This window comes from Ascaphus truei, chromosome 3, assembly GCF_040206685.1.
Source record: "Ascaphus truei isolate aAscTru1 chromosome 3, aAscTru1.hap1, whole genome shotgun sequence".
Lineage (NCBI taxonomy): Eukaryota > Metazoa > Chordata > Amphibia > Anura > Ascaphidae > Ascaphus > Ascaphus truei.
In genome coordinates, this window is record NC_134485.1 from 34,240,097 (window position 1) to 34,384,275 (window position 144,179).

At 44.6% G+C, this 144,179-nt stretch overlaps 1 protein-coding gene and 1 long non-coding RNA gene across 2 annotated transcripts; one reads left to right on the forward strand and one right to left on the reverse strand.

The window, feature by feature from the left end:
• Window positions 1–578: 578 nt before the first annotated feature.
• Window positions 579–88,717, forward strand: LOC142491404 (uncharacterized). Its single transcript, XM_075593933.1, has 5 exons — window positions 579–1,007; window positions 10,001–10,115; window positions 48,265–48,450; window positions 48,736–48,874; window positions 86,709–88,717. The coding sequence occupies exons 1-5, from the start codon at window positions 689–691 to the stop codon at window positions 86,721–86,723; spliced, it is 774 nt and encodes a 257-aa protein (XP_075450048.1). The 5' UTR covers window positions 579–688; the 3' UTR covers window positions 86,724–88,717.
• A 26,199-nt stretch (window positions 88,718–114,916) lies between these two features.
• On the reverse strand, window positions 114,917–118,470 carry LOC142491405 (uncharacterized). The gene is made up of 3 exons (XR_012800393.1): window positions 117,959–118,470; window positions 115,291–115,448; window positions 114,917–115,132 (listed from the first exon to the last, which is right to left on the reverse strand). It is a non-coding gene; the product is annotated as an uncharacterized LOC142491405 (long non-coding RNA).
• Window positions 118,471–144,179: the final 25,709 nt, after the last annotated feature.

The window sequence follows — 144,179 nt, forward strand, 5'->3', positions numbered from 1 at the left end:
CCAGATAGAGGCAATTCTGGAGGATTGAAACAGAAAAGAATGTTGCAATAGTCCGTACATACTTGAATTACAGGATAGCTGGCAGTGTGGCTGGGGGAATATGGGGGGACAGGTCTGCAACCCTGCTTTTCACCAATACCCCCTTTTCACCAATATTGCAACAGGGGAGTCTGGGAAATGACATGCAAATGAGCACACAGTGTCACCTTTTGCTTCAAATCCATTTTGACATGGACCCCTATAAGTGTATGCCTGTCACATTACTCAGCTTTTCACCACAGCCTGGGTTGAAGTGCATAGCCAGGAAACCTAATCACAGACAGTTTCAACCTTCTTACTCTTATCAGTGCGAGTCTGGTTATACTGGCTTTGCAATTTGAAACTGGGATAGGTTTGAAGAGTATTTTATGTAGCCCGGTCCTCCCTTTAGCTCTTCTCACCTCCACTGCAGGCGGTTAGTCGGTAAGGGCGCCGCCATTTTGTTTGTGCGCTCGCATGTGCAGAAAAGGTTCGCGCATGCAAAGGTTCCAGCAGCCCCTGGAGCTGCACAATACACGACACAGTGCAGCCAATAGGGCTGCTAGAATCTCCTGGGGGGAGATTGGAACTTTGGGTGTGCTTGAAGTTTGAGCTGACAGGAGAGTGGCAGTTGGAGCTGGGACAAGGAAGGAGTAAGTTATATGTGCAGATGTCAGTGGCATCTGCACTAGGCCAGATACCCCCTATTATGCCCCAGCTAGCCCCCGACTCCCACATAGTTTGTGGCTGCGATAGGGACTTCCCCTTAGATAGGGACCCTGCCCTGCTTAGCTATATTAGTGTTAGGGACACAGGGAGACGCCGCACGGTGGCTGTGACCTTTGGTCCAGAACACAGATCGGTCTACATTAATAAAGACATTGTTTATGGTGGTACAATCCACGAGGGACCCATCCAACGTAGAGGCAGAGGCTTCGCTGTATCAACATGGGATCCGTGGATCCCAGCATTGTGGCATCACCTGGCAGGTACCCATCACGCACCAGTGCACCAAATCAAACACTATAGTGGGGCAGCTCTGTCACACACACCTTGGGTGGGGGAGCGGAGCATTGGAGGGTACGACCGTGCGTGGCCTGGTTGGTGGTTTATATATATAGCCTAGGTTATTTATGTTCAGTAAAACTTTTATCTTTCATAAGTGTGTGTTTTCTTGTATGCGTGTCCTGTAGCGGGTTTATTCTACATCATAGAATCCTGTACAGGTGGAGGCGCTACCGACAGAACATCGACTCCGGTATAACCCAGGTTCCCAGTAGCGGAGACTCAGATCTCTTGTGCGCCATAGGTATTGCACCATATACACACACCATAGCCACACATCTCTCAGGGGGTGGAGAAAGTGCGCTACATTTATTACTTCAGTATTAGGTGATATCTTTTTTATTTGGACTAGCAATTGATATTATACAGTAAGACAAGTTTTAGAGAATTATCCTCTCTTCCACAGGTCAGCCATACTGATTTACAAAGATTCCATGAGTTTAACACAGATGTAAAGAAAGAACAACAAGATATCTTTTATGACAAACTCCTATCACTGCAGTTAGAGGAAACTGCAGGAGACAATGCATCAAACATTCACATACACAAATATATTCACAGCACTTATTAGATCAGCGGTGCACAAACTGGGGGGCGCCCCCCCGAGATTGTCTGCGGGGGGGTGCGGGGTTTACAGTGGCCCTGCGCGCTTCACGAAGGCACTTGAATTAAATGACGGGGAAGCGGCGAAGGCCTCTGTAAACTGCACGTACCTTGGCTCCGGAGATGCGCCGCCATGGCAATGTGACGTCATGATGCCGGAGCCGAGGTAAGAGGTGGGGGGGGGGGGGGGCGGAGAAAGGGGAACAGCCGGCAGGGGAACACAGGGAAAAAAAGATTGCGCTCCCCTGTATTAGATCATGAATTTACTCATACACGGTGTAGGAGGACATGTGCAGAGGTATGCAATGGAGACTGTTTTAAGGTGAAATTAAAATAAGGCTTTATTGCGCCTGTCCCTTTTAACACAGCAAAACATATATGAAAACAACAAACGCCTATCCCTGTTTAAGGGCTAACTTACTTCCCCAGTCCCTTTCTCCAGGGCTGGAGGGATAATCCCATTAGCACCCTATTCCCCAAAGTCTCAAGAGATACCTTAAAGCAGGTGGCCCTTCATGTCAGTCTCTGGTAGGTTCCTGTGTCCCCTGTGTCCAGGAATATAGGTCTTTGGGTGCCTTGATCTCAGCACAGCCTTTCTGCTCAAGACCTCTTTCCTTTTGTCAGCACCCTTGTGTACTGAGGAAAATCTCCTTCCTGTCTCTGGGAATAGGCTTTTTCTAACAAACCTCTAATCAACCAGGTGAAGTTGGTTAACTGCTGGATCCAATTAACCAACACACTGCTGGATTAGTGGCATGTTCTGAACAGGGATAAATTCCCTGTTACACACGGACACACACACACACACGTGTATTAATTCTTTTTAATGCATATGAAGATCAAAAACTTATACATTAGTCCAGGGGTGCATAAACTTTTCACTCTGCACCCCTCTGCCGGTTCTCCCCCCTGCTCGCGCTCCCACCTCCTTCCCTTGTCTCCAGCGTTCTTGTGACGTCAAGTTGCCATGGCCACGCAGCGTCAGGTGACCCCGTGGCATCGCCAGAAGCCATCGGAGACAAGGTAAAGGAACTTACAGAGGCCTTGCACGCGATCCCCGGCATTTAATTGAAATGCTTTGGGGATGAGTGTGGGGCCTCTGTAAGCACCACACTCCCCCCACCCCCAGAAAAACTTGCGCACCCCCTGGGGCCACGCCCTCTAGTTTGCGCACCCTTGCATTAGTGCTCTCAAAAAAGATGTGTCAACACAAATATAGTGTCACAAAATTATCAATAAGCCCTTTAAATGGGTTACCCTATTGAGTTGCTATGGTATAGGCTAGGGCTCTTAGGCCACGGGCATGGTAAGCGCTTAGCCGCTGACTCGCGCTGAGCCATGCTCACGCGTGTCAGCGAGCCCATGCAGCCGCAATGAGAGCGGCTTTAACAGGGGCTCGCGAACGCTTCTGCAAGCGTGCGGAAGCGTAGCCGACAATCAAATTTTAGTTTACGCGCGCAGGGTCGGTCACGTGAACGGTTTGCCCAATGAGGGTGAACCAGCTCCGTGACGTCACTGGCCCGCCCATAGACACTACCTCCGCACGGGCTTACTCAAACCCTAATCCACTAAACTGAAAAAAGCAACAAAGTAATATCACACAACCCTCAAAAAATAAATACATCTGTAACGATCATTCTTTTTTGTTGCATAGTTCTACTAATCCAACACACAAAGGGTTAACTTCATCTGGAATTAATGACGTTAAATGAGCCTATTTTCCCTCTGTCTCATCGAGGTTATCAGAGTCAAATCTAGCCAATATTAATGGGCCAACTTTATTGGGTAATAAAACAGAAAAAGAACAATGTGGTTATATTAACACAGGTATGCAATCTTAAATCCCATCTGTAACTCATTTCTGCTCTCTTCACATATTATCAAATCCAACTTCTAACATAGGTATGAGAACAGTCTGATTACAAGTAACCTTTGTTTGTGCAGAGATTTCATTGTGATCAGAGGACTTCTTAGTCCTATATAGCAAGTGACAGGGGAGGGAGCAGCCTTACTGAAGGGGCAAGCAGCCTACCTTAAAGTGGCCATTTTAAGTGGCATAGAAAGTGGAGTTTAGCAGGGAGTTTCACAGAAGTGAAAGAAGAAGTGGATTACTGCATACCTATTTGCCTTTGATTCAGGAGTTGAACTGCACTGGATAGGAGGACATCTTATATCACAGACTCAAGAAGCAGCACTCTTCACTCTAGAGCAGCGGTGCGCAAACTGTCCTGTCTTCGCCCCCTGCCTTCTCGCCAACCCCCCCCCCCTCTTACCTGTTCTCCGACGTCTTCTCACATCACAACGTCATGCGATGTCGCGTTGCCATGACAACACAACATCAGGTGGCCACACTGCGTCATTTGATGCTGCGTTGCCATGGCGACTCACCTGAAGCTGCCGGAAACCAGGCAAGGGATTTACAGAGGCCTCGTGTGCTCTCCCCCGGCATTTAATTTAAATGCTTTGGGGAAGAACGTGGGGCGTCTGTAAGCATCCCCTATCCCCCCCAGTTTGTGCACCCTTGCTTTAGAGCACCACCATTCATATATGTAATTTCTCACATCTTGCACTTTATAGCTATCCTAACTTCATTTTCAGTTCCTATAATAGTCTAAATTCTAGGGCATAACAGTCAAAATCCAATGCAACACCAGATATGTAAGGATACAAATACTAGGCTAAAAGAGCAATTCCGAAACACTATCACAAAAAACAGTCCAAAAAAAACGAATCATAAAAACAATATTACATATTGTCACAGAAAAAAAAGTTCACTGTGAAACAGATAGCCAAAGAAAAGACCTAAGGCGGTGTCAATATATTCTATAAAAAGTCATAGTCAGATTAACCATTATCCAGTTTCCATGCATATATTGGCACAAACGCCAGTAAGGGCTGTTCTATAGAGGGCGCGCTTGCTCTTTTCTATAATAGGGCCGTGTGCGCGCACGGCAGTGAGTGTGGAGCCAGCCGACAGGGGAGAAGATGGGGAAAAGAAGGAATTTGCGCCGCTACCGGCGCTGTAATGTATGTGTGTGTGTGTGTGTGTGTGTGTGTGTATGTGTGTGTGTGTGTGTGTGTGTGTGTGTGTGTGTGTGTGTGTGTGTGTGTGTGTGTGTGTGTGTGTGTGTGTGTGTGTGTGTGTGTGTGTGTGTGTCAAAGTTAAATAAATAACAATTAATTTTATTGTGCAACTTTTTTTTATTTTAAAAATATTATTTAATTCATTATTAACTCACACAATCTCTACACACACACACACACACACACACACACGCACACAAAAAGCGTGTGTCACGTGCACGCACGTTCACACAGGCGCGCACCTACTATAGAACAAGCCTAAGGGAGGGAGGAAAAGACGAACACAAGCCCAGCGTACATTTCGCTGTTCTACTTCTTCTGGGGGCTGGTTTCCACGATGCTGCCAGTGATATATAAATACTTCCTGGTATCTGACATCATGAACCCGTTAAATTCTGTATCTAGAAACAACCACCAGTTTCCACACACCACGCATGCTCAAAAATAAAATATAATATTAAAACACACGCAAGATATATGATTAATTATAAGAAAAAGAGAAACCCAAGGAAGCATTTAAACCAGCTGATATCAGGGAAATAAGTTGTACTTTCCATTTACATTCTTTGCGCCAGTCATTTCTCTAGATTACCACCCGATACCTAGACTGATTCTGTCTTTCCCAAAGGCAATCAATAATGAGGGATCAGATTGATGACAAGTATAAAAATGTTTAGCTGGAGATGTAATCTTCTTACATTTCTTTGACACTTGTGTCTTTGTAATATTCCAGCTATGTTCAAGCACACAAAATCTCAGTTCCTGCAATATCAACAGTGGCATAGCTAGACATGTACGGGCCCCTGGGCAAAAACATTTCAGGGTCCTATTATGAGTGAACATATTCTGTAGATTCCCCTTAACCCCCGCGTGTTGGCGCCCCTGCGAGCCCCCCCCCCCTTCTTTTACACTTCCTCACTCTCCTCTATTCACCCATCACTCCTCATTTATTTCTGTCCCCCCTCTTACACCACTCCTCACTTCCCTCTTTTCCTCTAACACTCCCCCCCCCCCTCGGCTATCACTCAAAAGCCCCCCTCCTCTTCCACATTAAATCCAGCTCTTCAATCCTCCCCATCACATTAATTTCCCCCTCCATCCCCTGGCCACACACACACACACACACACGCACGCACGCACGCGCGCGCACACGCACACACACACACACACACACTTTCCCCCCCACATATACAATCCCCCCCCGCATACACAAATTAGAATAACCACCTACACACACACTACAATAACCTCTCCCCCCCTCCCTCCCCTCCCCCCCACACACACACATGTGGTTGAAAGACACTGGTGTACAGTATACTGCACAGTGACTTCTTTTAATACAGTTAACTATAAACAACTGTGTAAAGAATGACAAACTATTTTAAAAATGCTCTAATATAAAGATTGTTATCATTGGTTACCTCAGACACACAGCAAAAAGACAGACTGACAGACTGAGGCACACACAGCACACTGACAGACTGAGGCACACACAGCACACTGACAGACACACAGCACACTGACAGACACTGAATCACACATAGCACACTGACAGACTGAGGGACACACAGCACACTGACAGACACTGAATCACACATAGCACACTGACAGACTGAGGGACACACAGCACACTGACAGACTGAGGGACACACAGCACACTGACAGACTAAGGCACACACAGCACACTGACAGAAACACAGCACACTGACACACTGAATCACAAATAGCACACTGACAGAGCAAACTGTAACTGACACATTTACACACAAACACACACACAGCATATGTACACACTGACAGACTGAAACACACAGCAAATTAACACACACACCCATGCACAACAAACTGACACAAAAACACACACAAACAGCAAACTGACACGCAAACACACACACAACAAACTGACACACAAACACAGCAAATTGACACACACAGCAAAGTGACACACAAATCCACACAACAAATCCACATACTGTAGCATACCTTCCCACAGCAGCACATAGTAACTCCTCCCCCTGTCACAGAGAGCAGGGGCGGGCAGAGCTCTGCAGCTCTCTGCCTCAGTTCCGCACCCAGCTTTTGCTGCCTGCTCTCTCCAAACTCCTCAGCTCCCAGCTCCGATCCACCGGCAAGTTGCTGTTAAGGGAACTGGAGGAGGAAGGGGCCCTGACTTCTGTAGTTGTCGTCTTGACGGTTGGGCCAAATGCCCGACTCTCCCCCCTGTCAGCAGCCCTGAGTGGGCCCCCCAAGAGAAGGGGCCCACAGGCTTTGCCCGGGCTATAGCTACGCCCCTGAGGCTGAATATCATGCTTACTTATATCTTTTTACATGGTCAGGTCAGATAGTATATCACCCCTTTGCTCCTACAGTACATCTTAAAAACATTCTAATAAAGAATTGTTTTGTGCTGGATGTCCTGGAACAGGATTGTGTTTTCTTTCTGTCTTCAGGCTGCCAGCACTCCTCAGCCTAGCTGTTGCAACAATGTTGCGACCCCTTGTGGGTTTCTTGGCTTCAGCCAGTTGCCTTGGCAACCCCCCTTACCAGAATGGACTGCTTTCCCTCCCCTTGCCAGGTGGTATTGTCCCAGTTAATTCCCATCAGCCAAGACCAGTATGCCGTCTTTTAGTTTCAGCAGCCACCTGGAGCAGTCATCTCTCCTATCCTGGTAAAGTTACTGATTTTCACCAGTCCCTATTTCTTGCATTTAGCCCACTTCCCTCATAGCTCCCCCTCCCCTCCATTGCTCTCATGTCCCAGTGCTCCCTCAGTACTCCCCCCCCCTTTTTTATTTGTATGTTGTTGCCCCAAATAAACACTTCAGCAGCTAAGAAGTTTCCCTTGCTTGATATATGGGATTGAGTTAACCTGCCTGGCCCTACACATCTCTCAGGGTGTGCTAGGTCCAGAACACCGGATGAGTCAGAAAAATACATCAGTGGCCCTCACATCTGCATGCACTACACATCCCACACTTGTGAGATCCTTTCTTCGCCCTTTCTGATAGGAAAGTTTTTGGAGTCGCAGGTAAATAGTGACAATGAATATCAATTAAATTGGGTGCTCGTCTACTGTTCATACTAACCCTTTCACCAAACACTTTCAGGTTTGCATCTCACAAAAGGGTATGCAAGTGTGTCTGCAAAATATCACATAATTGTGACCATTGCATGTTAAAAGTGCCAATAAATCTTATACTACATTCTCCTGTCCTGGTTCTTTTTCAGGGGCCCAAAAATGACTCTCACGCAGCATCACGACCTCAATGAAAACCTAGTTTGATACACCTGTTGCTGTACTCTCTAGCATGTCATATTTTAATTCATCAGTTCTCTTCAGAAACGTTTCTTGCTTTTGAGTAGTTCCACTTGAGACTGAGAAACTGACTAGTTTGGATCTGTGTATATGGAGGATGTGCACATGTGGCATTTTGGTTGTCTGTGGTAAATATCTTTCTCCAATTGGCCATTAGAGTTAATTGCAATTCTAAGGTCAAGAAAATCAACATGAATTAGGCTATAAGATGTAGTCAATTTGATATTATATGAAATATAGTTGAGATCATCAATGAAGCCCATTAAGTCATTTTACTTAGCATTTGTGTTGTTTCAACATGCACAATTGTGGTTTTTGCTTTACTGTACTGTATACTGTATGTTAGTAGGAAGTGTTAGTTAACTTGTATTGTTTTTTTTCCCAGCGGTTCTGCTATTTTTTACTACTATTTGCAGCGCAGGCTATTTTTTAGTTTTCTGAATATGCAAGGATAGCGGTACTGTTTTCATGGACTTTAGTGACACTTTTCTTTCATTAAGATGACTCTAGGTTGGAAGGATAGATTTGTTGTTTTTAAATTCTATTTTTTAAATAACTAAAAATATTGATTCTGTATCTTTGGTACACCGGGTTAATTAAGAGCCTGTGAGTGCCTTGAATTCTATAGTTGCTATATATATATATATATATAGCACACCATGGGTATATTCAACGTAGTATGTATTGTAGAAACATACAGGCACCTCAGCCAACGTTTCAGTCTGCAGAGAGAGACCTTCCAGCACAGCCCTGAGGAAGGTCTCTCTCTGCAGACCAAAACGTTGGCTGAGGTGCCTGTATGTTTCTACAATACATACTACTTTAAATATACCCCTGGTGTGCTGTCTCTTTGTTGCTGGACCTCCATCTGGTAATATCTCATCTATTTGATTTTTTATGGGATTAGCATCTGGATACCTTGTGACATGTGAGTGCTGGTTGTTGTAATTATCTATCTATCTATCTATCTATCTATCTATATATATATATATATATAATATATATATATATATATATATATATATATATATATATATATAAAACTGACGATAGGATATCACTGAGATATCACGTTGGAACTGAGCCAAATAACAAGGTTCAGTGTGCAGACATTTGAAGCTGAGCCAACTACTGCACTACTGACAGTTATACTGTAGCAGAGAGTTGTTTATAGAGTGAGCATTATTACAAAAGAACTGCGGTTTGTTAGAGCACATTCAGAGGACTTCATCAAGATTTCTATTTGATCAAGGGTAGTTACTATTCTTTTGGGATGATTACTTATCTTGGGCCCCAACATTCCAAAGACATTCAAATTGCTGAAGAGATTATCTTGGTGTACCAAACAACCTTAATATTGTATGTATATTAAAGTGACCTCCTACTATTAATATGGCATCTCTTGAAAGTACAGGTGTTTAATATTACTGTAACAACCGGGGAGTCATGCAGCGCTCGGCGTGCTCCCCACTCACCGGCATCACCGCAAGGTCCCCCCGTGCAACTCTCTCTGTCTCCCTCCAGGCCGCCCGATCGCCACCGCACTAAGGCGCACGCGCGCACGCCGGCGTCATCCAAATAATGCCGTCTCTGGGCGTGCACCCGGCCACTCGCGCGGTGGTGCGGCCACACACTGATGCACGCTCCAGCCTCTTAAAAGCACAACTACCCGGACGGCACTGTGCAATCAGATGCAGGCACATTACTCTGTCATCCCTAGCTCCACCCCAGGGTGCTCATCTGGACCTATCCCTGTCGTAGCCTGGCCTATCCACACACCCCCACCTTGCTACCCTGCCATTGGACCCCCTCACCTATATATACCCTGCGGTTTCACTGACTCATCGGCTGAGCATAGAACTAGTTGTTCTCATCACTCTCTGCCTCCCTAGTCCTGTCTTGTCTTGTCTTGCAGTCCTCCTTGTGTACCGAACCGACTTCCTCTACGACTCTCCGCACCTCTGGCATCCCGAACTTGGCATACGGCAATACGACTCTCCGCACTTCTGGCATCCTGAACTCGGCATACGGTAAAACGATTATGCCTCTCTCTCTAACCCCAGACTTGGCTAACAGTACCCACTACTATCCGTACCTCTGCTGCCCCGGCCCGGACATCCAGACCATCCTACTCTCAAGACGTGCCCTCGTGGCTGTGGGTGGCGTTATATCCTTTCCCACCTCAGCACCGTGGTCCCGCCTCGTTTGTGGTAAGCACTTCCTGACAATTACATTGTGGAAAAGTTCATACAAGGCTATTTGTAATCAGTTGTTGACATACTTATTGCAACAATAATTGTATTTAATATTTATTGCACCGGCCTAGTTTCTGTGAACTCCTCACCTGATCTTTAATAAACCATCACTATTACACTACTGTGTTGTGCAACCCAGGTGAAAGGGATGAGACGTGGTGGCATAATACTGTACCTAGGGAGATATCCCCATAAAGGCTTTACTGCCTGCAGAAACCACAGTTCCCCTAGAAAAAAAATACCAGCAGGAGCCTAATAAAGGACACACAGTAGCATAGAGAAGCAGTGTTAAATCAGTGAAAGTATATGTCGCTTGCCCACCTTCTTTTTGGCTTGTTGTTTCTCTTTAGGTTTTCTATTTGTGATAAAACAAACATTTAGAAATCTCCGACCCATTCATACATGCCTGTCATAGCAGTTATAAATATATATAAATATGACTTTAATAGGTCACTGTGACTGAACTTTATTGTGTGGTTTGGAAATTTTTTCTTTTATCATAATTTTTTATGTATTTTTACTTATTTTATATTGTATGTTTATCTCACTAGATTAAGCTTCAGCTCTATAATATAAGAGACATAACATAAAACACAGACAAAGCTCAATGCACATCCAGAAAAACTTATATACGGTACAGTGCTTAAATATACATGTATAAATAACTAATAAATAAAATGGTCTTTTAGTTTAACATTTTGGCCAAATTGTTGTAAGCCCTTGAGCCAAACTTCACGGCAGACCACGTGGTGTGCCGTGAAGTTTGGCTCAAGGGCTTACAACAATTTGGCCAAAATGTTAAACTAAAAGACCATTTTATTTATTAGTTATTTATACATGTATATTTAGGCACTGTACCGTATATAAGTTTTTCTGGATGTGCACTGAGCTTTGTCTGTGTTTTATGTTATGTCTCTGGTTTTAAATATATATTGCCATGCTCAGTAGCACTCCTCTGTGAAACTTATATGCTTATATATATGTTGTGGGTATTTTGGGGGTTCAATTTGAGCTTGTAGGTGTTCTGTATGCTCTATAATATAACACAATTTACAATAGATAGCTAGTATTCATCTGTCTTGTATTATATGTATTATGATTTTTCATTTAAACATTGTTTGGTTTAATGAGTTAGATTGCATTGCACCCTAGGCGCTGTCTTTTTAAAATAATATATATATATATATATATATATATATATATATATATAGACAAGGGTGTCACTCACAGCAGAGGTGCAGCCATAGCAACGCAGTAAGAACGAGACAGCACTCAAAGGTGATTAAAAAAAAAACTTGTATTGAAGTAGGTGGCACAAAAAACAAAATTTCGGTCCTCACAGGGGGACCTTTCTCAAGGCAGTGCAACAAACACAGCGATCTTGGCTACTATATATACCCACCATCCCATGTGAACACAATAAGCACAGATTATGTCTACCAACTGAGCTAGTCAGTCGGTAGAGCATGAGACTCTTAATCTCAGGGTCGTGGGTTCGAGCTCCACGTTGGGCGCCATAATCTGGGCTCGCTGCCAACCTTCTTCTCCCAAGTAATGCCTCGTGGTAAGTTATATTCTGCACTAAGCAAAAACACAGACCACGATGTCGTACTTGTAGATTCTCGGTTCACACTCTAAGATGCAAGAGTATTGTGAGATTATTATAAAGAAAGGTCACTCAGAGTTTGTATAAGATAAGGTTTGTTGTTTTATTGTATCACAACAAAATAATCAGAAATATCACAACAAGCTAACTTGTAAGCTAACAGCTAACAGTAACAATCCATTTCTAACTATGCAGAGATTATTTAGTTAATATGCATGTCATACTCACAAACCAAAAGATATTACGATAGGTTAGCCAGTCTCAGATAAGTCTCATCTGTGTGGTCTCCCACTCTCACTTCGGTTCTAATCAATGACCTGTCACCCTGACTTATATGGAGTCTTATTGTTTGCTGCGTATGTGATATTTGACCATACTCTGTGGCTACTGACGTATGATGTTTATCAGCAGGAATTACAGTTTGACCGCAGCATGTTTACCCCTGAGTTACTTCCTCTTTTATGTCTCTGTACCTATGTACAAATATCCTGTCCTTTTCTTAGCAAAAACAACCCTTATTTCTAAGATCAGAAAAGCTAAGATATTGACAATATGCTCCAAGCTGTACTTAAGCTATATATATGTACTCTATATGTACCTGTGACCTGTATTAATTATGCTTTATATGTCCTAAGCTACCTGCAATCCATAACACTAGGAGAGAATTGGTGGCTAGAAATGTGAGCAAGCGGGAGAATACAAGATGTTGAAGGAGTTTAGAGGCAAAAAGCAGGAGGGAGACAGGCGGGTAGGGTCAAGCTTGTTGTTTTTCAGTAATGGTATAACTGTTGCATGTTTGGAGGAGGCAAAGGTACCAGAGTAGAGAAAGGAGTTCAAAATGTGTATGTGTAGAAATTATAGTAGCAGCAAGAGTTTAGGTTTAAGGAGATGGGAGGGAATGGGGTCAAGAGGGCAGGTGGTAGAGGTAGAAGAAGAGATCAGCAACGATACATCCTCCTGTGTGACAGAAGAAAAAGAGTCGAAGAAGGCAGGAGGAGAGTTCGGAAGAGGTGTAGGATGGGAGGATACAGAAGGGATGTCCTGAAGTATGGATTCCACCTTTTCCTTTAAATAGTCAGCAAAGTCCTGAGGGGAGATGTGCTTTCAAGTTTACATTCAACAATATAGATATCCCTAGGTATGCTTTTAATAGACAGTGTGCCATGCTAACCATCAGCTGGTTTAGCTCACACTGCTAGAGCTGTTGTTTTTAATAACAGAGGTTGTGTGGGTTCAACTTCTGATCCTGTTGGGTCTGACACCATACCCCACTCCTATGGTGCCTTAGACTTGTTGTGAAGAAAGTGGAATCACTTCCTGCAGTTTGTAGCATTTTATTTACTTTAAAATAAAGTATTTCAATTCAGTATGTGTCTTGCACTCTGCCAGATGGCACAGTGAATATTTTTGTCCCTGTTCTGTTATACCGTAATCACATTTGTGCATATCCTTCATGTAGCACCAAAATGAATGCATATACCTGCAGATGCTCTCTCCCCCTTGCTTGTTTTAAAAGCAAACCACTTCCACTTCTTGGTTGACAGTTCAATGTTCCTTGTGGAGGAAACCTGTGATAAATGCTAAAAGCTAGATTAGCTACATGTGCGAGCAGTGAGTAGCTCAAAAGTAGGATACACCAATGATGCGGACTGTGATGTGACAATGATGCTACCCATCAGCTGGTTTTGCTCACACTGCTAGAGCTGTGGCCTAGAAAAGCATATTAGCATAAGCATAAGAAATTAGCATATCTCCAAGTCACATCTGCTCCTTTTACAGCACAGGCATGTCTCCCTAATTCTTTTTAAGGAATGTTTGAGGGGATATATATATATACTAGCTGAGAGACCCGGCGCTGCCTGGGACCAAAACCTCCCGCTCCTTCCTCTCGCCACCCCCCCCCCCCCCCCCCGTTCCCCTCGTCTCTCTCCGCCTCCCCCCACCCATGCGCAGCTGTGGTCCTTCCCCCCCTCTGCGCAGGTCCGGTCATTCTCCCCCCCCCTGCGCTGCTCCGGTCCCCCCTCCCCCCACGTGCAGCACACAGTGCCACACACACCGTGAGACACACACAGTCACACACACACACACACAGTGTCACACACACAGTGTCACACACACACACATACACACACACACAGTGTCACACAGTGTCACACACACACACACACACACACACACACACACACACACACACACACACACACACACACACACACACACACACACACACACACACACACACACACACACACAGTGTCACACACACACACAGTGTCACACACACACCCAGCCAGTGTCACACACATACACACACACCAGCCAACTCCGTCCAGTCTCCGCGCTCCCACCGGTGCAGAAGGCGCCTCTCTCCTGTCCGGGCGCTCTGACCGGTCGGTCCCGGGTGTGGGGGCGGAGCATGCAGCGGAGGCCGCCAAGCACACGGCAACCCGGAACAGGCTCGAGCCGGCGATGGGAGGAGGCTGAAGTGCCCGATGAGCGGGAGCAGCCGCAGGCTGGAGCCGCAGTGTGCACGCACCGCCAGGCCGCTGGAGCACATGTGCGCATGTGACAGAGGGGCACCGGGGAAAGGGGTGGGGGGCAGGGTCCGGGGTGGACTGACACAGGGGGAAGTGGGGGGGCGTGACACCCGGGGGGCATGAGTGTGCGCTACCCAGGGGGGGAGCAGGTGGAGGTGATACCCAGGGGCAGGGGGACTCAGCGGGAGACCGGGACACAGAGTGGTGTGACCGGGGGGAGGGGGCTTGGTGGTGGGGGAGAGGTGAGGCCAAGCGGCGGGTGGTAGTGTTGTGACCGGGGGGAGGGGGTTGGTGGTGGGGGAGAGGTGAGGCCAAGCGGCGGGTGGTAGTGTTGTAACCGGGGGGAGGGGGTTGGTTGTGGGGGAGAGGTGAGGCCAAGCGGCGGGTGGTAGTGTTGTGACCGGGGGTAGGGGGGTTGGTGGTGGGGGAGAGGTTAGGCCAAGTGGCGGGTAGCAGTGTTGTGGATGGTCCTGCTAAGTGAGATTCCTAATCCAAATGAGGGCAAGAGGTGCAATGTGAGGGGTGGGGTGAGGGGGGCGGGGGGTGCATCCGTGGCCAATGACACAGAGGGAACACAGGGCCAATCACACAGGGGGAAGACATACACACACAAACATTATTTGAGACTTATAGATATATAACTGGCAACTGCTAATAAAATTAGAAATCTCTTTCTAAAGAAAATTGTGGATTGGCCATTTTGAGAATGATCCTCGGAAATTTGCGGACCAAAGGAACCGGCTGATTTCAGGTAGATTCAAATCCGCAAAAAAATTGGACTGGTGGAGAACGTGAGCAGTCCCTTCACAGAACGAGAGGATAAGGATTCTCTTCTCAGATACAGGAGTGCACCGGGGCATCTCCGAAACCATGCAAAGATGGTCATCATTACTCAGATCACCACCATTCAAAGCAATACTCATCTTGTCATCACTGACGGCAGTAGTAGCTGCTTCACTTGACTGGTTACATGCAAGCATCATCAGTCATCACCAGACAACCTTCTAGTGCTACTACTACTTGTCAATATGATTGTCAGAGCTAAAAGGAAAAATGCCTTAGATCATGATCATCAATTGTTCATCCTGGAACATGATCTTGATTCTTGCAAATCTTCGGAATGCTACAGAACGCGGCCACGGTTTATTTATTAAATCATGGTCTAAACCCCTCTGTAAAATGGCAGTCAGTTCTTTTTTATAGCCTACCGTTGGACTACATTCAAGAATATGATAGCAATGTGTGTCATCTAGCAGTCTTTTATGTTCAGCAAAATAGTCTTCAGTATCCAGGATGACAATGTTGCCCCCTTTATCCGACAACTTTAAAGGTAAATACAGTATTTCTCATTAATTATTTTAAACATTTTCTCTCATTTGGATTTAAGTTAACTATTGATTTTGAATGGAGCGGCTGTGCTTCTAGAGCTTGCGTGACGCATGTGACGAACAGATCAATGGCAGGGCAGTATTAATGGTGGGGTTACATGGATTTCATTTCTCAGGTCTTTAAAGAGCCCTGTTATCTGTGTAACTGTCATTATTTTGTTCAAGGAGAGCGATGAAATAATTGAGATTACTTTTGTCTATCTCAATCAAGGTATCAAAGTTGTCATTAGATCTTTTAGTGTGAAGCTTATATACCTTATTCAATAATTGTACCACAGTGCAAAAACAAAAAACACAGAGAATCAGAAAAATAGGTAAAACGCAACAATTTAAAAAAAATGACTGCTGTCAGTAATAAACCGGATAATAAAACTGGATTTCCACATAATAACTACTTTCACTTGATATATTTAGTTGCCTTAATGTATTATTGCTGAAATAGAAACTATCTGCTAAATGCTATGTTTGTAAACAGGTAAGATAACTGAAATTAGAAACTCATAGAAAATGTACAACTAGCGGTTTTTTGTGAATAGCAAAACTTCACTAGAGAAAATATCTTAAATTCTTATTTACACCTCTGTTCAGCATATTATTAAGATGGGAAAATATTTAGTCCCATTAAAACAATGAATTCTGCAGCTGAACTACTTTATTCTACGAAACAGGAACATTGTTTTACAGCATATTGACTGTACAATTTATATTTACTGTATGTCAACACTGAGATAAAAGCAGATTATAGCTGTACTCATACCAAATATGTAACACATAGTATTGTTTAATTACTGGAAAACTACATAATATGTTTTTAAAAGTAGATCCCAAAACAATATTCGATGCTGTGGTAAAATCCCCTCTCCCATCTTTGGCCTTTCACTCACTATAGATTCTCCTTTGATAACTGAAAACTGTAGTCCGTTTTCACTGAAAAAGAAAGGAAAGCTCTTGGGCTGACTGTAACGAGTGCTCACCACAAACAAGGCGGGACCGCAAGGCTGAGGTGGGTATGTTGGTAGCCCCCGACCTACAACCGAGCAGCCACGTCCAGAGTGCAGAGTGGTAGTTGCGGAGCTGGGTCAGGGTAGGAGAAGTCAGATTGGTAGAGGTACTTGCTGTGGTCTAGGAGTGGAGAGATTGAATTGTTGTTGTGCAGTGCCGGGGTCCAGGGGTATAGAATGTAGAATTGTCGTGTCTGTAGCCATGGTCCAGGTGTCAAAGAAGGCAGGACTCTGTGTGCAAGCTGAGGTCAAAATACAAGAATCAAACAAGATAAAGGCAGGGCTGCAGGAAGCTTGAGGTAAGCACAAGTCACAAGACAGAGTTTATGCTTGGCCAGTTTGTAGGAGGGCTGGCTGAGTATTTTAAGGACAGGCAGCCAATGGTAAGGCAACACACAGGTGCAAGGTAACTAATAGCAGGACAGCCCACAGCTGCAGGGTAATGAACAATCAGACATGGGCTGTTCACTGATAGGCAGGGGCAGAGTGCATAGCAGCTAAGGAATAATTGAGGGAATTATCCCCTTGTTTGCCTGTGTCCACGCAGCTAGCGTGTGCGGCAAGTTGCCTGTGTTGTCACGAAGGCGGAGCCTGGAGACGGTCCCTGCGGTTTTCTCCTTCCTGACAGTGCGGCTCCTGCATGCAGGTTGTGGCTGACACACGTCACTCGTGACGTCACGAGATGCATCATGGGGGCGGGGCCTAAGCCCGATCCTGACTGTACCCCCCTTCAGGGGCGACCTCCAGGCATCCTAAGAATGATTTAGAGAGGTACTTCCGATGAAAGGCCTGAACTAACCTAGGGGCGTGTAATTGGTCGTGGGGAATCCATGAGCGTTCCTCGGGGCTGAAGCACCTCAAATGGACCAGGTAGTGGAGTCTACCCCTGGTAATTCTGGAATCCAGAACCGATTGCACCGCAAATTCTTGTTGGCATTCAATCAGGAGAGGCTTAGGAGGAGACATTAAAGCAGGAAACTGAGAATCTTGGACGAAGGGTTTGAGCAGGGATATGTGAAAAACGGAAGGAATCCTCATGGACGCTAGCAACTCCAGAAGATTGACTTTTTCTGTGATAACGAACGGGCCAATGAACCTAGGTGCCAATTTTGCGGTGGGTACCTTAAGACGGATATTCTTATTAGAAAGCCATACTTTTTGGCCTGGACTATAAGTAGGAGTATCGCAACAGTGCCAATCTGCCTGCTTCTTTTGCAGGGATACTGCAGTTTTTAGGTTCTCCTGAATCCTTACCCAGGACTCCTGATGTTGCTGAACCCTGTTTTTTGCTGCCGGTACCCCAGATCTGGGACCTTTAGTAGGGGGAGCTGACGGATGGAATCTGTGGTTGATGAAGAAAGGTGATTCCTGTACTGATTCGTTTCGAAGGTTGTTGTGGGAGAACTCAGCCCACGGCAGGAGGTTTGTCCAATTGTCCTGGGGGTCAGAGACAAAGCATCGAATGAACTACTCGAGGGATTGGTTGGTTAGTTTGGTCTGGCCATTTGTCTGAGGATGGTAGCCGGAAGAGAAGTGGAGGGAAATGCCTTGTTGTTGGCAAAAAGCCAGCCAGAATTTAGAAATGAATTGGGAGCCACGATCCGACACTGACATGGGGTGCTCCATGCAGGCGAAAAATGTATTTGATGAAGACTTCAGATAGTTTGAGAGCATTATGTAGGCCTTTAAGCGGAATGAAGTGAGCTTGTTTTGAAAAGCAGTTGACCACCACCATGATGGTATTCTTCCCATTGGACACCGGTAACTCCACAATGAAGTCCATGGAGAGATGAGTCCATGGGAGATCTGGGATTGGAAGAGGTTGAAGCAACCCTGATGATCTGTTACGAGGTGTCTTATTTTGGGCACAAGTAGCACATGCGGTGACAAAGTCCTTTATGTCCATGCGCATCCCTGGCCACCAGAAGGTCCGTTCCAAAAGATCGATCATCCTCCTAGTACCTGGATGGCCGGAGCTCCTGGACAAATTACCCCATTCCAGTACCTTGCTACGAAATGTTGGCGCCGTGAATAAATGTCCTTCTGGCATGTTGAGACCCTCCGGAATATGAGATTGATCTTGCGTGATGTCTTGTAATGAGTCGAACGCATTAGCTTAGAGTATACACGCAGAAGGAAGTATGGTTTCCTGACGATCCTACGCCTTGTCCTCTACCAAAAATTGATGGGAGAGGGTGTCTGATTTTATATTCTTTGAGCCAGGTAGGTATGAAATTACGAAATTGAATCGGGAGAAAAATAATAACCACCGCGCTTGTCGTGACCCCAAGCGACGCGCACCTCCAATGTATAATGGATTTTTGTGATCTGTCAGTATGGTGACAGGATTTTCTGTACCTTCGAGCAAATGCCTCCACTCTTCTAAGGCCATCTTGATGGCCAGGAGTTCATGATTGCCAACATCGTAATTATGTTCGGCGGGCAAAAATTTTTGGGAAAAAAAAACGCAAGGATGAAGTCTGGCCTGAGGAGTCTTTCTTTGAGACAATACCGGTCCGGACCCGACATCAGAAGAGTCCACCTCGAGTGTGAAAGGCAATCCTGGATCAGGATGCATGAGTACAGGAGCTGACACGAAGGCCTTCATTAGTCTCTTGAATGCCTGAATGGCTACATGGGACCAAAGCACAGGATCAGCTCCTTTCTGTGTCAACGCAGTAATAGGTGCTACCACAGATGAAACATTTTGAATGAATCTCTGATAATAGTTAGCAAAACCCAGAGACCGTTGCATGGCTTTGAGAGTCATGGGACGAGGCCAATCCACCACCGCCTTCACTTTGGCTGGACCCATGGCAAGACCAGTGTCAGAGATGATTTATCCCAAAAAAGACGTAGTGGCGAATATGTGGTATTCCCGTAATCTTTGAAGCACCTGTTTGAAGCACCTGTTTAATGTGTCCCATATGTTCCCGTACGGTCTTGGAAAAAATCAAGATGTTGTCTAGATAGACAATCACGAATTGATCGAGGAGATCTCTAAAAATTACATTTACAAAGTCCTGGAACACTGCGGGTGCGTTGCAAAGTCCTAAAGGCATTACAAGGTACTCGTATTGTCTGTCCGAGTGTTAAAGGCTGTCTTCCACTCATCTCCCTGACGAATTCTTACCAGGTTGTATGCTCCTCGTGGATCTAACTTGGTAAAAATGGTGGACCCCGGGCCCTCAGAAATCAGCGGTAACGGATACCGATTCTTGATCATAACTTTATTGAGTCCTCAGTTATCGATACAGGGTCTGAGCAATCCATCCTTCTTTTTCACGAAGAATAAGCCCGCACCTGCAGGTGATGAAGATTTACGAATAAATCCCCTCTGTAAATTCTCCTGGATGTACTCTTTCATGGCCCTGGTTTCTGGAGGAGACAACAGATAGGAACATCCACACAGGGGAATAGCGCCAGGCAGTAGATCGATGGGGCAGTCAAATGCCCGGTGAGGTAGAAGTTTCTTGGCTTGGGCCTTGTCGAATACACCTCAAAATTCTGCGTAGATGTCAGGCAACTGAAGGTCTACATTTTCAGGTACTGCTACCCCAGCTAGACTTTTAGAAGAGGCCGTGCAATTCTCAAGGCAATGATGACTCCATTGGAGAGGCAGTGACTCTGTCCAGTCTATGCGGTGGTTATGTAGTTGGAGCCAAGGTAATCCCAAAATTACGTTGACTGTAGGCGTACAGCCGCGGCCCCTTTTATTCTCCAACATCTCCTAATTTTTTCGTGTATTTTTTCCGAATGCCACGCACTTGACCGCACTTCACCACGTTCATGCCGCATTCTGACCGCATTCATACCGCATTCATGTTGCATTCACACCCGCGGTTGATGCGCGGTTGATGTGTTTATTGATAATGGTTCGGATTTAATTGGTTGCAATTCTTCTCGTATCCGCCAGATGGCAGATATTTATGAATTGTAATGCGCATGCGCTTCAGTAATGTGTCAACTTGCAGGTGTTTAAAAGAATACCACAGTGGTCCATTGTAAATTGGCCTTGGGACTGAAGAAGTTACAATAATGTATCAATTTAGGCTTTTCATATTAAAACTAAATGCACAGTGTCTGGTGTTCTATTGTACTGAGAGTTCCGAGATGAGTGCACAACTGCAGTCCATGTTCCAAAAACCCGACAGAACATATGCTTATTTAATATTGGCCCCGATCAATGCAACAGATGATAAGATGGCAACAGTTGGTCAAATTTATCAGTATTTTATCAAAAACTATGAGTTTTACAAATTTTCACCAGATGCTCATGTGTGGAAGCGTGCAATAAGGAAAAATTTATGAATCGATCCATGTTTTTTTCGTATTGATCCCGATGTTATTGGAGGGTATTGGTGTGTATCACCGGGTTTTTCCCGTATCTATGATCCTGGAGACTTCAAAAGGCGAAAGGTCATGTTAAAACCAACTAAGGAACGTCAGTCGCAGGCAAGGAATGCGCCAGCACCAGCACCGGCTTCCAATAACGGTCCGACCATCAGTGAAAACCTGATGACCGACAACCCTTGCTGTCTGACCCCGCCCGGATACCTGCAGCCTGAGCCAGATTTCGCGTACAGATTCCAGCAAGCTTGCATGTACCTAAGCGATTTCCAGCCTCATCAGCTGACTATAGGTGTAGTAGTCCCGCTGTCACCTATCAACGACGTGTATAATCAAGAATACGGGACTGGCAGTGGCTCGACGCCAGCTGATTGGCAAAGTCTATGGTGAGTAATGTTGCCGTATTTTATTCTGTTTTTGAAATATCAATATCAATGCACAGTCAAGCGATTCTCCTGTAAGCAATCATTGGCTGAGCAGCTTCTACAGTAGATACTGAACAATTGGTGGAACGCTAGGCGCATGCGCATTGGAACCTTCTTGAAACGCATATGCGTGTCATCACATCAACAGTAGGCGCATGCGCATGTGAACAGGAGACGCCCTCCGAGAAAATTATTGGTGGGACTGACTGTGGGAACTTCTTTAGGGGACTGACTGACCATTACAGTAAAACTTTTACTTTTTTTTTTCCTCAGAAAAGAAAACTTTGTCATCTCATGCTGAAAACGGCAAATGGAGGGATTTCGATGGATAATATCGCTTTGTGTTACTGTACAATGCCTGCACATTGCTGAATCTGATTAAAAAAAAACACGTACCGGAGTCTACAGTTTAGTGGCCGTTGTTATTGATTAGGATAGAATACTGTAACTGGGAGCTTCATAGAAAACCTGAAACAGTTTGCTGATGTTTTTAGACCGTATACAATACTTTTTTATATATACTGTATAATAAACCCGAAAAATAAAAAGTATGCATTTATTCTACATGTATTCCAGTACATATGTGTATTCTATACCCGTACAGCATGTATTGTTTTAATACTCTTGTGATGTACTGTACAGTGCTGAGCATGCCTACAGTATACTGTACAGTATGCCTGGACAGTACTGTACAGTATGTTCTAGAAACACTGTATTTTGTTACAGTATAAAAGGAGACAATGGAACAATTTAAAACAAATCAACATTTTATTTTATTGGTGGAGTAAGTACAAAAACATTTATTTACAAATACAGTTTAAAAACATTTTAAGTGTACAGCAATTCAAAATATTAACAGGTGTATGGTTTACTGCTAGTGAAAACATTTATGTACAGAAAGTCAAAACATTTACAGTAGGATGGTGTACACAACAGTCAGTCAGGCCTGCACAACTCCAGTCCTCGAGGGCCGCAAACAGCCCCAGTTTTAAGGATAACCTTGAATACCGGGCCTGTTTGCGGCCCTCGGGGACTGGAATTGTGCAGGTCTTGTGTACAGAAAGTAAAAACATTTCTTTATTAATACAAGTTAAAACACGCAACAACTCCTTTATTAAAGTACAGATAGTCAAAACATGTACACCAAAACAGTATGGTGTTATTAAAAAAAATTCTTTATTCATAAAATGTAAAAAACGCAACATCTCCTTTATTAAAGTACAGAAAGTCCAAACATTTACAGTAGGATGGTGTACAGAACAGTAAGTCAGGCCTGCACAACTCCAGTCCTCGAGGGCCGCAAACTGCCCCGGTTTTAAGAATAACCTTGAAAACCAGGCCTGTTTGGGCCCTCGGGGACTGGAAATGTGCAGGTCTTGTGTACAGTAAGTAAAAACATTTCTTTATTAACACAAGTTAAAACACGCAACATCTCCTTTATTAAAGTACAGAAAGTCAAAACATTTACAAAAACATTTACAAAAAATAAACAATCGTTGAACAATCACGCAAATTCGATCCCCACCAGATTGTCCTTCCAGGGCCGATGCCTTGTATGGTTCAAAATGCCATTAATGGAGTCTTGAACGATTTTCATTAAAGGATCTGAAATTGAAAAATAGCGCCGCAATCCCTCCACAATAGTCCTTCTGAAATTTTCAGGAAGCGCCCTTTTTTCGCGATTTCCTTCGTAGTTTACATTGTTGGCCCACCCGCAGTACACCAAGTAGGACACGTGGTGCTTAAAAATTAACATGCCATACTTCTGGGGTAAACCAGCACTCATCACCCTATACTTCTCCCTGAGTGCCGGTGGCAGCTCGCGCAGGATGATGTCGGGCACCGTATCGATGCAAGCGTATGTAGGTTGGGTTTTGGGAGCGGGTGTGCTTGTGGCGGTGGGCGAGGGTAGGTTGTCTGGGAGGAAGCTTTCCTCCTGTCTTGGTCGCTGTGTTGTCTCCTGGCGTGGTCTTGACGGGGTTGTCATGTTATCCTCCTGCTCAACGGCATACATGTACACAAATTGTTCTGGTGGAGGGGGTGCGCTTGGTGTTGGAAGGTGGTCGAAGGTCCCATTCATCACATCCATGCCACCCTCCTGCTCCGGCGTTGGGGATACATGAGCATGAACACCGAGCAAATTATGTATCCCCGCTATGTCAGTCTCTATCTTCTCCATCCGTCGATCCATCTTCTCCATCCATTGATCCATATTTTGCATCCGTTGATCCATATTTAGCATGGTCTCTAAATGCAGATCTATCTTTACCAGCATAGTAGAGTTCCTGGGGATATCCACACTTAACCCATTTAGCATGTGGTCTAACGAGCTGGTTCTTGTGCATAGCGTGCTGTGGACATCTGGGTGGATGGGTGATACGGAGGATGAGATGGGGGTTTCCTGGAGAGAAGCGGCAGCGTCGTCGAAGAGGGATGGAGAAAGCGACCTGTGGATTTCTGGTTGAGAAGCGGCAGAGTCGTCTAAGCATAATGGAGAAAGTGACCCGTGGATTTCAGGGACACCAGCGGCAGCGTCGTCGAAGACCAGTGGAGAAGATGGACTGTGGGTTTCTGGGAGAGCGGCGGCAGCGTCGTGGACGAGTAGTGGAGAAGATGGGCTGTAGATTTTCGGGAGAGCGGCGGCAGAGTCGTCGAAGCGTAATCGAGGAAGTGGCCTGTGGGTTCGATGGGTTGGCTGCCATTTGTTTTGCCTTAAGTGTACATCACCGAATTTCTTCTTGGCATAATACGGCTTACGTGTATTAAAATCCTTAGCCTTTGGGGTCAGCAGAAGGTTTATTAGCCTTAGCCTGTTGCTTTGGCCTTGGCTATGAAACGGCTTCCGCCTTTTGCTTTTTCGGCATGACAGGCACGGCAGAAGAGAGTAGTTTCTTGCGTCCGTAGAATCGGAGTTGATCCATTAGAAGCAGATGGTACAATGCAGTATCTGGACAAGGGCAAGTTCAGATACAGATCATCGAGTGGGAGGCTATGCAAAGTGTGTAACCTTTTATGCATGGCGACGAGGTACAGGTGTTAAAAGTGGGTGTACTCTAATGTGAGTCATTAACGTATAAATACACCATCCATTTTGTGGATTCACTGCACATTGAATACATATCGACTAAACATCGAATATACAGTCTTGTGTTTGTATTTCTTTCTACTCACAGCAATGCCTGTTAAAAAGATTTCAAAGGATCTCAGCATGAGAATTAAGGAGATGTACACGAGCGGACAACGAATTGCAGATATCCAAAGCTGGTTAGCTGCTTCTGGCCTCGATGTGCCATCAACCACCATGTGCTATCATGCACACGGAAAAACCAAACAACGCACGAGGACACCAATGGAAACTAATGCGTAAGTATATTTATATAACTATATAATACAGTACTGTATATCTAATATTGTTTATATTGCTGCATATTAATAGAACTATATATTGTGTAGATCTATCTAATTTTATAGTTATTTCGGTATATTTATATAACTACAGTATATAATACAGTATATCTATTATTGTTTATATTGCTGCATATTAATAGAACTATATATTGTGTAGATCTATCTAATTTTATAGTTATGTCGGTATATTTATACAGTATAACTACAGTATATAATACAGTATATCTATTATTGTTTATATTGCTGCATATTAATAGAACTATATATTGTGTAGATCTATCTAATTTTATAGTTATTTCGGTATATTTATATAACTACAGTATATAATACAGTATATCTATTATTGTTTATATTTCTGCATATTAATAGAACTATATATTGTGTAGATCTATCTAATTTTATAGTTATTTCGGTATATTTATACAGTATAACTACAGTATATAATACAGTATATCTATTATTGTTTATATTGCTGCATATTAATAGAACTATATATTGTGTAGATCTATCTAATTTTATAGTTATTTCGGTATATTTTTATAACTACAGTATATAATACAGTATATCTATTATTGTTTATATTGCTACATATTAATAGAACTATATATTGTGTAGATCTATCTAATTTTATACTATTTTTACTGTAAATGATGTGCTGTACTTGTGGCCTACTGCGCTGTAACCTACCGGATTGTTGTTTTTCTGTACACTGTAGGGAGACAACTCTTCTGGTCGACAAAATAAGTGAAGAGAATGATGAGTAGAGTGCCTTAAGGGTCAAATACACTCTGCAGCAAAATCACAATCTCACTGTATCCGAGACCAGCATAAAGAAGATGAGACGCAGCATTGGATGGAAATGTGGACGTGTGAGGTTAGTACTGGACAGTACAGGAGGTTAAAGTGTTATTTAAGAAACTGTACTGTACCTATAAAATTATTCCTTGTCATTACAGAGCGTACCCTATGTTAAGGGACGTTAACAAGATCAAGAGAGAGGTCCAGGCCCAAGCATGGATCGACAGTGGAGAAACTTTCCAGGATTGCATCTTCACTGACGAGTCTTCTGTTTCGCTGGAGAGATTTGCCACCTTTGCATTCCACAAAAAAGGTCGCATATCTATGAAGCCGCGTCCGAAACACCAGGTGAAGATGCATGTGTGGGGTGCCATCTCTAGGCGTGGACCAGGATACATCGTCATCTTTGAAGGTACAGTAAAATGTATGTTACACGCTTTTGCCTTATGCACTGTACTGTACTAGTGTGCAGTTTTTTGAGCACTTTTCTTTTCTTGTTATAGGAATCATGAATAAAGCTTTCTTCCAAGAGCAAATTGTGCCTGAGATTGTGGAATACATCACACGTGAGTTCCCAGATGGTCACCGTTTCTACCAGGACAACGATCCGAAGCACACCGCATCAACAGCGCATATTCTTGAGCGCGGTATCAACTGGGTGAAGACGCCAGCGGAGTAAGTGCGGTAACCGTGTCTCATTTTTTCCCTCTGTTTTTACTGTGTACTGTATCTCTTTAACTAATTGTCCTTTTTTTTCCCCCTCCAATGACAGATCGCCAGACTTCAATCCTATCGAAATGGTTTGGCATCAGCTGAAGGACCATATCCGAAAAGTCGTGAAACCCTCCAAAAAGGATGAGTTGGCGCAAGGCATAATGAGTTTTTGGAACGATGTACTCACCGTGGAACGATGCAATAAATATATTGACCATATTGCGACTGTGTTGCCCATTGTGATCGCGCGTAATGGGCAAGCATGAGGAAGGTAGTATGGTATATTACTGTACTGTAGTATGGTACTGTAAGTACAGTATGATACAGGTAAGTATGGCACAGATTTTTGCTTTCCTGAGAGAGCAGCACTAGCCATCTGGTTACAAAGTATTTAACAGTAGTCACAGTATACAGTAGTTCCAGTATAGACTAGTTTGACAGTACTAACTGCATACAGTAGTCCAATATGGAGTAGCTATACAGTACACAATGCCATAATATGCACCTAACTGCTCAATTTTTTTCTTTCCTGAGAGAGCAGCACCAGCCACCTGGTTGCAAAGTATTTAACAGAAGTTACAGTATACAGTAGTTCCAGTAAAGACTAGTTTGACAGTACAATACAGCACACAATGCCATAATACAGTATGCACATAACTGCACTAATTTTTTGTTTTCTTGTCTTTTCAGAAAAAAAGGATGGACTGGGGGAGAGGGGGGGTGTCATGTAAAGTTTGTGAACTGTTTGTACAGTTAAGTGTATCTAAACTGCAGTCATGATGTACACAAAACCTCCCCTCTCTCATTGAACAGTGTACACAGAATGAGGAAGAAGATAAAGACGGAAACATTTATATTATTATATATGTATTATTATATATTATATATTATTTATTAATATTATTATCAATGTGCATTATTCATGATTATCCACCGGCCCTCAATTTTCAACTGACAGAAGAACTGAATAAAGACTGCATTTTGTATTATTCATGATTATTTGTATATTTCTATTTTTTGTTCCTGATAAAATAAAATAAATATTTCTTTACATTCATGCTAATCATAATCATTGACCCCACCCCCCCAAACCAAAGAAAAAGAAAGAATGACAAAAAGTGGTAACTTACTGCATCAAAAACATGAATCAGATTATGGTTTTTTTAACTCTCAATTTCACAGTGCTGTGCAAATCAGATTTACATATCAAATTCGAGAAGGGATAATCACAAGCGTTACCGTAAACAAAGCCTCAAACGGTTGGGGGGTGGATGGGTGAGTCATGTGCAGTAATCATCAGTTAGCTCCCATCCCAAAGAGGATTACAGAGAGGTGACTCAAAGCCAACAATACGAAAATTAGGCATGCAGGCGCAGAGAGGTGATGCTCGGCTAGGGACGGATGATTAAAAACACAATGACAAGCTTTAGAAACGGAATGGTTCTGGAGAGGTGTCTGTCGATAAGAGGTTCAAATCCTTGAGCGAGCCTTGTGTGTGTGAGTGGGGGAGGGGGGTAGAGGGTACAGCTGCATGATGGATTAGTTGTACTGTAGTTCAAAGAAATGACATATTTTCAAAAGGCAGGTCATCATAATAATTTGATCCCTACACCCCCAAATACATAAAAAGGACACAAATCAACCATGTGCAGTCAAACGCACATTGTCGCAGTCAAAAGCTACAGTACAGATTGAATTTCGTAATATCAAGATGGTTTAGGCAGGCCTGTGGAGAAAATAAAAATAAAAAATGAGGAGAAAAAAAATATATATTTTTTTGGTCACTCACTCTTGAACTTCCCAAGCAATCTTGAAATAGGAGCAATATGAGAGAAACTCTTTGCTGAAGAAGACCGATGACACAACGATGAAGACAAATGCACAAATAAGTGCCACGGGTCTCTTTTGCTGAAAAGGGGACAATGACGGTGTTAACAATATCTCCAACCACTAGCAAACAGCTTAGCGGCGTCTCAAGTTACCACAGAGAAAGGTTGTTCACCCAGAAGAGAAGCCTGGTTTTAAATTAGCCTGTATACACATAAGGACTGCCATCCCCACCCACCATAGTATTACCCTACTGCCAGCAGGTCCAGACTGCTGTGTAACAGATGATTTGCCAATTGACCCAGCCAAGTATTTATACTGTCAATTCTAAGACTTGAGTCAGTTAATTTGGCCACATGTAGCATAACACCTCTGTGTGTGGATTATTGCTCTGTCGGAAGAGAGTTTATATTTGTTGGAACTGTAAAAATGTTTATTCACCAGCAGTCCTAGTTTTACATTCATTGCTGCAAGAATTTTGGCTATGTACTAAGCTCCCAAAATAAGCTTTCGGATGCTGGAAAACAATAAAACTTTTACATTTTTTGTGTCAGGTGTAAAAAATGTGTTAATCAGAGTTCCATTTCATGCAGATCATTGATCAGAATAGATTACTTCCTCTCAGTTGTGGAGGAGGTTTTTACACTAACAAATAGAGCAAATGATGAACCAGGAAACCGAAATTGAGATATGCCAGTATAATATGAGTGTTCAGAAACTCCTCCCTATCTTCCCCAAACACCAAGTCGCAAGTTGGCACAGAAGGCACTAAAGTATTCAACAGTGGCACAACTTGATGCATTTAAAATGTCTCTCATAGTATCAATTTAATTGGAATAGCACAGTTCATGAGCTTTAAAAATAGCCAACATGACTTTGGGTTTCTGTTAGTATACACAAGGAATTGAGGACTTTGTTTTGAAATGATATTAGATATTAAGACGTTTACACTTTGACTGCACTTGGGTGCATCCCTTGTTTCAAGTTTATACAATATTTCTAAGTAAATTTACTTGTGACATATTTTAAAGTAAAACTTTTACAAACATTTCAAACCAGCATTTTAAAACTATACTTTGTTTTAAAAGGTACTGTACCTGAGTTTTTTTATACAGCTTCTTTCTGTCTTGACCTCTATTAAATAACATTTGAAGCTTCCTCAATTTCAGAAGCATAAAGTATGGTCAACTATTTCAGTTGACCAAAGGTTGTTCAGAATAAAATTTTCAGCCAAGCACCAATGTACTATATCTGAACTTACAAATGAATAGCCTTTCGCTGTTTTGCTCTATCGTGGCACCCATTCCCCTACAATAGCTGGAAGTGCTCAAGGTTGTTCTGATCCCATAAAATGCCAAGTTGGTTTCTTCCATTTAAAATTCTATTACAATCCATTCTCTACCCAAATTACTTTAGTTTTCTTTACTTCCCTTCTGTTGGATGGACTGTATCACTCAACTTCTTTTTCACCTTTAGTTTTCTGGAGTAATCCTTAAAATGGGCACTGTTGATTTCAGAATTTTGTAATGACCCCTTCCCTTGAAATCACAGACTAATCATATCCGTGTTTACACGGCTTGGCTTCAAAGTTCCGGAAAAGTTACATTTACTCTTTCCCTTCAAAACACATTGGAGCCTATGTTCTAACATCATTTTTGTAATTGTTTTTTTGCAGGAAGAATGTAGTGGTAAAACGTGATACTAACCTTAATTATAAAATAGCAGCGTAATTACTGCATGAAGGTTATTACATATGGGACTTGTTAGAAATGATGCATAGTCCATTCTCTGAAATTACGTTTGACTCATTGTGTCATGTCGCATACAGTACCTGCTTGATTCAATTTATATTCAAACAGAATTACAGTATGTGTATTTTTTATTTTACAACAAGTATTAGTAAATATTAATGACTTTTACAATATTGTCATAGTGTTAAAATGTAAAATGTTGTTATTGTGTACAAAGACATCCATGCTGCGTGGATAAAAAATCTTTCATTGATCCATTGCGACTTAAGCACTTCTAATACTGCGCTAACAATATTAATAGATTTTATAGGATTTAAGTCAGGTTTCATTTAGGGCTACAAAGGTTAACATAGTGAAGAAGTTAATAGAGAATGGTGTTTTACAATTTAACACTAATTCATTAATTAATGAAAGGAGATAGTTAATTGGTTTTACAGTAGAAACTTAAGAACCCTTGATTGGTTATTAATTAGTTGGAATGACAAAACTCTGAAAGATAAGTTTTCACACCGCGGCTGCTACGAGGAATTACAGCACACTGTGTTTTTTGTTATAGCTCTTTTTGGCAGGATACTATTGGATAATTAATTATCCTCTCACTCACGATAAGCATTCTAATTGTAATTATTTCTAAAGGATAATTGTTTTTTTCACACTTATTGGTCTTCTCTTTTAAAAGTTCGAAATTTCCTATAGTCAGAATGAAACTGTCTACAGTGTTATAAATCAGTAAAAAACATATACTGTACTTTTGTTCTAGGCACAAAACAATATCCTGTGTTGCTCCTTTTACTTATAATAAAGTGTCTACTGTTAATATTACTGACTCTGAGAACAATGACACTGAGCTTGAAGCAGCTGAGCCTGGTGTCTGCTCCTTGTGACCATGGTCATGTCACTGTTCCTCCCTGTGCCTCGGGCATCAACAAATAGATTGTAAGCTCTATGGGGCAGAGACATGTGCTTGAAACAAAACTCCATGTGCTCCGCTGCATACACGGTCAGCTCTATACAAGACATTCTGTTATTATTAGTTATTACATTTGTGTATTCAAGTTATTTTTAAAAAAATAGTAATGTTGGTTTTCTATACAATAGCAATTCAAAATCGTAAAAAAGCACCAAAGCAATAAAATATACAAAAATCACAAATTCACCTTATACATCGGTCAATTGTCCCTAGTCATTAAGCTGTGAAGTTGCTTCTTCCATGTCGAGGATGCTCTGAACTTCATTCAAACATCCATAGATTTAGCAGCAAGCAAACAATAGTTTTGTGAACGACTTATCAATATAATTGTCACTCATAGAATGTTATAATTGCCCTGAAAGTAAAATATTCACCTTCTTGCTTCTTGTGTGTGTGTAGCCCCCTTTCCCTACGACTAAGGGAACTACGCGTGCTGCTGTACCTGTTGGCGTGCAGGAGGCATAAGCCTCTCCTTCTGGGAGCCTGGGGTGATCTCTCTCTTTCCGTTCGGTGCAACACCTCCACCTATGAGGGATCCCAGCCGAGCGAGATGGTCCCACATAGGACTCAATAACCACTATACACAGAGTATACTATAACGTCTTTACTACTCACAGTATAAGAATAACACACCCACAATACAATATCACAATACAATACACAACACCCTGGTGTGTTTCCCCCAAAGTACTGAGGGTGCCCTAGGCACCTAAACACCCGGTGTCCGTAGAACAGTCCCACCAAATGTGTGAGGTAGCGCTACCCCCTGTGTGGATCGTTAGTGCAATTATATACCTCCCTTGCCACTCCTGTACCCAGGTGTCGCCATTGGTCAAAGGATCAGTCAGGTCACACGACGTGGGGCCTTCAACAACAATACCCTCACTCCTTATGCGTCCCGATCTGATGTGGGTATCCCTCCCTGAGGACCCTGGGACTTGTAGTCCTGCGCTGCGTCTTGCGGAACCACTCTAAAATGGCTGCCGCAACTCAACACACACTGCGCATGCCCAACACGTTGTTATGTGCATGCGCGAGACCTAAGATGATGGCCCCCACACTCCCAATCCGGCGCAGAGCTCTGGTGGCTCCGATCCACCATGTAGCCACCCCCCCCGCACCAGAGGTAAGAAGGGGGCTTGGCTACATGTAAAATTTATTACATTTCTTTTTTACTGCAAAGGATGAGAAGAAAAGAAAGCGCTCACTTCCTGGTGCAAATAAAGTTTTACTAGGTTAAAATCACAGAAAAAAAATCAATCAACAATACACTCACAAACATCCGGTCAGTTTAGGCAGTATGTGGTAATCCACAGATGCGTGCTGGAGTTGTGCAGGGTTGTCTTTGCGTGGGGATACTATGCCAGCTGCTACAGCGCGTCCGCTGCCTGCTAACGCCCCCCAGAGGTTGGAGTGCCCTTCCGTGTCACGTGACGGCTTCAGACTGCGTCACCATGTGATCTCCTCAAGCTCCCCCTCCTCCGTAGGGCGTCGCAACAGCGCGGCACTTCAGGGATGATCTCACCACAGCCCGGTCTAACAAAGTCAGCTGTAGCAGCTGGCATAGTATCCCCACGCAAAGACAACCCTGCACAACTCCAGCACGCATCTGTGGATTACCACATACTGCCTAAACTGACCGGATGTTTGTGAGTGTATTGTTGATTGATTTTTTTCTGTGATTTTAACCTAGTAAAACTTTATTTGCACCAGGAAGTGTGCGCTTTCTTTTCTTCTCATCCTTTGCAGTTATCACTGAAGTACTGGGTTAGTACTTCCATCTGAGAAAGCAGCACCCTCCTGGATTTTTTCAGCAGTCTGGACTGTTTTTGGACTCAAATTTCAAATGATTGGACTCTAAGGTTTTATTTGAACTACTTTGGGGTCAATCAGGGGACATATTTACACTCTTTTTGATTGGTATTGAGCGCCTGTAGCTGAACCTTATATAGTATTTAGGCACTGATATTTGTGACTGTGGACCTGATCAGCAAGTCTTTCCTACATTTCTTTTTTACTATCGGTGTCCATTCAATTATTATTGTTCCTCTGCAGTCTCTATATTAATTATTAGAGATGTGCAAATTATTCAGTAACGTTTGCAAATCAGGCAACATTTGTCGGGGTTTTTTGCAAAAATGGCAAGCTTCACAAAGAAAGTGCACCAAGCATACGTCAATGAGAAAGGTCAGGTGACCCTAACTTTCATTTTCGCAATATTCTGGTGAAATTAGGGAAATGTCAAGCAATGTGGCAAACAAAAGAAAAAATGTGCCCATCTCTACTAATTATGCTGCCATCATTATCCAACAAAACAAAATAATCAGAAATCTCCCTGTATAGACAACTGTTTACAAAGAGTATTTTAGCAAGAGAGATTAGGTTATTATAGTAAGACCCCAATGCATTTGGTTACTATGGAAACATTCAAAGTTTAAAACATTATTTAAAAATAATTGTACCGTCTGATTTGTTTTGAAACAGTATTAATCAATCACAGGTACCTATTAAACATGCTACTTCCACTAGTTCCCTTTGATCCTAGAACGGACATGCCCCTTAACCCCCCTAGTACGTATTTCATTTGGAATCAAATCATTAAATACCATTCTTATATAGGAATTATATACTTAATAAAGACCTGTCAGACTGAATTGACAGGACTCTGCTCTATTGTTTTGATGCATTGTATTGCAGTAACTCCTCCCTCAACTGTCCCATAACCCTAACTGATGTATACAGAAGGCAGCCAGACTGACACAAAGCACCTTGATACATTGACGCAAGAGTTAAAATGGTGCAGTTTATGTCATTTTTGGAGCAATTTGCTGCAATTGTGAGGCTTCATACATATCCCCAAAAATCTTTATTGTAAATGATGGAAACTAAAATTTTCAGGATTTTTTTTACAACGACTTCAAAGTACATACAGTATCTGATTTTTATTGTTTGTCACTTAAAGTTCCATGCACAATCTTAACAAATATAGACCACGAGTCATTTATCAACATATCCCCCCAGCAAAACTGGTGCAATAAAGCAACACCACCAGATGTATCACAGAATAATAATGCACATTGCTTGGAATGGGATTTTCATGAGCAAATGTCATATACCTCTTTTTACTCCAGTTGTACAGTGAAACGATAACCCATTACATGTGAGATCCCTTTTTTTTAATGTAATAGGCTGCACTGCTTCTCCATATAAGAATTCATATAGTTTGTTATGAGGAACAGGCTTTTAAAGAAACCCTTTGGCCTTTCGCCCACTCTCCCCCCCTTTCAAAACCAAATCATATTTCTTTTTCCAGGACAGCTATCACTGGGAAATTCTACTGTACAGTGAACTTGTGAACATTCCAGTTATGTGATACTTGCACATTTAGGCACTTAGCAATAAATGATTGGGAAGTCAAGAGGGATAGACAAGATCAGAGGTGCAATGTAATCTGTGCAGGAATGACTGGCAGAGAACACTCAGCGGTTGAGCCACATGGGTTATTGCACAGTGGTCCTACGCTAGCTGCCATTCAAGTCAATTGCAATGATCGCGGGATCATCGCTGTGCAATAACCCATATATGGACTTGTGAATCCCGGGGGTTATTGGAGTAAATGATGCACTCAACAAACTCTTAGATATTCATGGCTTGCCGGGTGCTGATTATTTTCTGACAGCACAGGTACAACTTAAAATAGTTGAACAGATCTCAAATAATGACCCCTGGCGCACACAAAGTATTGCTTTTCAGTGCTGCATTTTAGTTCACTGTAGCATGAACCAGATTTAATAAAACTTGGTATCCTGGGAAACAAATAGTTTAGTCTTCAAACATTAAATCTCTAGTTCCCTGAGCCAACAATAAATCATCTGTGGCTATAGAAACGATTTATCATGATATACTGTGGCAGCTTAGCTCAAATCAGCACAATATAGGAGTGGTTTCTTCCATACAAAGACTTCATAAATGTTGGGCAAATTAATTAGATTGTTAGTATCAGTATTGATGTCTGTAAATTGTGTTAGATGTTTATGGTAAATTAATTAGTGGTAAACTTAAAATAGTCGATTTTAGGCACTTCACAGTTAAATACAAAAATATAAATATATTTGCCAAAAAGAACCTTAAAAACACTTACACTGAAATGCAATTCAACCAAGAAAATATATGGAATGTTGCTAAAAATCAGAATATAATGTAACCTTAACTGTAAAACTAGCAAAGGAAAGAGGCAGATTATTATTCTTCACATTTTTATCTACACTATGGGGAAACAATTGTGTGTGATTGAAGAATGTAAAATAATATTAAGATGACAGGTTTGAATATCTCTAATGTGAAAAGCATGTGGTCTATGCAACACACACCACCATATTTACCAAAATACTGTATATACAAAAGAAATGCAACTTCTTGTTTTGAAAGGAGCTACTGTTTGTTAAAGCCCAGATATTCCTCTACTGGCATCACCGCCACGCCTTAAATTTGGTATACTTTTCAATTTAGCTGCACCCATATCTATTTACCAATTTTCGTAACGCAGAACTAGTACATGACAGTTTTATTTTGACTATTACTGGTGGTTGTTATGATGGGAATGGAAATGAACTTCACAACACAGTCAGAATTCAGTATGAGCTCATCCAGGGTAACACGTTTTTTTTTATACTGTCAGTTTATGAGTTTATGACAGATTTATTAGATGAGTTGGAAGCTGATCTGAACTCCCAATATTTTCATTCCTTGGTAATGCAGAGATGCTTTAAACCTTACATTATTTTTTTTCGATGTACTCCTGTGAACAGACAAATGCAGCAGCAGAGCTGATATTCTGGTCTATCATTTCTCAAGCATTAACAAAGTCATTGGAATACTCTCTAGAATTTGGCACCAAATTCTTCACAGTATTAATGTCCAATTATAATATGGTGCATACTGTAGACATGCTCCAAAAATGATGGGCAGACAGCAAGAGAAAATTGAAGAAAAAGCTTGGTGACCATGCTGCAGAAAGCAGAAGCACAGGAGGGGTGCCACCACCAGAGCCGAATTTGTCCTCCTATGAAAGGAGAATGATGGAGGGGAACTGTTCAGATTATACTGTAGGCCTTCCAACAATGGTGGACAACCTAATAAGTTAAAACACACAACTTGTATAAAACAATCTAACTCAAGAATAATATAATTACCAACCATGTTTGACATTATTAATTACACGTCAATCACGTGTGGTGGGCAGTTCTCACAAATACCTATATGTGAGATGCTTACTGTATATTCAATATCTCGTAATCTTGACCTGTACTATATGCCACTTTACGAAAATGTAGTTCTCCTTGTGCCAGACCCTTAGTAAATGAGATATCAGAATAGTCTTTGTTCTTAATGTCTAATTGATCCTTGTAATAGTTGAAAAAGGCTGTAAGCTAGTTCAGATACACAGATGCTGCTGCTACATGAACAAAAAGAAAAAGGAACAGAGTGCAATATGTCTGATCATTCACAGAATTCACAGGCCCTTAGAGAGAATTTGGAAGCATTGTAGTTTTCTGTAGTAGAATTACAGTGTCACTATTACAGAAGGCCCCTCTGGTGGCAGGTCAACAATACTTTATGTACCTCAACATCAACAGAAAGCCACTGAAATGTAATATTAACTCTGAGTGTACAAATTATTTATCACTGCATAGTTGACTATTATTTTGAAAAACATAGTAATGCCAGTAAATGGAAGAGAGACTTACCATAGATACAACTGTATAATGTTCACTGCATTTTGTGGATAAATAATCCCAGGTGATATTGCTCTATTTTCAGGATTTTGTTCATTTGTACAACAGAAAAACGAAAATCATTTTCATCAAGAAGAGATATTGTGCATGCAAAATAATGGGCAGGCCCAAAAATAGATTTTAAGAAGTAAGGTCCATATTTAATAAAGTGAGAAATGGAGTAACATACAGTTAATATTTCAGTAACTTTCACTCACTTGGATAGGAATTAGTGCATCATTAACTATGCATTACACCGATTTTCACGATATTAAACATAGAGCAATCTTTCATCTTTTAGTTGTTCCTTCACAAGAAAAATGTTTTTATTTGTAGCAAGTATGTAAAACAGTAGATTCAAATACAATTTCAACTGAAGTCTGTTGAAACCTGCAATGCTACTTGAATGAATGGCACCTGACAAAGAATAGGAGGATGAAAGAATAAATTAGTACTTTAGAGTGTGTGAACAAGTACAGGACGTCAGGAAGTCAAGGAAAGACTGGAATTCAATTACCTAATAAAAGAATGGATGATTAATTAATCCTACGTTCGAATTGGAGTGCATTGGGGAGTAAATCAGCCTCTGCAGTGACTAAATATTAAAGAGTGAGAGGGAGTGGCTCAGTGAGTAACAACACTGACTGGCTTTGAGAGTTTGAAGTAAGGGAGCCTGGTGTCAGCTCCTTGTGACCTTGGGCAAGTCACTTTATCTCCCTGTGCCTCAGGCACCAAAACATAGATTGTTAGCAGGGACCTGTCTCCCCTCCCTCTTCTTTATTGCAGTTACTATGAATGGGGTTTGAGTTTAGAGGTTAAGAGGTTTGGAGGTTAGGGTAAGCAGGAGTTCTTTTAGCGGAGTTTGGAGTGCTCCGGAATCATCGGCTGGTGCCCTCCTCCCCCCCCCCCCATTTTGAGAATTTGTTGCCCTTTATTTTGGTCCACACAAGGACCATCAGTTAATAGGTTTTAGGATTGATATTAGATCCATCCCCCCATATACTCTGTGTGGTTGTTTTTTTCTCTCTGTTCCCCTAATCTTTTTCCCCTCCCCAAGGTGTTCCCTCCCCAGTTCCACCACAGATCACCAAGGAAGATGCTTCTTCCCTCTTCAGAAGCGGGTCGTAGTAAGTTCTCAAGTCCAGGTAACGATGTCTGTGCACCTACAGTACACGCTATTTTATATCTCATGATATCTGCAGAGCGATTCTTAATTGGTAAACCATGACTGCCCAACTCCCCATTAAAGTAGTCTCTTTAAATGTAAAGGGACTAAACTCAAATAGAAAAAGGAGACTAGCTCTGAGAGAATTTAAGAAAATCAGGCAAATATTCTATTTCTTCCGAGAACCCATTTTAACACCCAGGAACCTTCTAATACTTTTCGGGGTTTGTAACAGGGGATTTATCCGTGTTCAGGAAATGTGCCTCTAATCCAGCAGTGTGGTGGTTAACTGCTGGTAGTCAATTAACCAACACCACGTGGCTGATTAGGTTTGTTAGAAAAGCCTGCCTTTGAGACAGGAAGAGAGACTCCTTAGCACACCTGTGAGCTGAACAAGGAGACAGACGTCTTGAGCTTGCCAGAAGAGACTGCACGCACGCTGCCAGCAAGACACAGGGGAAAGGACTTCTAAACCTGGAGAACAAAGAAGCCTTCCCCTACAAAAGACAGATAAGACTTTCCTTTCTAAGACTTTTTGTATATCTGCACATATCAAGATATATGTTTGGGGTTGGGAGACATGCTAATCTAAAGGGAGTTGTTGACTGCATAGGTTTAACTAGAAATACTCCCAAGTGGAACAGAAGCTTTGTTTGACCCTTTATTTGCATACGTTTGGATGATTTTCTTGTGTTAAAGAAAAAGGCGCAATAAAGGCCTTATTTAATTTCACCTTAAAACAGTCTCCATTGCATACCTCTGCACATGTTCTCTTACATATGGTTGTCAGAAGTTGGAACTGAGGTGGCCCTTGAAGTTAAAAGGGGCCCCGGAGATTGCCTGTGAATTTTTTTTGTGCTTTTTGCCTACAAACAGCCTGAGCAACATAAACAAAGATCTCATACAGCAGAGACCAGAATTAAAGGGATACACATCCAGGCAGGAAATCTACACTGCACTGAAAAACACCCCAAGAATGGTGGGGGTGCCTGAACTCGGTACGAACCGAAAAGCCTGGCGTATACAACGAAGCTGCTGAAGTATCAAATAAAGAAGGAGACCCCAGTATTCCTGATGGGACAGAGTCATCCAAAACAAAATGGCGGAAAAAGAAAAGCGGTTCTTCACTTACCGTGGAAGGAACAGACACGTCCGCAGATCCTGTGGAGAAAAAGGGGGACCGAGATGCCCTGCAGCCTAGAGAAAATGGAGAATTCATCCTGCGGATAACCGAATATCCAGAGGGCCCAAGGCAGAAGTCGTGTACCCCAAAGAAGTGTCTGTCCGGTGCCAACAGTGAGGAACCCTCAACCAACCATCCCAGGGAAGCGGAGCCGGAACCAGTGAGTGTCGATCCCTTGACCAGCCCTGAAGATGCCCTGAAAAATGCCAGGCATGACTGTGATATGCTCCGTGAACAATTGAAACAAAAGAAAGATGATTACACAGAGCTACAGAAAAATAACGTGAAGCTACAGAAAGATGTGCTCACAATTTACTCTTTGGCCAGGACAGAATTGGACGATCTCAAGACTGAGCTAGATGCTGCGAACACTACAAAAGCCACCATGGTGGAAAAGCAGAGCCAATCTGATAAAATGATGGCTAAGCTGAAGTGGAAGTATGAGGAGGCACTGAAGGAGATTACAGTCTTTCAGCAAGAGGTTCACGATCTTCGCCTAGAACTGAATGCCTCACAACAAGAGGTCAAAAGTGTCCGGACAGAGGTGGACGTATCCCAGAAGGAGGTTCATACACTACGCACAGCACTGGATGCCTCACACAACGACATCGGCACCTGCCGCACAAAACTGGAAGTCTCTAAAAAGGAACTTCACAGTCTCACTGAGGAGCTGGACATCTCTCAAAAAACTAACCTCAGTCTTAATATGAATCTCAAAGTCTCTCTGAAGGAGCTTCAGACCCTCAACCTAGATATGGAAGTCTCCCGCCAGGAGACTGTCATTCTCAAAGCAGATGTTCGTAAATGGAAGGAGGGATAAATGGAAGCCCTGAAAATTACGGAGACTGCAAAAAGAGAAAACTTAAAACTGAAAGAAGAAAATTCTCATTTGACAGATTACGTCAAGGAAAGGAATGAAAAGCAGCACGAGCTTAAAGAAATAAATAAACTTTTGAGAGATGAGAAGTTTGAAGCAGAGCACCGACTGCAGTACCAACTGCAAGGTCTGCGTACGCAACTCCAGAAGGCCAAGGAGAAGCACCAAACTCTACAGGAAGACAATCTGCAGGCTGCTAAAGAAGTACAAGTGCTGCAGGAACGTCTGATTACCCAGTATGTCCCCGCAAAGCAGCATGAGAAACTGAAGGCTACCCTGAGCATCACCAAAGCATCGCTAGAGGCCAAGCTTAGAGCCCAGGTGACTCGGCACAAGAGGGAGCACAAGAAGATCCAGAAACTGAGACAAGTAACTGTGGCCCGAGCAAAGAAATTCACAGTGCTTCACAATACAATGAAAATGTGGAAGCAAGCTCATTGAAAGCAAAATGTGCAGATAAATTCCCTGAGAAGAGACTTGCAAGACACACTCAAAAAACAGAGATCTCTCATGGATGAGATTACAGTTCTACAATGACAAGTAGACCAAGCGTCAGTATCCCACAGCCACAAAAACCCATGAAGACAAGGGTACAGTGAGAGCTGGGAATACCGCTCATCTGAAAAACAAGGTTGCAAAATTTTAACCACCTAAACAAGCACTAGCAAAACCTTCAGCCACCCAACAGGCAACAAAAAAATGTACACGTGCAGAATCAAAACCAGAAGAATCCTTAGCTGATGAAGCTTAAAAGATGGGACATTCTCTGGAAGTGGATGTGGAATTGCAACTCAATCCCAAAGAAGCTGAACTAGCAACTCCATTGAGTGGAAAAATAGCAGAGAGACAGCTTCAAGAGCGGAAAACTCAAAGGGCTGTTTTTAAATGCTCTGCAACTGTTGCCATACAGTCTGCCTACAATAAGAGGAGCACCCGACGCAAGGGAAATCTCATGACCGTGCACGCAGTAAAAAGACTATAATTGGAAAAAGTCCTCCTCGAGCGACTGAAGAGTGCTGATCTCAAGCACCTTCGGGAGGAGACACGAATATACTGGAGAAAGGGCTCCAATCCCAGCGGGACTGAGGGTTCTCTTCCTCCATCCACTCTCATTCAAGTTACAGAGATATCTCGAATGAGAGTGGAAGGATGGGCTTTGGCCATGGTAAGCTCGAGCTTCCCACAAACAGAGGAGGTACATAACAGGGGATTTATCCCTGTTCAGGAAATGTGCCTCTAATCCAGCAGTGTGGTGGTTAACTGCTGGTAGTCAATTAACCAACACCACCTGGCTGATTAGGTTTGTTAGAAAAGCTTGCCTTTGAGACAGGAAGAGAGACACATTAGCACACCTGTGAGCTGAACAAGGAGACAGACGTCTTGAGCCTGCCAGAAGAGACTGCACGCACGCTGCCAGCAAGACACAGGGGAAAGGACTTCTAAACCTGGAGAACAAAGAAGCCTTCCCCTACAAAAGACAGATAAGACTTTCCTTTCTAAGACTTTTTGTATATCTGCACATATCAAGATATATGTTTAGGGTTGGGAGACATGCTAATCTAAAGGGAGTTGTTGACTGCATAGGTTTAACTAGAAATACTCCCAAGTGGAACAGAAGCTTTGTTTGACCCCTTATTTGTATACGTTTGGATGATTTTCTTGTGTTAAAGAAACATGCGCAATAAAAGTCTTATTTAATTTCACCTTAAAACAGTCTCCATTGCATACCTCTGCACATGTCCTCTTACAGGGTTCTTACCCGTTGGTTTACTATTCTTCGTTTTCCAAAAAGAAAAGAGTAGTATCTATTTTGTTAAAACATGACATCCCATTCCAAACGGAAGAAATTAAAAGAGATAAGGAGGGTAGATTTATTTTAGTGAGAGGACTTCTGTCATGGGTTAGATTAACCTTAGTTATATATGCTTTGAACGATCAACAAATTGATTTTCTGAAATCAATTTAAGAAGAAATCGGAGGATCCCCATCGGATGATATAATACTTGGGGGAGATTTCAATATGACTCTGAACCCCGATTTGGACAGATCCTCATCTCCACGGTATAAGATAGCGAGTGAGGTTTTCAGCAAAGCAAAACATTTTAAGAAATTGATAAAAGATTTTACACTGGAAAACGCTTGGGGTATGAAGAACAAAAAACAAAGGGATTATACATTTTACACTTCCCCGCATGAGATATCTACCAGAATTGATTATATATTTGTCTCAGCAAATTTTTTGGATCGGGTCGCCCAGACAAGTATAGGCCCTATATCATTGTCTGACCACGCCCCAGTGGAAATGGTCCTCAAACCACCTCATGGGGATTGAGGAACAGATAGGGAATATTTTGGTAGACTATTTCAGACGGAATAAAGCCTCAGTCGAAAGCCTGTCCACCCTCTGGGAGGCTCAAAAAGCCTCCATTAGATGTCAATTTATTTCAATAGCTTCATACAGGAAAAAAGCAAAAAATGTTAAACAAGGTAAACTTACAGCTAAAATAATTGAATTAGATCAGGAACATAAATCACACCCTAGCACTAAGATTTACAAGCTTCTCTGCCAGACTAGGGAGGAATTACATAAATTAAGATTGGAGGACACAGAGAAAGGATTAAAATGGATACGCCAGAATTATTACGACAGACGTTATAAAGCAGATAAGCTTCTCGCCAGCAAGTTAAGAGGTGTAAATTGGAAATTTCAGCGATAAGGCGAGGTAACGGGGGAAATTACACATAACCCTTTCCAAATTGCCAAGGAATTTTGTAAATTTTACAATAATTTATACAATCTGGATTCATCAGATCCCAATTTTTTTTTTTTTTTTCAACTTAAATTTTTTTATTTTGTTCAAAGTATAGTTTACATACAGTGAGTAAGATAACGGCGGCTTACAGAATCGGCTTACTGCATGTGTCAATCTCCATTGTGAATGGATAGACATCTGTGGACAGACTGGGTACCCAGACAGACAGACTGGGGGGGGCCTCCGGCCAGGGTTTGGGGGTTCCGCCTCTGCCTCACCTTCGCTGGTTCTCTGCGTCTGGGGAATTTTTACGTACCCCGTAGGACAGCCGTCTCTCAGCTGTTTTGTTTCCCTCGTTCTCCTATAAGTCCCTTCTGGGGTGAACGGGGTTCTCGGGGGGGGGGGGATTATCTATGTGTGTCTTGGGTCTCGTCCCGAGGCGCTCCCTCATTGGAGAACGCATTTTCTCCTATTAAAGCCAAATTGTGGTCCTTTCCACACCCTGGATGTCTGTTTGGGCTAACCAAGGTAGCCAGACTTTTTCAAAATTTTCACCAGTGTCGTTGACCAGACTTGTCAACATTTCCATCTGGCACACTGACCAAATTCTATTTCTAATGTTTGTAATTGGGGGAATTATATTTTGTTTCCAACGTGCTGCAATCTCTCCCCTTACCGCCATAGCGAAGTGAGCTATCAGTTTGTTTTCTCCTCTGGTGAACCCGTCTGCTGGTCTATTTAAGAGGAACAGCCAAGGGTCTAATGGGATGGGTTTACCTGTAATCTTATTCAACCAGTCTTTAATTGAATCCCAGACTGGGACGATTTTGGGGCAGCACCACAGCATGTGTAACAGGTCTGCCTGCTGTCCACATTGTCTCGGACACAATGGGGAGTAACTGGGCAGGAATTTAGCTAGCTTTGTGGTAGTGTGGTACCATCGCATCATTACCTTATATGCTTTCTCCCTTAAGGTTGTGCATATAGAACTCTTGGAGGTCGCCGTCACTATTTTTGTCCAGTCCTCCACCTCTAATTCCTCTCCTAGGTCTGTCTCCCAGTTAGTCATGTATCTTGTTTTGTCCTTCACTGTCGTACTAGAACCGGTTACCTCTTTGTACATCTGCGATGTGAGTCTCGCTGTGGATGTCCCTGATCGACAGAGCTTTTCAAAATTCGTCATAGGGGTCTGCGGCTGGACTTTTTGGTAGAACGCCCTGATCTGGAGGTACCTAAAGATCTCGGCATTATTGATGTGATGGTCTGATTTGACTATTTCGAATATTTTTATGCCTTGTCTCCCCTCCAGATCTACTAATCTCTTTATGTTGTTTTGTTTCCAGATAGAGAATTCCGTATTGGACTGGCCCGGAGAAAAGAGGGGGTTGTTCCAAATTGGTGTCATGCCCGACGCCCTGCTAGTCAGGCCGCATTTGAGCCTAGTACCTTCCCAAATCGAGAGCGAGTTGGTCATTGAGGATAGCGGCAGTTTGGTGCTATTGCGCACCTTTTTGGGGTACCAAATCAGGTGCTCCAAGTCTAATGGGGAGCATGCCTCTCGTTCTAATGCGACCCATCTTTTGTAGTCTGGGTTAGTGTGCCATTGCACAATTTGACACAATTGGGCCGCCTTGTAATATGACAACAAACAAGGTACCGCTAGCCCTCCCGCCCCTGTTTGTTTGCAAATTATTTGTTTGCTCACCCTCGCCTTTTTTCCTCTCCAGATAAACTTATCTATCTCAGTTTGGAGGGAGAGAGTGTCCTTCAAGCCTAAAGGCACTGGAAGGGTTTGGAAAAGGTACAGTAGGCGAGGGAGCAAGTTCATTTTTACGCAGTGGATTTTGCCGATCCATGAAATTTTATTTTTAGCCCACCTATTGATGTCCTCTCTCAGGGTCTGCATCAGTCGCGGGTAATTTGCCTGGTAAATTGTGTTATATGTCCGGGTGATATTAACCCCTAGGTATTTAATTTGTTGTTGTTGCCAGCGGAAGTTAAAGTTAAGGGCAATTAATTTTTCAACATGTTTGGGGAGATTTATGTTAATAGCCTCTGATTTGCTCTGATTAATTTTGAACCCGGAGACCCTATTGAAACGCCCCAATAGATCGAGCAGGTTTGGCAGGGAGGTGAGGGGCTTGGATATTGTCAGGAACACGTCATCCGCATAGAGTGCCACCTTATGCGTCTGGTTTCCGATGGCAATACCTGTGATGTCTTTGCTATCCCGAATCCTGGCCGCCAGCGGCTCCATACACAGTGCAAAGAGGAGGGGGGAGAGCGGGCATCCCTGTCTTGTTCCGCTCTTAATTTGGAAGGGATCTGAAGCGAATCCCTGGTGGGTAACCCTAGCCGACGGGGCCGAATAGAGAGCGAATATAGCTTTTATCAATTTGTCTCCCATTCCAAATGCCCCAAGCGTGGCTTCCAGATATGGCCAGTCTATCCTATCAAACGCTTTTTCCGCATCCAGACTGAGCGCCATAACTGGTATAGATTTGGAATTGGCTATCTCTATCAGATCAATAATCCGTCGGGTATTATCAGATGCTTGTCGACCCTGGATAAATCCGACTTGATCTGGGTGCACCAGTCTGGGTAGGATGAGACTTAATCTATTGGCCAGTAATTTGGAGTAAATTTTGATGTCCGAATTAATCCGGGATATAGGTCTGTAGCTTTTACAGTCCTGAGGGTCTTTCCCTGTCTTATGTATTACTGAAATGGACGCTTGGAGCATCTGGTTAGGGAATGGGGACCCATTCAGCACTTGGTTAAACATACGGAGTAGGTAAGGGGCTAATTGTTTCCTAAACTTTTTGTAATAAAGATTTGAGTATCCGTCGGGATCCGGGGCTTTAGAGGGTTTCAGGTTTTTCATAACCTCTGATAATTCCTCCATTGTAAAATCTCTACCTATCACCTCTCTATCCATCCTGCTCAAGCTGGGTATATTTGAGATTTCTAGAAAACTCAGTAGGGCCTCCTTGGTCCCTGCAGATCTGGCTACTTTATCCCCGTCATATAATTTTGCGTAGAAGGCTTTAAATTCCCCTACAATTTGCTTGGGATTGGCGGTAACTCCCCCCGTTTCTCGCCGTAAGGCTTGTATGTTATAATTACTTGTTTTGGAGTTAATCATATTAGCTAACAAGGTATCTGGTTTGTTTGCTTTTTCGAAAAATCTTCTCTTTGACCAACTTAACGATTTCTCGGCCTGGGAGGTGAGGAGTAGGTTCAGTTTAATCCTAGTGTCTTTAATTTGCTGCAGTCGCCGCATTGGATGTTCGTCTATGTTGTTCCCAAAGCTGCTTTAGCTCTGTTTGTTCCTTAATAATTTTTGCGTTGCGTTCTTTTTTCTTTTGGGCTGCCATACTAATCAAAACCCCCCTTAGTGTTGCTTTATGTGCCTCCCAGAGGGTTATATGTGAGTCAACCTTTATTTTCATTAAAGAAGTATTTGATCGCGTCTTTGATCTTTCTCTCAAAGTCCGGGATCTTTAGAAGGGAGTCATTTAATTTCCAATTTGCTCTTGGCCTTTCCAAACCTATCTGAGTGCACCTTAGCTCGATCGGTGCGTGATCAGACCATGAAATATCATGGATCCCAGAGTGGGTGATCGCAGGAGACCAGTCTACTAGATACAAAGAAGTAATTGATTCTGCTGAATGAGTCGTGTGGATGTGAGCAGAAAGTGTATAGCCTTTCTAACGGGTGGGTCTCCCTCCATGCGTCTATTAGTTGTAGATCTTTTAATCCTTGTTCTAGCGCTGAAGGTCGTGGTTTGGTCTTGTGTTTATGGGGACCTGATCTATCTAGGGCTGTATTCATAGCTGTATTGAAATCTCCTCCTAGGATTAGAGCTCCTTTGCTAAAAAAAATTAGGATGTTGAATGTCTTTGTGAAAAAATCTGCCTCATGAGCACTTGGGGCGTAGAGCGTTGCTACTGTTATTGGTTGTGCATTAATGGATCCTATGAGCATCAAGAACCTGCCGTCCTGATCTTTTTTCACTTTGTCCACCACTATTCCCACCCTATTATGAACCAGGATTGCTACACCTCGCTTTTTTTCTGTAGCGGAGGATAGAAAGACCTGATTGTACTGCTTGTCAAAGTACTTGGGAGCACTAGTGGTACTGAAATGTGTTTCCTGGAGTAGTATAAAGTCTGCCCCTTTTTTTTTGTAGTCTGTGAGTGCTAGGTTACGTTTACATGGGGAGTTTAGGCCCTTAGTGTTGTGTGATATGAAAGTTAGGGGCATGATGGTGCAGGGTACTGACCTTGTGCTCCGAATGCTACTTTTTGATATGTCGGGCCGCTACGGTGCCGTTTCTGTTCCTCTGCATTACTCAGCTCTGTGCGGGGCGTCAGCGGGGGACCACTCATGTAGGAGACAGTGTGGGGGGGGGGTAGACACAATGGGTACATGGGATACATAAGGAAGGGAAAAAAACACATACAACACACACATCAACGTGGGAGAGTAATCGGTGGCATGGAACCACTTTCTCTCCCTTGCCTGTGGGTTGGTGGGTCTCTGGAACACGCCCTCTGTCTTACACCTGCTCCGCAGGGCCGTGTTGAACCACCTCTTCCCCAGGACTTCCTCAGGATCTAGGGCAGCAGCCCCAGCCCGAGGGTAGACACACACGGCGACTTTAGGACCGCCGTCCCAGCCGACAATCCAATAACTTTATTAGTCCAAACTGTATTGTTGAATAGTTTCGTAAATCAACAAGTCAGTGTAAAATCTCAAATGCAAAAACCTAACCTTATAACATTGAAATTCCTCAACCTGACCCCTTCTCCCCTGTAGTTCCAAATTAACGTGCCGCTTGGAACAACTGTTTCCATTCTAGCCCCCTGTTAAGCTCATGATCCCCTCTGTATCTTTAAGGTATGTCCCAGTCTCCTCTGACCTTTGGCCTCAACTCTACATCCTCCCCTGTTGTGCCTATGCGTCTTTCCTTTTCTCTGGGTCTCTCTACCCTCACTTCCCTTTCTATCACAGTTATCTGCTCTTGAGCCCTTAAGCCCTTACCTCTTCTTCATCCCCGCCTCTCTATGTTGCTAGCTCTCCCGTTCCCCTATCTCACCTCTCTGATCTTACCTCTCATTCCACTGCTAGCACCTTAACCTCTAACTCCCCCCCCCCCTCCCTACCCCCTCTATCCCCTACTCCTCACGTTCTATCTGAATGGAGCCCCCTTCCTTCTGCAACCTGGTCTACGCCTCTCTTAGCGCTATCTTATGGGCTCTCCTATCCTAACGCCCGTGCGTGAGCCTTTTTTGCCGCCTCCGCCAGTGTGACTGGGTTCGTCCTCCGGCTCCTGCCGCTGCCCGTTGCTGTTTGGCGTCTTTTGCTGCCTCACTTCCGCTTTCCTTCTCTAGCTCCCGCCCCTTCCGGCTCATCCGCGCCAGCCGCCATCTTGGATGTGGCACCGCGTTCCTGTTTCTCTCGCGAGATGTGGTGTCTCCTCCCTTCCGACGTCATCCGATTCCGCCTCCTTCACAGTTGGACTCCGGAGCTGCTCCAAGATGGCCGCTAGTCTCTGTCTGCTGCCGTCGGGGATCGAGGTAAGTGGTGCAGAATTGGATTTGGGCCTAGGCGCTTCTGGGCATTGTTAGGGATGTCGTGGGGGGGTGTAGCTGACAGGGAGATCTTAGTGGGACCTCAGCAGGTGGCTTGATCGAGTGGGGAGGGGGGGTCAACTTTAACTGATAGTGAACAGAGTGCCTCTGACAGTCCATTTAACGGGGGCTGCGGGCTTGTTTGTTCTTGTCAGATCTACCTGCCTCCTGCCATGTTGGGTCTGGAGCTGATCTGTTTCCTGCCATTTCTTCCGTGATCTTGTCTTGCAGGCCCAGTTTAATGAGAAAGGCCCCTCCATCTTCTGCCTTCCTTATCGTTGTTAATGCCCCGTTCCTGGACACCAGGAGGCCAAACGGAAAAATCCATCGATATTTAACCCCTTCGTCCCTGAGGATTTTAGTGATTGGGGTAAGTTGCTTCCTTTTCAGCAGAGTGGTGGGGGAGATATCCTGGAATACCTGGATTTTATGTGACTCAAATGAAGGATTGTTACGAGTCATTTGGCAAAATAGTTCTTTTATTTTGAAGTAATGGAAGCGGGCAATAATGTCTCTCGGGGGGTCTCCCTGCTGCGGCCTGGATCTAAGGGCCCTGTGGCAGCGATCTAATTGAAGCTCCTGGGTTGCCTTATCTGGCATAAGCTGGGTCAGCCACCGGCCCACGAAGTCTTCCGGATCGGGTTCTTCCTCTGAGACCCTCCTGGCTCCGATGCTGCCAATGTCTGCTCTCAAGGCTGCCACCTCAGATTGTAGGCATTTTTTAATGTCTGCGCAAAACTCCTGCATGTCCCGTCTCCGCATAATTTGATTGCCTCGATCATTGTCCCCTTCCTCCTCCGAGTCGGATCCACTTGGCGGGGGGCCCTCATGGCTTTTGGCGCGCAACTGATCCCCCTTTCCAAAATAGTCCGTCAGCACCGTGGAGGGGCGCTTTGAGCGTGTCCCCTTCGACATCCTGGTGGTATCCGGGGGCTATGCGATCGGTTTTGGTGAAAATCGGGTAGGTTTTAGCGCATTTATTATTTATTTATTGTCGGCTGAGAACGGAGCTGTGAACTTAAGCATCCATTCAGTCCGTTGTCGCGCATGCGCATCAGATCCCAATTTTAATAAATCCTCCAGTGAACAAATAGATAGCTATTTACAGGCATGCAAACTTCCAAAGCTCTCTGCGGAAGAATTGGAATGATTCAATGCTAAAGTTAGCTTTACAGAATTAAAAGAGGTTATTAAAGGTCTGAAACTCTCAAAAGCCCCAGGCCCGGATGGCTTCTCAAATCTTTACCATAAAAAATATTGGGTAATACTAGCTCCATATCTTTTAAATATGTTTAATAGTTTTCTATCGCTGTGGAGAGCAAACTGGGGGAGTGCGCCCCCCAGGGGGGATGGGAGAATTTATAGGGGCGGTGCGGGCGGTTATAGAGGCCTGGCGCTCTTCCCCACGGTATTTAAATTAAATGCCGAGGGAGGCATGAGGCCATGTAACTCACTTACCTGCTGCCAGCCGGGTCTTTGGCGACGCTTCACCATAGCAACGCGCATCAAATGATTCAATGGGGTCACATGACATGACGCCACATGACCCGCGACATCATTTGACGCCGAGCCATTGGGAGAGTGGGGGGCGCGAACGCTGCGGCTCCCGGGAAGGGGGCCGAAGCTCAAGAAGTTTGCGCGCCCCTGTTCTATCGGGCTCCCAGATTCCTTCGCAAATATCAAAAGCAAATTTAGTGGTACTAACTAAGGAAGGAAAAGATCCAATGAGTTGCGCAAGTTACAGGCCAATCTTGCTACTTAATACAGATCTAAAGATATATAGTAAAATTCTAGCGAATAGATGAAACCCAATTTTGCCCCGACTAATCCATAATGATCAAGTAGACTTTATAAACAATCGTCAGGCCTCAGATAATACACACAAGATTATCAATATAATTGATTATGTTCAATCTTTTAAATCCAGGCTGATGTTGTTGAGTATAGACGCTGTAAAAGCGTTGGATAGAATTAATTGGGATTTTCTAGATAGAACTATGCTGGGGTTTGGCTTTTCCGGCTAATTTTTAAATGGGGTCCAAGCTCTATATGATGCCCCTATACTGTAGCTTCTCTAAAAATGCCAGGGGGGAAACTAAACCAAATCAAGATTAGCAACGGTACCGGGCAGGTTTGTCCATTATCAGCCCTGCTCTTCGTGTTAACAATTGAGGCGCGTGCAATTAAAATTAGGAAAACCCCCAATATTCTGGGTATTAAGATTGGCCAGGAGAATTTCAAATGATCTCTCTTTGCCGATGATATTATCCTAACAATTTCCAACCCTCTCACTTCTCTCCCCAATTTACAAGATGAGCTCTCTAGTTTCGGTTTGTTCTAAAAGGAATTAGGCTAAATCAGAGACTCTAAATTTAACCTTACCAGACTCCTAGGTTAAAATAATCAAATAACATTTTAATTACCATTGGAATAAGGTGAGATTAAAATATCTAGGGATTTTCCTCACAAAAAAACCTATCAATCTATATACAGCTAAACCCCGTTATAACGCGCCTCGCTATACCGCGATTCAGTTATAACGCGGTTTTCCCATGGCTCCCGTTTTTTTTGCACACTGCACACACTGCACACACTGCACACACTGCACACACTGCACACACTCACTGCACACACACTGCTCATTGCTCACACTGCACACTGCACACACACTGCACACTGCTCACACTGCACACACTGCCACACTGCACACACACTGCACACTGCACACACACTGCTCATTGCACACACACTGCACACACACTGCACACTACACACACACTGCTCATTGCTCACACTGCACACACACTGCTCACACTGACACATTTTGACAAAAAAAATTGACACTGACAAAAAAAATTTTTTTGCACACTGCACACACTGCACACACTGCACACACTCACTGCACACACACTGCTCACACTGCACACTGCACACTGCACACACACTGCACACTGCTCACACTGCACACACTGCCACACTGCACACACACTGCACACTGCACACACACTGCTCATTGCACACACTGACACACTGCACACACACTGCACACACACTGCACACTACACACACACTGCTCATTGCTCACACTGCACACACACTGCTCACACTGACACACACTGCACACTGCACACACACTGCTCATTGCTCACACTGCACACACCTCACACTGCACACACACTGCTCACACTGCACACATACTGACACACTGCTCATTGCTTACACTGACACACTGCACACACACTGCACACACACTGCACACTACACACACACACTGCTCATTGCTCACACTGCACACACACTGCTCACACTGACACACACTGCACACTGCACACACACTGCTCATTGCTCACACTGCACACACACTGCTCACATTGCACACATACTGACACACTGCTCATTGCTCACACTGCACACACACTGCTCACACTGACACACACTGCTCATTGCTCACACTGACACACTGCTCACACTGCACACACACTGACACACACTGCACACTGCACACACACTGCTCATTGCTCACACTGCACACACTGACACACTGCTCATTGCTCACACTGCACACACTGACACACTGCTCATTGCTCACACTGCACACACACTGCTCACACTGACACACACTGCTCATTGCTCACACTGCACACACTGCTCACACTGCACACACACTGACACACACTGACACACTGCTCACACTGCACACACACTGACACACACTGCACACTGCACACTGCACACACACTGCTCATTGCTCACACTGCACACACTGACACACTGCTCATTGCTCACACTGCACACACTGACACACTGCTCATTGCACACTGCACACACACTGCTCACACTGACACACACACACACACACACACACACACACACACACACACACACACACACACACACACACACACACACACACACACACACACACACACTACACTAATACATAAATCAGTCTTACCTTACCTTGGGGATGATTTTTGAGGCATGTGGCTGCAGGGTGGGGGTGGTGCTGCGGTGGAGGGGGATGATGGCTGCTGCGGGAGCCCCTGATGCTGCGGGGGCTGGTGGGATGGCCCGGTGCAGCGCGGGGGGGCATGGGGGGGGGGGGAGGGCAGGACGACCCTGCGCTACGGCAGGGCCAGGGGGCCCTGTATTGCGGCGCGAGGGCCCTGTGCTGCGGCGGGGGGAGCCGGACCGGAGGGGAATCCCCCCTCCCATCTCCTGTCACGCGGTGGCAGGGGGAGCCGGAACCGGAGGGGAATCCCCCCTCCCATCTCCTGTCACGCGGTGGCAGGGGGAGCCGGACCGGAGGGGAATCCCCCCTCCCATCTCCTGTCACGCGGTGGCAGGGGGAGCCGGACCGGAGGGGAATCCCCCCTCCCATCTCCTGTCATGCGGTGGCAGGGGTAGCCGGACCGGAGGGGAATCCCCCCTCCCATCTCCTGTCACGCGGTGGCAGGGGGAGCCGGACCGGAGGGGAATACCCCCTCCCATCTCCTGTCACGCGGTGGCAGGGGGAGCCGGACCGGAGGGGAATCCCCCCTCCCATCTCCTGTCACGCGGTGGCAGGGGGAAGCCGGGACCGCGGGTAAAAACACTGATGCGGCGGCCATTTTTTTTTTTAAATTAGCGCGACCCCGTTAGTAACGCGGTGGTCTCGGGGTGGACCCCGAGGACCGCGTTATAACGGGGTTTAGCTGTATATATATATATATATATATAAATGAAAATCTTGGTTGTGAGTGTCTGTAGACCATTTGATTGGTCCGTCGGTCCGCCCGCCCTCCCACGGCTCTCATTGGCCAGTGTGTCTGCCCCCCCATGTGTCCCGCCCCCCCACGACTCTCATTGGCCGGTGCTCTAGCCCACTGTTGCATTCACACACCACACCGCATGCCCGCAGCCTCACACACTCCACGCCTTTGAGCCCGCTCCCCGGCGCTCTCCCTTCCCTGGCGCTCTCCCTTCCCCCAGCGCTCTCCCTTCCCCCGGCACTCTCCATCCCACAGACCGCTCCCACTCCCCCCCCCCTCGAACCCGCCCCCCCCTAGAGCACGATCTCTCCGGCCCTCCCCTCCCACAGGCCGCTCTCCACAGCTCCCCATCCACGAGAGCGCTCCTCCGGCTCTCTCCGCCTCTCCTTTCACCGGCTCCTACCTTCAGCCAGAGGGGACTGAGATGCGAGGCCTGGGGTGAGATGCGTGCGCCTCCACGGCGAGCACCGGCCGCCCAAGCAGCCCGAGAACTTTGCCTTCACCGTGGCCGAGTGCGCGTGGCGCTGCCGGGGCAGCTTTATCCCCGCCCGTTACAACCCAGAGGAAGAGGAGGAGGAAGTGCCCGGCCAGGGAGGCGGTGGGGAGATGGGGCCGCGGCCTAGCTTCTCTGCGTCATCCCCAGGGTCAGACTGGTAGCCGGCGGAGGCCAGGGGGGAGGAGAGCCCCAGGGGCAGCCCGAGAGGAGCGCGGCTGGGTGCGAGGTGAGGAACCGTAGGGGGAGGGATCTTACATGCATCTCTGCCTTTCAACCCCCTGGCCCTGACTTTCACCCCCCCGGCCCTGCCTTTCACACCCCCGCCCTACCTTTCACCCCCCCCTGCCCCTGCCTTTCACCCCCCTCTCCCCTGCTTTTCCCCCCGCCCCTGCAATCCCGGGCAACACCGGGTATAGCAGCTAGTCTCTATATAAAAATAATTACCTAGAGCTTTTCCCTAAATTAAAACGGGATCTTCTACTCTGGAACGGCCTATGTCATATTATTTAAGTTAAGATGAATATTCTCCCGAAACTGCTTTATTGTTTCCAGACACTCCCGGTCTCTATTCCGATGAAATATTTAAGGGATTTGCAGAATAAGATTATGCCATTTATTTGGGGTAACAAAAGACCAAGGGTGCCGAGATCAGTTATGCTTGCACCCAGAGTGAGAGGGGGTCTGGCGGTTTCTGAGATCAGGAAATATTATTTAGCAGCCAATTTGAAACAGGTGGTTTTCTGGCATTCCCAAGAGGGTCAATGGGTAGATATAGAAAATAGATATATTAATTCCAGGGCATTCCCTGCTCTTTTATGAAATAAAAAGCCAACAAAAGACCTTAAACCAGACCTTTTTGACTAGGCAGTAATTACATTTTCTATTAAGATTTGGCTGTCACGATAGCTTACAGGGTTATAATATACACCAAATTACTGGGTTGAATTGAATACGACTGTGATATGATAAAGAGATTTTATTCCTTCAAATAAGGTGGACACACAATGTTGGACAAATAACAAACGGAATATTTACACTTACTTGGGATGGGGACCATGAAGTAGCCAGGATTCAGGCTAGCAATTCATTCAACAATACAGGATACAAATGAATACAACTGGGTAGAGGACTTACAGTCACTTAAATACATTTTAGCCTCTACTCCTTAACATTGGGACCCAGGTATTGGAGAACAATTATCTGGAGCCAATTAACTTTTGCCAGCTCACGTGGGAGCAAGCTGGTACATGCCCCCTGGTAGGTGGGACATGTGAACACACTGTCAGTCAGAGTCCCATTTAGTGCACCCCACTCTTAAACCTGGTGCCTCTGAATCTACCATCTGTATTTCTTCACAGAGGAAACGCTGACTGGAGATGTGATTTGTGGCCCTTGAACATAAACAACCAGATCCTGCTATCTCTCCCCCCTACATACTTAATCTGGAAGGTGAAGCCTTGATCAAGACAAGGAACGCAGACACACTGGCGCCTGATGGCTCATTACAATTCCAAATGGCTAGGAACTTTCGTGGGCAGCCCTGTCTATACAGAAATATATCACAATTAATATATATCAAAAATATTCCGTTCAGTTAATCTGAGAGGGCTGAAACCTGCCATGCAATCCTGACTCAGGGGTCTCTGTCTTGTGGCCAAATTTCAGCCCTCCAGGTATTGTGATATCAGAGATAATGTTTTCAGGTCCGAAACCTAATTTCAAAAACAGCAGTAATTGCAACAGCCATGTAAACTCTGCATAGGAATACATGGCATTCTCTATGTCACTGCAAATGGTGGCCAACAAGGCGGCAAGGGGAACAAAGGGCCATAAACATTAAAACACAGTTAACCCATTCCCTTCCGGCCTGATCCCAGTGTAGATGTTTGGTGCAATCACATCAAAGGGCGGGAACACATAAAACAAAAGGGAATACATTTTGTGCTGAAGCAGGGAACTGCAGAAATTCATGTATATGATTCCATTAACCCCTTGCATCCAGCACGATTGTAGGGGCTGCCAACTGGGGGTTGACCCCTTTATTACACGCCTGGCAAGCCTACCATGACATAGGTGTGATGGGAGCTTTGTGACAGGCTATTAATAATACACACCAAATATATATAACTGGGTTGAACTGGTACGAGACTTAGATATGATAAAATATAATTTATTCCTTGATAAAGGTGAACACACAAGATATACAAATATCAGGCAAAATATAGACACTCACTTAAAATGGAATGATGAAACAGTCACATCTGGACTGGCAGTTCATACAGCAATCTTCATAATCATCAAGACACGAAAAACATGAAAGACAATAGCCATAGGCTGAGCCTGGTTCTTATACAATTATTTCCCTTTGAACACAACCTAAACCAAGCCCCTCTCATAAATCAGCGGTGAAGTTGACAGTTTTCCTCAGAGTAAAACTCCTCCCACCCAAGGACGTTTAAAAACTGCTTTTCCCTATCTAAATAACTTCATAACTTCAGTTCAGTAATACTTACTGGCACGCAATGCATATTAATACATTCCGTAACGCATGACGCTCCCAATGAGACTAAATATTACCGTGTACTACTAAAATTAAAAGAGATATTAATATCAGTCTGTTAGGACCGGCTAAACACCAGGTGTCTGTAACCGTTAGTTGCGGGATATCCCACGAATACACATATGTAACTCTTAGCATGTTCAGCCAAGGACATCTCATAATACTCTTATATTTAATAAGGTCACTCATTCTGTAGCCCCACTCCTAAATCAGAGGCGTTTGGCCAGTCTACCACATGGCAGGATACTATGGTTTGTAAGTGTGAGTTATAACGCTCACAATCCACTCCAGCTTCCTGCAAACAGGTAGCCTTTGATCAGGGTCTGTTTCCTACCCATTTGGTCGCTCTCCTGACCATTTGCATTTAGTAGGCAGGCATCTTTGAGGGTAATTTAAACAAAGGGCTAGAATCACTGTTTTAACATTAACCCTTTCCCTCCGGCAGCAACCCTAGTGTATGTGTGGGTGCAAACACTAGGATAACACAATACAGTTACACAGGGGAATAAGCATTTGGATATTGAAGCGAGGTAATAACACATTACTGGACCTCAGTCCAGTTAACCCCTTGCTTCCCAGGTGAGGGTAGAGGGTGGCCAATTGGGGTGTAACCACTTTAATCCCGGGCCAAATCCTCCCCATCGTCACACCTCCCCTGCTCAAGGGGTGCCTGGTGCCCCAGCTGCCTCCCCCTGGCACTGGGATACCACTGGCGCCCTTGAAGCACTCAATAAGTCCTGAGGGGTTGGCCTGGCAAAATTGTCCTCCGGCATTGTCCAATACATTGTCCTGGCCATAGTGGATCGTGAAGTCCAGATCCTGCAGAGCAGGGCTCCACCGTTGCCGTCAGGCATTCTCCTTTGCCTCCCTCTGCCCCCCACCCAGTGCCTGGTGAACCAAGTCTATGGTGAAGGGGCCCCTTTGCAGACCAGGCTGCACACTGCCCAGAGACTGGCATGTCTCTGCACCAACAGGAGACCAGCTATCCAGCACAGACCATCGCTTTCCTGTCAACCAAGTCTGGGAAAGAGCTATGTCACTATCCTGTAGTGACCCTACCTGCCATGGCCCTGTGCCCACTTGTAGCTGCTCTGCTATACTCCTGACTCTCATGACCTATATATGACCTATACTCCTGACTCCTGACTCTATACTCCCTGGCTGCCTATCTACCCACAGCCCCTCCTTTGGGAACCCTGGGGAATCTGTCAGGGGGGTGACTCCTGGCCAGTCAGAACAAGGGACCTTCTGCCTACCTAGCCCATCCCTAGCTTCTGCCAGCTGCCTGACACCCCACTGACCTCCTATCTCCCCCTGCTCCACGATGTCTCCCTGCCTAGCCTCCCCTAGGCCCAGCACCTCAGCCTGCTGCTTACCTCCCTGCAGCCCACCTGCACTCCTCTCTCCCCTGGGCAATCCTAACCCAGACACTGGAACTACCTGAGTGCACCTACCTCCATGACCATGTCTCCCCCTTACCAGGGATGAGCTCAGGGGCACCTCTCCAGATGCAACCGCCTTAGCTCTTGGCTGGCAGGTATCCCTGGGGTGGCACAAGCTGGCCACCGCCCATGATACCCCCAGCCCATAGCCAGGCTGCAACAGGGGGTTGCTGATCTGAGAAACCCCCTGAGGCTCTGCCAGGGTAATGGGAAACTCTAGCTGCCATACCTGCTGCTGTCCCTCCCCGGCTACCACTAGCCCTTCTTCTCCCACGGAGATCTGATGCTGGCTACCTACCTGCAGCCTCCCCTCACTCCGCTTCTCCCTATCTAATCCTAACCTGGATCCTAGGGATACCTGAGTGAGGCCATTTCCCTGACACTGTCTCCCCATTACCGGGGATGAGCTCGGGGTTGCTGGTGCAGATGCACCCACCTTAGCTCCTGGCTGGCAGGTAATCTGGGGGTGGTCTAACTTTGCCACAACCCCTGATACCTCCAGCCCATAGCAAGGCTGCAACAGTGGGGCTCTTAACCGAGAGTCCCCTTGCTGCTCCGCCCGGGTAATAGGGAAATCTGGCTGACTCACTTGCTGCCTTCCCTCCCCGGTTCCCACTGGCCCACCCAACCCTCTCCCAGGCAATCCTACCCTAGAGCTGGGTGCTAACGGGGCTAGCCCCTCTCCCTGAAGCTGTGCCCCCATTACCGGAGGTGAGCTCAGGGTTGCTGGTGCAGATGCACCCACCTTAGCTTCTGGCCGGCAGGTAATCTGGGGGTGGTCTAACTTTGCCACAACCCCTGATACCTCCGGCCCATAGCCAGGCTGCAACAGTGGGGCTCTTAACCGAGAGTCCCCTTGCTGCTCCGCCAAGGTAATGGGGAAGTCTAACTGCCCTACAAGCAGCCCTTCCTTCCCCTCCCCTGGTACCACTATCTCCTGCCACCCCCCAGTCACCCGTATAGTGAAACAACAGGGTACAGTCATAGGGAAAAATAAGTCAGAGTCAGTCTGCGACTTGGTCTGGCTTACCTCGCTGGTCCCCGCAGAGACCGCCGCCTTCGTTGGTTCCAATTGCAGGGGGACTGGAGTGGCCGCTGCGGCACCATCTGGGCTGGGCAGCAACAGGCCGCTGCCGCGACAGTGCCCGGGTTGGGTACAGGTACAATGGTGCAGGACAAGGGTCCCAGGTCTTTGTGGAGGAACACAGCTCCCGCCAAACCAGGTAAAATAACCCCCTCCCGCAAACCCTGTCCCTCCCCCAAATAAAATTGCCGCCGGCAGGATGCTGGAGTGGCGGCTTCTCCGCGGCCGCCGGTTCTCCACCAGGATCAGGTGAATGGCCGCCGCTTTCCACCGCTGTTGCCGATGCAGCCCGTCCAGGTTCTCCAGGAGACGTCCCGAGGAGGGTTGTCGCCCTGGCTGGGCGGGAGCCATCAGAGGATCCCGCTAACTGGGTCATCTTTTCCGCAGCTCGTGAGCGCTGGCCCTGAGAGGCTTCTTTGCCCGACCGCGCACGGTTCGGGCACTGGGCATTATTGTGGCCCATTTGTTGGCAGTGCCGCAGCGGCTGCCGGTGCTTCTCCGCCACCGGTGGACTAACCCCAGCAAGGGGCAACGGAGTCCAGAGCGGAGTTGCTGGAGCGCCGGGCTCATTCCAGAGCTTCTCCGCCGCCAGTGGACTAACCCCAGCAAGGGGCAATGGAATCCAGAGCGGAGTTGCTTGAGCGGCGGGCTCTGGGAGGGAATAAGCGGGTCGGTGTGGTACCGACACCAGGAACTGGGTCCACTTCGCCGGGAACCACGTCTTGCCCAACGCACACAACAGTGCTAGCTCTTTCAGGGAAAATGGACAGGCCACCGCAACGGCCATTACCTCTCCTGGTGCAAGACTTCCGTGGTCTCCGAGACCACCCACTCCCTCCCCAAGTCTCTGCTGTCCCGGAGCTGGGTCCCTTCCCTGCTCTCCGGGCGGTTTGATGGTTACAGCGGCTGCAGCTGTGGATCTTTGCTCAGCCTGCCGGGTTTCATGCTCACCAATCGCTGTCTCTCTCTCAGCCTTGCTGGCTGCTGGTCCCCGCGCCGACTTGATGCACTCCTCCGGTCTCGGTGCCCGGCTCCAGTCAGACAGATGGCTGGCACTTTGGTTCTGGAGGCAATGCTTCTCACAAGTAGGGGAACAGTGAGGAGCTGCCATATCTTGTGTTATATGTTGTACACTGTGTGTTCAATAACTTTAGTCCCAGGAACTCACAATTACCATCGAGTTCCCACTATATTACAGTATCCCACAGAACACTAGTAATACAGGTCCAGTTCAATCCCAACGCTTGCCACCAGTTTTATTAATAAGCCTGTGACGGGAGCTTTGTGACAGGCTATTAATAATACACACCAAATATATATAACTGGGTTGAACTGGTACGAGACTTAGATATGATAAAATATAATGTATTCCTTGATAAAGGTGAACACACAAGATATACAAATAACAGGCAAAATATAGACACTCACTTAAAATTGAATGATGAAACAGTCACATCTGGACTGGCAGTTCCTACAGCAATCTTCATAATCATCAAGACACGAAAAACATGAAAAACAATAGCCATAGGCTGAGCCTGGTTCTTATACAATTATTTCCCTTTGAACACAACCTAAACCCAGCCATTCTCTTAAATCAGCGGTGAAGTTGACAGTTTTCCTCAGAGTAAAACTCCTCCCACCCAAGGACGTTTAAAAACTGCTTTTCCCTATCTAAATAACTTCATAACTTCAGTTCAGTAATACTTACTGGCACGCAATGCATATTAATACATTCCGTAACGCATGACGCTCCCAATGAGACTAAATATTACCGTGTACTACTAAAATTAAAAGAGATATTAATATCTGTCTATTAGGACCGGCTAAACACCAGGTGTCTGTAACCGTTAGTTGCGGGTAAGTCCCACGAATACACATATGTAACTCTTAGCATGTTCAGCCAAGGACATCTCATAATACTCTTATATTTAATAAGGTCACTCATTCTGTAGCCCCACTCCTAAATCAGAGGCGTTTGGCCAGTCTACCACATGGCAGGATACTATGGTTTGTAAGTTTGAGTTATAACGCTCACAATCCACTCCAGCTTCCTGCAAACAGGTAGCCTTTGATCAGGGGCTGCTTCCTACCCATTTGGTCGCTCTCCTGACCATTTGCATTTCGTAGGCAGGCATCTTTGAGGGTAATTTAAACAAAGGGCTAGAATCACTGTTTTAACATTAACCCTTTCCCTCCCGCAGCAACCCTAGTGTATGTGTGGGTGCAAACACTAGGATAACACAATACAGTTACACAGGGGAATAAGCATTTGGATATTGAAGCGAGGTAAAAACACATTACTGGACCTCAGTCCAGTTAACCCCTTGCTTCCCAGGTGAGGGTAGAGGGTGGCCAATTGGGGTGTAACCCCTTTAATCCTGGGCCAAATCCTCCCCATTGTCACAATTGGCATAAGGCCAAAATCAATTATCAGTTAGCTTCAGCTCCTTTGAGATGTACCCCTTTTTTGACAACCCGGACTTTGGTCCGGGTTGGTCCACAAGTAGTTTTGAGTTATGGAAGGTTAACGATATTAGAGATGCGGGAGATAGGCTTCTGAGAGGTAAATTACAAAATGTTAGTGATTTTTGCCAGAGATACTCCTTCACGGGAGCTGATATGTTCAGATTTTTGCAAGTCTCTCACTATCTTAGGCCGCTGTCCCCAGGTGGGTCTTTCCCAGAGTGTACGGTATTCGAGGAACTATGCAGACATAGAAATTATCTCAATTATCTACCAATTTCTTAGCTCTCGTGAATTTAAAGCCTCCTGCACACACCGGTATATGCATCAATGGGCCCAGGATTTTCAGGTAGAGATTTCTTGGGAGGACTGGCACACTATCTGGATTAATGCAACAAACACATCTTTATGCACAATATCCAAAGAAAATATGTATAAAGTTATTTTCAGGTGGTATTTGACACCCCAGAGGTTGAGGCAGATTTACCCTGAGACCACAAACCACTGTTGGAGGGGTTGTGGTGGTGTTGGAGATATGGCCCCGTATCTGGTGGTTCTACCCCAAAATACAGAGATTCTGGGGAGTAGTGCAGAATTTAGTACGAGAGACTTTTTTGGATAAGGATCCCCCTAGACCCGACTATAATGGTTCTGGGAAAACCATTAGATAATTTATACGAAAATAAATCTAAATTATTGTTGCATATTCTGTCCTCGGCTAGACGCGCGATCGCCGGGGCCTGGAAAAAGCCTTTACCCCCTCCAGGAGAGAGATTATTATGAGAATAAATGAGGTGCAATCTATGGAAAGATTAACAGCGTATGTTAGACATAATTCAAGCAAATGCCAAAAGGTTCGGGAGCCCTGGAACTCTAGGGGAAATAGATGAACTGTTCAGTCAATGTGGATGGAGGGCTGTATTTCTTCCCTTTCAGAGTTGGTAACTTTATATGATATTTGTCTTTGGGATTGTACGGTGTCGTTGTATTTTTCAATTTCTGTATGTTTGGATTTTTGTTTCTTATACTTGGCGGTACCTACTCCCCCACCCCCTCCCCCCCACCACTCCCCCCTGCCCCTTTCTCTATTTCTGTATCCCTTCCCTTATATTTTCAAAAACTCAAAATAAAAAATAAGTTAAAAAAAAATAGCCTTTAGGTTACACGAAAGATAAGGAAGATATTTATCTTAAGGTCAGCTTGTTAAGAATTGAAGAAACCTATTATTAATTATTCCCCTCCCCAATCACAAAGCTTCAGCTGTGACCAGGTTACCATCTGACCCATTTTATTTACATCTCACATTGCATAACATATGTAGCTCTGCTAAAGCGTGCTTATTATGGTGTCTGGGGTTACCTCCTTTATGATCATAAATATGAGTCTTAAATGCATTATTTTCTTGGGTTGGTTGTGTAATTATTTTCTGCCTGTTAAAGTGATCTTTATTAGCCAAGCAGTATGTCGGTAGTGTAGGCAATATCTTTCTTGTGAGTTAGTATAGATAATAGCACTGCCCATTCCTGCAGTCTTAATGCAGAAGAATATATCAAGAAACCTGGGTGACAATGCGGTTCTAGCAGTCACATGCTTTACTCTATATGCAAGTGCTTTCTTGCTGTAACATACTGTATTTCTCATGCTTCACGTCCAGGCCCAGTGTGACTGGGGGGTGCAGAATGTGATTTTGTATGGGGCAGCAGCTTCTGGGGGGGATGGCAAAAGTGAATGTCAGCGCCTGTTCCCTGGCAAACGGAGTGAAGCATTCTAAAAAGGAAGTTATTGTGTGCTGCCAGTACTAGTTACTTTTAAATAGTTCCTTACAAAAAGCAATGCATTGCTTGTATTGCGAAACCTTTAGACATTCATGTTTAAATGGTCAAATTCTAATATTGCATTGCTTTCCCTTTTATACAGAGAAGCCCCCTGGGCTGCCCCGCTGATTTGCTTGCAGCATCTGTTTGGTGTTGGGGGGGGGGGGGGTGGAGGTATTCCCCACAGAGCTTACTCCTAACGGCCTAGAGTGCCTACCGCGTGGTTTGCCTACCCCACCATACAAACTTAGACGACACAGTTTTTTGTGGAAGTAAAAATGGTCACAGCTTTATTGTTTAACAATACTATCAAATAACTGTCAGCCATAAACTTAGTCCTTTGTCATCCCTATTCTCGGTATCTTCCGGCGGGAGGAGCCCTCCTCCGCCCGCCCTATTCAACCGTCAACCAGGAGACACACTCTCCGCCGTGATGGACACTCTCGCCCCTTACTCACGGCCCCGTCATCCGTTCACCCTAGGTCCCCCTTTTCATGGCCGTCTGGGCCTACCCGCATAATAGGATAGAGCCCAGCTACCTAAGATTGGTGCCAGGGGTACAGCGACCAATAGCCTGCGTCGGCGCCTCCAGCCCGCACGAGCTTTTCAGGGGGACCGTTACCTGGTGGCCCATCCGCATCGGGTGGAGCCCCATTTCGGGTATTTACGGAGTCCCTACGATGACTGGCCTGACAGTTCCGTCAACCGGAGGACCCATTAAGGCCACTTATTGGGGACTCACCCCACACACTAAGCTGTGACCCTAAACCCTGACTGCTGATCGCTTGCAACGGCCTGTGCATGTTATCAATAAAAATATCCAGGCCCTCGTCTGTTAGGTGCATCCCGTCCTTCCTGTGCCAACTGTGCCCCCTGTCTTCGAATTCCCCATGCTTCTCCGTCCGCCCCCCACAAGAGAGGATGAAATTACGGATGTCTCTGTTAACTTCTCGCCTTGCCTTCTCTAGGCCCACCCAACTGCGCGCCCCCCTCCATACCAGCCGGGGTATAATCTCCGACCAAATAATGACTGTGTCGCTCCAGAGGGCTTTAAATCTGGCGCAATCGGCGTGTATCTGGAGGATTAAGTCTAAAGACTTGGTGGCCGCCATGTCGTTCCCGCCCAGGTGGATAATTATCACGTGGGGCTTCTTGCCATAGACTGCTAGCGCGCTTGTGATGGTTGGCACCAAATCTCTCCAGCAAATCCCTCTCTTACCCAGCCATCGTATTTTCATGCTCTCTCGTGGGATTCCCAGCTGCAGACCCACCATGCTCGCCGCCCGCTCCTGGGCCCAGAACATGAAAGAATGACCGATCAGCCAAACTTCCCGCGCTGCACCTGCTTCTCCCACTGTGAAAACATGTTAGAAAACTGCACGATCATCTAATTACCCCCTTGCTTGGACATAATGTACCTTTTGTAGGCGTTTGACTTCCACCTCCCCAGTTCCTTAATCTGTGCTATTGGCAGCCCCTGCTCGGAGGCTACCGTTGCAGCCCCAATCCGAAACGAGTGGGTCCCGAAATTGGTGGCATCTATGCCTCCTGTCTCCAGGCAACGCTTAAAGATCCTGTTGAACTGAAACTTTGTTAGGGGAGTTGAATCTTTATGTGTCAGGAAAACCTCGCCCCCTTGCGGTCGCTGCCTGGCGTAGCGCTTTGCCGCCCTCACAGGGCACACCCTCCTATTCTCGTGCCGTCTCAGGTGCACCCAGGCCCCTTTCCCTGCTTGGTCAGTTTTTTGACCTGTGTATGCGGCATGCTACTGTCTCCTCCCCTTTAATCACATTTCCTAGCAACAGGCCAGTGTCCCTGCGAGTTTTTGACGCTGCTACCAGTTCCCCTACTCTAAAGGCTCCAAAAAAGGCAAAAGTGAAAGCCACTTTAAATAAATTTATTTCGAACGGTCCTGCGCATACTGACTCTGCTGCCTTGTTCAAGCTCTGTAACCTCTCCACTGTTACCGGCTCCCTCTTATCCCCCCGCTTGCGCTCCCCTCTGCCCCACTCGATCAGTATTCGCCTCAGGAGAAAATCCTTGGTGATGTCTGTCTGCCCCCCCCAACATCAGGAAAAAGGCAATACCCGCTAGCGTACCGCCCGCCTTAGCCCGTGACATGCCCGCCCGCTTCTGGGTAAGTAAGAAATTGATTAGCTGATGGGTTCTGCTAACCTTACCACTCCCCTTGAGGCCTTCCTGAAACTGCGCCATTGCCGTCATGCGTTGTTATACGTCTTCCACGTGCGGGGGGCTAGCGATTGCTGCACCAAGGCCATCACTCCCTCTGCCCTAGCTGGTACAGATAATTGGGTCAGGTCAGACCTCTTTCCTGCGCGTCTGGGGCTGCCCGCCTAAACGCAGGCCAGTTAAAGCGGGATAGTGCGTCTGCGATTACATTAAGCTTCCCGGGGATATGCTTTGCCTTAAAGTTTATGTTCCCCTGCATGCACTGCAGGACCAGCCTGCGCAACAACCTTATCACTGGTGGTGACGTAGCCGATAGGCCGTTCACTGCCTCCACTACCCCCAAATTGTCTGACCAGAATATTATATGCTTGTTTGCCAACTCCTTGGCCCATAGCTCTACCGCTACTACGATGGGGAAAAATTCCAGGAAAGCCATGTTCTTAGTTAGCCCTGTCTCCGCCCAGTCAGCTGGCCATGGACCCGCACACCACTCCCCTCTAAAGTATGCCCCGAACCCGTGCCCCCCTGACGCGTCAGTGAATAATTGCAGGGCGTCGCTGGTCTCGCTGTCCGTAACCCACAGCCTTCTCCCATTAAACTCCCTGATAAAAAACCCCCATACCTCCAGGTCTGCCCTAAGCTCCTTGGTGATTCGGATATAGTGTTGGGGCTTTTTTACCCCCGCAGTGGCCCTTTCCAACCTGCGGTTAAATATCCTGCCCATGGGGATTACTCTGCAGGTGAAGTTTAGCAGACCCAGCAGTGACTGCATTTGTTTCAGGGTGACCTTCCTGGCCTCCCTGACCTGACCTAGGCTCTTTCTAAGCTTCCTGACCTTGTCTGCGGGTAAGCGTGATTCCCTCGCCAGCGTGTCAATCTCTATACCGAGGAATGACAGGATTTCTGTTGGGCCCTCGGTTTTCTCCTCTGCTATGGGAACCCCCAATTCCGTCATGATCCCCTTAGTACTCTCCAGCAAACTGTTGCACTGCAGTGAACCCGGGGGCCCCACCAGCAGGAAGTCATCCTGATAGTGCGCAACTGTGCTAGTCCCCGTCTTACTGACTATGCACCAATGCAAGAAAGTACTAAAAGCCTCAAAGTAGGCGCATGAAATGGCGCAACCCATGGGGAGACATTGGGGCGCCCTCAAATTTACACCCTGTGAATCTGAAGCTGCTGGGGGCCAAAGGTAACAGTCGGAAGGCTGATTCTATGTCGATTTTTGCCAATAGTGCTCCCTCCCCACATGTTTTAATTATCCCTATGGAGGTGTCAAATGATTGGTATTGTACCCGGCATGGCTCCGGGTCTATGGCATCATTCACAGACCCCCCCCTTGGGTATGACAGGTGTTGTATTAGCCTGAATTTGTCCGGGTCCTTTTTTGGCACTACACCCAGTGGGGAAATAATTAACTGGGTGATAGGGGGGGATGCGAATGGGCCCGCCATACGCCCCAATTTTATCTCTTTCTCTATTTTTCCTTTAACTATGTGTCTGTGTGTTGCAGCGGATTTCAAGTTCCGGCTAACACCCCTAGCTTGTACCACCCCCCCCCCCCCCCCACTGGTATGTGAAACCCCTCTCTAAACCCCCCTTCAAGGAACCTTGCTTTCTCCCGGTCGGGGTACCCCCTTAACCAATAGCTCAGCCCGCTAAGGCTGACCGGTGTTGGGGCCTGTATTAGGTGCCTCCCTTCCTCTCCCCTGGCTACGGTTGCCCCGGGCTTTGAAGCATTTCCTAACGGGGTGGCTACCCCCGCACTGGCTACACACATGCTTGAACTTGCAACTTTCCCCCGTTTGCAGTATAGATCGTTAAACGCCCAACACTCCCCTTTGCTGCCTCTGCTTGCTGAATGACTCCCAGGCCGACCGACCGGCCCCTTGCGAAAGGGCGCGTTACCCCCCTGTTTCGTGTTTCCCACTAGCTTCATCCACAATTCCATGTCCATCTTCCCCAGACTCAACCGTGTATCTCCCTACCACCTGTGCCTGAACTGCTCATCATAATCCCGCCACGCTGACCCCCCGTGTTCGTCATGTATGTTCTGTATCACACTCATGTATTTCATCACATTATGCAATTCCTTGGGATGTTTTGAAAGGAAACAGTCCCCGAACACAATGAAACCCATAACCCAGTTCGCATTACTCCTCACTACCTGCCCTTTCTCGCCCGTCTCTCGCGCGCGTTTCCTCTCTGCTCGCCCCTTTACAGACAGCTTAAACATATCCACATACTTCCTGTTATCTATGTCTCTCTGTGTTCTCCTGGCTAGGTGTGTGTACAGGGGGCTAGTTTTGACTGCAAACAAATCCTCCCCGCTTTGGGTGGAAGCCGCCCCTTTGTCTTTGCGCGCTTTGCGTTTTCCCTTATCCCTTACTCAACGCCTCTACCTTATGCGCTTTACCCCTGGGGTCTCGTCGCTGTCTGCGCCGCTGCTTGCGTCTGACTCGCTGCTCGCTCTTGCGCTCTCACTATTCTTGCTGTCTGACCCCTGGGACTCACAGTCCGACCCTGACCTAACCGACCCCCCATCACTAACATCACCATCAACATCATCCTCATTACTTTCCAATGCTGCATTTTCATGCTCACCTGATCCTGCGGCTTGTGCACCTGGGTGACAGGTCCTGGGTCTTTTGGTGGCTGCACGGCTCCTGTTGCTTCTCCCTGGATCGGCGACGCTTCCCAGCGCCATTGGCGCCGGCGCATCCACCGGGGGAGGTGCCCGGGACACTGGGGGGCACCCCGCAGCCAGGGGCAGCGGGACTGCCGTTGATGGATCCAAGGCTGGTGCCGGCAGGCGCGTCTGGCGCAGGTGCACAAGGCGCAGGGGCATGGTGTGTGGGTGCATGTGCTAGCAGCGCCGGTGGGTATGGCGCGTAGGGGGCAGGTGCATATGGCGCAGGGGCGTAGTGCGTGTAATGTGCCGGTGCGTATGGGGAGGGCTTGGGACGCGTGGGCGTAAGGCATGTGGGCGTAAGGCGTGTGGGCGTAAGGCGCTTGGGCGTAAGGTGCGTGGGGGTAAGAAGTGTGGGGGTAAGGCGCGTGGGGGAAAGGCGCGTTGGAGTAAGGCGCGGGGGGGTAAGGCGCGTGGGGGTAAGGCACCAGGAACGCAGGGGGTGACTCTGCAGCCGTGGTGGGTTGGCTCGGCCCAGCCATGGGGGGGGGGGGCTGGTCAGCAGGGGGGGTGGCATGGGCAGCAGGGGGGGCGATGTGCTATGCAGTGGCATGGGGGGTGGTAAGGGCAGCAGGGGGGGCGATGAGCTGTGCAGCAGAAGGGGGGGGGGGCAGGCCAGCAGTGGGAGCATGGCTAATAGCTGCAGGGGGAGGGTGGCTGGGAGCTGGGAGGGGAGGAGGGGCCGTTTTTGCAGGGAGGGGGGGGTCATGGCAGCAGGGGGAGCGGGGACCGGAGCGGCTGGGTGATGGTTCATGTCCTCTCCCATGAGGGGGGGTAGCACAGCCCTCCCCTCCCTGCTCTGCTGCGAGCAGGCACCGGAGCGAGGCTGGGGGGCGGTGCCAGCCTGCCGGGCTGCTTATCTTCCTCTCCGGCTGAGAGAGGAGCTGGGAGAGGGCTGGGAGTGAGGCTGGGGGGCAGGGCTGGCCTGCCTGGCAGCCTGCTTCCTTCTCCGGCAGGGAGAGGGCTGCGGCTGCTGCTCTTCCTCCTCGGGCGACTGCCTCCGTGGGGCCACCGGGCGGGATGTCCTGCAATCGGGTGCCTGAGCCTGGATGCTGCTGGTCGGCCTCATGCTGCTGGGATCCATGCTGCGGTTGATCGGGGAACACGCTCACAGGTACCTGCAGGGAGAAAGAAAACAGGAATTATGGAAGCTCCTTACCCGCGACGGGTTTAAATAGCCCGCCCTCCTCCCCCCCTCCCCTTGCTGTGCGCGCAACTCCACGCCGCCTCGTGGTGCGGGAGAGGGGAGGAGGCAGCCAATCCATGCAAACACTGGAGGGCACGGCAGCCATTATGGAACCTCTGCCCTTCTTTACCTCCTCTGCTGATCAGCCGCAGCCCCTGGCCTCCTTCGCACCGCTGCCTGCTGACTGGTGTACACACTCCCCGGTATCTCTTTTTTTTGGGGGGGGGGGGCGCCTCGCGGGTTACCAGCTCTCACTCCCGGCTCCCCCTGGTGCAGTGTGTCCCATTGGCTGTGAGCCTGCTCATTTGTGTGCTGCCTCCTGTGTCTCACACCGCTTTCAGACCTCAGACATCGTTGGCTCTTCTGTCTTCTCAGCCGCCGATAGCCCGATCCCTCCTGTAGCTAACTCCTCACCTCGGTGCCGGCGCAGCTCGCCTCCGATCCCTCTTCAATCCTCCGTTCTTCTGGCAGCCTGTCCGGTCCGACTCCCGGTGAACTGCTCTGTTCTTTTTGTTTGCCAGCTTTTATTTCTTGTTCCCATCCTGCCCTGTTGGTGTTTTGGGGTGGATTTAGTCTTTTTGGGGGGTATTATAGAGGGGGCTTTGAGCAGAGCTTCTAACATGCGGCCATTACAAAGGCCCACCAACCGGAAGTCTCCACATTGTTTTTTTAATTATTTAAAAAGATATGATGAGAAACATCCCAGGTACAAATCTAGGCTTAAAACTCAAACACACAATTGGACCTCTAATTGCAAAACCATATGCACCACATTTACTGCACTTGAACGGTCTGTAAGGTGTCGTATGGCTTAAGAAAGCTTAGTAAATATATACTAATACTAATACTATATATATATATATATATATATATATATATATATATATATATATATATATATATATATATACACACACACTAATATATATGCAGCCCCATGTCATGTGGCCCATTTAAGTGGCAAGCACAGTGGAGTTTAAAAGGGAGGACTACTGTATTACCTAACAGATATTATCTTATTCTTCTCTTCTCAGTTATGTTTGTGATGATTAGAACCCCTCATTTAAATTAAGCCCATCTGCAATTGATCTGTATTTAACTTCTACTTGGACAACACCCTCTTTAGAAAATCCATCTGTTTTAATGTCCCTCACATGTGCTAATTAAGTTGTCTGGGCTGTACTTAAGTCAGGTGACATTATAGAGCTATAAAACCAGTCAGCATAGCAGCTCCCAGGTGTCTGCAGTCCCATGTCAAGTGGCCCATTTAAGTAGCAAGCATAGTGGAGTTTAAAAGTGGACAACAAATACTGGCCCTGATTCCTGCATTTGACCTACGCTGGAAAGGAGGATGTCATCTATCCCAGACTGCACATCTCAGCACTTAACTATTGCTGTGATGCCGCCTTTACTTTTTATATTTGCTGTGACCTCACTTCTTTTCAAATTATGCACGTCCTTCCACCAGCCTCATTTTGTCTCTAACTCTATTCATATATCTCCATCTCTCCTTTCTTCACCGCTTCTCAGTTCACATTAACGCCTTTCTTACCTGCAGCCTCTGACACCACACAGTTATACCCCCTGCACTAAAACACACTCCTACAAATCATCCTCACACATCCTCTTTCTACCCATGCTTCTCCTCCTTGCTTCTGGGAATATCTCTCCCAATGCTGGTCCCTGCTTTATTTGTACATGCTCTCGTCCTCGCTTCCCACATGCAACTTCTACTCCTTCTGGTGTCAACCCCTCTAACCTCATACCCATCCCCTGTCACCCTCTCTCCCTTTCTCTTGTGCCCTTTGGAATGCTCACTCCCTTTCTAACAAGTGCCTCTCTGTGCATGACTTCTTTCTCTCTCACTCTCTGCTTCTATTTGCTATAACTGAGACTTGGCTCACTCAGTCTGACCCTACACTGGAAGCTGCCCTCTCTTATGGTGGCCTCTCTTTCTCCCACACTCTGCGCCGTGATGGCAGGGGTGGAGACGTGGGGGTCCTGCTTTCCTCTCTCTTCCGTTACCGAAACCTTCCTATTCCCCCCCTTTCTTGCTTTTCCCTCCTTTGAGGCTGACATAGTCCAGATCTTCTCTCCTCTCCCTGTCCATGTGGCGGTCATCTATGGCCCACCTACCTCTACTCATCCCCCTTCTGCCTTTCTCTCTCACTTTTAATCCAGGCTCCCTTTCTTACTCTCCTCAGACTCCCCTGTTCTTCTCCTGGGGGACTTCAATTGCCATATTGATGACTCCTCTCTCCCTTGGGCTTCCCGCTTTCTCTCTCTAATCTCTTCTTTTGGCCTTCAACAGTGGACTGCATGCCAGCCCCCACAAAGATGGCCACTACTTAGACTTGGTTTTCAGTAAAAACTTTTCTCTCACTGATTTCTCCATTTCCCCCTTTCCTCTCTCTGACAATCATCTCATCTCATTTTCTCTCTCTCACTTCTCCTCCTCTCCATCTAGCCCTCATTTCTGCAGAAACCTGTGCTCTATTCACCTATCAGCTTTTGATTCCACTTTACGCTCCTCCCTTTCCTCTCTCAGCCCTGCTTCAGACCCTGACAACCTGGTCAGGAACTACACCTCTGCCTTATCCTCCTCTCTTGATCTACATGCCCCGCTTTCTCTCTGCCGCCCTCGCCCTTCTAACCCCAGACCCTGGCTAAATTCCCACATGCTCCCACCACTCGTTCCTCTGAACACCTCTGGAGGAAATCTCATACACTCTCAGACTTCCTTCACTACAAATTTATGCTGTCCTCTTTCAACTCTGCCCTCTCTCAGGCTAAACAAACCTACTTTTCATCACTAATCAACTCGCACAAGTCTAACCCATGCTGACTCATCTCTATCTTTGACTCTCTACTCAAACTACCCTCGGCTGCCTCCTCTTCTTCTTCCTCCATCTCACCTCAGGACTTTGCTGACTTTTTTAAGAAAAGGAGGTATATATACGTCAGAACATCACCTCTGTTGCCTCCTCCCATCCCACACCTCTTCCTAACTCTCCTCCTGCACTCCTTGATTCTTTTTCCGCTGTCTCGGAGGAGGATGTATCACTGCTGATCTCCTCTTCTCCCTCTACCACTTTCCCTCTTGATCCCATTCCCGACCTTCTACTAAAACCTCTTGCTCCTTCTATAATCCCTACAGTACTCTCACACAGATTTTTAACTCTTCCCTCTACTCTGGTACCTTTCCATCCTCCTTCAAGCATGCAACCGTTATACCATTACTCAAAAACAGCAAGATAACCCTACCTGTCTTTCTAACTATCGACCCGTCTCCCTCCTGCCTTTTGCCTCCAAACTCCTTGAACGTCTTGTATTCTCTCGATCGCTACATTTTCTCAACACCTATTCTCTCCTAGACCCTCTACAATCTGGCTTCCACATTGCTCACTCCACGGAAACAGCCCTCACTAAAATAACGAATGACCTCCATGCTGCAAAAGACAGAAGTCATTACACTCTGCTCATATTACTCAACCTCTCTGCAGCATTTAACACCGTGGACCACCCTCTTCTTTCTTCACATTCTCTATACTCTTGGTATTTGTAACAAAGCTTTATCCTCGATCTCCTCTTATCTCTCCCATCGTACTTTCAGTGTTTCTTTTGATAACACCTCCTCCTCCTCTATCGATCTCTCTGTGGGGTAACCCATGGCTCTGTCCTGGGACCTCTTCACTTTTCTCTGTACACACTTTCTCTAGGTGACCTAATCACATCTCTTGGGTTTAAATATCACCTCTATGCTGACGACACAAAAATTTACCTTTCAACCCCTGACCTTACACCTGCTGTACAGACCAAACTTACTGAATGTCTCTCTGGGATATCATCCTGGGTGGCCATCCGGCGACTTAAACTTAACATGGCAAAAACAGAGCTCCTTATATTTCCTCCCAAACCTGGCCCTACTACCTCCTTCCACATTACTGTTGGAAGTACCATCATTCATCCAGTAGCCCAAGCACACTGCCTAGGGCTTACACTCGACTCCCCTCTCACATTCTCCCCTCACATTCAAAATGTATCTAAAACGTATCGCTTTTTCCTCCACAATATAACAAAGATACGCCCTTTCCTCTGTTACTCAACTGCTAAAACTTTGACTCAGGCCCTCATTCTCTCCCGTCTTGATTACTGTAACCTCCTGCTGTCCAGCCTTCCTGCCTCTCACCTGTTTCCCCTACAATCTATCCTAAACGCTGCTGCTAGAATCACTCAACTCATTCCTAAATCTGTCTCAGCGTCTCCCCTGCTAAAATCACTCTCCTGGCTTCCTATCAAATCTTGCATCTCACACTCATTTCTCCTACTCACTATTAAAGCTTTACACTCTTCTGCTCCTACTTACATCTCAGCCCTAATTTCTCGCTATGCACCATCCCGACTCTTGCGTTCTGCTCAAGGATGTCTTCTCTCTTCCCCCTTTGTATCTAAAGCCCTCTCCCGCCTTAAACCTTTCTCACTGACTGCCCCGCACGTCTGGAATGCCATTCCCCTCAATACCCGACTAGCACCCTCTCTATCCACCTTTAAGACCCACCTTAAGACACACTTGCTTAAAGAAGCATATGAGTAGCACCGTGGCTAATACTATACACGATACATAAAGCTTGGCCCCCTGCAGACGCACTTACCTGAATGCCCTCCTACTGTCTTTGTACGTTCTCCCCACGAATTAGATTGTAAGCTCTTTGGAGCAGGGACTCCTCTTCTACAATGTTACTTTTATGTCTGAAGCACGTATTCCCATGATCTCTTATTTGTATTATTTGTTATTTATATGATTGTCACGTGTATTACTGCTGTGAAGCGCTATGTACATTAATGGTGCTATATAAATAAAGACATACATACATACTTACAGTATGTATCCAATTACTATGTTTAAATATATAATTTCTCTCGTAAGAATTGTACACAGCCATAAATAGCTACTGTAAGAAACATTGTTTAGTGAAATAAACTCAAAATTGACAGAGAATGTGATACAACTGGATTCATAACATTACAAAAGTGAGCACTAGATTATATTCCATTTTATTCTATGGAAATAAAGAAGTAGACTATCCTTGTTTTTCAATCAAAATCATTGTTATATGTTTCTTTCCAGATGTATAAGTATATTGTAAAACTTGAATAATACAATATTCTGAATATATCTGAGGAAATTGCAAATACATCTTTCAAGAAACCAAAAATGTATGTACTGTATAAACTAGGGAATAAAATGGAAGTTATAAGCCTCCACATGTCAAAGCAAAGTGATGCAGCAGATGTATCAAAGATAAATGTATGTATGTATGTCAAACTCCATATACAGTACGATTTGCCTATTAACTGTCTTGGGTTTTAGTGTTCTCTGATGCTATAATATCTTTAAAGTACAAATACTCAGAGCATTTAATCCAGTTCCCTCTTAAAAATATTGTAATTTGTAATAAAAAATATAATGGCAGCACTTTAAAGCAAGTCCTTTTCTGTTTAATGAGTTATGTTCTGGAGTCCTGATCACTGCTGGCGTCTTTGCTCTCTTCCCCGCCATGCAGTCTTGTTTCATGAAGTTCCCCAGAAGACATCCATTTAAATCAGCCATACCGTAGATGCAATAGATGACATCACACACACACACAAATAAAGTCTCCATCTGAGGTTTACAGGGTTGCACTCCATAACAAAGTCAATAGCGAGGTGTAGCAGGACTAAATTGCAGATACAGTGGCGGCCGCCATTAGTCTCCTGCGGCCGTTTCCCCGCGATTTTTGAAATAGCGGGCAGATGCGGCATGTTTTCCGTAGTTTTCGGCGCTGCGGGCGCTTTCAATGTTAAGCGCCATTAGCGCTGAACGGGAAGTGCAGCTGACGCGCGGCCAAGTCCGTTAGAAACAGAAAACATCCCCAAATTTTTACGGGGATGTTGGAGGTTTAAGGGGGCCGTGACAGTAGTTCAAATCTAGACCCATCATAAACCGGACTAATTTATCTTTTTTTTAATTAATTTCATTTGCGCAAAATATTTGCATTTTCATTAAATAATTTGATCATTATTTGCAAAAATTCATTCAATCGAAAGTGAAAACAAGCGAACCTAAATCAACAATATTTCCATACTTTTGCACTGATTTTTATTGAAGAACTGGGGCAGCTTTGCGAATGTTCACAAAATTGTATTGAATTCTTTGCCAACTGAACTTGGACACATCTCTAGTGTTTAGGGTGGGCTGGTGTGGCATTCTTTAGGGCTGTCTAGCATCTCTGCAGGCCGCCTCTCCTCAGCACCTCGGAGTCGCTCTCTGATGTCACCTCTGTGTCCGTTACTTAGTAATACTGTGGATGGTTTTCAACTTGCTATCTCTTCCATTTCACAATACAACTGCTCACCGATACCTCACCCTGACAGAGAATCAAAGCAAGAATTCACATCCGTATGGGCCGCTGGAATGAATTACGGGGTATATAATGGGATTAAAAAGGCAACTATGCTTTGGTAATAACAGAGAGAGAGCGTTCAGATTTAGCTGGGCCTTATACTGCAATTTACTGTTATTTTTTAAAAATTCGGCCGAAAAGTAGGGAAATTCTTGTGGTAAAGAGTCAATTTTTTTGCAGTGAATTAAAAGTTTGGCAAAGAGTTTGCCCATCTCTAATTATTGGTATCTGAGCTTTATAAACATATCCCTCTATTTGGGATTGGGTATGTAACCGTCCCTGCCTGGCTTCTATGGAGTTTACATCTGTATGTGGTTAATCCTTCACTACAACAGGAGGACATTGTACCATACACTCCACTGGCTGGTGGGAGTTAGACTCTGGTGTATTCATCATCCCTACATCAAGAGGTATACTGTGGACTGTTCTACCCCATTGATGTAAGGAATCCGCTCCGCAGTTTACTGGTTGCCTTACCTTGCAGATTGTGCAGTCCTGGAGCACCTCTCCTGATGTTTGCTGCAGCCTGGATTCACTCACAAAAGCAATACACACTCCCTCTGGTATCTACTGCAGCTGTGCAGCCTATCACTGCAACCTAGACTTGCATTCATTCATTGGAGCAGTACCTTCACACCCCCCTCCGGGGATTGGCCCGCTGGCCTTTAAGTATTGTCTTCCCATAATGCTCCCTGCCGAGCATAGTCCTTCCTGGATGTCACTATCTGTTCTGCCACAAGCCCTCGCTTGTTCCTGTCTCTCATGCTGAAGCGGAATATTCTCCTTGTTGTCTGCAGCTCCAGGTTTCCTAAGGCCGGCTGCTATATTCACGCAGCGGTCTGCTCCAGTCTCCTGTGTTGTAGCTGAGTTCTCTTCTTGTTCACTTCAGCTCCTTGTTTCCTGTGACCGGCTGCTATATTCACGCAGCGGTCCACTCCTGTTCTCCTGTGCTGAAGCAGAGGTTTTCGTCCCTGCGTCCCTCAGCCTCCTGGATTCCTGCACTGAAGCGGATGTTTCGTCCCTGCGTTCTTCAGTCTCCTGGATTCCTGCACTGAAGCGGAGGTTTCCCTGTGTATCTTCAGCTTCCTGGTTCCTGGGGCCTACTCTTTCCCTAATCTAGAGAGGCCGTGTCCTGGTTCCTGCGCTGAGACAGAGGATTCCCTAGCCCGCTCAGGACTCTTGCGCTGTAGCACTGGTGCACCCGTGCAGCAAAGCGGTGTGCTACTCTGGTCTGCCTACCATCTCCTGTGACCAGTACCATGGGCCATGGTCATCGCTCGCGCAGAGGCCAACCCCGCGCTCCTAAGCTGAAGCGGGGCTCTCCTGACTACCTGTTGCCGAACTCTTGCCTGAACAATGTTTATCCTGATGTCTCCTGTCCTGACCCTGGCTTCTACAACGACGACGCTGTCTTCTCCAATCCTGATCCTGCGACATATGACTACGAACTGCGCAATCCGGATCAGCCTGCGCGGTCTCAGGTCGGTGCTTTTACAACCCCACCTCAGCCTCGCGATCCGGTCCTGGTTTGTGGCGAGCAGAACCCTGACAGTATGCTCGGCCGCACAAACTCGGACCGCCCTGTGGTGAGGGTTGGTAAGTTTCTGTCTGAAAGCCTGTCCCAGCCTGTAAACCAGTCCCAGTGTGAATACCAATTTCTATGTGAGATAATACCCCTGATTGAAGATCTGATTGTGTTTGTAGGTTTAACCCCTTTGCAAAACAAATGCCGTAATGATCTCATGATGAAGGTTTACCGCCTCCGGGACTTAAAACAATCGCTGGCCGCTTGTATTTGCTTTCCTGGTTACCCTTTAACTTGGGAAAATGTGTACCCTTTAGAATTGGACGACGCCCAAAAGGAACTCTCTTCCCTGGCCTTGTCTTTAGACATTTATATAGCAAAAGAGGACACTCTCCTCATGTTGGCTGATGCCCAAAAAACACTCCATATCCTTTCCATGACATTGGACATTTGTATAAAGGAACAGGATCCTCCCCTCGCCAGCTTCGCTGCCGCTTGGCTGTATCCCTGGTCTACCACGGATCCTTGCCCTGAGTGTATGCCCGGGTTCCCTGACACCAATGATATGTTTTCGTTAACCCCTGCCGATCAGGAATACTTATGTTGCTCTACCCAGCACTAATGTTCTTGTATCAGAGAATAAGTTCATTAGTTCTCCTATTTTTAGCTCAGAAGTCCTTTCTCTAGGTCTTGAGGGTTTTCCAGCTTTAACCTCTGCCGAGCAGTCCTGTGAGGTTCCCCTGGAGAATACATATGTTTCACTAGCCAACACTAAGGTTCTACTATCAGAGAATAAGTCCCTTTGTTCCCCTATTTCTAACTCCGAATCTGTCACTCCAGCTCTTCAGGGTTTTCCAGCTTCAAACTCTGCTAGGCAGTCCTGTGCGCTTTCCCCGTCAGAGAAAGAATCCCTAAATTCTGTTCCCAGGGTTATTTCTGTATTAACCTCTGTGGGGCAGCTCTCTGAGTTTCCTTTGGTAAATCCCTGTTCTCTGTCAGCCATGGTCACGCCCCTAGCTTCAGAGGAGAGATTCCTGGTCTGTCCTAATACAGAGAGAAAATTACCTATGTTTTACTCTCAGGCATTGTCTGCATTAACCCCTGTAAATTCTTGCTGCCTCCAAGTTAATGCCTTCGTTTTAGCCTCAGAGAATGAGTCCACAAGTCAGACAGCAGAGGTTGCATTGAGGGATTCCCATAACCGTACGGAGTCCCTAGATATTCTTTGCTATAAATCCCCTGCTTCAGCTCAAGTTTCCGCAGTTTCGTCTCCGGAGACTTCGGCTAAAGTTCTGGTTCCTGATAAATGTATTCAGGAGTCAGGTTTTTCCCTAAGCTTGCTCGCAGAGTTCCTTCTCCCGGGTGTTTCGCTGAACCAGCCTGTCGCCCACATAGCGGTGATCCCTGCTTCAGCGCATAGTTCCCACATTATGGAGTCTGCAGTAATTTCTGGTTTCCCAGACATTCCTTACCAAATACCTACTTCAGAGACCAGTACAGTTATGATTCACCCCCGTGTACTGTCTGAGTTCTCCTCCTCTTTAAGTTTAGGGTTAAAAGCATACAGTAGTCTGTATGTCCCTCCTGGGGTTCATATTATGTTCCCAGGAATGTTTGCTGACGCACGGTTTTCTCCCCAAAGTGACGCTTTTTCATATAGATTAGTAAAAAGCTTGCACACTGTATCCCTTTTCGCTGAATTGTGTCTTACTAGTTTTGAGACTCTGAGAGGTAATGATTCTCCTTCTGATTCTGAAGCTCTTCCTACAAGGAGTATCCTGATTGGGGGTCCCCCTGATTTCTCTGTCCAGGCTAATTCTCCAGGGATCAGCATATCTGTGGTCACTTCCTTAGTACTGTCTGAGGTCACCATGCATATATTACAAGTCCTGGGGTTTAAATCTGAGCTATTTAGCTGTCCTGCCTTTGCTGAAACCCAGTCCCTCAGTACTGTGTCTAAATATGCCCCAGCAAACATGGGGTTACTCTGGGAAGAAATGAAAACTCCTGTCGTAAAGGGTATTTTTTCTTACATGTCCAGCAAATCTAGAACCTCAGTAATTGTTTCTAAGTCACTTATCAATACATCTGATTTTTTCTCTAATCAAACCCAGACACCCTCACTATCGGTTAGGAGTCCTGTGATCAGAGATTTTGCACTAGAAAACACACCAATTCATGTTTTTGTCAGGTTAGGTACCCCTGTGGTTAGGGCCATTGCAGTTTCGGAAAAGACTCCTTGTACTCCTAAGGTGCCTGTCATTAAGAGTTTTCATAGTTCATACTTGCTGCTTGTTGATTCTCAGGGCCCTGTCACTGAGGTACAGACTTCAGCTTCTGATGTTAGCTTCCCTCCCACCACTACCCTGGCTCTGCCTTTTTCTCAAGCTACTGATTTGAAGATCCCAAGGACTATTCCTGATTCACTGACAATATTATCTCCCAATGAAGATTTCCCAGTATTGGAGAGCTCTACTGTTATTTGCTTCTCTGCTCCTGCTAAACCATGGTTTTGTCCCTCGGAATTTTCGGTTGCCCCTGTTATTTCCTCTCAGTTGGAAATACTCTGTACGTATCCCAAGATTTCGGTCCCTATGCCTGGTTTACTGCTTGCCTTGTCACCTTCCATACCAATACCGGGAGATGCTTCCAACCAACCTATACCCTTACTAACCATTACCTGGGAGCCTTCTAGAGGAAAAATTCCTCGCAAATTCCAACATGCAGTGGTCAGCCAAGACTTTTTCTGTTACAAAGTTCCTCCTGGTGTATTCGATCAACTATCAGGGCCGCTGATCCTAGAGTCCGGTTCATTTATTAAAGACTGGGCTTCCTGTAGGGGTTCTCCTGCCGTTTCTGCTCTGGAACCCTCTGGTTCTTCACAGCCCTGGATTTCCAAGTCATTTTGCGAGGCGAGCCATGTACCAAAGATGTTTCTTCCATCAATCTCATATCCTAGAACTGTACTCACCAAAGAACTGCTCGTTTACGGATGCCCTTTCCACCTAAAGAATTTTAGGAACAACTCAATGTCCCCAAGACCCATGGATGGTCCTGTCTGGCCGCAGTTCTCACCGGGGGGTGGGGGTACACTAAGGACTAACCACGAGTCTCTGGACCACGACTCTAACCCCAATCCTAGACGGTTCAGCAACAATTCCCGGTCCCCCAACTCTAGGTGTGCTCATGTTCGCCCGGAGGTCTCGCGTGAAGGGGGGGGTACTGTAAGGAATCCGCTCCGCAGTTTACTGGTTGCCTTACCTTGCAGATTGTGCAGTCCTGGAGCACCTCTCCTGATGTTTGCTGCAGCCTGGATTCACTCACCAAAGCAATACACACTCCCTCTGGTATCTACTGCAGCTGTGCAGCCTATCACTGCAACCTAGACTTGCATTCATTCATTGGAGCAGTACCTTCACACCCCCCTCCGGGGATTGGCCCGCTGGCCTTTAAGTATTGTCTTCCCATAATGCTCCCTGCCGAGCATAGTCCTTCCTGGATGTCACTATCTGTTCTGCCACAAGCCCTCGCTTGTTCCTGTCTCTCATGCTGAAGCGGAGTATTCTCCTTGTTGTCTGCAGCTCCAGGTTTCCTAAGGCCGGCTGCTATATTCACGCAGCGGTCTGCTCCAGTCTCCTGTGTTGTAGCTGAGTACTCTTCTTGTTCACTTCAGCTCCTTGTTTCCTGTGACCGGCTGCTATATTCACGCAGCGGTCCACTCCTGTTCTCCTGTGCTGAAGCAGAGGTTTTCGTCCCTGCGTCCCTCAGCCTCCTGGATTCCTGCACTGAAGCGGATGTTTCGTCCCTGCGTTCTTCAGTCTCCTGGATTCCTGCACTGAAGTGGAGGTTTCCCTGTGTATCTTCAGCTTCCTGGTTCCTGGGGCCTACTCTTTCCCTAATCTAGAGAGGCCGTGTCCTGGTTCCTGCGCTGAGACAGAGGATTCCCTAGCCCGCTCAGGACTCTTGCGCTTTAGCACTGGTGCACCCGTGCAGCAAAGCGGTGTGCTACTCTGGTCTGCCTACCATCTCCTGTGACCAGTACCATGGGCCATGGTCGTCGCTCGCGCAGAGGCCAACCCCGCGCTCCTAAGCTGAAGCGGGGCTCTCCTGACTACCTGTTGCCGAACTCTTGCCTGAACAATGTTTATCCTGATGTCTCCTGTCCTGACCCTGGCTTCTACAACGACGACGCTGTCTTCTCCAATCCTGATCCTGCGACATATGACTACGAACTGCGCAATCCGGATCAGCCTGCGCGGTCTCAGGTCGGTGCTTTTACAACCCCACCTCAGCCTCGCGATCCGGTCCTGGTTTGTGGCGAGCAGAACCCTGACAATTGATCAATCACTTCAATACCTAATTGTCCTGGCTACCTGTCTGCTATATCCATCTGCGCTGACCCGCTGCTGTGTGCAGATTGTCTCAATCGATTGTGTTTTTATCCACATTGTGAGTATAGGTCCTGGTGACCATTCTCTGTTTTATTAAAGTATCCTCTCATTTTTATAGTATTATGCTATGGAGCTGGCGCTTATATATATATATATAAAAAAAGAAAGAGAAAAAGCGCCCGATTTTTCTTTTCTTCTTTTTTTCTGATAGGTATCGTTGGGAGGTTGGTGAGCCCAAGAATAAAGCCTGGACCATACAAATCTTCTAAAAGGACATTCATGGACAATTAAGTATTGTGTCTTATTGCATATGTTTTTTCTTATGACACATTTGTAATACGATTTTTTGTCTCTTTCATTTTTCACATACTTTTTTATTTAATTTCAAAAAAATTTTTTTAGTTCAAAACACATTTTTTTTCATTACACAATTTTATTCTTTTTATGCAATTTGCATTTTTTACACATTCATATTATATGTACATCCACATGTTCCTGACCACTTTTATTAATTAATATTAATTATAATTCATTGTTTAGACATCTGTGCTGGGTGTTCAATTTTGCTGGTTGGGGTTAGAGTTGCAGCAATTTGGGTGTATGTTGTTAAGGGCGCTGTCTGTGCTTTTCCCTACATATGCTACTCAGAAGGCATTACCTTATTCAGGTAGCTGGATTCGTACAGCTGAGCGATGAGGTAACAAAGATGAAATGATGGGCACAAAGAACTTTTGTAGTACAAACTACACTCTTTATTTGTGTCCCGGTTACTAAGGCTCTTCTCATACATACAGAGTACACATTAGCATGGTTTTCATCCATTGCACTCGCCTGTCTGTACTCTTTACAAGTTGCATCCCCAGGCGCCCACTCTTAACACACTGGGGAGGGGCAGATACTTGGCTGGCTTCTCTTAATGGACCCATCCCTATTCTGCATAACGTCCATTATGTTCTGTCACTATTGTATCCCTACTCGGGCCCTGAACGACTCAATATATTTAAGGGATCTATACCCCATTCCTGTCTCTGAACTGGCACATCTAGACAGATTTAGGATTTGAGGCATGTGTGGATCTGCCAGTAGAGCTGATGTTATGGCACCATTGGATTCACCTTGGCCATATCTCGTGACCTTATCTGAAGGGCCACTGTCCCTATCTAGAACATAATAAATGGGGACTGGTCTATGCTATACATTCAGGAAAATACTTCTTAACTATATACACTGAGGCTCCTCTCCTCTTTTCCTGCAGGAACTTCCATCTAGAACCTTCTCCCTCACATATATACCATTTGTGACGTCCTTGTCTCCAGGCAACACAGAGCGGAGCTTAGCATCGCTTGACTCACCCTCAATCCTGTGCAATGTGGAAAGTATCACTTTCTAGGTGGGTCCACACCATTAACCCCTACAAGGCCATGGTAATCCCATAGGGTTACATGTACAACGTGAATTCATTTAATTATTCATTTATATATTAACTGTAAATTCATGTGTTATAAATGTAAAGCTATAAACGGATCTGTTCCTCATTTAACAAATGTTTCCCTTCAGTTAAATGAAAATTTGGTTTTAAGCAGCCCTTTTTACATTTTCCAGAAATCCCATTGACAAGACTTCTTGCATTTATCTTAACATCAGAAATTGCTCCAAATTGTTGTAAGCGTTTCTCAAAATTTTGAAGGAAGATTAAGGGATTGGGAAACCAACAGTAATCCCAGAGATATCAGCACTATTTCTGATATTTATTGCAGGGAGCTCCAATGTGATGCCTTGGTGATCTGTCACGTTGTGACACTGCAAAGATAGAAAGCTGAAGACTTTTCACAGTATTGCTACAGATGACCGCGAGAAGGTGCGAGATGACAACCACATGAACACTTTGTTGTCCGCGGCTCGGCTACAGTCAGCCAGAATAATTAGAATGATGTTATTGCAGTTCAGTACGTGTGGCCGGCAGGTGGCGCACTGAATATCTTCACCTATGATACTCGGGAGCTGTAAGGGGGCCGCAGGAGAGCTGCAGATTGCAAATAAATGCCGGGGATTTACACATGATATTTTATGGGACCAAGAACAGTAAATTTTGCTACATCTGGACTGTACTTAAAACCGGTGCTTTTAAGATAATTGTTTTCCGAAAGTGCTTTAGAATTCATTTACAGTACTGCATACGGCAGGTGGCGCATTGCCCATTGAACAGTATCTCTGCCCTTGTACACCAGTAACTTCACACGTGTTTTAATACAAGATACAATGTCTTGCTTTAAACACTGCATTTCTTTGTTAATGACCTTGCACTTTTCCTCAGACGTTCTGTAGCAGATACACACTAGACAAGGGGTCTGCAATCTTTCAAGGAAGAAGAGACATTTTATAAAAACAAAATTTGTCCAAAATATTCCGAGATCCATAGCACTTGCATGAATATTACACCCCCACAAACACATACATGTATTGTACACACAGTAATAGGTATATACTGTATAAGCATTAACATACAACAAACTTACTTTGATCAGAATTAGGGAAAAGAAAAAATATGTGGGGGAATCAAATGCATCGCACAATAATAAGTCCCCTTATTAAGTTTTTTCATTGTTTTTCCATGCAAAACAGTTTGTCATTTTCAAATACACAATACATACATACACTACCCCTCCTTGAATATGTGAGTGAAACCGTAATCACCATATATATACGATCAAAATAATTGACAGGTGCTAAGAAGGATATTGATGTAATATTAACAGTGTTGATCAAGAGAATGATCAGAAAGATGTGCCCTTATATTCAGCACTCAAAGTTATATACGTAATCTACCAATGGACAGAATAGTCCTACAGTGAAATACTGCAAATCTGGTCAGTATCCCAGAGTCACTGAAGGAAATCAAAAATAATAAAACTTTATTACTTCTACATAGATCGTTAAAAACACAGATACATTATTAAAAATCCCCATACTAATGTGGCAGATAGAAGTAAGTAACCGGAGAATAGGTAAGTCTAATTGACTCATATCATACATCCAGTGTAAGTCTATTGATATTAACTGGCTACGATTCTCTAATTGTCCTGATGAAAAACCTTATAGGTATATAATATATATTTAATTCAATCAGAGGTCAGACTCATGTAGTGATAGTACACCTGAAAACACATATATACACCTGATTATTATCTGTCAGTGTATATCTTTAAAGGAGCATTGTCACGCTGTGAGATACAGTGTGTGTCAATGCAGCAAATAACAATCCTCTATGGAAGTGGTGTTGGCATATAAGGTGGCCAAAAATATGGCCAACTGTCAACTGTCATTCATTCAATTGTCATTCATTCACCCACCCACTGTCATTCACCCACCCACCCACCCACTGTCATTCACCCACCCACCCACTGTCATTCACCCACCCACCCACCCACCCACCCACCCACCCACCCACTGTCATTCAAAACCCACTGTCATTCACCCACCCACCCACCCACTGTCATTCACCCACTGTCATTCTACCTTCATTCAACCCGTAAAACAACCATCATTCACCCACCCACCGTCATTCACCCAACTGTCATTCTACTGTCATTCACCCACCCAGTCATCCACCCACCCACTCAGCCACCCAGGCAGGCAGTCACATGTCTTTTGTTGAAAATATAAAAATAAATAGGTTGCATTGTAATGTTTTTTTCTGTATCACAATAAGAAAACAGTTAAGTAAAAGTTGCGCGTTAAAAGATATTTTTTCGTGGTAGGTGCGCTATGGGTTCGGGGGGGAGTACGCTATGGGTTCGGGGGGGGCTGCTCCTTTCATTTGTCCCGGGCCCCATGTTTTCTGTTGGCAGCCCTGGGGGGGGGGCAGCCTGATGTGATGAGGGGGCATAATGATGGGGGGACAGCTTGATGTGATGGGGGGGGGGGAATAATGATGAGGGGACAGCCTGATGTGATGACGGTTAATCAACCGTATTTGTAAAAATATATTTATGGCTCTTTGAAAAATTCTAAATCGCCGTGATACTCATATTTGGCTCTTTTGGACTAAGAGTTTGATGACCCCTGGGTTAGGGCAACTTTCAAAAGAGAAAGAGATTGAATAGGAATTTCTGAACTGATAACTCAGATCTGCTCCCATCCAAGTACCTGCCAAAATACCATTACCAGTACGGACCAACCAACACCAAAAACAAGATGAACCGACATTCCACCTACATTAACAACTTTGGGCAGCACATCCCTTTAATCATCAATTCATACAACTTCTACAACGGGTTGCTGCCACCACATTTTCAGCCTCTGCCCTTGCATAATCAAGGTACATACATTGTTAAATAAGGATTGGCATAATAATAATAATAATACTATAATACTAATAATATTGCTATTGATTTAATAATTGCTATACACTAAGCTATGCATGAATCATTCATGTGCTCCTTCCCCTGAGGGAGCTAGGTTTGACGTAGGCAAAAGGATTTCTGCTCAAAACAAATGCCTCACTGAGTGCATAATTGTTAAAAGCCAGAACGATTATCTCACCTTTTGTTAACCAACGGTCAACTATGATCAAGATGCCTCCACCCTATCAGCAGTCGATACTTGTTAGCTGCTACCGAAACTTGTATCTGAAAGAATACAAAAAATAAAGACGCAAAATGTTTAGTTTAACATACAATTATTGTTATACTAATCACATTCCTGGGGCCATTACAGATGGTTGTACAATAACCAGTAACACATTATTTATGATTTATGTAATTATTGCAAGTTTCGACACTTAGATACTCATCCCAGTAATCAAGAATTCCCTTCTCATGTTCTTTGTTGGCTGGCTTTACATATTTCCTCAGATGATGTTCCATTGCATGCCACATCAATTCTATGAGATTCAAATCAGAAGATCTGCAAATATAGAGACATATAGTACGGTTATTGACAATAATAAAACAAGCACCGCAGCAGCACAGTACAGCACAGTTAATAGTATTCTACTGCACATAACAGTCACAGTACTTACTCTGGTGGTGTTCTGCCCCAATTGATTCCACAGTCCTTAATAAATGTACAGTAGCAGAGACTGTGTTTGGGGTTGTATGCTTCTGTCATGTCAGTGGTACTGTACATAAATTCTCACCAAAATTGTATTGCCACATTTTTGTGCTTTCAGAAATCTTGTGCTTGAACGATGGATCGATCCAGCTTCTACAAATGCAAGGACCTGCTTTACTAGTAAAGAGCCTAAGGAAGCGTAGGACGCCTGCTGACACATCTACCTGAGACACCCAAAAACAAAAAAGCTAAAGTGGGGAAAGATAACAAAGCAGCACCCAAAACTACAAAGGTGGAAAATTCAGGGCTGAAGTGGAGAAAGACGAAGAAGGACTAAACCCTTGCCATTCATGTACCCAGGAAACTTCCTTCTGCACTAGGTATCTGTATCCCAATCCTCATTGCTCCAAGCTTCAGACCCTGCTCACCTCACCAACTACCATGCCCCACTCAACTCAGATCAATCCGTACCAAAGTACAGAGCTCCAACCTAGTTGCAAAAAAAACAAGCAAGGCACAGCGCAAAACCGCTCATAGTGAAGTATGTTTTAGTGAAATTAAATACTATCAACAGGTAAGTATTCTGCATACATCAGAGTGAATAATCATGGGCACATCATAGATTATGACATAGGGTACCGGTCACCGTGCACGGAACAGGTCGGGAATATGACCGTCATCTACAAGTAGGTGGCCTCTCTCACACGGGCACAATGAATCCTCTTGGAAATTCCCACCATCAGATTGAATCTTCCGTATGCTGGAGCATGCCAAAGGGGCGTCACCGATGTCCAGTACACAAGGTCCCGCAGAGCTCAGTGTATAGTGTGAAGGGTCCCGGTAGTTTTAGATCATCAAGCCGCCTCTCGTCTCATCAGATCGGAAGCGGGATATGCGTCACTCGGGAACCGCCATCAACACTCAGAGTCCCATAGAGTTTAGTGTAAGTTAGTTTGAGTCCCAAAGAGCAAATTCTCACCAAACGGTCTCCTTATCTTGGTCGGTATCCAGAGCAGAAGGTATCTTCATTTTCCATTTCACTCGCGTCTGAGATCTTTTTGACGCACTGAAGATGTTTCTGATTAAGAACTACAAAGATGGAAAATTCAGGGCTGACGTGGAGAAAGACGAAGAAGGACTAAACCCTTGCCATTCATGTACCCAGGAAACTTCCTTCTGCACTAGGTATCTGAATTCCAATCCTCATTGCGCCAAGCTTCAGACCCTTCTCACCTCACCTCCTACCATGCCAACTCAGATCAATCCCTACAAAAGTACAGAGCTCCAACCTAGTTGCAACTTGTGATTTGTTTAGATGCAGCTTGGCAACGTTGAGTGAATTTTTAATGGACAATTATGATCCCTCTGTACAAAATGCATGTAAACCTTTGACCAGACCTGTCATTGATCGGGCCCTGCCTCCGCACCCAGAGCAGAGACGGGAAAAATGGGACACAATGGAAAACCAAATGTACCTGATTTTGGAGAGGGTGGACAAAATGGCGAGTGACATAATGGGATTGTCGAGTGAAATCGTGGGTCTCTATTCTATTTTAGGCCCAAAGAAGTCCCGCGTGTCTCCATGCCATACTCAGATATTACCCAACATTCCAGACAGCGATGATATAATTGTGGCAATGAGTCCCCGTGATATAGGGACAAAAGAAAGTGGCATCCCAGAGCAGTTAGCTGGGCCTGCTTTCCAAAGCACACCTGGGACACCACAGAAGCCAAGGAGTGTAAATCCTGCTTTATCTGTACAACACTGGATATAAAAGTGACATCGGAGAGCGACTCCAAGGTGCTGAGAAGAGGGCATGGGCAAAATAAAGGGATTTAAGATACAAGAGAGATGCTCAACTCCAATCCTCAAGACCTCCCAACAGGTCAGGTTTTAAGGATATCCTGGCTTCAGCACAGATGGTTTAATCAGTGGCTCAGTCTTTGACTGAGCCACTGATTGAGTCATCTGTGCTGAAGCTGGAGTATCCTTAAAACCTGACCTGATGGGCACCACTGCTACAGAACACCCCACAAGCTCTGGCTAAACACCATAACTCACCTCAGGAGCATTCACGTGTTTTTACTGCAAACATTGATGAGTATTAAAGACTCATTATTTGTCCATTTTCATGTCTTCTAAGTTGTATTTAAATGTGGGACATTTTCGGTATATGTTGATCTTGCTTTCTTTTAAGAGATTATTTGGTTTTCCAGCTTGTTTATTTTGCCCCGTTTTTGTTTCAATAGTTTCTGCACAGATTCAAGGTTCTTTTTTTCTTTTTGGTCAGTGCATCCGCTTTTAGTGTGTATGTTATCTACTGTATATACACACTGGTAGATATTTGCTATATTATTTTAAAAGACCTAATGTTTCCCTTGCTTGTTAGTTTTAGTCTAACTTCTAAATTCCTACATATAAATAAGCGCATCAATGTTCATCCCAGCCAAAGATTTGTGTAAACTCTATAAGCACCATTGCCAATATGCCTTGCCTTTTCCAAAAAGATAATCTTTTTCACTGACTAAAGGTGCCTGCTCACTCAATTGCAAAAAGACAAAAGTACAGTATGTCTGTAATCTTACATTTTTTTCTATATAATTATATATCATTTTAAACTAACGTTTTGTAACATCTATTAGAAAGTTTGTAAAAGTGCATGTAAATGTTTATACTACAAATACATTGTCTAGAAAAACAGTTAAAGAAATACCTTTCATTGAGATCAAACGCTTCTCTAGTGCCCAGTCCAGAGACTACAACTCCTGCCATGCATATCCTGTCCACTCCCTGCCAGGTCATTCTGTGTCACGCTTCTGACGTCAGACATCTGCGCTTCTCATGGGTTGCACGTTGTAATCGGGGGCAGAAGTTAAGAAGATGCCGAAAATCCGAGCAGAGAAGAAGAGCCAGAAAAATGAGGAGATCAGGAGTAAGGGTTTGTGAACACACACACACCTACACTGCTGGGTAAATCCTGCGTGCGGGTGCAGCATGTATGGGACAGCTGAGAGAGTTATCCCAGCTCTCACCCTCCAGCGGACGCGGAAACCCTGGTCGCGGCCATTTTTTTCACGATCCGGTTATAACACGATCACATCGGGTGGATCCCGAGCACCGCGTTATAACGAGGTTTAGCTGTAATTTTATTTTAAGCTTGTCACTGCCACAGGACATTGCAGGAATTTAAAAAAGCTATTTAGGTTTAAAATAAAAATGAAGAAATCCAATATAAAGTTTTTGAGCAGCTTTGAAACACATACAATAAATGTTATCAATACATATTATCCATTAAAATTAGAAGTATTATTTTGAAGGCAAGAAAAGGAAAACAATCTTTTAGACTCTTGAAAAAGATTAAACAGATAAACAGTTTTGGTAAAACAACATAAAAAAGGAAATGACACTGCATCTGTAGAATACATAAGTGGTTTGCTAAAGGCAACATCAAGAAAAAAATTGTTTTTTTTATAAATGAGAAAATTGTGCATTTCACCTAAGAAAGGCAGATAAAATCAGTGTGCTCACTTAGATGAATAATGATAAGGAAAGTTACATGCAATTATATGTGTACCTCCCTCAACAATGCTTGATCTGTGGGTGCCCCATTTTCCTCCATGTATTCCCCATATAACCAACACAGACACACAAAAAACACCACACCATATATGGCGTATAAAGGCCCCAACTTTTATTGAACTGCCAACATAAAAACGTTATATATGTAACCCGTGACCCGAGCCATGCCAGACTGCCCGTGGCTGTGTCTTGAGCCCGGGCATTCCTGTGACTCATGAGCCCACATATGCATTTGCCTAATGACCCCTCCTGCTAGCCAGATAACTGGGTCAGGCACCGTGATATTAGATACCAACTGGGCATTACACCATTTGCACAAAACTCCCCAGGTAATTCGCCCACAATCTCCCCTAAGACCCAGTCTGGCAGACTCTGAAACCCCTACCAGCGATGACAAATTAATTACCAAAACAAAACCAAGAAGTAACATATCTCACTTGTTAATTTTCATTTAAATTCTTTTTTTTTGTATTAAAAAAAGTAGATGTTGCTCAAACAAACAAAATGCACCACATATATAAACCCACAAATAACATACTGACAAGGCCTGTAAACTCTTGAGCTAGGTGTTAAATGAACATACATGTTGGTGCAAACGGAGAGGAGGTACAGCTCCCATGCACCATGCACCATATGTGCTAGGACCCAGTCTGGCAGCCCAAAAGCTATATGAATCACCGTACATCCAGACAACTCCGGCACCTGTAACAAAATCCTACATTTTACATTTGCTAAACCAGCAACTGAAGCCTAACATAGATTGAAAATCTCCTAGACTCCCACCTGCCTATTGTCTTAATTATATCCTCACCAAGGTCAAGCCTAGCCGCCTCTGTTGCTGCCCAAAAAAGGAATGAATGGGGCCCATATGCTGCACATCCACACCCAGTCTTTCTATACATAACTGAAAAACTTTACAAAGTTAATGGAAACCCATTCCTATGCAACATATAATGATGACCTGCCACTGCTGGATGGACCACCTTGGAAACCCGCAGCACTCTTAAAGGGCAGATCAGCACCTCAGCCAAAGCCCTATAGACAGCCATATCCTGTATATAATTAATTTCTATACACCCTATTAATACACCCTATTAAGATGTTTACCTGCTCCAAAAGTACCTGTCCCCACAATAATCTCCCCATAGTTAAGATAGACCCCACAAACAGCTTGCCTATCAGCAATGCCCCCAAAAAGCCAATACAAACATTGCGCCAAACAGTTTAGCTTTAAACGCTGAAAAACAAACCTTTAATTAAACCCGCAATAAACCCTTCAGGATCCCTGAGTGGACTGGCTTATAACTATCAGGCACCCAACCTTCTTTTTCCATCCTGCAAGGATCTTCTTAACCAAGAAATGCTTTGATATATTCTCCCACCCCTTCAAACGCAAAATAAAGGACAATCAAGGTACACATATTTTAACAGTGCCGGCTGACAAACCCAACTGCCCTGGATTTGTGGGACTTCAAGAAGCATCTGCTTGTCATGGTGGTAAAAATAAACTTCTGCAACGGTGCCAAATGAGAGGTGGTAAAGCCGCCCATGCACCATGGTATATTGCCCAGGGGCTACTGTCCCCTTGACACTTACCCATGCACAATACCCCACAACCAAAGTCATAGCTAGAAGGGGGGGGTGGTGGAGGGGAGGTACCACTAGTCAAAGCTGCCAAACCCGTACTGCGCATGGCTAACTTTATGTTCCTTGAAGTGGTCAAACACGCTGGCTGTTCTGCAAATAGTAGTGCCAAATGAAATGAGATCAACAGCAAACATGCATTCAATTACATCTTTAATGAAAACACATTTGCCCCATCTTCTCTATCTAAATACACTGGTGGGACAAACAGATCTCACCTAAAACTACTTTGAAGCTGCTGGCAGTCAATTAAACAGATGAATGATCACCATGTCACGCACTACAGAGCCAAGAAATCATTTCAGAACATGATGAGCTTTGGATGTTTAAAAAACATTCAGTAATACGTTTTACATAATCTTCGGTTGTTCCTCCATCACATTGGATGAAGGTGATCACAATGGGGATTAGAGCTGAGATTACATCAATATTAAACCCACACACAATTCACAAGGACATCAAATGAATTAACCTACGGGATCATTGAGCTAGAAAGGGAAAGAAAGCCCATTGTTTACTTTGAAGAATGGAGTGCAGCATTTAAGTATTTACTTTGTTTGTACATGAACAAACAGGTGTACGTACAGTAAAAACAAAACTCATTCACATACAGTTGTAGCCAGACTTACGTTCCCCAGAGCAGTGGCACAAAAAGCAAAATGCTATGGCTACACAAAACTTAAATAAGGGCAAAAATAATTGCGTAAAAAAATAGGAAAAAAAAAACATACAAAGAAACGTTATATGTATATGTTGGGACTGCTCAAAATCTTAAAAATCTAATATTTAAAAAAAAAATTGAACATTTTTATTTATACTGTATAATATTATTACTCCGGCGTTAATGCTAGAACTACACCATATGTATATACTTAAGAGCGAAATAAAAAGTTTCAATTGAGGGACTCCATATATATGTTTGGTAGCTTCTCATAGTTTGTAGAATTGCATGTAGGAGTAGAGATGGGCAGTCATGTACCTGTGATATTAAGCAACTTGCTTAATTCTTCCCTAAGCAGGAGACCCTGCACTGCTCACTGGCTCTATTCAGCGTTCCTCTAGCTTAGCGCCTCCGTTGCTACTGGGATCATGTGGTGGGATCCAATAACATGGAATCGGTCAACTTCTCTCGTCACAGTAACTCTGTTGCAGGCTTCTTAAAGCAATTACAAGGCTGTGCTAATATTCATAGCACTCCAACTGATTTCAATTATTTAATTGCTCACATAAAGGTACATATGAATAAAACATTAAAGTACATAGCAATGAGTATTAAAAAATATGAAATATTATTTTAATGAAAATGTCACAAATGCCTACATGTTTCAAACGGGATCTCTGTTCTTCCTCAGGGCCGTCTAAGGAAATCTACATTAATTTTTATACATTCGTGGTAAGCAAAGTTTATGTGAGTCAATTTTTTATTAACTTTGCTCACTTTTTTGACTCTGAAAGCTCCTTCAAAATAATTGTGAATTTTGTATTTTTTTTTTCTTCAGAAAAATAAAAAAATTAAAGCAGTGAATTTTGCCACATTTGACAATCTCTAGATCATGGTACAACATTTTCGCCAGATTACTGTAGAGGGAGAAAGGGGGTGGCCCGGTATTAAAGGGGTTGCACCCCATATGGCCATCCCCTGACCTCACCAGAGAGACAAGGGGTTAACTGGACTGCGGTCCAGGGATGAGGTTTGCACCTTGTTGTACCTTGAAAATGTATGTTCCCCTGTTCCCATGTTTCATTATAAGCATGTATTTTAATGTTTTAAAGTGCATTTCTGTATCTCCAGTTCTGGAGGTCGCAGAGAGTTCATATTTGGCCAATATGTGGAGTCACTGTAGGCATTAAAAACTGGCAAAGGTCGACCCACTGAGCCCACCAGAATCGAACTTATTAGTATGTGTAAATATTAAGGTGTATATGTATTTTATTTTGGATCTGTTCTGAAAATGCAGACGCCATTTGCTGGGCTGATAGGTCATGAAGGGCAGACAGCTGAGTAGCCTAAGCACGGCAATCAAAAAGTTAACTGCCTTGATTGTTACCCAATGTCTAGGGATTAAGTATTAATCAATCAACAAATTCTGCCAGTCTGATTGTTGCCTGAGGGCATGGGTTAGTCTGTTAGTCTGTGTCTCCACATTAGAGAGTGGATACAGATAATTGTTCACCAATAGGCTGTGTTCAATGTTAAGAATAGGGTTGCATAGGTATATAAACTGTGTCAACCCTACAGTTTTTAGTTGTGCTGGAGTTGTGCTTCTGATTCCACCTGGAATGTCACTGGATTGATGGAGAATTGCTAGCTGATACTTCTCCATTCCCCAACCCTGAGTAAGTGTTACCTTCTTGTCTGTTAATTGTACTATATTGATGTGTTCACCTTATTTAAGGAATAAATAATATTTTATTATATCTAAGCCTCGTTCAGTTCAACCCAGATATTTGGTGTTCATTATATCTTGTCATAAGCTACCGTGACAAGCTCTATAATTAACTGGTGGCAAGTGGTGGGATTGAACTGAACCTGCATTACAGTGTACGGTAATTACCCTGTAATATAGTGGGAACTCGAAGGGAATTGCGAGTTCCTGGGACTAAAGATATTGAACACCCACACACCTCACTGCTGCGACTGAACCATGAGCGAGGCTGAAGGCTCATCCAACACGAGGACCTGAGCTCAGCTGAAGGATAAGTGCCGTGAATATGGACTGCCCTATGAGAACCAGGAGGTCGCAGACATGGTTGACGCAATCGGTGACTATGAAGCCCGGCTTGCAGAGCCTCAGGATACGGCTCAGCTTGCCCTTTTACATCCACCCGGAGATCAGGGAAGGAACCCAGTGCCGGGGCAGCGGAATCTCGGGGAGGGAACGAATGCACCTCCCGGGAGCAGTGCAACAGGAGGGGTACTGGTTGCTGCGGCTACCAGTCCGTTCACCCCTGAAATGTTGGCACTAATTACTGCATGGGGAGTCAGAGGGACACCGGAGGAGCGGCTGCAGTTTATCACTATGGCAGTGAACAGACCCGCTTATTGCCCCCCTGTCCAACCCAACACAGATGAACTCAAGCTGGACCAGCACAATCTCACCAAGTTCGTGAAAGGCACTGACCAGATTGACAGTTTCTTAAAGAACTTTGAAACGCAGTGCCGGCGGTACAAAGTGCTTCACCAGTATAGGGTTGCACGTTTGGACCCCTTACTGTCCGCCTTGGCTAAGCAGACAATGATGGCGCTTCCAGATGAGTATGCTGATGACTACGAACACCTGAAAGAACTGTTATTGTTTCTGTACGGTTTTACCCCTGAAGCCTACCGGGGTAAATTCCCGGCAGGAGGAGAGGCAGCCCCAGGAGTCCTATGTTACCTATGTGACCCGCATGGCTTTATACGGGATACGCTGGGTGGAGGGCTATGAGGCACGGACTTACCAACACCTGCTGGACCTCATCTTCCAGAAGCAGCTCATGGAGCAGTGCCCGCCGGCGGTGAGGGCTTGGGTGTACGACAAGAAGCCCAAGACTTACCAGGAGGCGGCGAGGCTTGCAGACGACTATGTGGCCAGCCGAGCCCTGATGACCGCCAAACCAGTAGCCAAGGCGGCAGTGGCGGCGGCACCAGCCAGAAAGTCTGCCAATACCCCCCAATGGACTCAGAGGCCACCTGCAGGCAGCAGTCCACCGAAGGCGGGGAAGCCACGGCACGAGCGCCGGTGCTACAACGGCAACCACCCTGATCACATCAGACCAGATTGCCCGGAAGCCCTGCATTCTGGCAGACCCCATTGGGGGCAACGTACCCCAGCTGCGAAGCCGGTAGCCTGCGTGCGGGTGGCTTCCACCACAGACTCCGGACCGGTCATGGAACCAACTCCCAGCGAGACGTCCCATGCAACGCCTGTCCCGGTTTCATCGGTGCCTACAGCCAGGAGCGGAGGACATCTCAGCGTGGACCTGCAGCAGACGGACAACCGGAGCAGACATCTCACCCCAGTAACAGTTGGTGACCGGCAAGCAGTCGGCTTGCTGGATTCAGGAGCTGCAGTGACCCTGGTCCGACCTGATGTGGTCTGGCCAGAGGAATTGATCCCAGGCCCTGGGATACAGATCACTGTGGCCGACGGAGAGCCACGTTTCCTGCAAGTGGCCAGAATCTTTTTGGATTGGGGGTAGGGCCAGGGTGTGCTGGAGGTGGGGGTTTTACCCGGTTTGGATGCCGATGTTCTTCTTGGCAACGATCTGGGACCGATGACCTGCACCTACGACCGAGTGCCCAAGCCCGCTGCAGTGGTGGTGGTTACCCGGAGCCAGACAGCGGCAATGCCGGTGGCGGCGCCAGTCCCCCAGCCTTTGGGACCAACCTTAGCGGAGGGCGCAGAGGAGCCCAGGGAGGTAAGCCAAGATCAGTTGCAACCACAGACTGACTTACTGTTTCCCCTCACCCTTCCCCATTCTCCGGACAATGACATGACTAGGGGGTGGCCAGAATTAGGAGCCCAGTTTAGGGAGGCAGTGAAGACAGACCCTACCCTAGCCGGCGTGAGACTTCGGGCGTCCGATTCTCAGGCAGGGGAGGGCACTGAGCGCTGCCTATGGTATAAGGGACTCCTGTATAGAGAAGAAGGGAACCCAGGGATAGAGGAGGGATTGACCGGTAAGCGACAGCTAGTAGTGCCCCAGGGGTACCGACAGCAACTGTTACGGATAGCTCACTCTATTCCGTTAGCGGGACATCAGGGGTTCAACAGAACGCGAGCCTGGTTATTACAGCGTTACTACTGTCCGGGGGCATCTCGAGATGTGGGCACTTTCTGACGCTCTTGTGATGCCTGCAAGTGAGTGGGTAAGGCGGGCGACCGTATGAAGGCACCCCTGAAACCCCTACCGATAATAGGGGAACCCTTCCAGAAAGTAGCGATGGATCTTGTAGGACTCCTTATGATTTCTAGCAGGCAGGGAAACACTGTGGAGCAGGTGGAGATAGGGGCACATTTGAGTGCTAGGCAGCAGGTAGAAGCCAGGGACATGCTAGCTAAGTTTAGGGCCCTCTTCACTGACATGCCAGGGACCACACATCTCACAAAACACCCAGTGCACACAGGGGACCTTCAGCCTCTGCATAAGCACGCTTATAGAGTGTCAGCAGAGGTCAAGACTAGTATGGAAAGGGAGATAGAGGAGATGCTGGCCCTAGCGGTAATTACTCCGTCCCAGAGTCCTTGTTCAAGCCCGGTAGTCCTAGTTCCTAAGAAGGACAAGACCACCCGGTTTTGTGTGGACTACCGCTTGCTCGACGCTGGGATGGTGTCAGATGCCTACCCCATGCCCCGCATGGATGAGTTACTGGATGAACTCGCGGGGTCAAGGTATCTGACCACTATGGATTTGAGCAAAGGCTATTGGCAAATCCCCCTGACCCTGGAGGCTAGGGAGAAGTCAGCATTCATCACTCCAAGTGGCCTCTATGAGTTTTTAGTGATGCCATTTGGGATGAAGAATGCCCCAGCTACCTTCCAACGCCTGGTCAATAGGTTACTGGAAGGGATGGCAGAGGTCCTGTACTTAGGGCACAGGGTGGGTGGAAAGAACCTCAAACCAGAGCCAGCCAAGGTAGAAGCCATAGTTCAGTGGCCTGTTCCAAAAACCAAGAAACAGGTCATGGCATTTTTGGGCACTGCAGGGTACTATAGGAAGTTTGTCCCACAGTACAGTGCCGTGGCCAAACCCCTGACTGATTTGACTAAGAAGCAACTGCCTGTGCTTATCACCTGGACTCCTGCCTGTGAAACTGCTTTCCAGGCACTGAAAACTGTGCTTGCTGGGGCCCCCATACTGGCTGCCCCAGACAATACCAAACATTTCCTCATACAGACTGATGCCTCGGACTATGGCATTGGGGCTGTGTTGAGCCAAGTGGGGGACGACGGTAGAGAGCACCCTGTGGTGTACCTCAGCCGAAAACTACTTCCCAGAGAGGTAACCTATGCCACCATTGAGAAAGAGTGCTTGGCCATTGTGTGGGCACTCAAAAAACTCCAGCCCTATGTGTATGGAAGAGCTTTCATGGTCCTCACAGACCACAACCCCCTGAGTTGGCTGCAGAGGGCATCAGGGGAGAATGCCAAGTTGCTATGGTGGAGCTTGGCCTTGCAAGAGTTTGAATTTACCATTCAGCACAAAAAGGGTAGTGAAAACAGCAATGCTGATGGACTTTCACGTCAGGACTATCCCTCTGAGACTGAGTTCGTTAAGGGTGACAGCAGTGCCCCACTCCCCGGTAGGGCCAGTGGGCCACAGGTCACCCATTAAGAAGGGGAGGTGTAGAGGGAGAAAGGGGGTGGCCCGGTATTAAAGGGGTTGCACCCCATATGGCCATCCCCTGACCTAACCAGAGAGACAAGGGGTTAACTGGACTGCGGTCCAGGGATGAGGTTTGCACCTTGTTGTACCTTGAAAATGTATGTTCCCCTGTCCCCATGTTTCATTATAAGCATGTATTTTAATGTTTTAAAGTGCATTTTTGTATCTCCGGTTCTGGAGGTCACAGAGAGTTCATATTTGGCCAATATGTGGAGTCACTGTAGGCATTAAAAACTGGCAAAGGTCGACCCACTGAGCCCACCAGAATGGAACTTATTAGTATGTGTAGATATTAAAGTGTATATGTATTTTATTTTGGATCTGTTCTGAAAATGCAGACGCCATTTGCTAGGCTAATAGGTCATGAAGGGCAGACAGCTGAGTAGCCTAAGCACGGCAATCAAAAAGTTAACTGCCTTGATTGTTACCCAATGTCTAGGGATTAAGTATTAATCAATCAACAAATTCTGCCAGTCTGATTGTTGCCTGAGGGCATGGGTTAGTCTGTTAGTCTGTGTCTCCACATTAGAGAGTGGATACAGATAATTGTTCACCAATAGGCTGTGTTCAATGTTAAGAATAGGGTTGCATAGGTATATAAACTGTGTCAACCCTACAGTTTTTAGTTGTGCTGGAGTTGTGCTTCTGTTTCCACCTGGAATGTCACTGAATTGATGGAGAATTGCTAGCTGATACTTCTCCATTCCCCAACCCTGAGTAAGTGTTACTTTCTTGTCTGTTAATTGTACTATATTGATGTGTTCACCTTATTTAAGGAATAAATTATATTTTATTATATCTAAGCCTCGTTCAGTTCAACCCAGATATTTGGTGTTCATTATGTCTTGTCATAAGCTACCGTGACAATTACGGCAACATTTTGCAATATTGGACACAATTTTGTGAAAATAGCACTATTTAAAGAGCTGTGTCATCTGATGCCATTTGCTTCTCTGTTGGAATTTGAAATGCACATTGACTTTTAATGCTCGGTGAATTTATTGCCTAGTTTCCTGTTTTAGGAACACATTTTTACAAAAACATATTGAAGAATTTTCTTGATCCATGACATTTTGCAACAAATTTCCCACCTTTAATGGAGCTGTTGTACTCTGTTTTACAAATAAATTGGAAAGAATACTGGGATAGAACCAATTGAGCTAATCTTGCATTTTTGTCCTTATTTCAATATATCCAAGAATTGGTTGCTGAGAGTGACACTAAATTCCAGGCATTACTTCTACCAATTGTGTATTCCTTAGGAAGTGGCCTCTTGATCAGATAAAATAGTGGATATTACATACATCCTACAAACCAAGTTCAATAACAGAAGTGCACATTTGTAAGATGCTTCATAAAATCAGCAGCTATTAAGACAGAGCACTAAAAGTGGTGTGTGCAAATCTAGACATGCCTGCTTGACCTTCCTGTTACATTATACTGTATCTAATATTCAGTGAGTGGAGCAGTCTATGTGGCAACATGTGTCACCTCCGAAAACTAGGAAAATTGAGAACAATCTAACATATTCTTGTGATTTTTGCAGTTTTCATGAAGGAATACTTGGAAATAGCCATGGCTATGCTTGATAAAAGATTATACTAATCCCAAAACACTGCTGTTTCCCAGTATAGCATACTGTAATAAACACTGCTTGATACCACAAGAATATGTAAGAATGCTTTTGGCTTTTCCTAATTTTCTGGTGTAGCAGCTAGCTCTGTTTTTTGTCAGTACTGCACCGACACACTTTATTCGAGCAAATGCCCAGTTTGTACCTGGCAGATACCTGGAATGCGCCGCTCCTCACCTCTGACAAGCCCCGTTGTGTTTGCCTTCCCAGCCTGGGTTCATGCCTGGCTGACGGGCGGCTGATCTGTTAAATGATAATGATTAGGATTTAATAGGCTGCAATGCTTCGCGTGTCTACCAGATGGCATAAATTCATGAATTGTAATGCAGTATATATATATATACTGTGCAGTATTGCAGCCAGGTGGAATAAAATGCTTCAATCCCTGCTTGGAAAATAACCCAATATACTCGGGCAGAAAACAGTCACAAACCTCAATACACCCGGGTATACCCGAATTCGTGGGACTAGCCGAGCTCGAATAAAGTGTGTCGCCAGTGTATGTTGATAGTAATGTTGGAACACATTACTGTAGGCTTGCCCCTGATTGACTTCAACTAATTGTTGTTAAACTTACTTTTGATCTCATATGTCTGTTTCTTAAATTAAAATATGAATAACTGGCTACCCTAAGGAATGCACTGGCATGTCTTTCCTAGTGAAAAACATAAGAACAACACACATCCAAATGGACTAAAATCCAATATTTAAGTAATAATCCCCTCAGAACAGGGCATTACTGTCCACTAATGCCCTGGCTGGAAGAGTTGAAGGCCCAAGGCGAAGCTGAGGGACATTAACCCAGCCAGGGCATTATTGGCCAGTAATGCCCTGTTCTGAGGGGATTATTACTATTATAGGCTAAATGTAGACTTTTTTCATAAATAATAGACACTTTTGTATATGTAACCCTGCTTCCTATCACTAGCAAGCTGTTACTATGTGCTGTATTACCTGCTGGCTCACAGGGCCCAAGTCTCTGCCACGGAGAGCCTGGGGTGCGCGCAATATTTAGAACGGGTGCAGCGCCTCCACCTGCGACAGCTCCCGCCAAAGGGGGAGTGAGTCTTCGCAGGACGTATATGCAAGAATTACACTTACACAGCCAAGCTCTAAAACCAATCTCTTTTACTTGCAAATCAAACTCACAGTACATTACATGCCATAACATTCCTATATACGGATATACAGTATATAACACGCCACGGCGGTCGTCCACATTTCCTAGCGCCACGGCGGACGCCCCACAACCTGCGCCACGGCGGATGCCAACAATAATCCCCCACACCCGTCACCGGGTGAGCTCACCCGTGTCCGATCCTTACGGATTAGTCCTCCCGCTCACAGCAGGCCCTAGGTGTATGTATGGGTGACTGCGCAGCATCTATGTCTCGGGTAAATGAATGATACAGTTGGTGCACTTGATGAAATACCTGCCGAGCACTCCGGTGCTCGGAACTGCCACGATCTTCAAAAAGGGTCTCTGTACGTTGACACTGCTCTATCTCTCTCTCTAGGGTCCGGGGCGCTCCCACCCGGACTCCGGCAACTCCAGGGGGGGTCTGAGCCCAGACCTCCCTCTCGACAGTATAGTCACGGTCAAAACTTACAGTTACTAGGGGAACAGGAACCTTACTAAGGTGATCCCTAGCTCAGCTTGTCTCTAAGGTGACTCAGGGCTAGCTGGGCCTGGGGCACCTGGCCTGCGCCGGAGCAGTTCAACCTCCCCTCACAGACTCTCCATCTCCTCTCCTCTCCAATCAGCTCTGGCTCCACGTGCGCGCAACCACTGCCTATATCTCTGGCACCTCCTCCGCCCATGGGCTAGACTCTCTCACCTGACCCTCCCCGCAGGGCTGCTGGGTTAAGGGACAGGCTCTCTCCCGCCAAATGCACTCTCCTCCTTCGCGGGCTTTTACAACTACTATTTGCAAGCGCAACCTCCCGCTCATTGGGGTGAATCCGAGGTCACGGCTACAGCCTCCCCCCTGTGGATTCCAACGACCCCGCTTGGACAATGATAACAACACAACCAGTTATATAATGAAAAACACTAATACATTGGATTCTCTATCAGCTTGTACATTTCACTGAACATGATAATCACTGATTGAACCCGGCTGCAAGCCCACTGCTGAGCCTCATAATGGGGTGCCCCGAACTGATCATAAGCCAACCTCGTGGGAGGTTGGCCAGCTCTTTGGCTTCTGCGAATGGGCTCTTCCGCTACCTCTTTGGGAGAGTAGCAATTCTCATCGGGTATTTCCAACTCGGCCCTTGAGGGGCTGTGCATATCTGTAAAGTCTCTTTGTGTCATAAAGCACGGGCTCTGGGGATCTAGCGGCGGACTCACTGGAGTCAGTGTCTCTGTCATGGGGCCAAGGGGCTCTTTGCCCGTAGCTCCTCCGGGAGATGCCCCCGCGGCCGGAAGGCCCCTTTGAGAGGTTCCTTCCTTTGGATCTTCCAGACTTTCTTGTTCTGATGACAGTTCCCCACTCAGGGGAGATGTAGGCCACTCTAAGTCGCCTTCTTCTAATTGGGGAATAGGGAGCAGATGATTGCGATGCCACGTCTTTATCCGACCCTCCGCGTCTTTGATCCGGTAGACTGGAAGGCCAGGCATTTGAGAAATTACTTTGTACACCCCATCCCGCCAACGGTCAGCCAACTTATGTTTTCCCGGTACTCCCAGGTTGTGGAGCAGTACGGCATCGCCAGGTTTAATGTCTCTATGTTTTACTTTGCGATCATAGCGCCTTTTGTTCTCGGCATTCAGTTTTTCGGTGGATCTCTCGGCTTGCCCATAGGCCTTCTGTAGATTCTCTTGCTATCTTTGCACGTAGCGAAAATGGGTGGAATTGTGCACCCCATCGGTGGAGACTCTTAACTGGATATCCACTGGCAGGCGGGCTTCACGGCCAAACATAAGAAAGTAGGGCGAGAACCCGGTAGATTCGTGTCGGGTGCAATTATAAGCATGGACTAGAGTTTCCACATGGCGACTCCACTTAGTCTTCTCTACACCCGTTAGCGTGCCCAGCACGTCCAGCAGAGTGCGATTGAACCGTTCGGGTAGAGCATCCCCTTCTGGGTGGTAAGGGATAGTACGGGACTTTTTAATGTGCAAGAGTTTCAGCAATTCTTTTATTAGTTTACTTTCAAAGTCCCGTCCCTGGTCGGAGTGCAGACATTGAGGTAGCCCATAATGCATGAAATACTTCTCCCAGAGCACCTTAGCCACAGTAATAGCTTTTTGATCTTTGGTCGGAAAGGCCTGGGCGTAGCGGGTATAATGATCAGTGATGACCAGCACGTTCCCTATACCATGGGTGTCGGGTTCGATGCACAAGAAGTCCATGCAGACTAAATCCATAGGTCCCGTACTCCTTAGATGGCCCATGGGGGCCGCTCTAGTGGGTAGAGTCTTGCGTTGGATACACCGCACACACCTACGATAGTGATGCTCCACGGATTCTCTCATTTTTGGCCAAAAAAATCTATCTCTCACTAGTTTGAAAGTCTTGTCTAGCCCCAGATGTCCGTGTTCATCATGGAGGGCTTTCAACACTAAGTATTGTAGTCGTTTTGGTAACACTAGTTGGCGGCGACCCGGATGGTCGGAAAAGCTTCGTCCACCCCTTCCTTCCACAGAACAACAGCCTGTAGTCATCTGAAGGAGGGGAAGGCTGGGCTGGGTCGGCTTGAACCAAATGCAGCTGTAGGCTGGACATGGGGAGCTCTTTAGTCTCGTGTAGATAGGCCCAGATAACCGCTTGTACAATATCAGCATTGGTACCGAGGATAATAGGTTACTTGGGGGTGTCTCGGGGTTCCGGACACACCAAGGCGTCCACCTTCATGGGGTGAGATTTTCCCGTGTTGAGCTGTTGTATTTCCAGATCCACGGTCACTAACCCGTCGATGGGGTAGTCGTCGTTGCTTAGCCCGCTTACCTTGATGTGGTCCGCCGGTCCCAGCGGACGCTTTTGAAGATGACGATCATAGAACCCTCGGTATATGATGGTGACCTGGGATCCGGTGTCTAGTAGTGCAGAAGAGTAGATTCCATCCACTAAAACCCGGATCAGTGCTACCGGTCCCACCCTACTACCATCTTCTACCGGCTCGGCCCCTCCAGACGGGGTCTTGTCTGTGTAGGCATCCGTTGCATACACTCCGCAGACCATAGCCTGGGACGGGAACTTCTGGGGTGAGGGGCTCCGGGGTCGAGAAGCGCCCAGGCGGCAATCGTAGGATAGATGCCCCCGCTTCCCGCACTTGTAGCAGGACATATCTTTGGGGGTAGCCCGGCGATCAGGTGGAGGGGACGACCGACCCGCGAAAGGAGGTTTTTCGGAGCCAGGCTGGTCCGGTGGTTCCTCTTTCTTTTCCGTACTTCCTTTGGATTTAGTGCTACTGCTAGCTTTCGGCCTCTGAGGGGAGTGCAGCATTAGATGCATCTCGTGTTCCTTTACCTGTTGCAGTAGTTGGATGAACGAAGGGGGGGGGGGCCGGGTGAGGTGATCACGAATCATGCTGGCTATGGGGTGAGAAGGGCTGGATCCGCGGAGGTACTGATTCCGAAGATACTCATTCATCTGGGAGGGTAGCACATATTTATAATGCAGCAGCGGCCCGAGAGATATTTGCACACGGTGGATATAGGCGGACAGCTCTTCCACCTCCTTCTGGTTTATGGCATAGTACTTTGCCCACAACGCCCAGTTATCCTCTTTCGCGCTATAGGCTTCGGCCAGGAATTCTATCATCAAGCGAGAGGTTAGCTCAGGGTGCTGTTCGCGGTGTATACTGATCAGAGTGGCCACTGGGGGCCGCAGGCACTCCATGAGTCTCTGTCTTTTTACTACATCGGTGCACGACCACTCTTCCATCACTCCCCGCGTGTGCTCTTTCCACGTTTCTACCCCATCTTCCCCGGTAGGTACAGGGAGGGTCCCCGAGAAGGCTTTTAGCTTCCGGTAGTTCTGGGCGTGGGTGGCTAAGGTAAGCGCTTCGACTAGCGGCGGCAAACTGGGGGGGCTAGATAACTGGTCTATCTTGTCATTTAGATTTTGCAGCATATTACTACTCACTCCAGCCTCAACGGAGGCGCTGGATCCCGGGTCACTGGACATGGAGCGGCAACTACCGACCTCACTCGTGGCATAGTGAATCAAAGGGAGGGTGGGGTCGTCCTCATCCAACGGACATACGAGGGGATCTCAGAGGGGGTAAACTAAAGGACTACCGCCGGGCGGTGCATCAGGCAAGACCAGGGATTGCGGAACGGCAGGTTCGAGCGTTAACAGGTTACGCCGACAATCCACAAGTAAGGCATTCCACTTGGAGTCATGATCTACCATTACATCTACCAGGCGAGCTTTGGAAAAACCCGGGAGTTGTCGCAAGGCCGTCTGTAAAGTCTCTAAGGGTAAGGCCATGGGCACTCGGGCCAGCGCTACGGCGTGACGAGTAGGCGTGCGTACTTTACGGGCCCAGTCTCGTATCTCGTGATGGGTGGGCAAAGCCATGGTGATCACAATTTAGGTTCCTGGGGCACCCCAGGTCTGATATCTCAGCAGCGCCTCCAAATGTAACCCTGCTTCCTATCACTAGCAAGCTGTTACTATGTGCTGTATTACCTGCTGGCTCACAGGGCCCAAGTCTCTGCCACGGAGAGCCTGGGGTGCGCGCAATATTTAGAACGGGTGCAGCGCCTCCACCTGCGACAGCTCCCGCCAAAGGGGGAGTGAGTCTTCGCAGGACGTATATGCAAGAATTACACTTACACAGCCAAGCTCTAAAACCAATCTCTTTTACCTGCAGAGGAAACTCACTACATTACATGCCATAACATTCCGATATACGGATATACAGTATATAACACGCCACGGCGGACGTCCACATTTCCTAGCGCCACGGCGGACGCCCCACAACCTGCGCCACGGCGAATGCCAACAATAATCCGCGTACCCGCCACCGGGTGAGCCCACCCCGTGTCCGATCCTTAAGGATTAGTCCTCCCGCTCACAGCAGGCCCTAGGTGTGTGTATGGGTGACTGCGCAGCCACTATGTCTCAGGTAAATGAATGATACAGTTGTGCACTTGATGAAATACCTGCCGAGCACTCCGGTGCTCGGAACTGCCACGATCTTCAAAAAGGGTCTCTGTACGTTGACACTGCTCTATTTCTCTCTCTAGGGTCCGGGGCGCTCCCACCCGGACTCCGGCAACTCCAGGGGGGGTCTGAGCCCAGACCTCCCTCTCGACAGTATAGTCCTGGTCAAAACTTACAGTTACTAGGGGAAAAGGAACCTTACTAAGGCGATCCCTAGCTCAGCTTGTCTCTAAGGTGACTCAGGGCTAGCTGGGCCTGGGGCACCTGGCCTGCGCCGGGGCGGTTCAACCTCCCCTCACAGACTCTCCGTCTCCTCTCCTCTCCAATCAGCTCTGGCTCCATGTGCGCGCAACCACTGCCTATATCTCTGGCACCTCCTCCGCCCATGGGCTAGACTCTCTCACCTGACCCTCCCCGCAGGGCTGCTGGGTCAAGGGACAGGCTCTCTCCCACCAAATGCATTCTCATCCTTCGCGGGCTTTTACAACTACTATTTGCAAGTGCAACCTCCCGCTCATTGGGGTGAATCCGAGGTCACGGATACATATAGTTATATAGATTTTTTTATTAAAATAAAATGGTAATTACATGAATCCACCTCTATATACTCTTACACTGCAGATATCTATATCCACACACGGCCGCCCCCTCTGTGTACACACACACACGTGTATACACACACACACACACACACACACACACACACACACACACACACACACAACACAGCACCTCTACACACACACACAGCAGCTCAACACACAACACAGCAGATCTACACACACACAAACTGCTGCCACACACACACACACACACACACACACACACACACACACACACACACACACACACACACACACACACACACACACACACACACACACACACACACACACACACACTGGAGCTCTACACACACAACACAGCCCCTCTACACACACAACACAGCAGCTCTACACACACACACACAACACAGCAGCTCTACACACATGTACACACACACACATACCACAGCAGCTCTACACACACACACACACACACACACACACACACACACACACACACACACACAGACACACAACACAGCAGCTATACACACACATGCACACACATACAACACAGCAGATCTACACACACACACACACACACACACACACACACACACACACACACACACACACACACACACACACACACACACACACACACACACACACAAACAAAGCAGCTCTACACACACACAGCAGCTCTACACACACACACACACACACACACACACACACACACACACAGCAGCTCTACACACACACACAACACAGCAGCTCTACACATACACACACAGCAGCTCTACACACACACACACACACACACACACACACACACACACACACACACACACACACACACACACACACACACACACACACACCACAGCAACTCTACACACACACAACACAGAAGCTCTACACACACAACACAGCAGCTCTACACACACAAACTCTGCTGCTACACACACATACAACAGCACAACACAACACACACACACTGCTGCTGCTATACCCATAAACACTGATACTGACACACACACACACACACACAACACAGCAACTCTACACACACACAACACAGAAGCTCTACACACACAACACAGCAGCTCTACACACACAAACTCTGCTGCTACACACACATACAACAGCACAACACAACACACACACACTGCTGCTGCTATACCCATAAACACTGATACTGACACACACACACACACACACACACACACACACACACACACACACTGCAGCCACAATAAAAAATGCAGCCACTTACTTCTTTGCAGACTCTCCCCCCATCCCCCCACCCCCCAATTCAACTGAATCTGCTCAGAAATTTTCAGTCAGCTCAGGAGGGGGAGGAGTCAACCCGTGGCTGATACTTCCTGACCAATCCCCTGCCCTGTCTCAGATCTGTTACTTCATTCTGACCAATCCCCTGCCCTGTCTCAGCTGTTGTGAAAGCTGATTGGCTGGAAATAAACAGATTGAAAATTACACTTTGCAATCTGCTAAAATTCCTGGCATCACTGATTAGTACTGATTAATGCCCGGAATTTTAACCAATCAGAGAGCAGGGTTTTCAATAATGCCCTGAATTTTACTGCTTTAGCTTATAATTAATTATAAACCCTTTCTTATTACCTATATCATGCTGCAAAGAAACCTGCGCATGATAAACTCTTTCTAATATTTCACTTACATGGTGGTTTTAGTTACATAATTTGGCCAAAGTATGATAATAATAATAATAAAGTGTTGGGTTTTAATAAATTTGGATGTGCGTTAATCTGTTTTTTGTATACTTTTCAGCTTGTTTAGTCACTCTTCAACACCACTAGTTAAAAATATAAAACATTGCAAGTTACATATGTACTATGTGAACGTACCACAACATTTGGAACCATGAAACCAACAACAAAACTTATTAAACAGCACACCAAAACTGTTTCAGTTCTACACTACTCAGTATCACCCCCAAAATAATTAAACAAGATTGCTTTAAAATGTCATGTTTAATCAGTTTCAGTCACTGATTACTCAAGCCCACATTCCTTAGATGCTGTAATAGTTACTTAATTGTGTTTTTGACGTTCTTTAATTTATACTGCTTCCGAAGAGCATCTAAAATAGCACTCTTCAAACCCTTCATTTAAGCCTTCTAACCATGTGAACCATCAAAGTTCCCTTTCCTGGTCCAGTCGGCATAAAGATTGGAAGGCAAATCAATGTGGTTGTCCTCTGCAGCGTACAGCATAACTTTCCAAGGTTTCCCCAGCTATTAGGATGACAGGTAGAGGATTCCCAGTGAAAGCAATACAGTATAGGTGTATCTCTGTCTCTCTGGTTCAGTTACCACAGGTATGATTTGGAAAATAGGCACACATAATTGCTTTGGGATGCCACTTTCCTGCAGACTAGTCTCAAGAGAATGGGGGTTATCGGTACAATTCTATTAAAATAATATTGTGAAAATGGTGAAACCACTAAACAAAACAAAGAACAAAACAATAAAAACCTGATATTGGCAGCAGCTAGTGTATATACAGTGTATATCTGATATCTCTTTTTGAATGTTGTTGCAGATAACGTATCTTTAGTGAAATAAAGTAAAGTGTTGCATTAAGAGAATCCTGCCAGTTGCTGAAATGTCATTGTATCAACGTATCTGCTTTGAGAGCTCTAGCTGGACCCTGGATATTAGTGTTGACCAGCTCTCATACCGTATTGCTGTGTGAATTTGTCATTATTGTACACAAGCATTTGATCTGTAAATCTCCTGATTGTGTATCACTTGATACTTTGTAGGATACTAGAGTGATAATAGTGCTTCCGCATTAACCTACTAGCTCTTGATTTAACTTTTTACTCATACCTCTCCTCTCTGTTCTGCTCTTGACTAGGACAACCTGGTCATGAACTACAACTCTGCCATATCCTCCTCTCTTGATCTACATGACCCTCTTTTTCTCTGACGTTCTCGCTCTTCTATCCCCAGGCCCTGGCTAAACAGCACTTGCTCCTCTGAATGCTTCTGGAGGAAATCTCATATGCTAGTCAACATTCTTCACAACAAATGTATCTTATCCTGTTTCAACTCTGCCCTCTCCCAGGCTAATCAAATCTTCTTATCTTCACTAATCAACAAACCACAAGTCTAACCAATGTCGCCCCTTCTCTGACTTTGACTCTACACAGACCACTGTCTGGTGCCTTCTTTTCCTCCTCCATTTCACCTCAGGACTTTGCTGATTATTTCAAGGCAAAGGTAAATTCCATGTGTCAAGACATCCCCTCTGTATACTCCTCACATTCTAGGCGTCTTCCTAACTCCCCACCTGACCTCCTTAACTATTTTTCTGCTGTCAAAGAGAAGAATGTGTCAGTGCTTAACTCCTTCTCTTCCCTCTACAACTTGCCTGCTCAACCCCATTCCCTCCCATCTCCTCGAACCTCTTGCTCCTACTCTAATCCCTACACTCACACATATATTCAACTCCTCCTTCTACTCTGGTACCTTTCTCTAATCCTTCAAACATGCAACAGTCATACCCAGGGGCATAGCTGTAGCCCGGGCTCAGCTCGAGGGCCCGCGTTCTTGGAGGGCCTGCTCTATCCTCCCTGATGGCGGCCCATCTCTCTCTCTTCAGATAGAGACAGGCAGGGGGAGATGGTATGTGGCGGTGGTCTGACAAAGGGGGACAGCCAGGACTGCTGTCCCGGAACCGGTGTGTTAGAGGGCCTAGCCCCCTGCCTGCACAGTAATTCCCTGCAGGGCCCTGAGAAGTGGCAGGAAGCACAAAGGGAAATCCATGCCTCTGCAGGTGGGCAGGGCCTGGGTTAGGGGGCAGGGCCCTGAGATAAAGCAGGAAGCACAGAGGGGAAATCCCTTCCTCTGCAGAGCCTCTGTAGGTGGCAGGGTCTATGTCATGGGGTGGGGCCTGAAGTACAGCAGCGTGGGGCTGGAGCTGCAGCATGAGACACAGCTGGGAAAGGTGAGAGGGAGAGAAGAGTTAAATCACGGGGGTAAAAACAGACATGAAAGGGAAGAAGACAGAAAAGGAGAGACACAAAGAGAAAATGAAGTACAAGAGAGAAATACATAAGAGAGAAAAGAATGACATGAAGGGGAGAAATGAGACATGAGGGGGCAAAGAGATAGAGAGAGAGACATTTGGGGGAGAAAAGAGAGGGATATAGACATGAGGGGGAGAGAAGAGATGAATAGAGACATGAGGGGGAGAAAAAGGAGACATGAGGGGGAGAAAAGAGATGGAAAGAGACATGAGGGGGAGAAAAGAGAGAGAGACATGAGGGGGAGTAAAGAGAAAGAGATATGAGGGTGAAAAAAGAGAGAGACATGAGGGGAGAAAGAGAGACAGATGAGGGAGAGAAAAGAGAGAGACTGAGTGGAAAAGAGAAACAGACATGGAGGGAGAAAATAGAGACAAACATCAGTGGGTGAAAAGAGAGAGAGATGAAGGGGTGAAAAGAGAGATATTGAGAGAGAGAGAGAGAGAGAGATATTGAGAGAGAGAGAGAGAGAGAGAGAGAGAGAGAGAGAGAGAGAGAGAGAGAGAGAGAGAGAGAGAGAGAGAGAGAGAGAGAGAGAGAGAGAGATATGAAGGGGAAAAGTGATGGAAATGAGAAAACAATACAGGGAAAAGAAACCTTAGGGGAAACCTTTCAGCGGTCATGTGACGCGGGTGACTTAAACTTGCAGGAAATACCGGCACCCCACACCGAGGCCTGTAACTCGGAAAGCAGAGGGTCCCCAGGGCTGAAATGAATGCGGTTCAGATTCGGAGACCTACTGCTTCAATACTATGTAATAAAAACAAGAATAGAAGTAGCTTTATTGCCTTAGGGCCTCATGCAGTAAGCGTCGATTAAGTGAAATCGGCAAGCTTACCGATTAGTCATGTTAATGGCGATTTTTCCTCTCCGTATGCAGTAAGTGCCGAATACATTCAAAATCAACCCGAAAACAAATCCGCCCACTCTCACGATGATTAGCCGATCACACACAGGTGTATCGGCGTGCGTGGCGGGGTGCTGATAGGTTGCCCAATCACAAATCTTGCTGAATCAGGCGAAACAAGCATGTATTGGATTGCGCGCCATATTTAAAGGCAACGTGTACTGCTAATCATTCTCTGTGTTGTTGGGAGTGAGAGAGAGAGAGAGACGCACAGAGCTGGCTGATTGAACATTTGCATATTGACGGAGAGACTTGTTGTGTATTGGGTGAGCTTTGTCCATTGTTGTTTTGTTTACATCTTTGTCTTGTTTTATATGTGGAAGTGTTTCGTGTGATTGGCTGTACATTTCTTGTCTGTTTTTTGTGAGTGCTGGAAGTATGCCCGCAAAGCGTGGGAAGAGTGATGCTGGTGGGAGTGGGAGTGCTACTCGTGCGAGTACGCGTCGGAGTGAACGTACTGTTCAGGGGAGTGATGTTGCTGGTGCACCGAGTGGTGTTGCTGGGAGTGGGAGTGCTGTTGCTGTGAGTGGGAGTGTTGTTGCTGGGAGTGGGAGTGCTGTTGCTGTGAGTGGGAGTGCTGTTGCTGTGAGTGGGAGTGTTGTTGCTGGGAGTGGGAGTGCTGTTGCTGGGAGTGGGAGTGCTGGTGCTAGGAGTGGGAGTGCTGGTGCTAGGAGTGGGAGTGCTGGTGCTGTGAGTGCTGCTGGTGGCGCAGTTGCTGATGGGGTGGATGGTGGTGGCGTGCTTGCTGGTGGGCAGCTTTTGGAGTCTCTTCCATTGGAAGAAGGAGAGTCCAGTCAGCACCAGCCAAGCTCTGACCCTAAACCTGCTCGGAAGAAACGTGTGGAGAAGCCACGTAATCCTCGCTTCAATGACCAGGAAAATACAGCTCTTGTCATTGGCATTCTGGAGCACTATGACAGTATATATGGACATTTACTAGGTAAGTGTACCTTTACATTTATTATTCAAATACATGTAATCCTAGGTCATCTGAGTTTTGTTCATATGCAAATATGGGTTCAGAATATCTTTCTATGTTAATTAGTCTGGAAACACAGCTTTTTATCATGCCTTACAAGGACAACTAATCACAGGCGGTCAATTTGCCATAACTGCATACAATATGAATGCAACCTTGCTTACATGTATAGGTTTAGTAGTGAATGCTCATGTGCTTCACATATTACACCTAAAACAGCATGTTTGCTATCTCTTGGAACAGCTAGCAGTGTAGGAAACTGGTGCTTCTATTATTATTAATTTACCTCATATATTTTATATGTTTTTCAAGGGCGGACAAGTTCAGCAAGCAGAAAAGAAATGTGGGACACAATAGTCACTGGTGTCAATGCGTGTGGGAATCATGTGAGGGACAAGCGGAATTGTCACAAGAGATTTGATGATATTAGGTCCAAATTGAAAAAGAAAATACAACACCAACGCGTGCATGCTACTGGCACTGGAGGTGGGCCGACACCACAACGTCTCATATTAAGTCCATTGGAGGAGCTGCTTCGGGCAAAATTACTTCCCGTCGTCGTGGAAGGCTTACCTGGTGACCGTGATATAGGAATTTATCCCTCACAATTTCCACCAGGTGAGAAATATTAATGTACTAGGCGTGTCGTTGCTTACAGTTATTTTGCATATTTACACTGCTTTTTATACTGTCTTCACAATATAAGCATACCTGCATCTATATATGTATATGTCTGATTCTGTATATATATATATCTCAAAATAGACATATATGTTGTAGTCCTACTAAAAGCAGTAACTAATATAGCACGTGCCATTGTGTGCTCATTTACATGTGAATTCCCAAAATGCATTGCTGCAGTGGAAGCAATTGATGGTGGCCGAAGATGGGGAACAACAGGGTAGTACACATGTGTAACACATGTTAATGAGAAATTATTACTAGCTACAGGTATAGAACATAAATATGTATAATATTATTGTGTATTTTATTTATTTTACTCCGACAAACATGACATTACTGCCTATTTTAAGCATGCATCAAATATATTGCATGCAACGGCCTACAAACATCACTTGCACTAACACATCTATAGTTGTTTATGAAAAGGTCCATTTTTGCTTTAAGTCATATACAGACAGCATAATGAGGCACACGTATCATATGTTATGTCATTGTTTTCATAACTTAAAAACTGCACACGTCTATTTAGGTCATCTACCATTGTGTTAAAGCAGCTGCAATTAATATCTCATCACAGCATACACTTCAACAGAGGGGGTGGGGTTCAGCACACACACTAATTACAGCCTCATTTTAGGGTCAACTTAGTTCACACCATTTTCACCTGTTTCAAGTAATTGAAAGGTGTGGCTGATTAGGCTTTTTGGGGAAGGGAATACCGTTCTTACAACCTGACTAGCACAACTGAAGTTAATCACACTCATTTGAAAGCTTCACTTTAGCTACTAAATGCCCCAACAACTCATTACTTATCAAAGCGTACGTCACACATTAGTTCACTCATATCTATAGTTGAACTACTACTATCAACGACACATTATCACACACTGCATGTGTTGTCTTGTTTAGTCACAGCCACATTCATGTGTGCCACATCTTATATTAATGTACCACACATATCCTCTACCAAAAACAACACTTTTTGCAATATGACCACCTTCATGATAACCATTGTGAATGGTCATCTCATGATAGTTATGTACATTATGATACTGATATCACTACACAACATATGATTTTTATGTACAAATTTTATCTATTTATCCTCACGCATTACTGCAGGAACATAGTATGTTTTATGTTAGGGAACTCAAAAGTTCTAAGTACACAGGCATGTACATTGTTATTACAACTATTTATGTTCACTTTCACAGACACATTTTGGGTTAAGGAAATGATGCTGTTAGGTACTCATAAATACAGAACATACAATAACTGTTTGTTCAATATTTACACATGTAAATGTAAAACTTATGTTATTGTTATATATAGTTGCCCCTGAAGGACATGTGTCACCTGAGACTGAACAAGTGTCTTCACCTGGGTCAGCCAGCTCAACACACCTAGAAGGTGAGTGTATCAGTTGGTGGCCATATAATATGTGCTCTTCTATATGTTATGTTGTCATGTTCATTATTTGTTTTGCACATCTTCTTTAAATAGGATTACTTAGTATCAGTGAAAATGAAGTGTAAGGCAACATGTATTGTGTTAGTGATGTTAACTATCATGTAGGAGTTGTGAGTTTACAGCAAGTTTTCATTCACTCATATTTCATACTGAGTCCAAACATTATTCTTAAGTCAAGGTAGTTTTTAATGTGAGGTTATAAAACGTATGGAAACATGTTAGTTGTTACTTATGACACAGTAGAATTACATAGTAACACAGCAGAGATTAACATGCCATTTAATAATGTGTACATTTATTTGTAGAACACGATGAAGAGGATTATGATGATGATGATGATGATGATGCCGCCGCCGCCATAGACACACAAATACAAGCAAGTGACCATGAAGAGGTTCCAATTGAAACTGTTTTACCGCCAAATCGTCCAGCAAATACCACATATGATGCAATTGTAGCTTCTGAGGGAAAAATTGTGGAAGCAGAAAATCGTCGCCATTCTGACCTGATGACAGTGCTGGAAAGGATGATTGCACTGCAGGAAGAAACAGTTTCACAATTGGCACATCTCCACAGAGTCTTCATTGAAGTGCCTAAACAGTTGCAAAAAATCAACACCTCATTCGAAGCATTAGTTGTTCAGCAAACACAAGCTAATTACTGGAGAATGACTAATGTACCACAATTCAACACCTCACAGGCAGGATCTGTTCATGCTGGCCAGTTTTCACCACATTCATCTGATCTTCATTCACCAGGTCCGAATGTTACCGGTCAAGTAGCAGACATTGCTGTGCAGGTTCCTGACGACATCCTACCGCTGCCATCTGTACAAATTCAGCAGCTGACACCTACAAAGGAGGCGACAAAAACAAAACAAGACACACATGAAACAGACCAACCATCACTTGTGAAGTGTCTACCAACTTGCTCACATGTGTCAGTGGGCACAAGCCCTGTCCGTGAACAGTCACTACCCAAAAGCCCTGTAGGTGAGTCACTGCCCAAAAGCCCTGTAGGTGAATCGCTGCCCAAAAGCCCTGTAGGTGAATCACTGCCCAAAAGCCCTGTAGGTGAATCACTGCCCAAAAGCCCTGTAGGTGAGTCACTGGCCACAAGCCCTGTAAGTGAACAGTCACTACCCAAAAGCCCTGTAGGTGAGTCACTGCCCAAAAGCCCTGTAGGTGAATCACTGCCCAAAAGCCCTGTAGGTGAGTCACTGGCCACAAGCCCTGCCCGTGAAGTGCCAGAGGCCACTCAAAGTGGCTCTGTTGTGGCTAAAGTTGGTGGCAAAAAAAAAGGAAAATTCAAGAGACAACAAGCAGGCCTGTTACTCGCTCGCAAAAGGAAAAAAAAAATTTTTTATAATTCACAAAATATGTCTTTGGCCTTGTTTTGTTGACTTCAGATTATCTAATTACTATTGTATGTATGCTGAAGACTGTGTTGTTTCCAAACTTTCAAGTATGTTCTTGTACACGTGAAGTTTTGGAAATGTTAACACTCCTAATTAATGAATAGTGTTATAAATATTGATGTATTAATCGTCTGTTCAGTAATGGTCCACCAGGAGCCAGTTGCTAAGTTTAGAGAAGCTGCCATTGACTTTGCAGCAAAACATTGCATTTGGGTGTGTTAATTGATGTAATCATTGCATGTGCATATTATTTTCATGCAATTATAAAAGCACCTATTTAACTGCAAACATCTTTCTTGTACGTGTACAGCAGGATTTTGTGTTAAATATTACTTACCTTTGGTGGCCATTGTAATGTTGTCCTTTAATCATTTATGTGTTCTTGTTTCAAGAACATCTCTGAATTGATACTAATATATATGTAGTATGTATTGATATATGCACACACACACACACACACACACACACACACACACACACACACACACACACTGTGTGTGTGTGTGTGTGTGTGTGTGTGTGTGTGTGTGTGTGTGTGTATATATAGTACTATCTAAACTGGTATAGATGTATTTACAAAAAACATACACTTCATGCTTCCTTGTGAAAACACACTATTTTAATAATACAGGCCTAATGTTTGACAACTATACTAAGTGTGAGCCTCTAACATTATTGGGTGCAAACAAATGTTTATTACTTAATTCACTCATGTTTATCACCATTTAAATAGGTTTCATACAAGGCCTACTTACTGCCATCAATATGTTGTGTGTACTCCTGCAATATAAAAAAAATAACTAATATATATATATATATATATATATATATATATATATATATATATATATATATATATATATATATATATATATACATATATACATGTATACATATATACATATATATATACATATATATACACACACACTATACATATAGTACAATATACACTTTATATATATATATATATATATTTATGAGAGAGATATATTTATATATATATATATAGATACACACGTATTTAAATTCATGCAGACAGGTAGTTAACCAGACTTTCAAATACACACAGAAATGTATGTGGGAAAAAAACATTTCATTTTGCAGGTGTGTGTATTTACTGATATGGCTGTCTAAGCACTATTTTCACACAGTGCTCTTTGTTATTTTTCAAGAAAACTCAATGTTACTGAATTAAAAGTGTAGGAATGTTTTCACAAACGAGATAAAAAAATGATACATGTTTTTCCCACATTCGCCTATCACTAACCACAAAAGTTAAACCAATTAAAAGGACACATCCAATTGGCGTTTGAAATAAGGAGTAAAAGTAGTTACTTTTGTTGACCTTGAAAACGAAACACAGGAATTTGTTAGCCATTGAGCAGAATCATTTTGATGAGCAAAGAACACAGAACTGCACACATCTTTTGTGCTACTCTGACATGGCTGATGAATTCGTTAACAATATGAATCCACTCTTAGGTTATAAGTACATGGTTTCAGAAGCAATTTTGAACAGTCGCGGACACAAAGCGAGCACACGCCAAATCTATGATTTGATTCGAGCAAAATATCCTTATTACCAAGACCGTAGGCATGCGCGGAATTTTAATTCATCAATAAGATTCACTTTATCAACTAATTACTTTTTTGAACGTGTGCAGGATAAGCTAGAACACACCTATGGTTTCTGGAAGATTGCAAAGGAAAAGCATTTTACCCTGAAAGAGGGCACATATATTGTTGTGAAAGGCATATTTATTCCTAATGCCAATAGCAATGGATCCGCTACTACTGTTCCGTGTGAATCGATACCTGCTGCAATATCTGCACCCTCCATTCCTGAAACCCACATTGTACAAGAACAAAAGTACTATGATTATGTACCAAGCCTTTCAGCTGAAAATGCATTGGAATGGGAACCCGAAGAAATGAACCTACCTCCCGACCAATTGTTTGAAGAAAGCAGTGGCGATTCCTATGAGCGCTTCATGGAGGAGATGTGTGTCATACTGGATTCAGCGGGTGGGTCAAGCGTGGATGAAAATGCCTTGCATTTCTGGAGCGACCAGTTGCAGCCAGACGATGAGTTAATTCTAGAAGAATGGTAAATATAACAACCGTTATGCGTTGACTGTGCGTTTAAATGTTTTTTTTTTTTTTTTTTTTTAACCACCATTTTCACTTTCAATGCGTGGATACAGCGTAACATTGCAGACTGCATAACATGTAGCGATCACAAAGAAATTGTTGCCGAATACAATATAGTATAACCTGAAAGAGTAGTACACATTGCTGACGGAATAAATATACGTACTTTCCTATCCCTTTAACCATATTAGCAACATTTTAACATAACTCTAACACATACCTGTTTTGTTATCATGCAACATTTAAAAGCGGGTCCACCACGTATGACGTGGGACCCTTGTCATGGCCCAAGGCGTCCTTAAAAAGGATTACGGATGTAAGTCCCGCCCCCAAGCGACGTGCGCGCCTCAAAGCCTATTGGCTGTCATGTTTTGTTATAGTAACGGTAACTGCAGTGTGTCATGTGTGCGGCTCAGTGTTTGTAGGCGTCAACTGGGCGTTAGCCGAATGTTAATTGAGTGGGAGGAGTGTTAGCGTGCGTTTCACGCTGGTTTAACATGACGTCACACGTATTGCATTTGCGCATTGTGTTATCGGCCGTCCTTTCTGTCCAAACACGTCTGTTTAAAAAGAATACAGATGTACTCGTTTAGAACGAATGTAGTTTCGTATTCATTGTATTTGAAATAAAGATTTTATGTTTAATGGTATTTTCAAGATGTATTGAACGCACAACGTACGCTTTGTTTTGCGCATGCGCTAACAGTTAGTGCAGCCAAGCCTGAAGTGCGTGCGCACACTAAGATGTGCGCGCACATTTTTCAGTATACAGGCAACGTTCACATCATATACATAGTTATGCCTGCTACAAATTTAAAGAAACATTACATACTGATGTACACTTGTACTTCTAACATATAAGTGAGTGACGTGTGTATGTACACAATCATATAGAGCTGTGTAATGCGTTGTCACGGATACATATATAGTAAGGTGCCATATTTGACCATCATGTGTTTGCTGTATTTCAGAGATGTCGGGGAAGATACAATCGGATCAATGTATGATTTCAGAAGAGTCTACCTTTATATGAGATGATTGTGAGGAGGAGCCACCGACTACTATACTACATATGGAACTAATTTTATATTGCTTGCAGCGCTTATTAACATACAATGAAAAATATGATACCCTTATGCCTATATTGCATAAGCACTTAATTAACATAATGATGTTGCAAAATAGTGCCTCATGAATTTTTATTGAGTGTTCTTTAATGACTACTATCATTTTATGGCATGGTGTGTTTTATATATAACAACCATTCCCACTCTGCTAACACATTTGTGAATTCTATTGTGTAATGGAACGTATGACTGTCGAAACTATGTAACAATAATAATAATAATAATAATTATAATATGAGCATGTTCATGTATAGCGCTGCTAGTTGTACACAGCGCTTTACAGACACATTTTTCAGGCTGAGGTCCCTGGCCCGTGGAACTTACAATTTATTTTTTGCCGCCTGAGGCACAGGGAGATAAAGTGACTTGCCCAAGGTCACAAGGAGCCGACACCGGGAATTGAACCAGACTCCCCTGCTTCAAAATCTCAGTGCCAGTGTGTGTCTTTACTCACTGAGCCACTCCTTCTCCCAATGTAAAGGACACTTACAACCAACTAGCCATTTCTTGTTAAAAATCTCTTGTTACATGGGTATGTTGATAAAATGGTTTGGGACTGTAGCAAATAATGTTATTGGCCAGATGTTGTGGTCCCCTACAATGCATGATGTTCTGATTATGACATCAACATCATGTAATGAAGTACGTTTCTGTGTATATTTCATTAACCTAACTAACTATAGTTTACTGTGTTTATTAAACGTTCTAAAAATACATAGTATAGTCAATATGATGATATAAGCTACCATAATAAAGCTGGTGTTATCATTTGTCGGTGTTATACATGGATCCTACACAAATTGATACAGACATAAACAGTTGTCTTACAAAGTGTGTCTATGCTAATGTGCACGTGATTGACGTTACAATTGTGAGAATACTTGATAATTATCATCATGATAATGATGAAGTGACGTGATTTATATTGCAAAAATATTACCAACATTGTCATATTGGTAAATTAGAAATGCTAAATGACAGTAACATTTGCAACAAAATTGTGTTTTCTGTTAACAGTTTTACACTTGGTACATGTAGGACACATCCACACACATGTGACTTATACATACACATGTCACAAATGTAAATTAATGTTGACTATTAATTCCTAGCATTAAAAAACACCTACATTGCTAAATATAAGATGTAGTACGCATTGTTGTGATTACAGGCATTCATGCATGGAGTGTTAGGATCAGTCAATTTCATCCGTGATGAATGAGCTCCCGTAAGTAAACAAATAAGTACAGTTATCCCCTTGTCTCCAAACACATCTATATTACATTAATGGAATTTATAAGGAAACATACATAAAATGTGATGAAATGTGAGTAATCATTTTCTAATACAATGCACATGAAAGCTCAAGAGTAGCTAAATGCATATACATGATACAGAAAGTACATGTATGTTACATTTGTGTTAAAACCAATATGTTGGGTTTTGACTTCAAATAATTATAGGAAGATTGAGGTAGGCACATCTTATGAGAGATGTCAGCAAATATACATACCATGATCAGTCATACTGGAGATATACCTATAATGCAAAGGAACAATATATAAATTGCAAACATTGACATGCCATCTTCAGTACCGTAAACAACACAGCAAAGTGTGTATTTGGTGTTAAATGTGCAACACCATGTATATTTCATGACATTCAAAATGTAAATCAGGCTGGTGTACACATCATATGGATGTACATGTTACACTGCACCAATAACATTGTATGTAAGCATACTAGAAGCATGAATGAGTATGGGCATAATATGTGTATTGTGTTAGCATAAGGAACAACACAATGCTAAAATATTAGTGCTTTGTTACCCCAGTTGTATTCACATACACACAACTAAAGTAAAATTGAAGAGGGATTATATAACCTGTGCAACAATAACATACCGGTGCCACATCCCTTTGTGCACACAGCAGAGAGAAGAAAGGTGTGCAACCCATATTCATCTGTGTCCTACCAGAAGGGTATATAAAAAAACATTATTGTTAAGATAACATAATGTAAGTATAAAAGTATAACTTGGAACATATATGTTTTTACTTACAAGAAAAAAATGAATTGATGAGATTCTGGCGTGTCTGGCCACCACTGGCTGTTTGTTAATTTTCAGCAGCTACATGGGTGGGATGCTCGTCTACCACAGGCTCAGCTAGGTCTGACTGTACATTGTGCCTGAGTGCAACATTGTGCAAAATGCAACAGGCAAGGATAATATCAGACACTTTTTGAGGCTTGTATAGAAGAGCCCCACCAGTTCTGTCCAGACACCTAAATCTGGTCTTGAGTAGGCCAAATGTCCTCTCTATAACAGATCTTGTAGATATATGGGCTGCATTGTACCTGTCCTCTGCTTCAGTTTGAGGGTTTAGCACCGGAGTCAAGAGCCACGGCCTAATTCCGTATCCTGAGTCACCTATAATGAATGGAGCACACATAAGCTGACATTAGTGATCAAATTGTACAATGCCAACATTCCTAAATAAAAATGTGTTTTGTGTTATAACATGTAAATGTGTACTCACCCAGCAGCCAACCATGTTCAAAATGTCCCTCTTCGAACGCATGGAAGACTGAAGAGTTCCTCAGGATGGAGGAATCGTGACTGGAACCAGGGAATTTGGGTACCACATGCATTATCCTCATCGTCGCATCACATACCACCTGTACATTGAGTGAATGGTAGTGCTTACGATTGCGGTACACATGCTCACTCTGACTAGGTGCAATCAAAGCAACATGTGTGCAATCGATTGCACCCAGCACACATGGTATCCCTGCTATATTATAAAAGCCAGTCCTGACTTCCAGCCACTCTGTCGCCTCTGTAGGAAAATGAATATAATTCCTAGCGCGTCTATTGAGTGCATAGAGAAACTGGGTCAAGGCCCGCGAGAATGTAGATTGCGAGACCCCGCCCACTATGCCCACAGTTGTCTGGTATGACGCGGAAGCAAGATAATGTAATGAGCACAGCATTTTAACAAGCCCAGGGACTGCACGACCTCTGGCTGTGAAAAAATCTAAATCTCCCCTTATCTCCTGATAAAGAGATAAGATTGCTGCTGAACTCAAACGATAGCGACTTACAATCTCCTCCTCACTCATCCCATCTAACAGGGTTCTCTCCCTGTACAGACGCGGACGAGGCACAACTTGTCTCCTCTGTCTTCTCCTCTGATCTCCTGTCCCTCTACCTGTCCCTCGGCCTGTCCCTCTCCCTGTCCCTGTCGTATCCGCGTGACTGTCCCTGTCACTGTCCCTCGGTGTGTCCCTCCCTTGCCCTATATGATTCTCTTCATCATCAAGCATGTCATAGAAAAGAATGTTCCTCCGTCTCCTAAACAATCTCAACATTTTGAAATGAGTAGCTGTGAATGAGCAGGTAATGGGCGTCCTTTAAATAGGTATGTGATGATGTCAGGTGACATAGTAAAATGCAAGGTGTTACATTAACATAATAAAGTACTTCTGTGGCAAGCTGTGTGCAGTTCTTGTTATAAGTATTTGTTGTGTGTATTCTGCAGGGAATGATGATATTTGGCAATGATGTGACGTGAACCTTTGTAGAAACATTGCTTGCAAATAAATAGTTGCATGTGCAATGCATGTAACACTTGTGAACGCAACAGTCAGTCATGTAATTAGACAAAAAGGCTGAGATTGACGTGGGAAAAGTTTTGTGTAACATGTGTAATTAGGCATGTTATTGTGACATGTTGACAACAATGAATAGTCGTGTGCATATGCATGCATTTCTGTAATGAGGATAGTTGCTATAGAATGAGTTTACAAGGTGTCCTAATGCTGAATTACTGTACATGTGTGTATAAGTTAGGTTGAAGTGCTTGTAATGCTACGGTTACAATGTAAACATGCAATGTGATTGAGCGTCCAATAAGTGACGTCATGAAAATAGGGAGGACCCAAAACTAGATGTAAACATGAGAAGACAGATGTACATGAACGTTTAAAGATGCGTGTCACATTACAAGCATTGTGTAATGTAAAGGAACATGAATATACGGTGTATGTGTGACATGTGTGACATGTGTAACATCATGTAAATAATTGTCGCTCAGTTCAGTAAAATGTGTGATATGATGTGAGGTTCTCCTTTAAGAGTTGAGTATAGTATTTTCCCTTGGCACATCATCACATGATGAGTAATGTGACCCGCAAATGCTGCAAACATGTAAAAGTATAATGTTATGCAAATAATACACGTCAGCTGTGACACAATGCAGGGAATGCCCCCACACTGTAATGCAAATGACGTTTGTATTGTGAGCAATGAAACGTAAACAGTACTATACTGTTATACGTCCCCGCTCCATTGACTCCATTGATGTACAGAAGTTTTTTTTTTTCTAAGTGCCGTTCCGGCAGCCTTAGCGATCGTTCTCCCCTCCAAACTGCCAACTTTAGTTGGCGGGAGAAATTGGCCATAACATCTCAATTTCGTAGTGCCGATCAGCCCCGATAAGCTGTTTTTTTTTGTTGAATCCAGCCGATTTAAAAAAGTGGCGATCAGTGGCGAAAACAGGCTTATCGGCAGGCGAATGGCCATAACAAAATAATCGGCTCCGAAACCTGGCGAAATCAAGCACTTATCGGCGCTTACTGAATCTCAAACCCAATTTTGCCTATAAAATGGCGATAATTCCCTTATCAACGCTTACTGCATGAGGCCCTTAGTGACTAGTCATTAGGTAATGAAGGGGTTAAACTGAAGTGCCTGGTTTCTTGGGGGTAGAGTGGGTGAAGGGGGTAGATGCCCGAGGGTGGGTAATTAGGCCTCCAGGGACAGTTGCGGGAGGGGTTAATCCTTTAATTACTTTAGCGATTGCTACCGCTAAGAAAATTAAGGGGTTAACCCCTCCCACTACCCACCTGCAAGGCTTAACCACCCACCTGGGGTAACTAGACCCGTAACCCCACCCCCCACCACCATCCCCCACCAAATGGGCAAATATGGCTACAAGCGCTTTGCCCATTCAAATATACAATTAAAATATATATATATATATATTCATAACTGGAAATTGCCACCTGCTCTGCACTTGGTTGTGATCACTCCACGTTTGGTCCGAAGTCCACCAGCACATGTGCGGGGCAGGGTGGAGATGAAACTGACTACATCTGTATCAGAAAAAGTGTCATAAAAGTAGTATATACTTGATAAACTCGCCAATAAAATGTATGAGATAAGTGCATACAAAATTCATATAGAAGAGCTAATCAGAAATTGCTTAAATTGCTTAATTAAGGCAATAAAACAGGCTTGACTCAGAAGGGAACCAATAAATATATTTGGTGCCTAATGTTTGCACAGGACACATTGGATCTGTAAAAACCATGGACAGTGCAAAATCACTAACTTTCCATAGGGATTATTATCATATTACTTTATTAGTTCATGCAAATTGCAGAATGGATTAGGAAATTACAGAATGAAGTCCATGGAAATGACTAAAAATCCTGGAATGGACATCTGTGCCTCAGGCAGTCCTTATAAATCTCATACATCTCATAAAGATTGTGGTCTATTTTCACAAAGTGGTGCTATATCATCATACCTTGAATCAGCATTAAGGTACCTTCTGGTACCATAGGTATTTTGTAGCATAGCACTACTTAGTAAATATGGGCCTGTATGTCTAATTGTGAACCAATATCTGGTATTCATGAGTGGGGAATTTGTTTTATTGCTGCATTCCAATAATAGTGTTAACACCAATACATCTCAGAATGTGGTGTGCTACTGTGTTGAGAGGCTGAGCTCACATTACGGGCAAAGCATATTATGAAGCCTTAAAATTATCCAGATAAACATAAACTCTTACCTCAATTATCTGCTACAATTGGGAGAAAGGTTGACTTAAATGCATGAAGCGCGGTTAAATAAGGGCAAATTACGTGACATTATCTAAATAGGTAACAGACGTTATTTTCCCTACGTTTTACAGGTATCCACTGATCTAATTATATGCCAAAAAAGGCCAGTAGTTATCTCATTAGAATAGTGCAAGGAAAGGTGCACAAAGCGCTATTCTATGTGATTAGGATGTCTAGTGTATAATGCTCACATAAACCAAATACTGTATATCACATATACACTGAATGAAACGTTATCGCATACACAACAAACACAATTGAAATATGAGACCACCCAGGAAAGTCCTCTGACGATACAGATCAAATAATGAACAAGGATGAAACAAGATATTTTCCAGCGCCTCTAATATGCTGGTAGATATACCAGAAATTAAATAATAAAAATGGGTTAAACCATATGGTAAGTCCTGTCTGACGTGTCCGAAATAGACCTCTGGAAACAGTTGGATGACTCTCAGGACATGTGGAGGAAACACAGAAAATACATAGGGGCCTATGAACTGAGCGCGATAAGCCAATTGAGGCCTTTTCGCCAAAAAAGCCTACTGCTATTCAGTAAGTCCCGATAAGTCGGCGATAAATGCCCTTTTCGGACTGATGCCGGGAGATAACCATTAATATCAGCACCGGAGGCCCTCGGCATGAATCCCATGCAATAAAAATGCATTTACAGGCAACTTCATTACCTTAGCGGCTAACCTCTAAGGCAATGAAGGGGTTAAGGAACAACAGCAGCTTTATTGGGGGTAGAGGTGGTGAGTGAAGTGGGTAATAGCCCTGCTGAACAATGTAATGGCCCCTAACCCCTTAATCACCTTAGCGGTTAATAATCACTATAATAATTAAGAGGTTAACCCCCGTCCCATGCTACCCTCGCGGGAGGCCTAAGCACCCACCCCGGACCCACTATACCCACCCTGTACCCATTGATTGGCAAAGTGGTATATCATACCCAAATAATATGGGCATGATAAGCCACTAAATCACTCAATCGTCAACCTAATAAAAATGATTAATGCCAAAAATACACAATAATCATATAAAAACAGAAGCACATAAACACCCCAAAAATTAAAGAACTAAATAGCCTAATAGACACATCACAAATAATTATCTATCACCAAAATAGCTAAATTATAACAATTATGTTATTCCAAAACATTACAATTAAATAAACAACTATTCAAGCAAACTATTAAACAAATAAAACCACTAGCCAACAAAACAATTTTATTAATTTACAACACCAGTCAACAAAACAATTAATTAATTTACAACGCTAGCTAGTATAAGAATTAATTAAAACCAGTAGCTAACAAAACAAAAAATAATTAAAAACGCTAACCAATCATAAAATGTACTAAAATAAGCCATCCAAATGCAAAACAATTTAATCCAAACAATAAACAGAAATAAAAAAAAAATAACAATCAATAGAAAACAAGCATTTGCCAAAAAATGCATTGTCTGTCACTGAATTTATCTGTACCCTAAACGGGCACAGATTAATACATTATCAGTCAATGGGCAATAAAAAACATTAAAAGAAACAAATACAATCAAAAAACCTGTAAAAATAAAATTACATACATTCAATATTTTTCTTACCTTTAGAAGCATTGGCCCTCCAAATCCCGGCGATTCTGCAAGCTCTCGTACCGCGACATCAGCAAAGTCAATCCGACGCCATCCACCTTGATGATCCGGAACAGGTAACAACATTCTTCTTTTTATATTCTATCACCGTCCTCTTTCTTCATCTGTCATTATTTTCTTATTTTCTTTAATCTTCTATCTTCATCTGTCAATCCAAAACCCAATGGTAAATCCAGAACAGGATATTTTCTTGTCGGTATCTTGAGGTAAAATGAGACGTACAGGCCTTATATATGGCCTGTGACGTCACATTTTATGGTCAGATGGTACAGCTTCAATCCGATTGGATGCTGTATCATGTGCCTGCCTTTTTTTATTTTTTATTTAAGGATGTGACGTCATCTCCAAGGGAGGTATGTCACATCCTTAAAACCACATGGCTATATCACATGGTATTACAGCCAATGGAATTGAAGACAATCCCATTGGTTGCTGTACCATGTGATAGGTCACATTAGTTCAAAAAGATGTGACGTCACTTTAAGGGATTATGTCACATCCTTTTGAACAAATGTAACCTATCACATGGTACAGCAACCAATGGGATTGTCTTCAATGTAGGGCACCTAAACTCCCGCGGGGACCACCTGGAGGCCCCAGACACCACAGGGACAACCTGGGGACCCCCGCCGGCCTCTGGTATCAATCCTGTGCATAAAAAACTAAAAATGTTTTTAAGTGGGGGCACAGGGGGTGCGTGGGTTGTGTATTGGTGGATAGTACATATTGTAATGTTTATTGGGGGCAGGGGGGTGAGTGAAGGGCCAAGTAACCGCTTCACTCTCTCCCTCTACCCCCAATAAAGCTGCTGTTTTATTTATTTATTTATAAAAATATTTTACCAGGAAGTAATACATTGAGAGTTACCTCTCGTTTTCAAGTATGTCCTGGGCACAGAGTTAAACAAAATAATACATGGTTACAAATACAGTTACATAAATGAACAAGGTATACATTATATACAAGACATTGCATGCACAGTTAAAGAAAATATATATTATGAGCGTATGAAACAGTTAGAGACCAGATTAAAGTGTGAGACAGCCTTAGATTTGAAAGAACTTAAGCTGGTGGTGGATATGAGAGTCTCTGGTAGGTTGTTCCAGTTTTGGGGTGCACGGAAGGAGAAGGAGGAACGTCCGGATACTTTGTTGAGTCTTGGGACCATGAATAGTCTTTTGGAGTCTGATCTCAGGTGATAGGTACTGCATGTGGTAGGGGTGAGGAGCTTGTTCAGGTAGCTGGGTAGCTTGCCCAGAAAGTATTTGAGGGTGAGACAGGAAAGGTGAACTTTGCGCCTAGACTCTAGTGATGACCAATCTAGTTCTTTGAGCATTTCGCAGTGATGTGTGTTGTAGTTGCATTGGAGAACAAAACGACAAATTGAATTGTAGAGGGTGTCAAGTTTGCTAAGGTGGGTTTGAGGAGCCAAGCCATATACTATGTCTCCATAGTCAATAATTGGCATTAGCATCTGCTGTGCAATACGCTTTCTGACCAGGAGACTTAGGGAGGATTTGTTCCTTTAAAGTACCCCTAGTTTGGCATAGGTCTTGGTTGTCAGGGTATCAATGTGCATCCCGAATGTTAAGTGGGAGTCAAACCATAAGACCAGGTATTTAAAACTAGTGACAGGTGTTAGGGTGGTTTTAGCGTTGGTTCTAATCAGGAGCTCAGTCACTGGAAGCTTTACAAATTTAGTCTTGGTCCCAAATACCATTGTTACCGTCTTGTCAGTGTTTTAAAACAGTTTGTTTTGGGAAATCCAGTTTTCGAGTCTCAAAAAGTCAGACTGAAGTATGTGTTGAAGGTCAGAGAGGCTATGGCTGTGTGCATACAGGATTGTGTCATCTGCATACATGTGTATTGAGGCTTCCTTACAAGCTGTGGGAAGATCATTAATGAACACCGAGAAGAGTAGGGGCTCCAGAACAGAGCCTTGCGGGACACCACAGGTGATATCCAGGGGGTTGGAGTTAGAGCCTGAGATGGACACATGTTGGGATCTTCCTGATAGGTAGGACTGAAACCAGTTTAAAGCATGTTTCCCTATTCCAGAGCTCTGGAGTTTGTTAAGCAGGATAACATGATCAACTGTGTCAAAAGCCTTTGCAAAATCTAGGAATACTGCACCAGTGAGTTGTCCCCGTTCCATTCCGCACTGGATTTCATTGCAAACTTTTAGCAGGGTAGTTACGGTGGAGTGTTTGGGACGAAACCCAGACTGGAATTGGCTAGGGAAATTTGTCTTGGTGTAGAAATCGCTTAATTGGGAGTGGACACATTTTTCCATAACTTTGGATAGAATTGGGAGAAGTGAGATTGGCCTGTAGTTTGAAACTGTTTTTGTCCCCACTTTTGAAGATTGGGACAACTCTGGCAGTTTTCCAGGTCTTAGGGATATGGATGCAATTGGTTTGGCAATGGCTGGGACACCAAGTCGTAGGAACCTAGATTGTAGTAAGTCGGGTCCACATTGGCTGCTTAGTTTTAGTTTGAGGAGCGCTTGTGTAATCTCCTCTTCAGATACTGGGCTAAATTGAAAATTGTGGGCAGTGTTGGGTGGGGGTGGGACTATAGGGGTACTCCCAGGATGAGATTCAGGTTTGGAGTTTGTGCTGTGTTTCGCTAATAAGTTAGTGGCACACCCCACAAAGTAATCATTGAATGCATTTGCAATGTCAGTGGGGTTTGTCAGAGTAATATCCCCCTTAGTGATATTACTTGGTTGTTGATGGTTAGGAGGCTGGAATATATTGTTATAACCTTCCAGAAGTTAGCTGGGTTTGATGTATTTTGGTGGAGATTGTCAGAGTAATATTGTGCTTTTGCATACCTTGTTTGCCTTGTGCACACGTTCCGCAGGCATCTGTAGTGATTGAGATCCTTGGTAGTGCCATTTACTTTGTAGCTTTTCCACAAGGCATCCCTGAACTGGTAGAGTGCTATAAGGTCAGGTGTAACCCATGAAAGGTGGGCCCCCCGTACCCTTATTTTGCATAGTGGAGCATGGGTATCGCAGAGTTTTAAGAACTCGGATTGGAAATAGTCGAGCGCAGAATCAGGGTCGGGAATTAAATCGATTCTGTGCCATGGGCAGTTGGTAAGGTCAGCCAGAAACTGTTGTGGGTTAAAGTTTTTAAATGTTCTAGTGAGGAGAACTTTAGGGCTTGAATGGGGCGGTTTAATTTTCCTTACACAGTACACTATTGCATGGTCACTGAAAATATCAGGAAGGATGCCAGAGGATTGGATTCTGCTGGGGTTTGAGGAGAGAATCCAGTCTAGCAAGGAATGGTTATGCGACTTCAGGTTTATTCGTGTGGGTTGGGAAATGAGTTGCGATAGGTTAAGTGACATGAGTTGTATCTGGATTTTGTGGTTTTTAGGGTCAAGCCAATTGAAGTTGAAATCCCCTAGAACTAGCAGCTCACTCTTCTCATTCAGAGAGGAAATGGAGGCAAGAAATTGGGTGATATCAGTCAAGGATTGTAGAGGGGCTTTAGGGGGGCGGTAGATGCCAGCAAGCAAGATGGGCTTAGAAAAGGGGAGGCAGATTTTGCCAACTAGAGTTTCAAAAGAGGGTGGACTTGGTGGGCAATGTAACAGTGTAAATTGTAATGTGTCTGCAATATAAAATAACACCCCTCCTCCTCTCTTTGACCTATCTCTCCTAAAAATGGAGTATCCCTGAATGGCGATATTTGCATCAGGGGTTTTAGAGGATAGCCATGTTTCTGTAAGAACGATGGCTTTGGGTTTATGCATAAGGCACCATGCCCTTAGTTCATCCAGTTTGGGCAGCAGGCTCCGGATGTTTATATGGGCGACAGATAGCCCTTTTTGGAATTTAAAGGTGGAATTCTCAGGGGCATGGGACCGAGCTGAAATGGGAGGACCTGGGTTAGTTTCAATATCACCTGCTAGAGAGAGTAATAGTATGAGTAGAAATTTGGGTAGTTGTTTGTAGGTTGTAAATTTGTGGTGTTTGCCATTAGAGTGAGCAGTTGTTGGTGTGCTGGTTTTTAGAGTTCTCCACCAACATTCAGTAGATAGTGCAAGGCTTTTGAGTAGTACAGGGTGTATGGTGATGTTGGGTGTGGGCAAGGATGGAGGAGTTTGTAGTGGATAGAGGGAGTAACATCTCCATGAGGCCAGGAGAAAGAAAAAAGTTAGAAGACATAGCAGGTTCATGATGCCAGAGGTAGGCAGTGCTGCAAGGAGCTGTTGTGAGCAGAGTGAGTGTGTGCAGATTAAACAGCAGGGGTGGGCCTGTACCTTGTCAAGTGTTTTTCTGCATTGCAATGCTAGGGTCAATTCAGGGTTTCAGTGTTTTGTGCAGTCAGTTTTGGGAGAGGCTGCAGTGAAAGAAGTTGTAAAGGGGTGGGGGGTTAAACTATGCAGGCTAACAAGCATGGGATCATAGTGTGATCTGAATAGCTTACCGTTTGTTGTCTTGAGTAAAAGAGTGTGCAGTAGATCCAGTCCCCAGTCACCTCTAGTCAAACTGTAGTCTAAATGTTTTTATCACTTAAAAAGCTCACTTTAAATGCCTCACTGCCTAATGCAGTTCCTGCCCAATACAGCTGAGGTGTTAGTATTATACACAAAAAAAATCACATGATCCTCCCCCTCCCCAATCAGTCAGCATGTTCCATTTGGTCAATTAACAGCACAGAGTTAAGAGGAAAAAAAAAAAAAAACTTTTTACATTCAAACATACTAACTTATATATCAATTCAACAAGGCCAGATTCAGTCTTATACAGAGGGTTTCAACATCAGGAACATACTTATATATCAATTCAACAAGGCCAGATTCAGTCTTATACAGAGGGTTTCAACATCAGGAACATACTTATATATCAATTCAACAAGGCCAGATTCAGTCTTATACAGAGGGTTTCAACATCAGGAACATACTTATATATCAATTCAACAAGGCCAGATTCAGTCTTATACAGAGGGTTTCAACATCAGGAAGATACTTATATATCAATTCAACAAGGCCAGATTCAGTCTTATACAGAGGGTTTCAACATCAGGAACATACCTGTGAAGAGAATGCAATTAGATCCATGTCATATCAGCTGAGGTTATTGGTTATTGGTCTTGCATGAAGAAAGTGAGTATATTAACTATATATATATATATATATTAACTGTAGTCTAACTGTTTTTATCACTTAAAAAGCTCACTTTAAATGCCTCACTGCCTAATGCAGTTCCTGCCCAATGCAGCGAAGGTGTTGTTCCTTTACCCCTTCATTGCCTTAGCGGTTAGCCGCTAAGGTAATGAAGTTGCCTGTAAATGCATCTTTATTGCATGAGATTCTTGCCGGAGGCCTCCGGTTCTGATATTAAGGGTATCAGCTCCGGAGACTCCCGGCATCAACCCATTGCAGGAAAAATGCATTTTTTTTTCTAAGTCCCCTCTCGCCGCTTTTCAGCAGCTTCTCGCCAACTTCCTGCCAACTTTTCCTGGCGGGTGGATTTTTAGAGGAAATCTCTATTCTAGAGCTGCGATTAGCCTCGATAAGCTAATCGGGGCTACTAGAATTGCACGAATTTGAAATCCTGCCGATAAGTGGCTTATTGCTTCTCGTTTGGCGTTTTTTGTTTGTGGAAAAAAATAATGCCAAAAAGGGCTTTTATCGCCGACTTATCGGGCTTGCTGAATAGCAGTAGCTTTTTGGGCAAAAAGGTCTCGATAAGTGGCTTATCGGCGCTTTGTACATAGGCCCTATAATCTTTATCCCAACTGAATCAAACTTGCAACTTTCTTCACATCCCTGTAGCATATTTGTTACTGATACTTCTTAACAATTGAATGTACAGTAGTAGAATCACACATTCCTTCAAGTATTAATACTTCTTTCTCTTTTGCTGCATTTTCAAAATTACTGAATAATGTGAGCTGCTTTACTCTGGCGATAAATCTGATGAGCTTTCATTCCTCTGTAGGCAGCCTGTATGGTGACAGTTGTGGAGCTTTCTGCAAATAGCTTTCTCTCTCCATTGTTACTTGGATAAAAGCTCTGTAGGATTTCTGAAGTGTCACAATGCTTTTTTTCTCTCATCGGTGGAAGCATTCTGTTTCTTGAGCACATGCTGAAGTTCTCCTCTCACAGCCTCCACCTATTCTTTGTGCTTACTCTGAGCTTACATCAGTGCATCCTTCATTATATTTTAGAGTTCAGCAGATTTGTTTTCTAGTGCCATAGCTGCTTGCTTTTTCCATGCTTCTTTCTCCTGGGCATACTGACTGTTGGGAATGGAGAAGACTCTCTGCTCCTCCAGCCTAGCTCCAATTTCTGAACCTTCTCCAGCTCCCTCTGATACAGTCACCTGGCTTCTAAGCTTGGCCTCTAGTGATTCTCTGGTGATGCTCATCGTAGCCTTCAGGTCCTCATGCTGCTCTGTGGGGATACATTTGGTACTAAGACGGTCCTGCAGCACCTATAGTTTGTTAGCAACCGGGCGACTCTTCCTGCAGAACTCTCTGCTTCTCTTTGGCATCCACTTGTTTCTCCTTTTCTCCTGCAGAAGTAGCTATTGATGCTGGCTCTGTAGTATGTGCTCTGCTTGTGCATTATTTCTGTACCACTCTCTGCATTCTCCAGTGCTTCCTGCACTTCTAACTATTCTTCTTCCAACAGTTTCTTCACTTATTCTACTTTATGAAGCTTCACATTTCTTTCATTGACCTGATTTCTGTTCTCTTTTTAGAGTCTCTAAAATGCTCAGGATATTTTCATATGCATCTTTCAAATTACTCCCCTCTGTGCTGAGATCGCTGATCTCCTTCTGCGAGACTTCCAGCTTTGCATTGAGACTGCGGAGCTCCTTCTGAGACACCTCATACCTCTGCTTCCAATCAGCAATATTGTTATCAGACTTGCTCTGTTTTTCTTCCATAAACTCAGCATTTGCTGTCTGCAGACTAGTCATCACGTCCTCTAACTCACTCCGCAAGAGACGTTCTACTTTCTCCAAAGTTGCACACTGAAATAATGCTGGGAATAGACCCCTCTGTAGCTCGGCGTTAACTTCTCGCTCCTTGTCCAATTGTTCACGCAGGCAAACATAATCAGGCTTGTACAGAAAAAAAACACAAAAAACAGCGCACAACGCTCATAGTGTATTAAAAATATATAATGTGAGGCACAATAAACGGTAAGTAAACTGCGTACATCAAGGATGAATTATTGAGGCATTTCAAGGGACAAATAACCCAAGCACCAACCAGCCGAAAGAGTCGTCTCTACTCAGATGTCCTCTGGTGTATCATGGGGTCCTGTCTCCAGGAATTACACATATGCCACAGGGCGTTCCAGCCCGATCGATCTGTGGCTCAGTCACCAATGGCGCAGTAAGGGTAGATTTTAGGTAAGTTCCAGGTAAGCAATAACACTGTTAATCCTTCATGAATAGTGGAGGATAGTAGCTCAGAGTTGATCTCACTGCGGTAGATCCGGGCTGCTCTGTGTACTGCCGCTGCTCCGTCTACCTCAGATGACGTCACTCGGTCGCGCGGTAATTGTGGTCCAGCACCGAGATCTCACAGCAATAGCTACTTAACAGAAGGGTACTGCACGGATGTATTCGAATCAGCTCACTAAAGTCTTAGAAATACTTCCAACGCATTTCGAAACGCAAACGTTTCTTCATCAGGGAATATTAAAAAGACCAATTCAAGGCTATAGAAATACCCCCCGCTCACTCCCAATTGGTCGGTCGCTCCAGCATCACCAGCCAATCAGAGGGTTGTGAAAATACCCACAGCCTCCGGAGTTCAGTGATGTCAAGCACAGGTTTTATACCCTGTGTCATGATAATTTCATGAAATGTTATGTATTTTACTCAATCTATTGCTTGAGGGGTTAATGTAGCTACAGTTTGATTAAAAAAATACAATATATTGGGTTCATGATAGGGCAAGACTTTTCTTGGTTCTGTGCAGGCCTACAAAGAGGATTTAATTTGGGAACTATCACTAAAAGTGACATATGCATCATTTAGAAGGCAATAAACGATCGACAGACCCCAGGACTGTCAGGCTCAAAGGAAACTAACATTCTGAGACACCCCTTGTGCATCCCGGAGAGGGGGTGACTCACAGGTCACCTCTTACTTTAATAATGAGAATATCATGTGACATCATCTACTGTACATACTAAGAGATACATATTCGGTATCGTGGCAAAAAGACAAATCAAACCGTACCACACACTACATGGGTAAGAGGTGCCAAGGATAGATATCCATTTGTCACTCAAATTTTAGGAGCAAGACGGTCAGAATTAGTCTCATTATGTCCGACATAATCACCTGAAACTATTGATATTACTCACGTGTGTCTCAATTTTAGAGAAAAGACGTTATGAGTGTTAAGTAGTAAAACCGTCAACCTAGCAGCTGATTTGACAGGGGTGGACTTACGTTGTTTCAATGGGGAGAAAATAGTACATAAGTCTTTATCAGGGTATTATGAAAATTAGAATTCAATAGAGGTGTGTTTTGGACCATATACGTGCGTTTTCAAAATTCTATATAGTAACACAGAATAGAGATTTCTGTTTTATATTTTATCCTGTTATTTAAAGAAACTGTTCTGTATTTACTGTAATTGTATGTTTGTGTAATTATCTTTTTCTGTAATCTGAAGCGCTGTATTTTTATATATATTAAACAATTCTGTAATAAGTAATGCTTTGGGTTTTTGAATAAACTGTTGCACGCTCTGGAGAGAGGATTTACATTTTCAGACACATTTTGCCACAATAGATTTTTGTGTGTTAAGTGCATATTTTTTTCTTTAGTAAACAGGGACCTGTGACCTTGGCAGATATATATTAATTATACATATTTGGCATAAATTCTCAGGTGGTGACAGCGTATAGATATGGTTGCAATTGACTAAGGTGTTAATATTAACTAATTGAAAGTAACTTGTGCAGGAGAAGGGTGAGATGGCTAGAGTAGCCGTGTGTATTAACCCTGGTTGCAGATCTTGGTCACATGCTCACTTGTGTGCTCTTCAAGGCAGATGATATATGGTGGACAGATAGAGGGGAGATATTGTTAGTTTGAGGGATCTTTGTTAAGGTGAAAAGTGGGTCAGCTTGCGAGCTGTGTATTAACCCTTGTCCCATATGCAGGACATGTACTGACAAGTGTGCCGTGAGCACCTCTCTGGGGGAATCTTATGACATATAGTAACCTATGGTATAGGGATTTCTGTTTTATGATTAATTCTGTTATTTTAAGAAACTGTTCTGCATTTACTGCAATTGTATTATTATCTAGATTTTTCTGTGTTAAGGGTATAGTTTTTTCTATAATAAACAGGGACCTGTGACCTTGGCAGATATATATGAATTATACATATTTTGCATAATGTCTCGGGTGGTGGAAGCGTATAGATATGTCTATGCAGGTCACCTGCTCACAGGTGTGCCAGAAACCTCTATGGGAGAAATCTTATGATATATATCTTATCAAAGGTGTGCCGTACAGTACATGACACCCTGTAGGAAAAATTATACCACTAGCATGTTTTTCATTATGATAAATTGGTTTATAGTTTCAATCCGTGTCATGTGTTGTGTTGCAACTACAGCTACTAAATACAATCATACAAACTGGTTCCTAATATACTTAATGTATACAATGAGACTTGTAATTCAATTTAACGTTTTAAATTACATTTCTAATTACTTTTGTCATGAATTCATGATAGGTATTCTTTCATGAAAAATATGTTTAATCTATGCTGCAGTGCAACAAATCTCATGTGTTATGTCATGAGGAAATTAATTTATAAGGTGTTATGTAAATGTTATGCACATAATAACTCAATATTTGGATACAGAAAATACTTAAGGTTTTGCCAAACATCGAAGGTGTGAAACCTCTTAAACCTACCAAATCCCTACTCCTATGTCCTGATGTAACACCGGATGTATTTGAATAAGCCCCATATTAGCTGACAAAGTTACTCACAAACCACACATCTCACAATTCTAAATTGCATTATTTATTGGGACATGAAAGTCCTAAATACTTCCCATTTGCCTAAGGCACAAAAAAAATCCCTAGTATTGTATCTGGCACAATTACATTTTGTTTCTTCAACCATTTAAAATTTAATATAACATACAGAACATCATGTATTGCTGATGTTAAAAGTATGTTGCTTGCAGAGGTTTAGTGCCACCTATTGGGTGTTACCGTTACTACATATTAACAAAAGGAAATGAGTTGCCTGAGCAATATCTTTTTTTTCCTGTGAAACTGAGACTCTTGTGTCAGAGTCGCCAATTGTAAGAGAATTGCCATTTCTTGTTAGAAAGAATTTCGGTGCTTGTGATAAAGCAAAAGATTATGTTAAGCCATTCTAGTCAAAATTAAGTGCTGGAAACATGGGAGCTTTGCAAGCTGAGATAAACACGATGGAAAAGCTGTCAACGCAGATATTCAACATAAACCAGACTCCATGAAATTCACAAGTGAAAGGAGGTGGGAAATGTATTTATCAATGCAGAAAAAAATAAACTGCCCGCTGAACGAAAAGCCACAGATCCCCTGGATTCACTCAACAAAATGACCCTCTGTGCTTTGTAGAATCAAGTTTGATAAATTCACCCAATGTCCAGAGTAATTTCCAAATGTTGTACCCGGAGTGCCACTGGGTGTGACCTTACTGCATGTGATAAAGAAAACAATAGGGATGGGCTGTGGTATAGTCTTCTTTCACCTGTACATGCCTTGTCCCTCCCTAGTAAAAAGGCCAGTAATCACTAGTGTTGCTGATGGTGCCAACAGGAAAAAGCAGGTTGTATGTGTCAAAGTCTTCCAGGCAACAGCTTCATAATAAGATCAAACATGGTGAAAAAACATCACCGCATACAGTATATCTACAAAGAAAGTCCCTATTTAAAGCACGTTTTTGACTTATTTGCACAGGGCTTTCCTTGTTCCCTGTCACTTCCAATTTGGGTTTCACCAGTACAGGTAAATACATTTTTAAGTTTTTGCTGGAAAGTATCTAAACTATGTTTTTTGTGTCAGTTTTTGGTTGGATGCCAGAAAACAGTACAGACATACACCGCATTAACGTACGCAATGGGACCGGAGCATGTATGTAAAGCAAAAATGTTCTTAAAGTGAAGCACTACCTTTTTCCACTTATCGATACTCACCATTCGCCTTGAGAAAGCCTCTCACGAAACGCGCGCGTCGGCTCCTTCCATACACGTGCACGCGCAGATCAGTCACTGCCTCCGCATGATTTACTAACACCGCGAGTTGATGCGGCAATCTGTTCGTGCAGATAGACATAGGATAAAAGTGCCCCGATGGTCACTCTTAGCCTCGTTTAGCAGTGTATACAGGGACAGTGCTCCGATATGATTATGTCCTGAGGAACCTCACTTGCAGCAATACTGTAGCTGCCTTGCTGTGTTTGTCACTCTGCACAGCATCAATGAGGTTTATCATTCAGTTTTTGCCAGTATCTAGCCCTCTGATATAAGCTCATGGTATAAGTCTGTCTCCCATTATTAGTGTCTCCCTCACTGGGACCTCATCGACCCCCCCAGGTTATATAGTCAGGATACCTACCTCTGACAAGCATAACGCAGGTTACTATAGGTCAACACACCCCTGGACATTACACTCAGTGGGTTACCTAAGGTCATCCTGACACTTATATGGGTATACAGACCTACACAGGAGAGCTTAACTGATTGAATTTACTACAACTGATGTACATAGTTTATTTGCTCTTTATGTATGTTAGTTGCTATAAGTCACATTTACTATTACCTACTAGGATATAGATACCAGCGTTGTGACTTATAGTCTCAGCACATACCCGGACACACCTGGAGTATTCACTCACTACACAGGTCCACATCAGGAATTCTGTGCTAATATGTTACCAGCAGTTTATTAAAACCCTCTGGTACACTTATGAGTCTGATCCGGAGCCAACACGGCTATTTTATTCAGGATCTACCTACCTTCAGTACGTCGTTCTATCAACCATTTTTTAATATATACTGTTATTAATAAAGATTATGTTTTAAACCATTCACTTATCTTCAGATATACGGGCTTAACCGATGTAATTAACGCATTTGTAACAGGCTCTATAGTCTCCCTGCTTGCGCACAGCTTCGGTACAGGTAGGGAATCGGTATTGCTGTTCAGGACGTGCTGACAGGCACATGCGTGAGCTGCCGTTTGCCTATTGGGCGATATGTCCTTACTCTCGAGTGTACTTAAATTGAGTGTCCTTAAACCGGGGTATGCCTGTATGCATTTTTTTTCCTTGTATGTATGCATTTCTTTCTTTATATAGTACCCACAGCTGAACTCAGTGCTTTACAAAAGAGACAAAACAGTACAGTGAATAATAATACAAAAAGTGCAACAAGTAAAATCTGACAATAGGAAAGGAAATCCCTTTTTCTTCAGAGTAATCTACTTCTTCTATTCTTATTGGTCCCTTATTAGCATGGGTACTATATAAAAAATGTAACTTCCCCCTGGATCTTGTTTGCTTTTGGGTCTGGGATTGGAGGAGCTCCTTAAAACATGTCTAGCCGAATGAGCCTGCACTCTCTGCCCCTCTTTTATGGGGCTGGTAGATCTCATTGTTCCCCTACGTTATAAGCTTCAGAGGAGAGGGAGGGGAAAATAATTCTGGTTTATCAGACTGAAGGAAATTAGGGGAAATCCAGGGCACTACGGATTGAAAATGAAGATTTACTCTGTCAAAGGCACGCCGTTTCGAGCTACACAGAGTTCTTTATCAAGTGACTTATTAAAGAATTCTGTGTAGTTCGAAATGTTGTGCCTTTGACAGAATAAATCTTCATTTCCAATCTGTAGTGCCCTGGATTTCCCCTTCTTTCCTTATACTTAGGAATTCTCCAGACAGGTTTTCCCCTGAACCAAGGTGCACCGGTACAAAAAAAACCGCAAGTATGTTGCTTCTATTGTGTGATTCATGGTGTGCAAGACTGAATCTTTATAATATTATCAGGCTGAAGACATTCTACCAGGTTCTCCACAACCCCCAAATCCAGGAGCAGGTAAGGTCAGAGGTAACAGTGTTACATTTATTGTAAACTGTGGTAGACACAATCTGCCCGGCCCCTACTTCCCACCTCTCCGAAACCAAGGCATCAATGATTGTCCCTTCCTCCAGGGAAAAAAGATGGACAAAGGGCAGAGAGGGAAGGAGTGGCAGAACTGTTTCCATTGTTTCATTTGCTTCTTAACAGTTTTAATTCAGATCCCATTTTCGTGTAGGTAATATTTGCTCCAGGGGGATTTACGTGGTTAGAACATGCTACGGTGGCGATCTTGTTTGATCCCCCATTTATCAGGACTCGCTCATTCCATTGTAGGTTAAATGACTCCCTACTGAATCACTCAGAGATTAGTACTCAAATTGGAAATTTGCTTAAAAATTCTTTCCATATTTACAATGGGTCTGTAGAGTCAACAGCGACTCTATGGGAAGCCCATAAGGCCACGATCAGAGGGCAGCTTATCTCAATAGCATCACACAGAAAGAGAATAAAAATAGAGAAACAAAAAAGTTAATGGAAAAATTGTAAAATGTGTATATTCACATAAAAATACAGTCAAAGAAAATTTATAAAATTCTAAGTCAGGCTAGAGAAGAATTTAAGAGGTTGCAACTAGAAGATGTAGAGAGTGGATTAAACAGACTTATTATGATAAAGGAGACAAGGCGGACTGTTTACTGGCAAATAAACTCAACGGGATCAGGTCGAGAACTTCGGTACCCGCTTTTAGAATGAAGGGTGGAAAAGTGACTTATAACACCTCTAGGATAGCAGAGGAATTTGCTACATTTTATACAGACCTTTATGACCTAGATAGCTCAGTCCCAAATGCTAAAATACCGGATCCAACTCAGATTGAGGATTATCTTAGAATAGAACTAGAAAAGGCGGTTCGCTCATTGAAGCCGTCAGAGGCGCCTGGCCCAGATGTTTTCTCAAATCTGCACTATAAAAAATTTATAGGAATTCTAGGACCATGTCTATTGGATTTATTTAACGAATTTCTTAGCGAAAAACAAATCCCCCCACAGATGATGAATGTCAATATAGTGATGATTCCTAAAGAAGATAAGGACCCTCTCTGTTGTGGTGGCTTTAGGCCAATCTCATTGCTTAATACGGACCTGAAAATATATAGTAAAATTCTGGCTAACAGGCTGTACCCAATACTTCCTAGATAATCCATTATGACCAAGTGTGGTTTGTGAGTGAACATCAGGCTTCAGATAACACCAGGAAAATTATCAATGTGATTGAACAGATACATAAATCTAAACTGAAAGCAGTATTGTTGAGTCTGGATGCAGAGAAGGCGTTTGATAGGGTAAAATGGGATTTCTTGGATAAATGTTAGAGGCATTTGGATTTTCGGGGGTTTTTTTGCAAGGGATCCGTGCCCTCTATCAGACACCAACAACCACTTTGAAAATTCCAGTGGGGGAAAGAACCTAATAACTATTAAGAATGGCACTAGATAGGGGTGTCCCCTCTCCCCTCTCATTTTGCCTTAACATTCGAGCCTCTCGCGGCCACAATCAGAACTTCTCCAAATATACAAAGGATTCAAATAAAATGATGAGTGTTACAAAATATCATATGTAAAACAAAACAAGATGGCGCTCTCTATGCTCTCAAGTGCTCAGTTCAAAATCGATATATATCATAAACAGTGAATATAAAAGTGACTAACACAATGAAATAAATGTGCTAAATAATTACAAGTGTAAACAAGTGAATCGAATAATAGGTGAAAATAAGGCAAGAAATCCCTCAAACCCTTAGAAAGGACTGTTTCACGGTCCAATAGAAGAATTCGCAGAAAAACCAGGGGAGCGAGGGTAAACCTTATGAAAGAAAAAACACTACATAGTGCAATATTGTATGTACAATGAAGTGAAAAGATGAAAAACTCCCAATTGCAAACTCACAATGTGGTAGAAAATAAGGAGCAGAGAATCGAACCGTGGCACAGATGGTTCCAGGCTGGAGCAGGTAGGAGGAGATCAGATCTCAAAGGAGAGAAAAACACACACCATAGTGTAGATGGTAACAAAAAGCATTTATGCCAAGAAATAAAATGGAGGCTTACAATATAGAAGAGATGACCTAGCAGGGTAAGTATGATACAGCAGGTGATACACCGAGTCGCGACCTCAGGGTTCCACCTCACCAACACCGCTGCACGTCTCTTCCGCATCCACGCTAGAGCCGATACGTCAATTCCGGTGTTCCGCCCCGGCAGAACTGACGTCAAAGGATACTCCAGTGCTGCCTCTCCCTCTTAGCCTGTTATATGAGCCATGCTCTACGCGTTTCGCCGTTCTGGATGACGGCTTCGAAGGTGAGATCAGCACTCCTCAGTCGCTCGAGGAGGACTTTTTCCAAGTAAAGTCTTTTTACTGAGTGTGCGGTCATGAGTTTTCCAGTGCGTTGGGTGCTCCTTTTTTGTAGGCAGACTGTATGGAGACAGTTGCAGAGCGTTTGAGAGTAGCCCTTTGAGTTTTCTGCTCTTGAAGCTGTCTTTCTGCACTTCTGGAGTTGTCAGTTCAGCCTCTTTGGGATTGAGTTGCAATTCCACATCCACTTCCACAGAACGTCCTCCCTTTCCAGCTTCATCAGCTAAGGATTCTTCTGGTTTTAATTCTGCACGTATACCTTTTTTTGTTGCCTGTTGGGTGGCTGAAGTTTTGGCTAGTGCTTGCTTAGGTGGTTTAGACTGTGCAACCTTGTTTTTTAGGTGAGCGATGTTCCCAGCTCACTGTACCCTTTTTTCTTTGGGTTTTTGTGGCTGTGGGATACTGACGCTTGGTCAGGGTCAATACTTGTCCTCGTAGTACTGTAATCTCATCCGCGAGAGATCCCTGTTTTTTTAGTGCATCTTGCAATTCTCCTCTCAGGGAATTTATTTGCGCACTTTGCTTTCTCTGAGTTTGTATCAGTGTCTCCTTCATATTCTGGAGCTCTGTAATTTTTGACGTCAAGGTTGCCGCTGCGTCCGTTTTCTCCTTTGTGAACTGACTCAAGGGGATGGAACAGACTCTCTGTCTCTCCAGCTCTTGTCCAGTTTCTGGGCCTTCTCCCGCTCCCTCTCATACAGAGTCACCTGGTATTGACGCTCTGCCTCCAATGATGCTCTAGTGACATGCAGCGTGGCCTTTAGCTCCTCATACTGCTCTGTGGGGACGCACTGGGTATTCAGACATTCCTGTAGCCCTTGTACCTCTTTAGCAGCCTGCAGATTTTATTCCTGTAGAGTTCGCTGCTTCTCCTCGGTATTCTGGAGTTGTGTATGCAGACCTTGCAGTTGGTTCTGCAGTCGGTGCTCTGCTTCAACCTTTTCACCTTCCAGAAGTTTCTTTATTTTTTCCAACTCGTGGAGCTTTTCATTCTTTCCATTGACGTGGTCTGTCAACTCAGAATTTTCTTTTTTTAGTCTTAAATGTTCACCTTTTTTCAGTCTCTGTAATATTCAGGGCCTCCTTGAAGTCCTCCTTCCATTTTTGCACCTCTGCTTGGAGACTGACTGTCTCCTGGCGTGAGACTTACATCTCTAGGTTGAGGGTCTGAAGCTCCTTCTGAGAGACTTTGAGATCTATATTAAGATTGACAATAGTTTTTTTTTAATTGTCCAGCTCCTCAGCGAGACTGTGAAGTTCCTTTTTGGAGACTTCCAGTTTTGTGCGGCAGCTGCCGATCTCGTGGTGTGAGGCATCCAGTGCTGTGCGGAGGGTATGAACCTCCTTCTGGGATACGTCCACCTCTGTCCGGACACAGTTAACCTCTTGTTGTGAGGCATTCAGTTCTAGGTGAAGACCGTGAACCTCTTGCTGAAAGACTGTAATCTCCTTCAGTTCCTCCTCATACTTCCGCTTCAGCTTAGCCATCATTTTATCGGATTGGCTCTGCTTTTCCACCATGGTGGCTTTAGTAGTGTTTGCAGTGGCTAGCTCAGTCTTGGCCGCCGAGTAAATTGCGAGCACAGTCTTCTGTAGCTCAGCATTATTTTCCCTCTCAATTTTTAATTGTTCACAGAGCAGATCACAGTTACTGTATGCCCGGCATTTTTCAGGGCATCTTCAGGGCTGGTCAAGGGATCGTCACTCACTGGTTCTGGCTCCGCTTCCCTGGGATGGTTGGTTGAGGGTTGATCACTGTTGGCACCGGACAGACACTTCTTTGGGTTACACGACTTTTGCCTTGAGCCCTCTGGA

What these genes read in the sequence shown, in the direction of transcription:
- LOC142491404 (XM_075593933.1), top strand. Translation starts at nt 689, where the DNA reads ATGTCAGTGGCATCTGCACTAGGCCAGATACCCCCTATTATGCCCCAG. An exon ending in CATCCTGAACTCGGCATACG is followed by an intron (nt 10,116 to 48,264) that starts GTAAAACGATTA and finishes TTCCTTCTCTAG; the next exon opens with CTCCCGCCCCTTCCGGCTCA. An exon ending in TGCTGCCGTCGGGGATCGAG is followed by an intron (nt 48,451 to 48,735) that starts GTAAGTGGTGCA and finishes CTTGTCTTGCAG; the next exon opens with GCCCAGTTTAATGAGAAAGG.